The following is a 144179-nucleotide window of genomic DNA, read 5'->3' on the forward strand; positions in this document are numbered from 1 at the left end:
ACATATACAATTCGTATAAAAATTTTAATTTCGTATGTTTTTTTCTAAATAAAATTAGCGTGGTCTAAAAATCTGCGTTATTTGAATTATTTCTTAAACATGATCTATGACCCCTTCGTACAAGGTAATTAGTTATATAATCTTTTTGAACATTTCTGTGTGTTGATTGTATATTTTTTTATTAATTCCATATTATGTTACTTCTATCATAAATTATAGTAAGTATTTCATTTAGCAAATGGTCTTTGGAATTAGAATACATGTTTTCAGAAATTATGTACTGTTCGTATCATGTTTTGTATTTTTTTTTACCAGGCCAGTACTCAGTTTACTGAAGATTAAACTTAAAGCTTTTTCCCAAGGAAGAGTTCAATTCATCTATAAAACGGATCCGGAACAGTAAATCAGATAATAGAAGTTTTTTTTATTTTGTTTTCATTAGAAAAATTATTTCAGTCGATCGCAGACTTTGTCTGAGTGGATGATTGTAGATGATTCATCTCTTTCAATTTCAGCTTCATTCTTCTCTTCGTTCAAAAACTATTCACTATGTGGCTCACGAACTCAATTCGACGGTAGAACTATTTGTTTAAATGGCAGGTGTTTCAACGGGTTGCTGGCAAAGTAAATGCTCAGATTTTTCTGTTCCCATTCTCCATAGTACCACACAGCAATTGGTGAAAAGGCTTGCTTGCACGCTGAAAGCACGTGGCGTGTCTTCTTCTAGATAATTTGTGGTTCTGCGACAATTTCTCTGAAAGACAAATTATCTGGAAGGAAATAACGTCCATATCAAACAGAAATAAATAGTTACATTATTTTGTGATGAATAAATGATCATGAATTCATTTGGTCAGCTGAATGATTCAACTTATTAAACATCTCATTGGTCAATGCAAAGAACTGAATTTTGATTACATTCTTAGAATCTTATTTAGCGATTGTTATAATGGTCATAGGAGCTAACATTTATTAAACCTGTGAGATATTTTTCCTGCGAAACAACTGAGGGAGGATGTTTTATAATAATTCTTAATAAAAATAGCTATCGTTTGCGCATTCTAAATATTAATAAATGCAATCCATGAAACATCATTCAAGTAATCAGCGAGTGGACAGTTACATGGGCTAATTTTTAATTAACCATGGAAAAACTTGTAAATATAAATGAGATGAATTAAAAACTTTTAAATATACGCAAAAGCTATATACATGCTAATATTAATCGAATTATTTTCCTGAAGCACTTTTAACCTTTGTCATTAAATTACAAACATTGGTCATAATGATTGATTAGGTGCTGATGATTCATAATGTATCATCTTTAGCTTTACGTGTTTTTGTCATGGAAACTTGCTTCTTGGCCATTGGGCTAACCCTTCATATATGTAATTTGGGGGAAATTAGCAATTGCCCTTTATTTCCTTCCGCAAATTTCTCATAATGCCATTGGAAATTTTTTTAAAGTTCTGTTAGTAACCAATAGCCATTATCACTTATGGTAGTTCTTAATAAAGTTACAGAATTTATGAGGAGTTTTCGGTCTCATTTTACATTTCAGTTTGAAGAAATCATATTGCAGATGAAAACTCAGACTTGACAGGAGATTGATTCCATCACGCAGCTTTACATGAGCGCTATATAAACATGATTACGAAGAACTGCTCATCAAGTGGTATAATAAACAACGTACTAAATTTTATATCTGTTAACATTTGTCTTTATTTCATATTTTGAATTCCAAACTCTTCCGGAAATATTTTAATAATATAAATTTTATGCGAAAGAAATTGAATGAGGTATTTCGATCCAGATACAGAAATTCACACAGAATACTCTATACTGTTCTAATAATACAATCATTTGCAAAATTAAAATAAATTGCTCATTAGACGAATTTCTGAAAAACCTAATGGACAGATTTTTAAAGGAAATTGTTATGATTATACATTTATAATAGAGAAAGAGATTTACCATTCAAAAATCATTTTATGTACGCATGATTATCGGTAAAGCTCATAAGTGCAAAAATATTCGAAACCCACGTTGTGATACTGAACTGAAAATGAGTCTAATATGGAGGTATGGTCATCTCTCACAGCCAGAAGGGTCGCGCAGCTTGACGGCATACTGGACAGGAGACAGTTGAGGAGTTCCTGTCGCACTCTTGAAGCAAATGAGTTTTCAACTCCGGAATGATTCTCGGAAGGGAAAAGCAAGATGACATTGCTCTCCTAAGAGCGCCCCAGACATGATCTATTGTATTAAAGTCAGAAGATGTGGCTGGTCAATTCATGCGGCGAATACGTTCACTTTCCAGGTAATCGTCGACCAGCTGAGTCCTATGTGGACGAGTGTTGTTATCCAATAGCAGGAACTCAGGACCAGCTGAGTCTTATGTGGACGAGTGTTGTCATCCAATAGCAGGAAACCAGGACCAACTATGTGGGTGAGTGTTGTCATCCAATAGCGGGAACCCAGGACCTAATAAGCTGTTTTAACCTCTCTTTTTTATACCTCATAGCAATCACGGAGCCTTTGTAAAACCCATGGAAGGGTGGGAGGCTATCAAACATAATGCCTGCCAAAACCATTACAGTAATAATTACCTCCATTACAGTAATGATCCTTTCCCTGTTGAGGTAGGGACGGTATCGTGCACCAGACTCTCACCAGGTATAGTTATAGGGTATTTCGTCAGCTTTCCTAGCGTGCCTTCGTGGTACAGTGTGGTCAGCACACTGAGCCGGTATTTAAGAGGTCCGTGTTTCGATTCCCTGCGAAGGCGGTTGCTAATTTTTCATCTCTCATGCTTCCAAGGAAATCCTAATGTCTCTACATACTTACGCCGAGAATCAGGGTCTAGGCTGATCTCGACTCACCTGTAAAAAGCAAGATGCTCCACCAAAATCTAATCCAAAGCACATGTTGTCTATCCCTGCTAAATGCGCCTGCAATGAGCGGTACTCAAGCAGCTATTCTGGCATACAGCCCTCTCTCAGGAAAACTTCAGGTAGGTGTAAACCGTGAAACCCGAGGTTCTAGTGGCATCATATACCTCAAGGGAGAGCTGAATCTGTAGCAGTCCCGTGTAGCCGCGCTGAAAGTGCCAAACAACAATCCTCATTAGTCATTATGGATTTTGGTCAACCTTATCCGGATTTTTCTCGATACGTGTACTGAAACTGTGTGTGTGGATCCAGTGTACTGAAACTGTTTCCATAAATTGTGAACGACAATAGGCGCTGCATTGAGCTATGTAACTACCTGCGTTTATGATTGTCCTTCCTCCAATCTACCGATGATTCTTTATCTATACGTTCGTGGCAAAGCATTTTACCTCATATTTTATAAAATTTACCCAAATCTTGTGAGAAACACGGCGAATGTCGTTAAAGTGTACAAGCACGTAAATCCCCGAAAATTCCATGTGAGCTTGTATCCCTTTCACAGTCACAGCTTCGCAGACACGCACTTTTATGCTTATATATGACTCTGAATTTTTGCATAATTCTTCGACGGCATAATTATTACTTTTGGTTCAATATATTTTATTCGTAAAAATAGACATAATTTGCAAATTATCTTAATTTTGCGCACGAGTGTAATTAAGCTCAATGTTTACAATGTCTTTTATCGTAAGTTGAAAGTTGCACATTCTACACCTGCATAAAGATGCACATAAAAATGCAAGCTGTTAGCTTCACGCTTGAGAACGTTCCCATCTGTTAGCATATAAAAATTTAGGAATAATTATAAAGAGATATAAGCATAAATGGACATAAACATAAGTTGAACGTAGACATACACATAAGTTAATTTGGCGGATGTTACTAACTGATATAGGACATCTGATTCATTCCATATCAAGAAACGACTAGAATTATGCTGCCAGTAATATTTACATCTATGATTGAAAACTACTATACTCTACTGGACGTCAACCAGTTTACAGACTTTCACCCCAGTTCAGCTGTTTTCTTCGCATAGGTGCCTTCTTATGAAAGTTAATTCATGGAAGGTGTTACAGTCGTTCCAGAGCTTTTGGAAAAAAAATGTGGGAAAATTGCACAATTAATTATCTGAGATTTAAATCTTAATCGAAATGTTTTCATTGGATAATGTAATTTCTAGAAAATATTTTGTTTTGCAATTAGACTTTAATCATGGAACGAAGAGGATTAAATTACATTCTCCGAATTAAATTATTTCAGAAATATGCATTTCAGCTTGAAATTTTGTCTGTTTTTCCTCATTCTTTGTCTGGTTGCTTACCAAAATTCTGGTATTCTTCCAGGAGTCATCTTCATCCTTCCCTCTGGAAAAAGTATACTCGTGTGCAAGATTAAGAGAATTTGCAAATTATGTCTATTATACGAAAATTATTTAACCAAAGGTACTATTTATACTGCCGAAAAATTATGCAAATATTCAAAGTCGAATACGTAAGCGTATACGTGCATTATCTGCGGATGTCTGATTGTCAGACATGGCCTCCAAAGAAAAAAACACAAACATAAAGAATAGACATCTCTATTTATTAACATTGGCAACAGTAGTTCAGTTTAAAAAAAGAGACATTTGACGTTGGCTGTAGTATTCTTTCAGTATCGTTTGCGATTTTATGTTGATATGCTGTATTTACCAATACGGTTAATCGGTATAGTGCCACGTCCACTAGATAAAGGTGGACGTGGCGCTATACCGATTAACCGTATTGGTAGAGGGGTGGTGCCCACGTCCTCCGTCGCATGTCGCATGTATTTTGTAATTACATTTTGTTTTCGTGTTTGTCGTAAGAATTATGAAAAATAAAAGTGCTTTATACAAAAATTAGTCTTCAAGTACTTCTTGATGATTTTCTACCTATTAGGCTCATCCCTATGTTTGAATCTTCGGAAGAAAGAAGGGTAAGCGAAACTTTTTTTCTAAATTTAGAATTTTTGAACTTCTAGAATTCTGAAAATTTTTTTCCAAGCATTCCTTGCCGGGATACCGAGATTAATTAATTGATTTTTATATTCTGAAATTAAATTCTGAAATTCTAAATTTAATTTGATTTAAGAGTATTCTCAGAAATTTGTATATGTGTTAAAATATGGCCGAAGCACAATCATATGAGTTATTATAAAGGAAACGTAAATCGCTGAGAACAGCTGTTGCGAAGACAGTTAATGATTTAAAAGTTGAATTATCGAAAACGATTTAAATGCTGACAAGATAGATAAGTTTATAGAAATCCTTTTCATTAAATCTGAACCTCTAGCTTTAGTTGATCAACAACTTGAACCACTTTTGAAGCCTGAGGAATTTGATATCGAATTTGAAACTACGCAAAAATACAGAGAAATGTATTGCTTCGGCAACTTCGTGCGAAGAAGAAAATCGAAGAATTATAAAAAGCTCATGCGGGACAACTTATGGGCCTCTAACGGTCCCTCCATTAGAAGAAGTTTGGAACACTGATGGCATTCCAATTAAAGTTTCATAATTACCATATTGTCGCATTCTATGGAAGTGAAGGCACAAAATGGATCAACTTTTGGAATAAATTCGGAAAACACAGCTGTTTACATCAATGAGTCCCTAAGCAAAGTTGATAAATTTAATTATTCAAAGGCTTATATAGGGTGATCTGCTTTGAACACTGTAGAGAGTCTTTCTATTTCGGCAGAAGCCTACGATAAAGCTGTACAGTTATTAAAGAACAGATTTGCCAATCGCCAGATATTGATTTACGCACACATATACAAGATTTTAATTATGCATCCATTAAAGAACACTAATGACATTAAATCTTTTAAGAAATTTGTCGATGATTGTAATGTGCAATTTGAAACCACTATACATGTCTCCCAAACATTGTGGAAGTATTTTGTACCTATGCTATTAAAACTTACTTTGACCGATTTAGTGTTAAATTATAACAAATCATAAAAAGATAAATCTAGTTCGGACATTCGTGAATGCGTGAATGGACATATTCTAATTATAAATCGTTTTTCGAATTATGTGGTCGAAAACAAGATTCTAGTACAACTTTATGTATAATATAAAGATATAGAAGGAGATTTTATATTTTATAAGATTATTTAGAATTTGAATAAAAAAATTCGTTGTTTTCACATTTCCTGCTTCAAAATAACCCAATGAAACGACAGTGGCGCCCAAACTAAAATGTGGTGGACAATAATTCGTCACCATCAGGATTTAACGATTGGGTTCACTAATCCCAGGTGCCCTTATTTGTGATAGGGTAGTATGTAAGGTATCTAAGGTATCTTCTTTTCAGCATGCCTTCGTGGTGTAACGGTAACACACTCGGAGCGTATTCGAGAGGTCCAAGTTCGAATCTCAGTGAGGACATTGCTCATTTTCCACCTTCTCTGTTTCAAAAAAATTCCTAATATCTCCACAAAATATATCATAAACTTTACTCTCGTAAACGAACATGTTAGGAAAGAATTATTACATAAATCTTATAAACAAATTGCATGGATTAATTAATGCGTAAAAATATAAATATTTCCTAGGAATTAAGGGAAACCTCATTTTCGGTTATAGTTTATTGTAAAAATAATAAAAGCGAATTTTAGAGAACAAATAGTAATTAGCATTTTAACTCTTAATTCTGCATTGATAGAGTAAACCAGAGTTTCTTAAACAGTGAGTCGTGGCTCCCATGGGGGTCGTGGCACCTGCAGCAGGGGTTCGCCAAAAATTTTAGCAGTTTTAATATTTATTTAACTTATTATAATAATTTTACAATTAACAAATATTTTTACACAATTATCCGAAAATAGATAAAGATGCAGACAAAGAAAAAACGAAAACGTTTAGACACATTCCTTTTATAATATAAACGTTCATTTTACTTGCTTTGCACGTTACGCTGTCATTTCGTCTGTTAATTATTTAAAATTTTCCTATTGTTCTGTGTCTTAAAATTAGAAATTAAAATTAATGAACCTAAAACTGGAATAGTATAGTACAGTACTAGTGAGAAAACTGACAGTTTCGCTCACGCGTGTGTCCGATTTGCGCAATGCTTATGGGGTCCCACAAAAGTTTCGTAAATATTAGAGGGTCCTAGGGTCTTGAAAAAAATCTCAATGATAGAAAAGGGGTCGCGACTGAAAAAGATTTAAGAAGGCCTGGTGTAAACCAATCATTATCTACTTCTCGGAATTGTTAAGTTGTTAAATTTCTTCGATGATACGAGGTACTTTTGTTTATAACCGCTATCTGTTCATGGTGCGTAAAAAAAATTATATTACCAGTTGCTACCAGAAACATCGCTAGATAACGTGAAAGTGTGTTATCGTAGTATTTGACCTTGACCACGAGAGAAAAACAGAAAGGCAGAAAAAAAATCATTTATGAGTAAAACGGGTAGAGTGTTCATTCTGAATTATAAGTACGCTCAAAATTGTAACAAAATTGTAAAACTGAAATACACCGTCAGCTATAATATGTTGTATAGCATGAAAAATATTGATCCTGCATAAATAACAAGGTATAAGAATATGATATATTGATAAAATATTATGTAATCTCGTTTCGTGACGTTGGACAGCAATACTCAATGAAAACAATTCAAACTTTAATTTAAAAATAAAACTACTGAAGCACAATTATATGTCATGAAATTTTACGCAGAGATTACCTAGGAAAAAAATTCTGATGTGAAAATCATATGACTTCCTTGTATAACCTATCAAATTAGACATATTTTTTGCTGCATTTTATTTAAACTCATCTCCTCGAATTTCATTAGAGATAGATTTCTCATTAAATTAATTCAGTCTCACTTCGCGGCAAGGCAAAAATAGATAAAAACTCAAAACATCTTCATTAAAAATTGTAAAATACAGGAAAACATAAAACACCAAATTTAGGTAAAAAGTTAAATATGTATATATATATATACAATTAAAATTAGAGTTTTTAAACAAATACAAGCAATTCAGCCAGCGGGCAAGAAGGGAGATGTTTTGGTGCACAAAATTGAATGTTTACTTTTCCGTCCCAGTCGGCAGAACTATAGTGAAGGTGCAGAAACTGAGTTAATCCCCTATTCTACTGAGTTTCAACTGTAAACAAATGTAGGTTCTTTAGGGTCAACTCGCCACTTTTAAATTGTTGATAATTCTACAACTATATTGCATACAGATTAAGGCACAAAACCCTTAACCGGAACGTAAAAAACCACACAATTTAATCACTTTTAAAACAAAAAATGCACAATTTACCAACATATAAGAATAAAAAACTTAGCTCACCGAGATGGATTACAGAGTGGGAATATATATATATATATTTATATACGATTGGTGCAGCCGATTGCAACAAAAAGGAGCGGTGCACAGCTACATGTTATAGCTGTGCCATATACAAAATTTCAACGTTCTAAGGCTAATCGTTAGACGAGATACATGCATGTGCAGATGTCAGGATAAAATCGCTTCTGAATCCATCTTAAATCCATTTCACAATCCATTTTGGAAAAATTAATCTTTTATTCTGCCCGCACATACATATGTAAAGCAAAACTTGCGGTTAAATGGAATCGAGAGGGGTCAAAATGGATGTTTTCTTTGAAATAAGATACCCAAAATTTTTCGAGATTACAGTACTTCCTTTACTTCGTATAAGAAAGTAAAAAGGCTTATTTCCTGCACTGTTGGTTCGAGTGGTATTCCGTTATGTTGAATGTAAAGTGGCTTCCCTCCCCTGTTTTGCAATGTTAGGATTTTTCGACGGCATGGCTTCTCTCGACATCGTTTAAATTCAGCATTCATGAAACTTGGAGCACTCGAAAATTCATTAAGGTCCTAACACCCTAAAGAACTAATAACCCTAATAAACTCTTAAAAATTCAATAAATATGCAAAATTAAGTCCCCCTCCCCCCAAAAAAATTTTAGCAAATCAGAAACGCAGCTCAGAGTACAATAAAAATAACAATTTCTAAAACTTTGATGCAAAATAAATTAGTTTTCCTCGAAAGCGAAAATTCATACAGACCACGGATCTTCACTTTGCTGCTAGCTTCAACTACTGTGAGTTTTTAATAGTCGATTTAGTTTATTACCCTAAGGCCAATCACGGTAATTTTTTGAATTATGAAGCAATTACACCTTACATCTGGACGCGGCGCTGTTATTTTGATATAGAGTTCAAAGCTAAGTTTGTAAAATCACAAAGTTCTCATCAGCGAGTGAATTGAGTCTTAAAGTTTTGAAATTCGTCTCTAATTCATATATATAATATTTACACAGTCTTTTAGGTATGTAGAATGTTGGAACTTACAATTTCTTGGTCCCATGACGTGAACCAGCTACTGGGAAAGTTTCTTTCCGAAATTGAGATTAAACTAATCTTCAACGCGAAATTTTGTAGATTTAACTACAGGTACTTGAGTCATTTAAATAAATTCATTTAATGTTGAAACTTCACTTTCATAATTTACTTAAATGGAGAAATATTCTAACGAAAATTCATGAGAAAATCAAACAAAATATTGTACTTATCAAAGCTCTTCAATCAAATGCAGGTGTTTCTCGTTTTTCAAAAGCAAAGTATTCCGATAAAATCTTTTCATAAGTTGAAAGAAATGAGAAAAATATTTGATCTAATAAAAATATTTAATATATCGTCTGAGAAAAATATTTGATCTTTCCCCAAATCGTTTAAATAATACAATAAGATGACCATAGACAAATATGAAAAATAAAAAATAATACCGTAATATATAGAAGATAACATTAATATGAAGTAGCAAGAGAAATTGTATGGTTAATATAAAATCCATAAAATACAAAACTAGACGTCGATGTAGTTTTTCTTTGCAGAATCAAGAAGATAATGAGAACTGACTAGTGACTATATTAAATTAATCAAATTTAATCATGGATGCTTAGTTCGCATGCAATATATGAATCATTTTGTTAGCAAACATAATTTTGTCGGGAGTAACCATATCAAAGATCAGTTGTTGTGTTGTGATTTATCTCATTTGTCTGACAGTAACATCAAAACAAGCTCACGAAATTCATTGTGGCAAGGACTGCAAGATCGCGCCTGTCGTTGGTAGAAGCGTTGAGGTGACAGTACGATTTTGCTCAGTTCCGCCCCCAATTTTGAAGACTTAAAAGTACCCTAGGAAGGGGACGGGTCTGAAGATCTTCCACTCCTCTTTCCTTACCATCATCCTCTCGAGAGGACTTTCGGCTCAGCGCATAATTAGATTGTCCCCATTCCCACAGACACTATACATTTACAAACATCCATGCTTCTTCGAGATTCGATCTTCTTCGGTACCATGGTAGGTTTCCCTAACCACTATCCGGGTGGCTCTAAGATCTACCGCTAATGAATATATGAACCGCCATTAACAAAACGGTGTCCTTGGATCGACCACTCACGATAGCCACTGGTGTCGATTATCGAAGGTCCGCACAGACTTTGAGAAAAGCAATGGCTATACACATTACAGCATACAGCATTTAACGTCAAAGAATGATCAGTTTGACGACAGTTATTACAGTAGTTATATCAACAAGTGATCAATACTCTCCAATCGTTTGTGCACGGGGGCTAACAGAACGTAACGTACAGTTACTTTTTATACCGTATGATAAATATTCCTTGCTCGGAGAGGGAATTAGTATAATGTTACTATGTTTATTTAATTATTTTTTTAGAAAAGAACATTTGTTGTTGCACCTACTCACGAAATGAAAAAGAACAAAAAACCCACTGTAATTATTTTTTTTCCATTAATATTTTACATAAGTTACACATTTGCCAAACATATTAAGTCAATTTATACTGGAGTTCGATCCAAATTTGAATCCCGGCAAGGAAGCTTGGAGTTTTTCGTGGCATTTCCAATTGCAATGTTAATACAAGCCAGTTCCTTTAAAAATTTTCACTAAGGCCCTCTCTATTATAAAATAACCCTCTCATGGTTTACCATTAGTCTATTAACCAATCATTTAATCTTTGTGAAGATATTCCTTGAGTGCGTTGTCATTTTAAGTAAAAAATATGCCGTTCGGAATCAAACCAAGAAAGAGTACTAGGTTTCAACGGTTCTAACTTATTGCCACAGTCCCACTTCCAGTGACAAAAGACCTTACGTTTCCTGCAAATGAAGTATTACGAGAAGAATCATTATACATGAGCAGTAGAAGTAGGATAAAACCCGTACATTCCTAAAAATAGTGTCCAAAATTTGAATGCATCCTTAGTTTCTCCAAAGCATGAAAAGCCTACTAGTGGGCCGAGTGGTAAAGTCGCTGAACATAGGTAGTTCGATCCAAGGCTCGAATTTTGCGTACGGGCTGGTTGCATGGACGTTTGGAATTGCTTTCTACATCTATAACGTGTATACGAGCCAGTTTCTGTTAGAATGTCCTCCACGAAGGCATCCCTCCCCTTAGGCAAATAGCCCTCAAGGCTTTGCCGTAATTAAATAACCTAACCTAACCTAACCTAACATTTTATGCACAACACGCATTCATCTAAATTAGCTTAACACGTTTTTAAAAGTTTATTCAAAGCAAAAAAATAAATTAATAAGTTTAATTTTACTTGGTTTAATCCTTTGACTACAAATTAAAAAAATACCTCGTTTTCTATCCAAGTAAAAAAATATGTCATAAATAAGGTAAGTTTACCATTTGAGACTTTTTTCGACAAACGGTTTTCAAGCCAAAGGCAGGGAGACGTTTGTCCCAGCCGTAGTTAATGGTGGGATCCATATGTCCCACACGTAGCGTTCGACTTACTATAAGCACATCTATTATTCTGGAAAACTTTATTATATGAAATAGATTTACATTGGATGGTAAAGGGTAAAGCATTCTTACATTACACATTGGGCATTTCACTTTTTTCACTTTTGTTCTTTTCTCTATGTTCATTTGCGTACAACGAGCACAGCGAGTAGTAGTCAAAGGGTTAAAGTACATAAATTCAGGTATAAAGTAGCAGGGGCATTTTGTCATGAAAGTCAAGAAAATGCCTCTTTCTCGTGATAGTTTTGGGAAACTTTGGCGTTCTTAGCGAAACTCTGTGCTTGTTTGAGGGATTAAATGCATTTCCACCATTTAGAAAACTTAATTTTATCCCCTTCATACGTCGTGATATCCTTTGTATATAATGATCTAGTCTGATTTTCAGACTGCTTTTGGTGTAGTTATTTGAGTATGACTATTTCTTGAAAGGGAAATTATATGATTAATTAAAGAATTAATTCAAAGTTTGTAGAGACATTAGGTTAATTGGAAAAGCCAGAGGAATGAAAAATTAGCAACCGCCATCGCCGGGAATCGAACTGCGGACCTCTGGAATACCGGCCCAGTATGCAGAACCACTACACCACGAAGGCACGCTAGAAAGGCGGGAGAAATACCTAAGTTGATTTAATTTTTCTTCTTCTTTAGATGAAATGTCTACTTACTTGCACTATGTAAGGAGACTTAATTTCTTTGAAACTCCTGACTATGATTATTTAAGAAAACTTTTTCAAGATCTCCTCGAGAAAAAAATATGTAGATGATTTTGATTTCGACTAAACAAGAAAGCAACTGGTAATTTTTTTACATAATTATGTATAAAAAAGTGAAATTTATATGTGTGTATTTATATTTCCTAAGAGTGACTGATGAGATTTATCTCTTAATTTTGAAAGAGATTAAGATTTAAGAGTGCTTAGTAATTTTACCGAGTGAAAGAAGTTCGAGGTATGAGAAAGAAATATACAATTAAGTTTAGTTGTATGTGCGGATGGTTAAAACTGAAGTACGACTAAGTAAATTAAAACTAAAGTGTTTTTAGCAATTTTTTAACTTTTAGTGGGACACAGCTAGCGGGTTAGTAGTTAAAGGGTTAAAAAGAACATTTTTACTTGTCCACAAAGTAGAGCAACAGATGTGGATAATTGAACTTTGGGATAAAATGTTTTATACATTCTTGATAATATAGAGTGTGATAACTGGAGAATTGATAAATGGAGTTCTGCTATATTTAAAAAATAAACTCCACTCGAATTGCTATTGGAAATAAATAATTTATTACGTCATTTTGGAAGTTGTTGTAGTTACCAATCATACTTCCCGTCAATGGTCAGCACAAGCCCACAACATTCATCATGGGAAGGAGCTAAATGCCCCTATCGTTGACATGAGCCTTGAGCAGTATATAGGTGACAAACCGACTTAACCTCTCGAGGAAACTTTCGGCTCGCCGCATGTTCAAAGTGCCCCATTTACAAACATCCATGCCTTCTCCGGGATTCGAACCCGGGTTTTCAGTACGGCAGTCAGAGTCACAAACCACTATTCCTTTTTTCGTATCCTCTACTTTAATAAGCAATTAGTTCAAGTAATTTTTTACAAACGCTACCAGTTCTATACATTGAAAGATAAATATTTAATACGAGTATAAGGAAATTTTTAAAAAAATGGGGTGAAAAAATATAAAAGCTTGCATTTAATTCTCAACTTGTATAACTATAGATTCAATATTAATTTTTATGCAACAACACAGAAAGAATATTAAATATGATGTGTTTTCTGATTTGAAGGAGCATTAAATTTTTAGTGATAAAGGAGAATATGAAGTATTGCATAATTTTCGGAAACAACTATTCCTCTAGCCATTTCTGAAAACAATTATTTGATTCAGGATAATTTTAATACGTAGCAATGTGCATTTTAATTTCTCAAACAACATGAAAAAAATTATCACCAAAACAGATAAATGAAATATATGATCCAAAATTATGAATAAATCAAAACAATCGCGTTAATTATAAATGTATTTTAAAAATTATAAACATTAGTAGCTTGTAAAAACTTTAAAATCTGCATTCTTCTCAAAAGATTTTCGTAAAGTGTTTTTCAAACAGCATCACTTGATAAAAATTGCGTTCTTTAAAATCTGAAGATAAAAGTCATATACGACAACAACTGACAATGAAACTCAGAAACTTCTTCTATGTTATCAATCAATAATTGCAAAAGCGAGAGACAAGGCATTATCTGATGAACAGATAAGTCTGATTAATAACTAACTCCCTTTAACAAACTCCAATTTTTATTTATTTTATTTGACTTATCAAAAATCACGCGTGCTTTTTACGTTCTAAGTAGAATGTCATTCATGAAATTGCGTTTTATTTATTTATATTTATCATTTATTTTCTACACTGTCTTTCAGACAATCAAACTGGAGGGGAGGGATTAAGGGCGATAATCAGCTAACTCTGCAGTACAGGAAGGAGAACATGCGCATCGAACTAAACAAAAGAATTTCAAATAAATGAAATTTTACCATAAAAAAATTCTGAAAGCTTTTTGATTTTATATTACCCTTAAAGGGGCCTTTTTTTTTTTTTTTTTTTTTTTTACTTTTCGTGTGTTACCTTTATTTATTAAATATCATGCTCTTGCCATTTAAACCATAAAATTCAATTCGATAGCAGTATCACAATCTAATTCTAAAAAAGCATATGTTTAGAATTTCTGATACACGGGTTCGCGCACTGGAGATAAAAATGTTCTTGCTTTCGTACAGTGTTGCAGCCATTGCTCGCTTTAAAATCATTTTGTTAATAAAAAACTCATAAATGCTTTACAAAATATGAATTAGCTAATAAAGCAAATTCCAAATTTGGGCTTCCAAATGCCCATATATGAGTGGAGGGCTACGTTATTCAAAATTTTGCCAGAAACGTGAGTACGTTCATGCAGATTCTTCATTAATTAAGACACAATAACACGCCGAATAAATACTAATTCAGAAGTCAAACAACAAAAATCAGCGTTAATTTACAAAATTTTCACAGGACTAGTTTCGATGGTTTTACCGAACCATCATCTTCAGCTGCAAAACCGCAAATGAACAAGATAGGAAATAATGTTTAGATAAGATAAGAAAGCCTGGACAAGAATAAGCAAGTGGCGCCATCTGTTGGCAAAACCAGAACTAAAACATAATTTCTCTAAAAGCCGAAGGCAAATTTGGATTGGAATTAGGATCGTTAACTAGAACAGAAAGATTTTTATGAATGTGAAATGCCTCTAGAAAATCCAGTTCTCCAATGGAAGATGTTTTTTGAATAATTTTGGCAGCAGAAAAATTGAAAGTGTGATTTTCGGACCAACAATGTTGAGCAACAGAAGACTTCTGTGTTTCCTTTTTTCTAACATATGCCTCATGTTCTTTGACGCGAAATTTCAAGGCTCTCTTAGTTTGGCCAATGTAAATTAAACCGCACTGGCAAGGAATCCTATAAATACCCCAGGAATTCATATCCGGAATGGGGTCCTTGAGTATAGAAGTTGGAATTTTATTGATGGGAGAGTAAACAACCCGAAAGTTAAATTTCTGCAAAATATGTGCAACTTTATAGCTAATTGATGGAAAGAAGGGAATGACAACAGAATTTTTATAATCTCCTAAAATAAGAGTGTGGCTTTTAGTGTGTTGAGATGAGAATTTTTTAACTGCTTGATTAATAATGTTAGGTGAAAAGCCCCTGTCAATAGCTATTGCTTTTAAATAATTTAGTTCTTCATCAAGGGCTAGTTTGGAGGAGCAAACTTGAAGAGCACGGAAAACATAGGAATAAAATGAAGCTAACTTTTGTTTAGTCGGATGACATGATTTAAAGTGTGGTGGAAGGCAAACCGATGAAGGTTTACGGTAAACTGTAGTACTGAAGTTGGATGTGTTACGTGTGACCAGAATGTCGAGAAATGGAAGAGAATTGCAAGTCTCAAGTTCAAAAGTGAACTGAATAGCAGGATCAATAGAATTCATTGTTGAAAGAACTCTATTTAAATCATCTTTATTACCTTCAAACAGGGTAAAAGTATTGTCTACGTAGCGGAACCATGCCGGGAAGTTTAAAATTTCAAACAATTTTGATTCATAATAATGCATGTAGATATCAGCCAGGATGGGACTGAGGGGGCTTCCCATGGCTAATCCCTCAGTTTGCTTGTAATGTTTATTTTGGAAAACAAAATGTGTTTGTTTTGTGAAAATTTTGTAAATTAACGCTGATTTTGTTGTTTGACTTGTGAATTAGATTCTTCATTATTTAATTTCTTTAAATATAATGCAGGGTACTACTATTTGGTAGCAACAATTTGAAAAGTGAAACACCATTTTATAGTGGGCGACGGAAAATGCCAAAACGAAATTAATAGCCCTTCTGGGCAAATTGCTACTTTGGGCTAAAGAAGGTTTATTGAAGTCAATTTTCTTTAAAGCAATAATATTTTATTTCAAAGTATGTATTATCATTGCAGTTTACTAAGAAATTTAGACTTTTAAAAGTTAAGGAGTAACATTTTCATAGTTTCAAGAGAATTCAAAAAAAATTTTCAGAACTCTTGAATTCTAAAACCATTTCTATAAAACCACTATAATATTTACTCAAAACTAAAGTATCTCCCAATGAAATATAAACTCTTCGTAATTCTTAATCACGACAATGTGATGCAAATGACGTCGATGATTTTTTTTAAACTAAAGATCTGATTTATTCACTTTCATAGAATTTGTTTCTTGAACATCTCAAAAGAAAACTCTTCTGTGGTGTTTATTCTTTTTGGTAAGCAGATTTAGCATTCTGGTAAAATGACACGGACTTTCATCTTGACGGAAATATTTATTGTAAGCAATCCTGTAAAATAAATGCACAGCTACGTCTTGAATAATTAAGCCTTTTCTTAATTAAATAAGCATTAAAATCTCTACCTAATGTTAACTTAAGATGAAAAAATATCATACATTTTCTTTTTTTTTTTTACCATATGGCATTGCTATTTTTAACTCATTTAAGTATATGATTTTATATTCTATGTCTTGTATTCCTAGGTATTTAATTTTTAAGATAATAGGTTAACTGTATCTGTTTAACTTAAAATTATTTCAGCATTAAATGGGAATCAGTATCTGAAGATCAGATAGCTTTTTTTAGAAAATTTATTATTTTTAAAGTCGTTAATTTTTAGCTATTTAAAACATTAATGGTCTGTGAAATGTTAGATTATCGTTTAAAGTTTTCAGATTGGAATTTAATTTTTATAATTTTGTTCTGACATGAAACGGAATCTACAAATTAATTCAAAAAATGTGCTTCTCTTTCTTTGTCATAATATCTATCTTACAATAACATCTGCTTCTCATGAAATTTTGAGATTAGGCTATCAATAACTTATTGATAAAACAATCTTCTGTCTAATTTTAATTCTTTTGTGCTTTCAAAATTTAAACAAAATGCAAAATTCAAGAACTAGACCTACGAATTCGAATTCTAATCATTGGAAAATTTTATTGATAAACTCTATTTTTAACAGACATTTATCTAACTTATTTTTTGGTTATTTAGAAACTGGAAAGCAATGCGAAAGCAGATGAACTAGAATGGAATGTGGGATGCATACCATACGCAATACTGGTGAGCCTATTCGCAGTTCATCAAAGATTAATGCTTTGTAATATTTCTTAATTAAATAGCTCCTTAAAATACCATTACGGTAATTTAGAATGTTTGCTGTTCACTCCCATGTATGTATCATCCATTGGCCTTGATAAGTGTTGCTAATAAATGAAGCGCAAGCTATTAATTTTATCTTCCAACTTTTTTCAGAATGTTACTTGGCAAATTATAAGAATTTTTACTTTATATTTCGTATTTAATGAATCTATATTTACTTAATTAACTGAACGATATTATCAGTAAATGCGCTTCTTAAGATCTTGTCTCTTATTTTCTTTTGAAAATAATATACCTAATTGATATGAATTAAAATTGATTAAAATGTGGCATTATGATTAATAAAAGATTTTTTAACATTATGTACTTGATATAAAATCGTTTGTTCCTCCTCTCTTTAATGTTAACTGAACTTGGTATATATTTATTAATCTCTCTATTTTTATTAAACTTATTTGATTCCCTTCTTACACAGTTCGAAATTCAGGTTAAATCAAAATAAAAGTCGCAGGCATTTTCTGAATTAATTTTAAATTTTAATTTTTTAGTAATTTTTATAATTTTTTGAAAAGAAATATGAATTAGAACCTATAAAATTTTTGCCTCATCTTAAAGTATGTGAGTTTTCAGGCATATCTGCAATAAATTAGAATTTTCTATTCAAAATTTCCCAAGCTATGCATGAATATATATATTGGCACGTTTTAAAATTTGACATATTTGTCATAAGCGATATTAGTGCCAAATATGGTTTACGCACTTCGTTAAAATTATTTAAAATTATGAAAGATGCGCCTTTTATTCCCCTCGTAAGTCCTGCTCCTGCACAATGAAAGGAAAGGGAAAATTAGTTACCATAAATTAATAATTTCGCCAAGTAAACTATACTTGGTACAATTGAAAAAAGTGAACCAAGACAAATTTTTATATTTCTCAGTATGGTTCTCACCAAGTTTTACAAAATTTAAAATTTAGGCACATTTTGAGTGGTAGTATCATCGAAATATATATATAAAAAAAGATATGTGATTTCAGAAAAGGCCAGATTTTGTGTCAATGTACCTATGTTAAATCAATGCTGTATATAAATCTAATACTTATCCTAAATTGCACTTTTGAGACAAGGAAAATGCAAGTTAAATTTCGTCAATCTGCCCATTAGAACATGAGCTGTGGAGTTACACCCATTTATTTTTTTTTTTCCTTTTTGGTGCAAGGTGTACATCGGTTTACCGCTCCACCAGCGGCCGAGCGGTAAAGTCGCTGAACGCTGGTAGTTCGGTCGGGAATTTGAATCCCGGCGAAAGGGCTGACTGCATGGGCGTTTTCGTAGTTTTCCCCATGTGGAAAGTGTATGCGAACTAGTCCTCCACGGAGGTGTCCCTCCTTCTTTGGCAGATAGCGCTCGAGTGCTTTGCGTAATTAAATAAACCAAACCTAATGTAATGCTTATTGAAAAGTATATAAAGGGTAAGAGTAACTTATCAACTCCAGTTTTCGCAGCATTCTCAAGTTCACATTTGCCTCTAGCATAAAACGTAAAAACTGGAATTATGAAAGTGCGAAAAAGATTTGTTTTTCTCTATCTATCTCATGAGTGTTATTGCCACTGTGATAAAAAGGTGAAACTTTTATTCTAACATATCACTATCCGATATATACAAAACTGTTCATCAAGCCAAATATTCTCTTGCGTTAGAGAATCTTTAACTATGATATAGAGTTAAATTTCTCTTGTGAAATAATAAACGGTTGGAGTTTGATAAGAGATATAAATCTAAGCTGTTTGTGTGATTGAAAACTTTGTAAAGTTTCATGAAATGGGCGGTTCACTCAGCTGAGTAATTCGTAGAAGATAAGCGCACAGATACCGTTGATGTACTCGGGAGCACGTTCAGCTCATGTGTTGTGAGGGTGTGCAAGGGATTCCAATTTTATTGCACCATTAGAAATGTCATAATAAAAATGATATAGACAGGTCTTTTCATTGCGGTGTGTTACTACAGCATTATTGACTTAAGAAGCATTGTTCTAACAGCTGTTGCTACCTAAACGCCACCAAGATCTTTAGTTTACCTATCAGAAATTATAAAGTCGTTTGTATCGCGAAATGTATTATTTTTATTAACTGATTTAAAAATAATGTAATAATAAGTTTGCCTTTATTTTTTACTTGTCAGTCTGCCTGACTTTTAACCCTTTGAAAGCCAAAAACGCTCGAGACAGCCTTTTATTCAAACGACCACAGCCGCATGAAACAGCTGAGACTAAAATGTTGTTTTCTTCCCTCCCCCTAAGGTATGCATTTGCAGATGCGGTTTCCCCAAATGCATTGTATAAGTTTATTGCAGACAGCTTGTCCTAAAAGACTAATGAAAGTTTCTTTGTTAGGAACTAGAAAGAATGTCATTTGAAATCTTTACACCTCTTTGTGCGTTAATGCACGAAGAGGGGAGGAAACGGACGGAACGTGTAATGGGCGTTTCGTTATTTTGAGCGCGAAGGTTTTGGTTTTCTATGTGTTAAATGCTTGAAAATAGTTATGAAATAGTTGAAGTTCCAGGAAGACTCTATTCTATTTCAAGTTATATGTCTGAAAAGAACTACGTTATGGCAGTAGGTTAAATAATAGCTTCTTTGAGATAAAAAATTAATTCAACCTTTTTCAGTTGCAATTAAAAATGTATTGAATTAAAACAGATTTTTAAAAACCTTTTAAGTATAACGAAGAAAACAAAGAGACGGTTATTTTTATTGTTCTTTAATTCTCTTCATATTGTAATATGACGGTGTGAATTAATTTTATATCTTGACAAATTATACGAATTTTCGCAAGCACATTATTTATTATTTAAAATGACACTCTTCTAAAGAGCAAAATTATATGCAAGATTTATTTAAAAATTAACAGTGTATGCCTCAAAAACGAGTTCTTTTCGGTTACTGGTGGTTCTAATTTCTCAAATAAAAATAACGCACACGTATATAGTATGTTACCGATAAAGTGCAAAGATCAGTTAGCTAATCTGCAGATTAACTAGGCTGATGCGTTAAAATGCGTGAAATTGTTTTATTTCTCAAATCTACATAATCTACACATTAGCTACTAAGCACTCGTTAAAGTGAAAATAAGATCTTTGCTAGAACAGCAATGCTTCTGTGGGTTTAAAACAGCCACCACTTACACTTTTGATGGTTTTACCGAACCATCATCCTCAACTGCAAAAGAGCAAATGAACGAGATAAGATATAATGATTACATAAGCCTGGACAGGAGATAAGCTACTGGCGCCATCTGTTGATGAAACCAGAACTAAAACATAATTTCTTTAAAGGCTGAAGGCAAAGATGGTTTGGAATTAGGGTCATTAACAAGAACAGAAAAATTTTTTTGAATGTGAAATGCCTCTGAAAAATCCAGTTCACCAATGGGAAAATCCAGTTTCCATTGGTGGAAACTGGATTTTTCCATCGGTGAACTGGATTTTCTAGAGGCATTTCACATTCAAAAAATCACACTTTCAAATTTTCTGCAGCCAAAATTATTCAAAAAACATCTTCCATGCCTATACTTTCAGAAGCCATTAAATTCGTATAAATGGATGCGAGTGACATGTAAATTGGGCTAACAATGCTCGGCCAAAAGAAAGCCTACTAAGGCTACTTAAGGCTACTAAGGCGACCGAGATATCTCCGGAATAGATGCCGCTTCGATTTTCTTATGAAGGAGTTAACTCTGTCGCTGAAAATATTACGCATATTTAATGCTATCGCCCGTAATATCGAGTGGTAATCGACACTCTGCCATGCACATGCTTTTTTAGCTGTGTGAAAAGTCAAAGGAGCTATTGCGATTGGTTCCTCTATGATCCTGAGTTGCAGTCGAAGTGGCCGCATTATAAAAAAAACTGTAAATTCACTTTGTTTTGTTACTCGATGTGTATTACCAGATTATCAGGCTGTAGCAGACTGTGATGTGCCACTATGTATTACGCCATGTCTCAGAATGTACTATACTGTCAATGACATCTACAGATCGTAAAACGAATTTACTTGATTTTTACTTTAGCTCTTATTTCCTAGTCTAGGTAAAAGTTTACTAGGTAAGCTGCATTACCGTGATTTGTCATTATGGGCTAAAGTTTATTTTCTTGACAACGGACTTCAGTGTCTATTGAACATTTGTCTTTGATACCATCTAATAAAAAAATGTCTTCACTAAAATGAGAATGTAGAAAAAAGAAAAAGAAAACAACGGAAAAAAATAAAATCTGAAAGGTTTTCAGATTTTAAATTACGTCCTAAGGGGTGCTTTTTTTAACATTTTGCGTGTTATCTTTATTAAATATAATGTTCTTTGCACTTAAACCATAAAATTCAGCTCAAGAGCAATATTGCAAAATAATTTTAAATTGAGCATATGTTTAGAATTTCCGATACATTACTTGTGACTAGATTTTTTTGCTGATGCTTCATTGAAGTCCAAATTAACTCGGGTAATGTCATGAACGATAAAAATCATCTTTTTTTCCTCGAAAAAAAAAATTTTTTTTCACCTTACAAAGCTACATCTAGTGAGATATAAAGATGTAATAGATAATAAAAATGTAAAAATTCAGGGATTTTCAGCATAATTTTTCATATAAATTCGGCCATTAAGCGGTTCGTACTAAAAAAAAACTCTCACGTACTCAATATTGTAATTTTCCACTCTTTGCTTACTCTCTAAATAATTATCTAGCTGTACGAAGTGCTCCTTATTTAATACACTAAACCACGAGTTGACAAGCTTTGATGTCATTCGGAACCACATGTTAGAATTAATTTTCCGCTGTCTGTACCCTTAGCCATTATTGCTTCTAAAAATAGCATGGTAGTAAATCGTAGAAACATGGTTGTATTTCTGATTTTGAAAATTAGTGTATGGCTCATATTTGGAAAGTGCTTTAAAAGTACACGCATGTTTCAATTTGAAAAATTTAGATATTAATCTTCAATAAAGCGTTTCGTAGCCTAATTGCAAACATATCAATTGCGTCCAACAATACCAGTGTCATGAATGTTCATTAGAATGCGAGTCATAAAATTTAACGAATTCCTGGACTAAGCATAGGTCCCATTTTACACAGAAAATGTATCTCTTGGACTATGCAATATGCATACTTATACGATCGTCAGTTACTTTCCTTCGAGTCGTCTACTGCACTGGCTAAAATCTGGGCTTCGGTCTGGGCACTGCAGGAGTGGCAAAATCGGTGTGAAAAGCCAAGGAATAGGCAGACTTTTTTAGATGGGCACTGTGTTACCACGTGTGTCTGATGAAAAATAAAGTGAATTTTTTAATATAGTCTTTTTATTGAATTAAGTAATATTTTACCTATATATGTGGGTATAATCGTTGTTAAAGTAAAATAAACGAAAAAAAAATCCTTTACTTGCATTACAGTGCACAGCATATCTTAGAATAATCCCCATGTGTCAGTAACAAGTTCTGTGACTGAAGATAAAAATATGTAGCTTGAACACATTGCGGGTAATGCACAATTTACGAATTGAAAGATACTGAACATAAAGTGGTAAGTTAACAGAAAACTGCGTAACCCATGCATAATGTTTCGAATACGTAGGATTGGCGGAATTTTCGTAGCTCGTACATTTCACATTTTTCGGAAAGTGTTCCTATCACGTGTACTTTATTACTGACTGCAGAATACAGTTCTCGCTTTTAACTACTACTTATCTTATATAAATTTTGTATTTTGTGTCCAAGAAAACAACGCGAACTTTGCGAATATTCTTATAAGTCATTTAATCTGACCCACCAATGGCCGAGCGGTAAAGTCGCTGAACAAAGTTGTTCGGTCTGAGGTTGGAATCCTGCGAACGAACTGGCTGCATCGGAGTTTTCGTGGTTTCCCTCGTGTGTATTGTGTTGTGTTTACGAACAAGTTTCCCTTAGAAAGTTCTCAACGAAGGCATTCCTCACCTTAGGGCAGGTAGCCCTCGAAGCTACCTGCCATAAACCAAATCCATTTAATCTGGATATTAGAGTTCTGCTGTATGTAAAGCATCTGTGAGTACTAGTGAGAGTTTTAATACGTACTTTAATTCCCACAGAAATTCATGTACAACTGCAGAATTGTAAATCTGTTCATTAGCATTTCATATGTGCGAGAAGTCTTAAAGAAGAAGGTGTGTTACATCTTTAGAAATGACTACAGAAAAAGGTAATTTAGTAGTTTATTTTATTAAAGAAGACTTGAAAATAGTAGCTTTTTTTTCTACGATCTTCAAACAAAAATCCAGAATTCGGAGACAGCGTCTAATTTTTAGAGTGGATATTTTAGAAGCATTATTTGATGATTAAATTTAGCGGCATGCGAATTAGTCTACACTATTACGTTTCAGATTAATTCTCACTCCATTAAATTCTAAATTACCAAATAAAGTGTGTAAAAAATTACAGCTGTAAAAGAAAATTATTTAGTCGCTCCCTCCCCAAAGAAAATACTCAGAACTTAGCTTCAAAACTATTTTGAAAGTACAACTGTGTATTCTATCACAAATATTCTATAACACGGTGCTCAGATTATAAAATATTTCGGTAATCTTGAGATGCTAAGCTTTCGTAGAAAATGAAAATCGTAATTTTTTTTAAATGCTGATGAAATAAGTCACGAGATTAGCATAACAAGAAATATATTTCGAAATGTATTAAAGACAAGCTGCTGAAAATTTTTTTATTGAAAGCGATCGGATTTTTTTTTTTTTTTTTTTTTTTTTTTTTGCAACGTTCTTTTTAACCATAAAGCACTGATAAGAAGAATTTCACTTTTAGACTTTTATCCGTCTTTTGTTAACCCTTAAAGATAGTAAGATAGAGCTGCAAGACAGATGAAAATATTCTCATGTACTCCGAAGCATAAACGTCCTTATCAACTGAAATAGAACAAACTGTTCAAGGATACAAAACTTTATCCGACTTTTCGAGTAAAGAGAAAAATATTTCAAAATATATTCGCTCTCTAATAAAAATCCAATGTATGTTGATTTATATCATCAGTTTTCAAAAAAGAGTATATTCCGTTTTAAAGATTTCTTCAGAAATATATAACAATTCTGGAATCGTTTTATTATAAAATCGAAAGAAAGCAACGAGGAAAGGTTTATAAAGCAGTACACCATTTTGGAATTAATTTTTTGGAAAGCACAATGCTCTTGAAAGGTCTCATTTTAAATCCTTTTCTTCCTTCTGTAATGGTTTCTGATGTTTATTATTGAAATTTATAATTCAACTTCATATCTGAAGGAGAAATTAATTGATAGGAATTGGCCTTTTCCTAGATCGTATCACTTCATATATCAAAAATTTTACGTAATTATTAACTCTCCTGAAAAAAAAATTGAAAATTTCAGCATTAACGCTTAAAATTCTAAGTCAGCAAACCTTATATTTCCCGCTTACAGATTAAGATCCACGAGTCACCAAGTAGATAAAATCAGCTGAATACTGAAAGTTCGACCCAAATTTGAATCCCGGCAAGGAAGCTAGTTGCTTGGAGGTTTTCGTGGCATTTCCAACTGCAACGTGAATACAAGCCAGTTCCTTTAAAAAAATTTTCATTAAGGGCTTTTTTTCCATAAGCAGATTTAGCAAGTCCTCCATTAAGACATCCCTCTCTATTATAAAATAACCCTCTCGTGGTTTACCATTAGTCAATTAACCAATCATTTAGTCTTTGTAAAGATAGTCCTTGAGTGCATTGTCGTTTTAAGTAAACAATATGTCGTTCGGAATCAAACCAAGAAAGTGTACCAGGTTTCAACGGTTCTAACTTACTGGCCACATCCCCACTTCCAGTGATAAAAGACCTTATGTTTCCTGTAAATGAAGTATTGCAAGAAGAATCATTATACATCAGCAGTAGAAGTAGAATAAAACACGTACATTCCTAAAAATAGTGTTCAAAATTTAAATGCATCTATATTTTCTCCAAAGCATGAAAAGCCAAGCGGTAAAATCGCTGAACACTGGTAGTTCGGTCCAAGGCTCGAATTCCGCGTACGGGCTGGTTGCATGGGCGTTTGCGTTGCTTTCCCCATGTTTAACGTGTATACGAGCCAGTTTCTGTTAGAAGTCCTCAGCGAAGATATCCCATAGGCAGATAACCCTCGAAGGCTTTGCCTTAATCAAATAAACCAAATCAAAGCATGAAATAATTATCTATCTTTGTAGAACGGATGGAGGATTCACTAGACAATTGGAATGGATTGTTTTCTTATGGCAAAGTACATTAGTCTGACTTTAAAGATAAAAAAGGATACATTCGTGTTGGATTTACCGAAGAAAAAAACGGGAAAGTATGTTGCTCATGAGGAAGACCAAGCTGTCAGCACGTTCAAGAATTAGAAACAGTAGTTGTGGGAGAAATGGCAGGTGACAGCAGGTCCGGACACCCGTACGGCTAACATAGACTAATCGGGTATCGTCCGGATCCCGCAACTATCTGAAGCTACACTCCGAAAAAAACACAAGGGTAAAGTACATAGTCATACAAGGGCATAATATAGATTTTTCTGCATGTCGAATTAAACATTTTTCTGGTTACATCGCATGTTAACATATTGCTACACTATACATTTCATAATATGCATTGCGTTGATCATTGCACTGTATACTTAAGGCACATTTACAACTCAATGCTACACTTAAAGTAGCGAAATGGCAGTGTAGCTTCCGTTTTAGCCATTCGAGGTTTCTAATTGAATGAAAATTTAATTTCCGTGCACTCGTTGGCGGACATTGGCGAGGTATCTTCAGCCACAGCCAACTGGATAGTCACAGATAAGCGCTGAAATCCTTGCTTAAGATATATTTCTGTGCTACTGCAAAATTTTCAAACATATTTCTAAGGTTTAGCACCATTATACAGATAAAATATTAGAACTTCTAAATAACAGGTGAAAGAATTTAGAACTACTGTTGTCTAGCAACATAAATTTGCATTTAAATCCCCTTTTCCTTTAAATTTGAAATGCGTAATTGGATACGAGACTTAGCAGCAGATCTTTGTTCTAAGGCTTCACTGTAACCTACAATCGAAGAAAGAACACATACATGAGCCAAATCTTTTAATCGATAGTCATTTTTATGATTGCTTGTGTTTCAAGCTGACGTTAAGAGCGTTGTAATGCTTTAATTTTTACATAAAGCCTTTTCCCTCTATGCATTATTTAAAAATGTGTATAGCTTCTTAAAAACTTAAAATTTTATAGAAATTATTATGCAGACGATTACAACGATTTTTTTCATGACATTTTATACTTAAAATTGTAGAATATAATGTAAAGTTTTTTAAATCCTTTTAAATCCAAGAATTCTTTTCTCTTGAAAATGATCTTTATTAATAAAACTTTTGCCTCTTTGTAAACAACTTTCTTCCCCTTCAAATTATTTTCGCTTCACTCGAGAAAATGCATATGAAAAGAGGTATTTTATTTTCGAAATTTATTCTACTGGTTTTTTAAGTATACTTTTAAGATCATTCTTTAGCCTCAAAAAATAGTTGCACTTTAGTTAAAAAAACTAGCAACCTCAAATAGGGAAAAGGTTTCTTTGGATAATCAGTTTCTCTTCAAAGTGAGAGTTAGTCTTTTAAACTAGGATTTAGGAGTTTTAATTTAGAATAAAAGCAGCTGAATTAACTTTAAACATTGCAGAGTAGATAACATTAACAAAAAAAAGCGTAACATTATAACAGAATACATAGCATCGTTAATCACATCTTTGGCCAGAGAAAATGTTCACGGTGTTATCTGCCACGTACGTTCTGTAAATAAATCAAAAACTTTGCACCAAGGTAGGAAAATTGAATGCACTTAAAGTAAAATATCTGCAGAAAAATTTTAGTTATTCCGATTCTTATACCCCAAACTAATTGTACATATCTCTTTTGGTAAAATTAAATTATAGTAAATAATTGCTTGTTTTTGTTCCATTTATGCGCCTGTAACAAGATAGTTTATTAGTACATAAATGTAAGATGCTATTAAATTGAATGTATTGTGCATGCAAATTGTTTAATAAATATTTGACAAATATGTACCCTATCAAAATTCCTGGGACAGTTGTTAGGTATGACAGCTGCAAAACATTCTTTTAAAACATAGATTTGATCAAATTGAGGGGATGTTAAATATCTACAGGCAAGGAGTTTTTGCCTCACAAAATAAGCATTACAATTTATGAATTTATCAACCTATCATAATATGCATTACATTAGATTATTTTATTAACCTATTACAGCATGCATTACAGTCTATTACTTTATTAGCCTATTAGTGTGCTTCACCTAATTTTGCTCTAAAGTTTAACATAAGAGTGGGATTTTATTTTTGGTATTATATTCTTACATCATAAAAAATAACCGTTTTATTTTGATAATGAAATACATACATTTTCAAATTTCCTAGTCCAAAATTTAATGTCCTAGTCCAAAACGTAATTAATCGATATAAATTTGCAGATGAGTATGAAGCTAATAGTAATCGAGTTAGTAATAATTCCCTAGTTAAATTTGGCGATAAAAGTTTTATACGAAAACAAAAGCTAAAAATACTTTGATCTTCTAGTGGCTGAGATAATAAAATCTATGAATATATGTATTTTCTTCTATGTTCAATTTCTGCATTCTGTTCAGTTTTAGCTGGCTGCATAGGACTTGGCTATCCTTGCTTTCCCGATATGTAACGTTAAGTATAAGTAAGCTTTTCTTAGCTCTTCTACGAAGTCGACTTTATCCAAATCGGATAGCACAGCGCGCTTTAATGAATTTTATGGTAGATTGTCAACCATTCTTTTAAAATTAAAGTACTACTTAAAAATGAAAATACTGTTACCAGCTTGACTAGTAGCATTTGCTTTCTCATTTGTTTCTCCGAATGAAGGAATACAAGAAATATAAAAATTTGTGCTAGAAATTAAACGGATTTAGCGCAGCCTAAGATTCATTTGGGAAATGCTTTAAACTGTTATCAGCAAAGCTAGTAGTTCCCAGTTGCTTAGTTTTCATTAATTTTTGATGAATTACTTTACATAGAAATTGATACCTATCTGTGATGAATAGCATTTTACAGAGGATTAATGGCCTTTCCAGAGATTAAATCCAAGAGAGTTCAATAACATCTACCGAGTAGACAAATTAGGAATACATGAATAACGAAAATGATATAGCCATGTTTGAAGTCGTAGTTTGTGCTGAAAGAAATAGTTATAGGTATTTCGTAACCGAGGACTAAATTAACGGTGACAAATATTTAGTCTTAAAAATTCTTTTTAGTCCCTAAAATTCTCTAACTGTATAGAGATAAGAACAAACATACGTAAATGGGCATAGCAATTTGAAACCTAGTAATATAACAATGAACGTCATTCATTCATTGAATATAACAATGAACGTCATTCATTCATTGAATATAACAATGAACGTCATTCATTCATTGAATATAACAATGAACTTTAATGAACTTCATTTTTAAGTCATTTTAACTTTACATATTAATAAAAACTGTAGAAAATCCATTTTATAGACCCAGAACTTCAAAACGAATGAATACAGAAATTTTACTTTATTAACATTTATAAATACTATCAACGTTTCCAGAACGTCATACATTTCTTTTATTGGTCTTGCGTAACTATTAACATCATCATTAGCACAAGATAAGGATAAATCTTGAGTTTTATGTAGTTAATGAACTGAGAAAGTTTTAAGAATTACTTTTAATTACTTGAAACAAATCCATGTGTATGAAATACATGTTAAAACTTGTTACCCAGATCTGACAATTCATTAAAACACCATACTTAAAACTAGAAGAACAATGTTTCGCATTTTTAGCAATGGATATGGGAAGATTAATAATTTAATAGTTTTAAGTATTCTTAAGGAAGGCCACGTCTGTTATACTATACTGTGAAACTTAAATCCTATGAACCGTATACAACCGAGCATTCTGAATGATAAAAGCAACAAATAAACTCCGTATTTAACATTAAAAAATGACACATTATGAAGATTGACATTTCAAAGAATTTCAGGTTTAAGAACACAGAATGCAGTTACGTTGAGGAATGTAAAAACATTTATAGTAATACTTTTTCAGTTGGCATTTTTACAACAGATTCTTTTACGTTGCTTAAAATTATAATCAAAATCAAATTTTGAATATATAGAATCATATAAAAGTTTGTAAATACACAATGCAGTTTATAAAATTGTAGGTTAAAATTGTTAGCTTCGTGAAATTAAAAAAGCACTTTACGGCTTCTAACAGTCTGTTGGCCGAAATCCATGAATGAATGTTTAAATCTTGAAACTGTTATTACATTTCTCTCTTTAGTCTACTCAGCGTGGAGATTACAGGTGGTTGAAAGCATATAGTACTTCTCATTAGACCCAGGAAATTATTGAACTTCAATACCTGTTGTCTTCAGAGATTGTGGCCACTTGAAAGCCCATTTATCCGACAACTCTCTTGCGCCAACTAATTCACCAAGAAGAATATCAACAAAATATTGGGCGAAGGCTCTCATTAGTTTAAAAAACATCGCTCTGAGAGCTAAACGTGTAAGAATAGATGGTAAGTTTGGAACAAGTCGACCTTCGCCATCATCTTCTACAGCAGTCATACCCTTCGTGTCGCTCGGAACGTTTGCAGAAATAACCATGCTAACAAAACAAAGTATGCTTGCTAGAAACACTAAATGTTTCATATTTACCTTATGCTAAAACGGCACTAATTTATTTCTAATGTAAGAGCACTAACTCAAAGATAGCACAGTAAGCACTACTGGACCAAAAAATACGCCAACAACTTAGATGGTAACACAAACTGCTCATTCAACTAGTTTTCTGTTGTCTAGGTTTTCAAAGCAAAGGTAAGACTTATAGACTCTTCTGACGTCACGCTCAAAACCAATTAAAAATGTAAACTTTTCTCTGCTCAAAGGAAATACTTCTGTGCGAGCAAAATAAACGAATATGTAAATTGAGGCTATGAATTTTTCAATAAACATATATATATATAAATGGAAATTTTTGCATTAGTATTCTGTATTTATTTCTTCTCATATTTTATTCCAAATGTGGACAACTGTAGAAGTTCTCAGAAATGTTGTGCATTGTACCTCTGCTTCTCAATCAAAATTATAATGCATCCTTAGAATAAAAAAACTCTAACTGATAGATTTCGAAGTTTTGTATAATTTGCATCATAGTGCTATATAAAGTACTTTTTAAAGTTTGTTTTACTGCTGTAATATTATCAATTAATGAAAACTATTATGATGAAATGAGGACTACACGGTTATAGAAGCTATAAATATATCTAAAATATTATATTTCAAGAATCCTTTTAAAGATAAAAAGAAATGAAAAAACAATACGTACAGATTTTACAAATCGACATTTTCAGTCTTAATTTTGAAACTCAAAGATCATGAATTTCGAAGGTTTTGAATAAGAGAGGTTAGATTACATGAGGAAAAGGGAGCAAAACGATTCTTTTTAATAAATGTTATTGTTTGAACTGTCTTTCGAAGGTTGTTAAAATTATTTTAATAAATTTAACAACCTGTTAACCTAATTTAACAACGAAGGTTGTAAAAATATTTTAAAGTAGTTAATTACAATATTAGAAAACTATTCAGTATCAGAATAGCAGCATAAGCGATTACTTATGTTTCCAGATTATTAAGAACGTATGAGAATTTTTTTCTGATTTTCTTGCAGGAGTATCTGAAGAAATTTTTCAGATTTTCATGTGAGAATTTTTTTTTTATTTTTATTTTTATTTTTATTTATTTATTTATTTATTTATTTTATTTTATTTTTTTATTTTTTTATTTTTTTATTTTTTTTTTTTTTTTTTTTTTTTTTTTTTTTTTTTTTTTTTTTTTTTTTTTTTTTTGTTTACAGATTTCACGGTAAAATTATGAAATATAAGAAACGTAGTGATCTGCATTAACAGGTTCATTCATTCACGTGGAACCTCGTTTAATTAAAATTCCACAATTTATAATTTTATAAAAATTTATGAATAAATTAAAATTATTGAAAGTAAAAGAATATTTAACCTTCATCGCCAGAAAACCAATAATACTTTTAAAATTTTAGCATCACATCATGTTAAAATATATGATCAAATATGAGAAAAAAATGATTCATTAGCACAGCGTGGTTTCGATCCACAGACTTCTGGGTTATGGGGCCAAGTACGCTTCCACTGCGCTACTCTGCTACAGAAGCTCTTTGCCTAAAATCTATACTTGGCCGCTAATCGCTTATAATAGACTTCCTTTTTTTTAAAAAATACCTGTTCAAAATATTGAAATTTTTAAGGTGAGTAATCTCTGCATTTGATAATACAGATTAGGATTAGCTGCATTATTCTTTAATAGAGTAAATATACAGGTGGCAAGTGGGCTTAAATCCAGCACTGTTATCGTTACTTCTCAGTTTGGAGTGGAATTTAATCCATACCTATGTTTTAACACCATTTTTTTAACCCAGAAGGGCTATTAATTTCAAAAGGGCATTTTGAGTCGATTCACTTCAAACTGTTGCCACCAAATATTTAAATTAATATTATTATTTAAATTAATGCCACCAAATATTAATTTGCCATGTATTATATGTAACGAAACAAAATAATGAAGAATCTGCATGAATGTTTCTCGCATTGTGAAAAAACAACAGAACCTACAGCCATCAAATTTTAAAAGCGTAGTCTTCCAACCGAACATGGACACTTAGAAGCCAGAATTTTGAATTTCGAATTTGTTTTATTATCTATTTCAAATTTTCTAAAACTTTAACGAATGTTTGATTAAGAAACTGACCGATTTCAAAGCGAGCAATGGGAACACTATACGGGAAAAAAAAAAAAAAACATTTTTACCTCCAGACTTGCAAAGTTAAAAAAAATATCCCAACCAAATATAAAAGCTTTCAGATTTTCCTTTTTAGCCCAAAGGCGCAATTTGCGCAGAAGGGCTATTAATTTCGTTTTGGCATTTTGCGTTGATTCGCTATAAATAGCAAATCACTCTTCAAATTGTTGCCACCAAATATAAAAGCCCTGTATTATATTTAAATAAATTAAATAATGAAGAATCTGCATAAATATATGTATGTTACTCGCATTGTGATAAAACAACGGTACCTAGAGACATCCAATTTTGAATAACGTTCGTCTCCACAAGAATATGGGCATCTGGAAGCCCAGATTTGGAATTTGTTTTACTATTTCATATTTTATAAAGTATTCAGACGTTTTGATTAAGAAACTCAATGATTTGAAAGCGAGCAATGGCAACACTGTACGGGGAAAAAAAATTACCTCCAGCACACACGAGACTATGTATCGGACATTCTTAAAGATATGCTCTTTTAAATATTTTGTGATATTTGTGTTGAGCTGAATTTTAAAGTGCGAAGAATAAGAAGATTAACGTTAATTTTAATCAATATATTTGATATGAATCAATTATATTAATTAAAATTATAAATAGTAAATCAAATTTACGCTTTTAAGAGAAATAAAATAATTATATATGTATACATATATAGAGAGAGAGAGTTAGAGAAGTATACAAGCAAAAACGATAACTAGATTAATAACAGTAATAAAATTTAGTATACAGAAGATAGAATAACGGTTTGAACTACTGGTTAGGGCTCACATAAAATTACTTACTGGCCTACAAGCCGTTGAGTGGTAAAATTACAAAACAGTGGTATTTTGATATGTGTTCATATCAACGCGATAGAATTTTCGAATACGCGAAAAATGTAATTTCCCTTATTTTAGATGACACATTATTTATTATGAAAAAACTAATATATACAGTAGTTTCGAGAACAAAAATTGATATTTTAGTAGCTTTATTAATACGAATAGAGTTTCTGAAAGTCGGGTTAAAACTTGGATGAGAGAAAAGCAACAAAACCGATTACTTTTGAATACATTTTCCTGGTTCGAACTTTCTTTGGAAGTTTTTTTAAAAATTATTTTCCCTTTTTTGCCGTAATATTCCGGAACCCTTCAGTATCAGAATTCCAACATAGATGATTACTTTTGCTTCGAAACGCTTAAGATCATTTGAAAACTTTTTCTTGCAGGAATATTCTGAATAAATTTTTCAGACGTTCTTGTGAGAAACGTTTTTGTTTACAGAATCCACGGCAAAACTCTTATGAAATATAATAAAAGTAGAGGTCTACAATATCAGGTTCAATCATTAACGTGGAATCTCGGTTAATTGAAACTCTATATAATTCTGTAAAAGTGTATAGATCAATTTAAATTATTGAGGTAAACGAAAATTTATACTTTCATCGCATGAAAAGCAGTGATACTTTCCAGAAGGACCACATTTCACCATCATATGATGTTGAAACACATGGTCAATTATAAGAAAAAGGAGAGATTAGCAGAGCGTGGTTTCGACCCACAGACCTCTGGGTAATGGGCCCAGCACGCTTCCACTGAGCCACTCTGCTACGCAAGCCATTTTCTTAAAATCTTTCTACGCAATATATTTTCTCTGATCGCTTACAATTATTTTTATACCTGTTCAAAATACTGAAATTTTCATTGAAATTTTTAAGCTGAATAATCTCTACAGTTGATAATAACATTGATTAGAATAAGCTGCATTACTCTTTAATAGAGTAAGTAGGGTTTAAATCCAGCATTATTATCGTCATTTGTCTGTTTTGGACGAAGACCAGGGTTTAATTTCTAAAATTAAAAGTACTGGAACCTTACGGAAGCTGCCAGAAAAGCCGAAAAGAAACAAGATAAATAGAGCAATAATAAGTTACACAATAAATAATTAATAGTTATAATTAAATAAAAAAATTAAATAAAAATATTTATAAATTGATATACGTTAATAATATTTATAGTAATAATAAATTAAATTAATATATTTTTTAAATTAAAAAATTAAAAGGTGCCTAAATTAATGCTAATAAAGAAATTACAAAAGAGAAAAAAATTCTGAACTGTATCCTTCGTGGCCGGATGAAACTGTTTCCTTATTTCGGCTTCTAATTCATTTAAAGCCTTCTTGACCGAATGGTCACCAGTTCATAAGTATTTCCTGGAAATAGTATACCATTTTGAAAGAGGTTTTTTTGTTCTTTAGGTTTTCAATTGTTCCTTCGTGTTTTGCTTTTCAAAAGGAAAGAGAAGTATACATTCAGTAGCTAATTTTATTATCAACTTTCACTGACAACTAAAAGAAATGTTGCATTGGTAACAGAATTTCCCGCTTAAATTACGATTCAGTCATACAATAAGTATCGGCGAAGCTCATCTTACTTAGAATTCCAAATAAATTATCCACGTGAGATTTTCTTCTGCACTTTGTTGTATAGCTGAACAGCAATATAAACAGAAAATTCTGCTATTAATATAAGTTTGTAAAAGAAGCTGCTATTCTCCCTTCCCTTCCTTCGAAACAGCTAAATACAGGGTAAAACTAAATACCTGAGTAACAAATCCACCATTTCAAAATGTTATCTCTTTAGGAAAAAAAAAAAAAACTATCTATTCGGTCAAGATTAGGAGCGAAAATAAGGAAATAATTTCGAACTGGATAATTTGGAGCAGGGCAAAGAAAATACGTATCCACGTTACGCATGCGGAAAATTCCCAAACCTCCCATGCAGCCAGTCTATTCGCGTGTGTCTCGTTGAACGAAGTTCAATGAAGTCGGGCTTCTGGGTCAGACCCTATCCCAACAGAGTAAATTATTCGAGTTTTTGAATTTTGAACGTTTCGAAATATGAACATAGTATTTAGATGGCGTAAAATATGAGATTTTTGGAGCAATTACATGAAGATCGTGCGACTAGGTAGAGATGATAACAAATCTTGCAAGGGAGTAGAAGGTAAAGGTAAAGTCCATACTACTGCAGAGTGAGAATTGGAGGCAAGACAAAAACGTGACAATAGTTTCAGAGTGTATCGATGAGACGTCGTGGCGGAGAGTGCGTAGCTAGGTGAGTGAGCTTTGTGCGCGGCCAGAGGGAAGTCAGGAGAAGCAAGAGATACATTTTTCAGCAATACAATCTCTATCAACAATGACTTATGATTAGAATATACTACACAGAATGATTTCGACTTTTATAATAAGGTATGTGACATGAAATCTTATATGAAGTAATATAAATTGCAAAATCATAATTCAAATTACTGATAACTGAAAGATGCAAATTTAAATTCTCATTTACTGTGAAGAGCGCACCAAGTATTCAACTCGATGCATTACTGAGAAATTACTGTTTGTAAAGATGTTAAAGTCACTCTAATAATAAGTTTGAACAAAAGATTTTAATCAATAAAGAAACCCAGAACAGAGGCTAGTGTGCTTAGAAATAATTTAAATTTACTCCAATGAGCAGCACTGAAATATACTTTAACATACAATTCCAAAAAAAATTTAAACTTTATTATTTACACATAAGGTTACCTTTTAGTCTAAATTTCAAACTTAATGCTTTTGCTCATAAGGAACAATTTTCATTGCACTAAATACATATATTTTTTTTCAATTTAAAAGCCTATCAGATATCTTTTTGCCTCTAAAATATAATCTATTGTTTCAGGAACATAAAAGGTATACTCATGTATGAAAAAAATTATAAATTCTTTGCTACTATTCATGCTATAAAATACTTTTATGTGTTCAATGCAATACACTCTCAGCTGAGATTTACATTGTCACTTATCTTGATACCCTAACAACTATTTGCAAACCTCTTCAGAATGTTAGTTTAACCCTCATCTATTCTAATTACAAGTATATCATTAATAAAGCACTTATATTACCTGCACATCTGCTTAAAGCTCTAAGATGTTCCATGCGTTAATTTTTTACCTCATAATTTTGCACATTCTCATTCATTTTCATATGTAACTTGTATACATTTTATTTTTGATACTACATACTTAGTTAACGGAGCTCTATTTCTTAAATAAAGTTCTTATATCACTAATATAATTCACGTACTGCATTTCAATTTCAGCTTTTGCCCCCATGGGAATGATTAAACATTCTCATCATTTGACTTCTATTTTTTAAAAAAATGCCCCCCCCCTTTTTTTTTTTCTTTTTCTTTTTTTTTTTTTTTTTTTTGTTAATTCCTATCTCCATTTTACATAATCTAATGTGGTTCCCAATTACTAATGAATTTTACTGAAAAATTATAAGGGCCTATTATGCTTTCTTTCAAGTTATATGCAACTATCTGATGAACTTGAAGAATATAATTTATTTCTGATTTGACAAAAGCGCACAAGTATTCTAATCGATGCATTACTGAAAAATTACTGTTTGTAAAGATGTTAAAGTCACTCTAATTAGTGATTAAGTTTCAACAAAACATTTTAATCAATAAAGAAACAGCAATCAATGATTTTAATCAATAAAGAAACGGCAACAGCATAAAGAAACATCTAACATCAGCAGTATTTAACCTTTTCAGGTTCGGTGCATAAAATATTTTTTTGGAAAAAATAACTTTACGATAGATAACTAGCCCCTAATACAATGTTATTTCATGGAAAAAAAAAAAAAAAAAAAAACAAGTAAACCTTTAAGGTAATTCATGAACATGGTGGGATACCACTTGTCCCACCGCGCACCTAGAGCAGTAAAATGGCATCTTTGCCACAACGTAAATTCTCCTAACATGCTTATCTAAAGTGCTAGTTCTAGCAACCAAATTAAAAGGCAAGATATAAAAACGTTTTTGAATAATTATCTAGAAAATATTGATCATATTCACAAAATAAAAAATATTTTTTTCAAAAAAAATTACATAGTTTAAAAACAAATCCATTTCTGTATGACTTTTTAGATATTTTTAAATGATTTCACAATACCCTGCTGGCCACCGTAAATGCAAGACCCTGAAGGAAGCATGCAAATAACATGAAATTTACAACATGCATTAGCGGAGGTGAGATATGCAAATGATTAGAATTTCAGCAGAGACGTACATCACGCGCGCCTGTGGCGCCACTTCAAAGCGCTATTTAAGGCTTGGAGTTTTCGACGATTTCAAATTTAGCAATTGTGTTTTTTTTTTTTTTTTTTTCCAATTATGCCTTGTAGTAAACAGCGATCATCGTTTGATCAAGTATCCGAGTTCGACAGAGGAAGGATAATGGCCTAACGAGAGTGTGGATTATCTTTCAGGGAAATCGGTAGTCATGTTGGGCGAAACTAAACAACTGTAATGCGGATATGTGACCGTTGGATGCAGGAGGGTATGACGGACCGACGTGTTCAATCGCATCCACCTCAGTACACCACTTCACGTGATGATAGGAACATTGTGCGCATGTCAGTGACGGATCGCTCAGTCACACCACGAACATAGCACAGGACATTCAATCTGTAACGAAGCATCCAGTGTCTGCGCGTACCATTCGACGCCGTTTACAACAGAGTGGTCTGTCCACAAGACGTCCATTGCTTCGTCTACCCTTGACGCAGAACCACAGACGTCTCCGCCGCCAATGGTGCGATGAAAGAAGGATGTGGACGGCAGAATGGAATGAAATTGTCTTTACTGACGAGTTACGCTTCTGTTTGCAACACCACGATGGTCGTATTCGAGTCTGGAGACACCGTGGAGAGAGGATGCTGAACAGTTGTGATATGCATCGCCACACTGGTCCTGCACCGGGTATTATGGTATGGGGCGGTATTGGATATCACTCTCGCACTCCTCTAATACGCATTGCCGGTACTTTAAACAGTCAGCGCTACATCTCCGAGGTGTTGGAGCTAGTTGTCCTTCCTTACCTTCAGGGCTTGCCCACAGCCATATTTCAACAGGATAATGCGCGACCACGCATGGTACGCATTGTCCAAGGGTTCTTCGTTAATCGCCAGATTGAACTGCTTCCCTAGCCGTCTCGCTCTCCGGATCTTTCGCCGATAGAAAACATGTGGTCCATGGTTGCTGAACGATTGACCCAGATTACATCCCAAGCTGCCACACCAGATCAACTTTGGCAACGTGTGGAAGCTGCTTGGTCTGCTGTACGCCAAGAACACATCCAAAGTCTCTTTGAATCAATGCCGAGGCGTGTGGCAGCTGTGATCTCAAACAATGGCGGCTACTCTGGCTACTGATTCTAGAAGGAACCACACTTCATAGAAGTATAAATTTAATCATTTGATACTTGGTCAACATGTTATCTACTAAATAAATTTTGTTGTGATATCTCTTGTCTTTCTTGGTGTTGCAATTTTGGTGTCCAGCAGTGTAGATTTGAAACAGAGAAGATTTTCGCTCCAGTACTTTATTTGCAAAACAGGTTTGAAAAGTAAGATATTAGAAGGCCGTCATGATTTACATTTCACCTCTCTTTCCTCTGCTTAGGATATTTTTCTATGGTGAATCAAACTTGATTTGCTTATGCTTCTGAATTTAAATGATATTGTAGATTAGTTCGAGAATTAAAACTTTTATATGTTTGCACATTTTTTTAAAAATTTTTTTAAAAATTATTTTTTTTTTTTTTTTTTTTTTTTTTAAATTTTGGCTTTAAATTTGCTTTTTTACTTTTATACGTGTTTGTTAAAATTAAAATTAAAATTTGTTTAAATTTACATATCCATTTAGTATTCAATGGCATTTCATGTTACAGAGTTTATTTTCATTTTTTTCGGAAAAAAATACTAAATATTTTTCAAGTTTTAACATTATTGCACTTTATTAAAAAATATAAATTTGTATTATCAACATATAAAATGAACATGATACTTGAATTTAAAAATATTTGAACGGTGCTGCCATCTAGTAGCAGCAATTCTTACATGCGCGGTAGGACGTATTTGGTCCCACCTTTTAATTTCAACCATTCTTAATTAATATATATGAATTCAAATAATAGTGTTTTTAGAAAAGGAAACTTTCACATAAAAATATTCTAGCACCAAAAGCTGTTGTTCAGACGATTTAAATTGCATTAGAAATAAATAAAAAAAAACTGCTTCAAAATTAGAATTAGAATTTTTATTTTACATTATTTCCATTAATCAATGCTAGTACTGCCATCTGTTACACATTTAGAGAACTAAAAGGCATAATTGTATGTATTTTAAATGGAATTTTGCAGCTTTCATCTTCGAGATAAAAACTGATAAAAAAAGGTGGGATGCCATGCATCGGACCGCGCGACAAAGGGTTAATGTGGTAGAATGAATGTAAATTGGATTTTTTCATAGACACTTCTGAGAAACTAAAAACAGAAAGTAAAACACATTATAAAATGTTATAAGGTATAATCTGCCATGTTGCAGAGTATAAATATTCTTTCCACCCAACATTTTATTCTTTCTTTAAGAATAAATTTTGTTGTAACATGCATATAAGATAGCTGGTTAATTAACTGATTACATCACAAATACATTTGCTTAAAAAGGTATCAGGAAGGGTTGCTGTCATGGAAAACTTTTTTAAAATTCATATTTGCATTAAGCAAAAAATCACTAGTACCTCATGCTGACAGCCTATTTACTAGGATCTGAATCCAGGTCAAATTACCATGTTTCGTGACACTTTGCTGTATACATTATGGCACCATATTGTAGTTTAAATAAGTAGTTTATATACTTCCATATGGTATCATAATGTACCCAACAGAGGTATACGACAGAGGTATGACAGTTTTTATAGTTTAAATACCATATGACAATTTCTATAACAAATCATATTTTCAATTTATTAGCTCTTTATTATAATAAATTCTGCAATACAAGATTTTACAAGGGAAAAAAATCAAATCCTTAATAATTAAAATTTAGCTTTTGAAATAATAATTAGGCAGCCTTTTTTATCTGAGTTTCCCTCTCCCATCATGACAGGCACCTAATGACTTCTTCTTTTTCATTAAAAATGCTGATTTCAAGAGCAATATATTCATTTCCTTGGTGAAATAATAACAGGGAAGTAAATTACATATAATTTTTGAAAAGTAATGGAGCATTTTACTTCATTTTGGCACATAAAATAAGAACAAAAGATCATAAATTCTTAAACAATTTCTCAAAACACATGAAGTGCAAATTATTTAACAATGAAAAAACGCCATTTAACGCTATTTAACAATGATAAAAACGCCTTTATATCTTATGCTCACTGACTAATACACACTAGATGATTGACAGAAGAGCTTCGTTCACAGTGGAGAGTGAGAACATTACTCTTCGATGATTACACATCGGACAGTAATGTTTTTGAATGCTCACGTGCATAGCAGTAGTGCACACCATATTATCTTGCTGATAAAATGTACTTGCTTTGCTTTTATAGGTAACCCCTGGGATCACAAATTATATCTTTATGTGTAAATACTGAAATTTAATCATGATAATTTTTATGAATAAGAGAAATCTGTTTAATTTCAGAGAACAGACACTTTTGGAATATGGTAGAAATCATGCAGTACAATCAATAAATGCTGATTTGAGAGAAATTTTATTACTAAATAAGAAATCTGATCCATCTCATGCAGGCCCGTGCCGACAATAGGTGCAAGGTCGTAGGCGCCAGCAATTATTAAAACAAGCAGTTTGTCTCGCTGCCTGTCTGAACAAGAAAATTCTTGTCTTATTTGAACGCCTCTCCGGAAGTTGACTCAGGTAAAACCTGGGAAGCTACTGATTAGGATCTGTACCTAGACAGTCTCAACCATGCGTGCTTAAATTCAATCTCTACAGGACTGAAGTCATCGCTGGCGATAGCTGTTTCAGGCTCGGCAGGGACCGTATGGTACTGTCTTGTCCGTTGGTTGTGGTGGAGCTATATAGTCAGATATTCATGGTTGTCCGGAGTGAAACATCCCCATCGATGGAGTTCGCGAATTCAAGCGAGCCTTTAAACTGCTTGAGGTTTCCAGTGGGTGCCTGGAGCCTCAAAACTGCATATTCATGTTCTTCCTTGGCTTACCCTGGGGGCCTAAAGCTGACATCTGTAATACCATGACGTAGTATGTACGCTGTGTACACGGCATTCTTGAAATTAATTGTTGTTATGTTAATTTATTAAAGCGAGGTGTGTGCAGTTCGTAGATTCCTTTGCTGCCTAGACTGTGCAATTCGTAGATGTTTTTTTAAGTTTAAACAGTATTGATACGGACATGAGTATTTAAACAAATGTCCGTATTTTCTATATTAAGATACCCCATACCAATTGGTATCTGCTCTTGCTGGCGTAAGGGGTACAATCAAATAAAATAGAAAAATGCTTTGCCTGTTTGGCTTTATTTAAAATAATTTGCTTTATATTATCGCCAAATAAGCTGTTTTATTTTGAATGCGTACCCTTACATACGCATTGGCATCACATATAGATCAGCTCAACTTATGTCAAAAACTGCAAAAAGCATTAACTGATAAAATCAAAGCGATATAAATAGTATATAGATCTTATGCATGAACTGCAGTTTTTGCAAACTTTTGGAGGAAATGTAGCATCATTGGGTGAAACTCTACACTATTATATCGTTGTCAACATAACGGTATGTAGAAAAGAATTTCAGATATCCCTAGATATCAGCCCTAGAGCACTTTATATGCCCTGATGTAATCACAGTTTGAACCTTGTCATAAACTATGCTGCATACAACAATTTATTCAGTGCAAACTTATTAGCTATGTCTATTAATTTGTTTTTAATTTTAAGATAATAAATAGTGTTCAGCAATATAGTTGGTATCAAATGCATTTAATATATTAATTTCGCTTTGCTTGCAGTGTTACTTTTTTTATAACACGCTGTTGACTAATGCTCACTTGTCTGTATTATAGTCAGACCAAGCCCACGAAATTCCTCGTGGTAAGGAGCATAAGATATGACTGTCGTTGCAACAGCCTTGAGCACCTTGCAGGTGACAGTGCAATTTAACTCAGTTTCACCTGCAATTTTGATGGAGAGCACTCTGGGGTGGTGAGTCCGAGCGTCCCCTCTTCCCTTACCATCAGCCTTTCGCCTCGCATATTTAGAATGCCCCCATGCCGCATGGACACTATACACTTACAAACATCCAAGTCTTTTACAGGATTCGAACCCGAGCCCTTTGGCATGGCAGTCAGCAACATTAACCACTATACTTGTTGGGCGGCTTTTTATAACATAAATGTGTGTATAATTCTTCAATAAATATGTTTGACTGTGGGTTTTAACAAAGCAGAAAATGTTTGCATATTTAGCCAAAAGATAAAATGTAATTTTTTTTTTTTTTTTTTTTTTTGAGATTATTGTGTAAATAATGCTTCATTTTAAGTGTTAACCATAAGTAATGTCCCTTTAATATCATCACCATATAAAGGCGCTTGCTAAACATTTGCACGACAGTGCTGATTAGGCTTGGCACGGGCCTGATCTCATGTTTCAATTATATTCAGCGCATTAAACGTACGCAACACATATTGCAACAACGATCAAATTGTAATACATAATTCTTAACACTATCCATTTAAGCAATTTATTGAATTGTGTGCAAATATTTCAAAATGATTACATGACAAAATATTTCTTGAATATTTTGTTGTAGACTCCACTTCAAGATTTGAGATGGACTTTCAGACTATAACAATTACTGGTCATGTGACATTTTAAAAATCAAATATTTATGTTAGGGATCTATTAAAAACATTTTAATTAAAGTACTGCTCCTTACTCTACTATAGACTTTTTAAATGCATAAAAAAGAGCTCTGTACCATGAAAAGTTGCCATTAAAAAAAGAATCAAAATTATATAATTCACTTTCATATATAAGACATGTAAAACACATCGATTTTAGAAATCATAATGCTAATTTATGTCTGTAAAATCCAAAATTTCAAATTTTAGCATTATGTAACCTGAAATTAAGAATTCAGGTTTCTGTTTTCAACAATATTTAGTAAAAATTATCATAAGGTTTTTTGGTGCATGTGGTTAACTTAATGGTCATTTAAATAATTAATGTGAAAAATTATGGCAACAGTTTTCTCATTGGCATTTTTTGGGGGAATCATTAAATTTTAAGTTCCTAATTTTACCAAAAGGAGTTAGTTATATGACTAAAAATGTCAGAGTATGAAAGTTATCCTTATGCGACTTATTTCTCTAACTGAGAACGTGCGTCCATAATGAGTCATTTAAAAGACATTTAATCAATTAATCTTTTTTCTAAACATATCCTGTATAATATTTCCTTCACATACATAAAACTTTATTTGAAATTAACGGCACTTAATACTTCTGTGTTTTTAATATTATAATATACATGAAATGATATTTAAAAGACAGCAGCTCAAATGATGGTTTTCAAGAATAATTTTATGTTTTTTTTATCAAATCATTCTACTCCCAATTTATCAGAAAAATCCATATTTTATATTAAATATTAAAATCTACTTAGAATTAATTAGTTAGTCAATTTAATAATTTATTTAATGATAAAAATTAATAAATAATCATTATGTTAGGCAATGACCCACTGAATATTTTTGAAGATTAAGAGTGAGTGTTTAATAAGTAACAAAATTTGAAGAAAAATAAAACTTTCTACAAATAATATTAAAAATTTTCTTTTTTCTTATTTTCCAGAATCAAAATCAACTTTGTGAACGGCAGAATAAAAAAGACATGAAATGATTCAGACAGCTTTCTTTATTCCATCTATACATAATACAAATAATTCAAAATTTATTTTATTGATTGTACAAACAACTACAAAAAAAAAAAAAAAAAAAAAAAAAAAAAAAAAAAAATTCCGTTAAGATAAATTATTTTAATTCAAATAGGATTTTAAAAATGAGGCTTGGGCATTTTGTGTGCTGGATAACTCAACAAACAACTATCCCCTGTGTCCCATAAAAAATACAACTATAATGAGGATTAATTTTTTCAAAAGCAATACATATTAAAACATGAAAAAATATACTTTCAAATGGAAAACTTTTCATGGAAAAAACATCACTGGCACAGCATTGCTTCTTCATTGTGTTTGAAATCAAACTGTATAACAAATTAAGTGACTAATACCTTACAAACTCAAATGCGCAGCATTAGGAAAGTATGAAAAACATTTGCAGGGTACTTTTGGTATAACTATTATTATAAAAAGCATTAGAACTGCAGGTCAAAAGTAGTACATAAATCAGACTAATGGTGCTTTAAAATGGCAGATTTTTCAAAAGTTTGGAGGTGGGGAGGGAATATATATTCTATGTTGAACAAACTAATTTGAAGACATATCAACCTAGACTCTGAACTCTGGAGTGAGTGACTCACAATTTATATATCTACGCATCTATATTCGATTCAGACTGCTCATTCAGTACATAAAAATATTTACTTCCTCTTCATGTATTGATAAATAAAAGTTTCCACCAAAGACCAAAATACATAAAAATTTAAACACAGAACTTTGATTACACATAAGAAAAAATAATTTAAAGCTCTCTCCCTCAGCATTACATTAGTCAAATTTTAAAACTACGACAAATAGTCAAACATGCATTTATAAATAAGCAAATATGAATTAAAGCACGTTAGTGTTATAATATTAAAAATTTTGGTCTTGGGTGAATTAAAAAAGTGAAAAAAATAAAAACACAATATATTAAATTGACAAATAACGTACATGAACACATTTGAGGAACAAAACTGATAATCACATAAAGCAAAAAGACAAGGAATATCTTTCTTAGTGCAGAATTGAATTATTTCAAGTTTCTCATGTCACCTAAGGCAACTCTGGATAATACCTAATGATGTCATAATGAACGAATAAAATTCACTTTGAAATTGAAGGAAGCAATTATGCCTATCTGAAAGTACTGATAAAGATCAAGACAATGGTAACATACTATTTACATAGAGCAAAATTACACCAGTGATAGCAGACAGCACTGGTTAGAGAATAATTTTATTTTATATATATATATATTTACTGTATATAACAATATCCCGAATAACATTCAATTGATTTCATTCAAAACTGTCCCAAGACTCCAAACACTGCAACAAAGGAAACAGCTTACACTCATGTGCACCAGGAATAAAAGATAGCATAAAAAGGTATGGCTATTGATAAAGACAAGCCATTTGATTTGCATATACATTTCTGCTTGAAGTAATCCCTTAATTAACTTGGGTGTGTGCTTCTTTCTAAATTTAATTTGCAATTATGGAAGATAAATTAAAACACCATTCTTGCAAGTACAGAAGTTGACAGATATAGTAATCTCATCAACGATGATAGCCTACGCTATTTTCTTTCACTACATTCCACTGCATATATATAAGAGAATATGTATTCAGAGCTTTGGCAGAAGGGGGGAGGAACAGGACCAAGAGAAAAACAAGTGAAAACACCGAGTCACACTTTAAAATAATAATAATAATAATTAAAAAAAAAAAAAAAAAAAAAGCTAAAAATGCAGTTCTACAATCATATTCCCATGAACGAGAACTTTTTTTCTTCAAATATTGTTATTTCGATGTGATGTAAGACAGGCTGATGACTACTAAACTGCATTTGACTATGGCAGCCTAAATGGGAAATCAGCCTTTTCACAAAAGCATAAAATAAGTAAAAACTAGTAAACTGAAGATTAGGCAAAGACTTGAAAACTACAGCTTATAAACTGAAATGAAAAGCGTTCCCAACAGGCTATACTTTGGTAAATTCTGTTAGTATCAAATCTAAACACAAGTTGCAAGTACTGCGCAATGATTCTTGTCCACTAGAGAACAAGGAGAGGTGACAATAAGTGAAACTTCTGAATCTTCCCATGAAGAAAAAGTTAATCACAGCTTTGGTGAGCCAATACGTGAAGATGCCGCACTTGAGTCGATGGTGACCATGCCAGGATAGACACGAGGCGACAGCGACCTTATGTTTAACCTTATGATTATAATGTGATGAAAAGGATTGCTCAAACCGTAGCAGTTCGTACACTCAGACTCTCCTTGGAATCTGATGGTGAAGTGTGCAGTAACACAACTTCTTGCTCGGGACTACAAGTGACTGCGAGTCATTTTTGGCGGCTTGGTTTCTTTTTTTTTCGTTTGAAAAAACAGCAACACCTGAAATAAGAAGATGATATACACCTTGAGTGTTGACACATAAAAACATACAAAATTTACTTTAAATACAAAAAAATATTAATATAATACAAATTGCTATGTTAGAAAGTTATGTTAGTAGGCTATTTTAACTTTTTTCTGCAGGTTTATTAATCCACAAAATATTATCGTAACATATGCTTCATTCCCATACATATAACTGCTTACCATTAAAAATAATAATAATAAATTTTAAAAATATCTGAAAAGCGTCAGATTTTAAATTACGTCCAAAGGGGCATTTTTTCAATGTTTTATGTGTTAACTTTATTTATTAAATATCATGTTCTACATACTCAAACTATAAAATTCAATTCAACAGCAATATCGCAAACAAATTTTAATATGAGCATATATTTAGAATTTCCGATACAGAGTCTCGCGTGCTGGAGATAAAAATTTTTTTTCCCCCGTACAGTGTTGGCATTGCTCGGTTTGAAATCGTTTAGTTTGTTAATCAAAATTTCTTTGAAGTATTACAAAATATGAAATCGATAATAAAACAAATTTCAAATTCAAATTAGAGTTTCCACATGCCTATATTCTATGGAAGATTACGCTATTCACATTTTGATGGATCTAGGTACTGTTGTTTAATCACAGTGCAAGAAACATACATGCATTCATGTAGATTCTTCATTATTTAATTTCTTAAAATATAATACAGGGTGATAATATTTGGTGGCAACAATTTGAAAAGTGAAACAATGTTTATCATGAATCGACATAAAATACCAAAACAAAATTAGTCCTTATGGGCAAATTGCCCCTTTGGACTAGAAAAAACCTGAAAGCTTCCAGATTTTATATTATGTCCAAATGGGTATTTTTAATGTTTTGTGTGTTACTTTACTTATTAAATATCATGTTCCTCACACTTAAACCATAAAATTCAATTCAACAGCAATATCACAAAATATTTAAAAGAGCATACCTTTAGAATTTCCAATACAGATTTAACCCCGAACAGTGTTGTCATTGCTCGCTTTGAAATCGTTGAGTTTGTTAATAAAAAATTCTTTAATGTCTGACAAAATATGAAATCGATAATAAAACAAATTCCAAATTTGGGCTTTCAGATGCCCATATTCAGTGGAGGATTATGTTATTTAAACTTTGATTGATCTAGTTATCGTGATTTTATCATAATGGGAGAAACATACATTTATGCAAATTCTTCATTATTTTAAATATAATACAAAGCTCTAATATTTGGTGGCAACAATTTAAAAAGTGATTCACTGTTTATAGTGAATCGACACAAAATGTCAAAACGAAACTAACAGTCCTTCTGTGCAAATTGCCCCTCTGGACTAATAATGCATATGAATTGTGACTGCATATCTAGGACATAAAAGGTAGTTAGTATATTAATTTTAAACATAGCAAATAAGAAGAAATAAATTAGCCCCCAAATGAACATTTATAAATGGTATACACTAGTTCAGTACAATAGCAAATATTAACATAAAATTAATGGAAACAAACAGACTCTAAAATAAAAATTCTAGACCCTCAATAAAATTTTTATTTAATGCATTTAAATTTCTTGCTATATGTGAAATAAGTATTAATATGAATGTTCAATGAAGAGCCTCAGATGCTGCAATTACAAAAGGCATTGAAAAATAAAATGATTACATTTTCAAGTTTTTATGCAAAAAATTTTATATTGTAATTTTAATGGTTTTGACCACTAAATAAAAGTTAGGCACAACTATCTTCAAAGTAAGATGACCTGTATGATTATATATTAATTTATGTTACAGCATTCATTAAACATGTTCATTTAAGTCACAATTCTTTACGACACTTTTAAAATGTTCTAAAATTTTTTACTATGGCAAATTCATAGGTAGGTCTATAGAAACTGATATTTTCCAAGACTTTTTTTTTATAATTATATATTTATGAAAATTGAATAAGAAAGAAGACTGAAGAATGTAAAACTGTGCCACTGAAAAGAAGGGTGAGATACACCCCAGAGATAAACAAGGTGATTTCTATAAGATCATGAATTAATATAAATAGGGTGATTTTGAGGGCTGCATGATATGAGGGTAAGGTGAAAGGTTTTCGGCCTGACCAAGAGATGGCTCTCCAATCAGCAAAAACTTATGTTTCTTGCCTGGGTGTAGGTGTCATTAGTTCATATGACAAAATTCAACTTGTTCTCTTAAGTAGTTTGTCTACACGAATTTTCACAGTAGACGTCTTGAGTGTTATTCGTTGAAATGGATAAGCTTGAATATCGTGCAGTCATAAAATTCTTTGTTTTGGATGGATATAGCCTAAATTCATCTGAAATTAACAAAAGTTTATGAGGACTCTGCTCCTTCCATGTCAACCATTAAAAAGTGAGCAGCTGAATTTAAACATGGTTGCACATCCCTCAAAGATGACCCACATGAAGGATGGCCAAAAACTGCAACCACACTGAAAACCATTGAAAAAGTGCATGATATCATGTTGATGATAGGTGAGCGAAGGTGTGTGAGACAGCTGAAGCTGTGGGGATATCGGTATAAAGGGTGTCAAACATCTTGCATTAAGAATTACGGATGCGAAAGCTCTGTGCAAAATGGGTGCCGAATTTGCTGAATACTGATTAAAAGCAAATGTGCAAACAATTTTCGTAGAAATCTTTGGACCGATTCAACAGGGATCTTACAATTTTGTACGCCAATTTGTCACCATGGATGAGACATGGGTCCATCACTACACACCAGAAACGAAACAACAGTCCAAGCAGTGCATAGGAGGCAGTGGTTCAGCACCAAAGAAAGCGAAGTCAACTGCATCTGCTGGATAGGTCATGGCCAGTGTGTTTTGGGATGCGAAAGGGATCCTATTAATTGATTACCTTGCAAATGGGAGAACAATTACAGGCAAATACTACTCCAACTTTCATGACCAGCTGGAAGCCAAAATTTGCGAGAAAAGGCCTGGCTTGAAAAAGAAAAAATTCATCTTTCACCAGGACATCACACCTGTGCATAAGGGTGCGTTGGCGATGGGAAAACTGCAGGATTTGGGGTACGATTTGCTCGGCCATTTCCCTACTCTCCTGATTTGGCACACTCAGACTTCCATCTGTTCCCAAACTTAAAGAAATTTGTTTCTGGGGAGCGCTTTGCATCCAATGAAGAAGTTGAGATGGTCGTAGATGAATATTTTGCTGATTCTTATCCACTCAGCACTGCTAGGGTTCTATTTTTTAAAATGAATACATGTAAAATATTCCAGGTGATCTTTTTTTCAAGTCTGTTTAAAGAATTTCTTCTCTTAACAATAACAATCACAGATTCGACTGACAGTACATCTAATAAAATATCACATACAGATAACTCTTAGACATGATTCCTATAGAACTTTTATATGCTAGCCTAGTGTGATTAGCTGCAAATCTAAGGATATTTACACTGCAAATCTAAAGAAATGAAATGAAAAGAAACTACTTAAATTATTGATCACGAGTAATCAGAGTTCCCGCTGTTAAAAAACATGAACGCTTGGGTTGCAGTTATATAAAAGGTGCTAGTGTGCCATTTCATGTAGTTAAAACCCAAGGAGACAGTGCTAGTGTGCTTACACTGTCTCCTAACGTAGCAAGTAAAATATGCATCGTAAAGAGCAACTACTAGCACATGGTATGTAGTCAATAAGTGTAGCTAACAAATATATGTGTTTATGCATTCCACTGCATGTTCTTAAAAAAAAATGCTAGCAGCAAAACTAACAGAAAATATATCATATTTGGTTCAATAACACCGTGTTGCACATCATAAAGATATAGATATTTACAGTACTTCAAAAGAAGTTAAATTAATGAGATATTGAAACTTTGATGAGAACAATATATACCATACAATATTTCCCATATCTATAAGAAAGTAAGATAAATTTCAAGATACTGTTACTACTTTAGAATGCAATGTGAAGGTTATTTAGACATTTTACACAGAAAGCAATAATGAAAAATTATGAATGACATTTTTAAAGAACTTGCAGCATTGTGTAAAATGTTTTAGCAGTGCTATCTTAACACCATTTGATGCATTTCACTATATCCATGGTAAAATAAATAAAATAACCAATGTAGCATTAGTTGGAATAATGCACTGAAAATGCTTCATAAAGCTAAGGAAAAACGTTGAAATTGACAATAATTCTATGCTTTTACAAATTTACCTTGCTCTGATTTGAACAGATATTTGCTGAAAATGAAGTATAGAAACGGATAGCGTTAAAGGCATATAATTTCAATCATGGCACAGAACTAGTAAAAAAAACTATTTTCTAAACTTTCAAAATTAGTGGATACTGGCAAAACATTTTTGGCATCTAATGTTGACTGTGAACAATGTAACTGTGTTTCAGTTTAATGAATTCAATAAAAAATAAAGAATTTTGAAAGAAGATCACTTATACATGTTTATGTCAGAAAATCACATTTAAGTATAAATTTGGATTACATATATGCTAAATTGTTAAATTTTAAAGATAAAGGAGAAAAAAATTTAATATATATGTATACTTATAAAAATGTAACATTTATTTATTTACTATTTTTTTTATCAATCTATATATTATTACTATTAAAGTTAAGTTATATTTTAGTAAATAATTTTGTTATGCTTATATGTATATTAATGTATTAATTTTTATAATGAATAAACAGTTTTTTTAAACACGCGTGTTTTTGAAAGCAATGAATGTTTATAGAAGCAAGAGTAAAAAATAAAAGCTATATATCTGCAGTCAAAAATTAGAAGGAATACTGCCTATAATGCACTTAAATACAATAAGTATTCCTTTTGGAATTGCAGTAGTGACTCTTCACACTTACCTAATTTAACACTCGTATGAATTCTAATGCAACAATTATTATACAAAAAGTACAATGGGAAAGTTATAAAAAATATAAATGATGATAGCGAGATGTTAATACAGAATAACAAATCATATCAGTAGTTTCTTAATGATCTTGACATTTTTATGAAAAACTAAGAAATGAAATACATTTCTAATGCTATGATTTTCCCAGTACTGCCTTCCTATTTATTTTAATGTTTGGCCTGCAATCCAGCAAAATACATTTAAATATAATACAGTCAAAAGTCTTTAATCTGGACTCGTCGGGACTTCGGCAATTCCAGATTATAGATCATCAATTTTAATCTGGTAAGATGGCTTGCAGAAATTATAAAATTAAAAATATGAAACTGTAATTTATGAAATAAAGAGCAATTATGATCTAAAGGATATCAAAATTTACAAAAAAAACCCTTGATATTTATTTGTTTACTTTGTTAAACATTTCTTTCAACGCGCACATGCGTAAAGCATACATTATGCATAGTCGAAATTAGAAAATTGCAACCAAAAAACTATTTGATGTGTATTCGTGATATTTATAATGACAAGGAATTTGATTTAAATCATATCAAAGACGGAGTACATCGAGATGAAATACTACATTTAGTAAGGAATTATAAGCTGAATAAAATAAAAACATCTGCCCTGAAGATAAGGATAGTGCTGACAGATCAACTTCCAGTTCATCGTGCAGTGCCGTCACGTTTCCCCCGCAGAGCAGCGTGAAATTGATAAACAGATTTGGAATGGTTAGAGAAACAAAGGATATGCCTTTATCCATTTTTTGCAGCAATTCCACTTTCTGTTTGATGGACATCGAAACATGCTTTCGGTTTGTAGATCCTTTGGCAGCTCCAGAATCAGAAATTCTTTTTGACATAATCGAAAGTTTTATAAAATTGTTCTAACAGTCTGCAAAAAATAATAAGCCGGATCCAATTCGAAGATTAAGGAACAACACAATCTGCAACATTAACTGAAATAGATAATTAGAGAATTTTAGCTTAGCTTATACCGTCCGTTATACATTAAACGTGCATATGTAAACATATTATACGCATGCGCAGAAAGTTTGTAGCTTTGAGGTCCGGATTATAGACCATTTCAGATTATGGATGTCTGGATTAAAGACTTTTGACTGTATATGGCAAATCATTCATAGTTAATTACATATATCTTAAATTTATCTCCTCCTTTTTCAGATATTTTTATGCTTTGTTACGGGCAAAAAATTTTGCATACTTTCAATACACTATCATAATTTTTAATAATTGTTGGTTAACATTACAGCACATACACATTGGCCTTGCTAGATTTTACTGCTTCAGTTCTTAAGACTTCACTATTCTGGTAAATCCTGGATTGTGATTTATCTTAAAACACTTTTAAACAGCTTGTATTTTTGTTTAACTTAATAAATATGATTCATTAACTAATATATTTGTATGCAATAATTTCATATCATTAAGCTGTTGTTTATAACAAATTATCAGATCCACAAGTTAACTGATTACTTATTGTACTTCTTTGCACTCACTGCATAACAATAATACACATATGCTGCACATGGGTGGGCACTATGGAAAAACTAAGATTTGGCTAATATATACTAACAGGATCACTTAGCAATATATCTTTATAACATAGATGTTATTATTATTATTATATAAAATTTCTAGTCTTCGCATTTTTTAACTAAGCAACAGCAAAAATAACTTTCATATAATCAACTTTTATTTTACTACTTCTAAATATGAAACTTCTTTCTGATGATTCTACTAATTATCTACTAAGCAGAAACATGATATTTAATAATAAAATTGTTCTCAAAATATTGAATAAAATAAATAAAAAACTATCTAAAAATCTAAAAATTATAATTTTGAAATCATTAAAAATTGTTTAATTAATACCCAGATGCATATATGTAAAAAACAAACCTTAACTGACATATTAACCTCTTCAGGGACATATGTTTTGCTAAATATTTCATTTGTTTGATTAGTTTTTTTTTTTTTTTTTTTTTATTTCATATCAGCAGTAATTCACTGAGCCAGTTGAATCAACAACAAACAAACAAACAAAAGTTACACACACACACAACTGAAGAGCAAAAACATTTATGGCCATCTACTCAATAATGTGTTGTGAGGTTTCTGGCTTTCAAAACAGCTGCAAATTGCCTTGCCACGGGTGCCACAAGTTCTTGATAGATGACTGGAGACAGGCTTTACCAGATGTCTAAGCAGTGATCATAGTAGTCAAGATATTCCGACATGGTGGTGTTTGAAATCTGAGCTACTGCTCCCTGACATCCCAAATGTGCTCTGTCGGGTTAATAAGATACAATGAGTAGGTGGTCAGGGCATTAATTAGAATTGATCCTTATGCACTTCGAACCCCTCCAACACAATTCAAGCTTTGTGACATTAAGTGTTGTCCCGCTGAAAGATTCCATTTCCAGTTGGGAAGACATATACCATGTAAGGATGCAATTATGTTCAGACAGTCAACAACTTTCACAGTCTGTTGTACTACAACTAAGGGATCCAGATCCGCCCACGAGAACATCCCTAAAGCATAATACTGCCATCACCAACCTGTGTATGAACTGCTGTAAAGCGGAGGAGCAGCTGTTTGCCTGGAAGACAGTGTACCCTGACTCAACCATCGATGTGATTAATGAGAAATTGTGAGTCTTCCCATCCAAGTAATTGTCTTCCCCTTATCAATGCTTCAGTTTCAATGCTCACGGGCCAATTGTAAACATAGTCTACAATGAAACTTGGTCAACAGAGGCATACAAGAGGGATGTTTGCTGCAAATCCAACAGTGTCCAGTGACATGTGTGTTCTAAAACACTTGAACCTGGACCTGCAGTGAGTTGTCAGCTGAATCACTGTCTGGTGCCAATTTTGCTTTGCCAAGTGGGACAGTCTCTCATGTCCTTTTTCTTTGATGACGCATGGATGTCCAACACCTTGGTGTCTACTGCTGGTTTCACCATCATTTATCTATTTTGCATAAATGCTAACAATGGCATATCATGAATAACCTACCAGTCATGCACTTTTGGAAATGCTCGTTCCAAAATTGGAAATGCTCATTGGGCCATTACAACCCGCCCTCTATCAAATTTGCTTATATCAGCAGACTTTCATACCACTTGCAAAAGTAAGTGCAAGAATGATTCCTTACCCTCTCCAGCAGGCAGTTAAATAAATATATTCCCACTTAATCACGTGCCTTCCACGTCATCCAGACGAGTTCATTAAAATCATGTTTTGGCTCATGAGTGTATATGTGTGTGTGATTTTATATATGTATGTATAAGTGTACATACGTGGTGTTGAATATTAAGAGCATGAGTATGAAATGTTTTCTTGATTACAATGCCAAAACTTACCCTCCTAGTTTATACCTTGACTCTTTAACTTTTAATATATATATATATATTAGTTTTAATTGTCTAGATACATTTCAAAATACGAGTTAGTGTATTTAAAAATATCAAGACTAATAGTTTTGAACACATATATATGGTCTGATTGTCTAGAGGAATAATGACAAATTATAAATGAAAATATGTCATACATTCAGGCCATAATGGTTCTTTACATGTTTTGCGATTGCTGCAAATTTGTTTTACACAACTTTTGTCATGACACCTTGGAGAATTTTTTAGCATAATAACCTATGCGATTTAGTGCGATTTCAAGAATAAAATAGTGATTATTAAATAGAATAATAATATATCACTGCCAATCTTAGCTCAAATTTTTTGTTTTTATTTTTGAGATTCAGTAGTGAATAATTCTGCAAATGTTTTCACTTAAAAAACATATGTATTGATGTCCTTTAAGAGGTTAATAAACAATTCAAACTAATAGTTTTAAACATTTTACTTCAGGCTTTAAATTAAGATGAAAATATGCAATATTATTTAGAAAGATAAGCATAACATATTTCAAATTTAAAAAAAATACTTCCCTTAGTAAATTCTTTTACAAAAACATATACTTTTAGTTTCAAAGATACATATAATTGCGTTATTTTTACTGAATCACAATTTTATATTTGTTTTATAAAATACCTAAATGATATTTGTAATTAATGACTGAATTATGGAGGAAGAATATACTGGTTTAGAATAAAGTACATTTTTATTTTGGAGAAATTTTAAAACTAGAAACAGAAAGTAAAATTACTGCATAATGGCAAATTCTAAATACAAACTGTGTTAATTTCACAATCTAATTCTAAAACATTAAAGTGTAAAAGACATACACATTTCTACATATAGTATCCTACATATTCTAAACAGACCTTATTAATGCATTATCTTCACAAAGCATTTTAGTCATCTTGTGGCACTTTCTCTATTCTACAAATTTTGTTTCAGAAACAAACACTCCTAGCTTATTTTCTAAACAGAATTTAAATTTTCCAACAAGTTTTCCTACACTTTTTTGTACTGAGGTATTACATTAACTAACTTTCTTGCATACAATTACTCATTTATTGAAGTTACAACACTACTAATCAAGACATAAAATTTCAGAGGAAAGTTATAAACTCGGTGCTGTGAGTTACAGGAAAGGATGAAAGAACTATCATTATAAATAATATCTCAAAAATTTTGTAACTGATAATGTTTTTATTAAACAAGATTACCATTTATTAAACTGTTGAACACAATGAATAAATTCATAAAAAGACTGATTATCATGTTTGTAAATTTGACATATTTTTTAAATTTCTTTTTTTCATTCTATTTTTCAGAAATCATTATTTTGATCTCTTTTTCTGTTTTCTTGTTTTCAGAAGCAAACAAAATGATATTCATCTCCAAATCATGAACAGTGTAACTTCTAAAGCACATTAAAATAAAAATCACTAAACTTACTTTGTTTCTGACACAACTTCTACTTCTGCTGGTATTGCAATAGGTGTATTAGAGTGCCCAGTAGTTGGGTTGTCGGGTGCTAATTCACTGTAAGTGGAGCTGACGACTTGGACGGAATCATGACGATCATTTGGAGCCAAATTGCTACTTATTACATTCATCTCAGGTGGCTTTGAATGATCGACAATAAGAACTGAACCAAACTGCCGAGGCCTTTTGTTCTGTAAATAAAAGCAGCAAATATTAAAATTAAAATTACATCAGAAAATTTTCTCATTTACAGTTTTGCCACATTCTCAATCAGCAAAATTAAAAATCAACAAATACCAATACCCTCAAACTCTTCATAAGCAGAGAGTATAGTTCAATGTAGATTTGAGTTATATTACCATTTTATGATTTCTGTGATCTACTTCGTTACTTTAATTTTTAAGATCAAACTAACAGACACAGTTGAAAGCAAAATTCTAATGGTTTCACAAATAATTTCCCTGTGTGACATAAACTTCAGATTTCAGAAAAATATTACAACAAACAAATTTCAATTTAGGCTAGCATAAACAAAAGGCATTTAGATTGAAATTGTACAGAAACACTCAGTGCCTTTTTAAAAGAATGTGATACAGCTCTAACTTTAAGGGGCAAAAATTATTCTGTACAACTCAAAACTAAATTTCATTCCTTATGCAAATGAAATAAAAATGTGAATACATCAATTTCAGACTATTTGTTCAACAAAATCAGCAAACACAAAAGAAGAAAATTTAAAACAACTGTTAAGGAACTAATCATAAATAACAAAAATTTATTACTCATTCTTATTTTGATGTTTTCTAATTCAAAGTTTTAAAACTCTCTTATTTTTATGAAAGTACATTAAACCACTTACAAAGATTGTTTTAAATTCTACACAAATTAAAATCTGTAAAGATATGCTTAAGTATGCCCATTAATTTTAATAAGGGGAAGGTTAAAAAAATAAAGGTGGGTTTACACATAATTTGGAACATTTTTGTAAATAGCAAAGAAGAGGTACTACAATATAATTATTCAGAATATTTTTAATGAAAGAATATTGAATTTTATCAGTAACAAAAGGGCAGAAACTCTTGAACTGCAAAAGAAAAAAAAAAAATACCAAGAGAACGAAAAGTGTTCCAAATAATACAAAATATAAACTTAATTTTTAACTGCAGTAGAGCCCACTCGGTTTATCTGCTTTCAAAATGTCTGAACATAAATTTGATTTCCTGAACTTTCTTTTTAATTTAAAGCCTTGCTTCTCAATTTTTATTTATTTTTTAAGAAGGGCTCTTTTTATTTATTTTATTTAGTCTTGCTCAATGACTCTTGCTACAACTGCTACTCTTAACTTTATTTATTTAAGCCATAAACGTGGCACAAGAGTTCAGACGAATTTTGCTGCATGAAGACCTTTGTTTTAGATTCTCTTGGAAATGCATAGTATTTCTATAAATAATAATAATTTCAATTTACAGTTATATTTTGCCCAGTTTCAAACCTGAAATTGACATGTTTCTTTTTCTTTAATGCATATGAGTAAAATCACTCAAAAAAACAAAAACAAAAAACTTTACATATATATGCTTTTGAATAAATAATAATAAAAAAAATTTTAAATCCTCAGTTTTTATATTTTTTGCATAGATCATGAACACAGGGCTTTTAAAACTACATGAAATTTCATTACGTATAGTAAAATTACTTATTACTGCTCATTGCTCTACCTTTTTTTTTTTTAATTCCATTTAATACAACACAATGCATATTCTATTCTTTCTTCTTATTCTTTTTTTTTTTATTTCAATTTTAACATTCTAGGCTTTTTATCTAAAATATTTTCCATCATCATCATAAAAAGTAAAGAATTACTCACAAATACTGAATTAACTGCAAAATAAAATTAAAAGTATTATACTTAACAGTATTCTGCTTTCAACTAAATTCCTTTTCTTTAAATATTAGTTTAACTTCATCATCTATGAATAGCAGTGTGTTATTGAAAAGAACAGCAGCCATAGTTAGCTTCTTAAACAGACCATCATATTCAGCATATAATCATGGCAATGAAAACTGTTAACTTGCTTTAATTTTTTCAATTGGCATTTGCCAGTTTTATATGTAACTTTAATTAAAAAAGGCCTAAAGTACAATGTCTCTATATTTAAATTAATATTTAATCAGCTGCTTTGCCTATATCATAAGTAGCATAATAAGGGAGAAAAAGCTATACAAAGAAATTTTTCCAACATATTTGCTACTCTATATAGAATAAGTCAAGATTACTTATTCAAATGAATACATTTATATAAATCAAAACACTAAAAATGATAACATTTTTAAGCACCATATGTATATAAGAAATCATCAAGTCTTAAAAATAATAATATTTTTTCCTAAAAGTACAAACATAGGTTATATAACTGATGAGTTGTCGTATAATGTCTTTTATAACAAAATTGATGACAACTATATATTCTAAGAAATAGTACTGTGATTCAGACAACATCAGATACTAGATATACATAAAACCATCATACAAGGGCTAAAATTATATCTGACAACCACATGCCATTGAACAAGGGAGAATATACTACTTGTCATGTTTACAGGCATCACAGATTATCAGAAAAAAAGGAAAGAACAGTTTCTAAAGGAATGCAGCAGAGAAGAATCAAAGCACATAAATAAAGACCCTAGATGGGAGAAACGTAAAAAAGGAAAGTAGAAAAGACCACAGTAGTTCAGTTAAAAAGATTACATGCAAAGAACCAACTCACCCTAGTATCAGAAGCAACATGCCTCTCTCGGTTAGGTGACACTATGACTTCCTGGGCAGTCTGCATTGAACCTACAGGGGTGGACTAATGAAAACGGACAAATCAGTCCAAAGTTTAGATTTTGTGTTTAAAAAATTAAATTTTATATACACTGCCCAGATAAGAAATAGGGAACAAATTTTAATAATACGTACAATACAATAAAAAGAGCATTAGAGCTAATAGGTAAGTTATATTTTGTTTATTATATATTTGTTTCTTTTTTTTTTCTTTTCAGCATACAGTTATTAAGGACAACAAACTGTCCAGAAAAGTATGCAGTGCTTTCATACATGCTTGGAAATTTTAAAATTAATGAGTAATAATAATTTCAGAATTCAATCATGCCCACTCAACTCAAAGAGCACACTTTTTGCCTAGATGAAAAACGTCAGGGAAACAAAAGCGCCAGACAAAAATATATATTTTTAAAAATAGTATTTAAAAGATAAATCTAATTAAATAATAATTAAAATGAAAAAGGAATGTGAAAATGAAACAAAATGTGAGAAAAGAAAATAGACACTAATAAAAAAATTAATATGATAAATAATTTTTATTCAGTAAGAAGGATTAAAAATTCTTCATCAAATATTTAAGTATATAAATATTGATTAAATACAGAAAGTTTTAAATTAAACAGTTTCTCTAGGGAAAACAAATGCCAGAAAAAAGACAAATATTTTAATGCTCTTAATAATTTATCCTATCATAAGGCATCACTTTTTATCAAGCCATATTACGTATAGTAAAATAAAAAGAAACAAAAAAAAAAAAAAAAAAAAAATGCAATTACATAATTAAGGCTGGGGATAGCCTAGCCTTTCACTTAGCCTAATATAATGATAATATTCCTGAAAGGTTCCAAAGAAAAAATTTTAACAAAATTTATCCTTACATTTAAAGCAGATAAATCAAGACGACTCTATGAGACTCACAATAAGACATGATGAAATAAAAGTAGAAAACATAAAATGCTGAAGACAGAAACCAATGATTATCAAACCACTTAGTGCTTGCTGATTAACTACAGTTTATTAGTCCAAGACATATTTCCAGATATATAAGCAGATCCATCACTGTAGTCAGTAAACTTTACTATTTCAGATTCATAAACAGTTCATTTACTAAATGTAAAGGCACAGTTAGATAGATAAACAGCACATGCTTGTGGAAGAATATTAATGCCTTAGCATATTAAGACCAGAGTTATAAGAAAAATTAAAAGCAACATAGGAAACAAGATTCTTTTCCCCGTTTTCCAGGTATTTAGACAAATTATAGTATATCTGCAAAAATTCTAAAAAAAATTGGAACGGTACTGTAAAAGATTCCAAATGATATCTAAGAGAATTCTGTTAACAGTCTTCTTTCTTAAAACAACAACAAAAATAGTCTCCCTTCTGTATTTTCGGATATAAAATTTCATAGCTACAAGCTACAAACACAACAGAATTCTTTTAAGAAAGACAAATGATAACAGCATAAATGTAGACTTCAGGGAATGGCAATAAAAGTTATTCCACATATACCCCAAAATAGAGAGTATTTTTTCTATGTTGAATAATATTGGAAATAAAAATTTAAACTAATTTGCAAATAACTATCAAAACCAAAATACCTTTAAACAATGGACATAAATTTTACGCTCACTATCACAATACAACGATTATCATAATGCAACGATCATTTCACCTTAAATAATTATATATCTGTACGCATTTTCTTACAACATAAAAAAAGCTATGCATTCTAATATAAAATGAAGTTTCATTACTTAACAAGTTTATTTATAAATTAGTTGACATTGTTTTTATATTAATACACATACAACATTAATTAATCACTTTATTTCTTAAATATAAATTTTATTTACAAAATAAGAACAAAAGCAATGAAGTATGAAAAGTATAGTACGAAAGTACACACATTATAAAAGCATAACAACATGTGACATTTTCCTATACAATCATACCTACAACAAAAATATAGTTTTAAGTTCACTTGCAGAAGAAAATTTCTACTTATAAAATTTAAAATTTTTTATTTATAAACTAATTTTTTTTAATCTCTTCTACAATTATATTCCTCTTTCATATATCTATACGGACATTTAAAAATGTTTTGTTAAGTAATTAAAACAAATTAATCCTTTACTTTGAAAAACATAATTGCATAAGCAAAAGTTTTACACTGTGCTAAAAACAGCATCTCTCAAAAGGTTCATTATATGATTTTCTTCAATTATTAATAATAAAGAAACATAAAATTATTAAGAACACATCCTGTTGTCATCATAAAGGGCATTGCATTTTTAATAAGAATAATGTTAAACTATAAACCCTACAGAAATCTGAAATATACCATCTTTTATAACACTTATTTATACATATATTAGTTTAATTACAAAGATTGTTACAAATAATCATATTAAGGTCAACATGTTTCATAATATTTTTTTTTAACTGACAATCAAGAATTATTAGCTGACAACAGAAAATTAATATTTAAATGAAAATTTTAAAATATGATGTAAAATTTATGAGCTGTTCCATTATGAGAAATGAATTAAGCAATAACTAAACATAAAAAATCTGATGTGTACACCACATGACTTCCTTGTACGGAATATTAAATTATACGCATTTTTTCTTGCATTTTGTTTAAACTTATTAGATTGAATTAAACCTACTTCGCCGACAGCGCATAAACCACAATAGAATAAATGCATTCTAAAATTCACTTTGTTTACCATAGCTACACTCTGGCGCTAGGTTTACTTAACAGTATTATATTTCATTCATATTATAACTCAGAATGCACAAAATGTATATCATTTAAAGAATTATCTAATCATTACCACATGTTCTATTCAAATACTACAATAAAGCTCGAACCATGTATAAAAGGAATTAAGCAAACAAAACAGAAACAGTTTTTCACAGATGAATGAGTATTTCTCATTTAATTAATTAAATGCAAGAAGGCAAAAATACATAAAAACTCAAAATATCTATATTAAAAATTACGAAGTAAATCTCAAACGCTTATTTCCTTGAAAAAATTCCAGAAAGAATTAAGCATGATTTAATTGGCAATAATAAATGAATGTGTTATCTTTGTTGTTGTGAAGCTAAGTTTTTTTAGATTGGCAACAAATCCACTAGTCTCCTGTTTCAAATGTAAACACCAATGGCCGCCATTAAAAACAGGCTTAGTGGCAATTAAACAACTTTAAAATTGCTGATAATTCTAAAAATATTGCACACAGATTTACTAAAGGCATAAAATCCTTAACCAGAAGATAAAAACAACATAATTCAATCATTTTTAAAGCAAAAAATGTACAATTTACAAACATATAAGAGTAAAGAAACTGAGATCACTGAGCCGGGTAATAGAGTGGATATATATATAAATATATTTATATACGTTTGGTGCGGCCGATTGCAACCACAATACGAGGTGCACATCTACATGTTATAGCAGTCCTATATACAAAATTTCAACGTTCTGAGGCTACTCGTTTTTGAGTTATGCGAGATACGTACGTACGTACATACGTTTGTACAGACGCCACGAAAAATTCTCTTCAGAATTAATTTTAAAGCAGTTTTATAATTTTTTTGAAGGAAAAGAGTATTTTATTCTGTCCTTACGTACAGATATCACACAAAAACATCATTAACTTGCATTCGATAGCAGTCAAAATGGATATTTTCATTGAAATATGCTGCCTGAGACTTTTTGCGATTACAATACTTCCTTTTTACTTCGTACAAGGAAGTAAAAAGGATAAAAATGAACTAAATATCTTTTTTTAACATGAATGATATGATCTTGTTAAAATTTAAATTTACAAAATTTTATCATCTAGCTTTCATTAAAAAAATAAAATAAAAATCACAGTTTCACAAAACTCTACAGATGAAACACATGTTGTTGTTGTAGATTTATTTATGAAAAATATTTCTAGCTAAACTTGGAAACAAAAATTTTGATAACTGGTCCAATTTAAGGAAAGCTAAGAAAAAGAAATGAGAAAACAGACATACTGGAGGTCTTTGAATCCTTTTGTTTACCTACATGATTTCACACAAAACATTACAAGGACTTTGAACATAAATTCTAAAATGATAAATAAATTACTAGCCAGTAATATATACAGATACTTGCCTATCTCTACCATTAGTTACTGCAATAAAATTTTCTTGCCTTTATGTGGATGTTAATTTGCTTAAATTAAAAGGTACAGAGAAGGAAACTTTAAACAAAAGAAATTTCCTAAAGAGCATTATGCCTACAGAATGAAATTCTCTAAGAATAGGAGAGAAAATATTTAATGTAAATTGTTAGCAAAGAAAAAAAAAGAGAAAAAGGAAGGAACTGAAAATAGCAAAGGCTTTTCCTAGTTCATAAAAAAAGCAAAAACCAATAAAAATAAAACATATTTTGCACTAAAGTGAGAAAATGCAATCTGTATAGTTTATACATCCACAATGAGTGCTTACTTAATATCATGAAAATATCTATGAAATCATAGGAAGTTTTATATTTTGTCTTTTCTTTTCTGTCATTAATGCAAATGCAGTAAATAATTAAAAAATTTCCTTTTAAATAACAATTTGAAAATACAAAAGTTTAACTGATTTATTCGCCTAAGATCTTCAGGCTGTTCAATACAAACTTTAATTTAGTTAGCATATGGAACTTCTTACATTTCAGCAACTTTGAAAAACCGACAAAATATGTTTTATAAATTCAGTGATTCTTTAGGCATGTGAACAGGTGGGTTACATTATGTATGTGAATATCCACATGCTCTAAAAAAAAAAAAATGTCCAGACTTTCATTTTACCAAACTACAAACCTCAATCAAATTCTATCTGTGTAGCTATTTGCAATTAAATACAATTATTAAATTTAAAAACATCATTAGTTATAACAATTAGTATAAGACATGTTTTAATTAAATAAAAAACATTCTAATTAAACCTGAAAGTAATTTACTAACTAAGCAATTTAGAAAACATGCACAAATGCTTTTTCTTTTTATATGCTTTCAAATGAAAATATTCCACTAGGTAAAAAAATTAACTGATAGCAATCTTTCTGCTGAAGATAATAACAAAGCAAGTTTTTATTTTAGAGATAACTGATCACTTTCAGCATTACTTTTTTGTTCTCCCTTGTTAGTTAATCTGCATATAAATAGTTTTCCTAATTCAATATTGTAAATTTTGTAAATTATTGTACATATTTGTAAAATTTTAAACATGCCCTTTGTATCAAACTCTAATTCCAATTTCATACAATTATTTGTATTTACCCTATTATCAACAAAATCCAAATACACAAAGCATTTGAAATGTTATACTTAAACTAGTTTTTCTAGTAGCCTTTGCCTTAATCTGATTGCTACGTGGGATACATTTCTACTTTTTTTATAAAGATATACTGTAGTACTTTATTATACTGAAATTATATGAAAACTGTTTAAAAGAAAGTTGCTATGCTTTCCCACAATAATGGAAATTTTATACGTTCATCTCACAGGATGCAATACTTTATTTAAATTCCAAAAACAAAACACATTTGATATAATGATATCGAATACAGATTTCTAAGATTTTTAACTTTACCACATAAATAGAAAGGGCTCTATTAAAAAATATTTTAATTTCTATCATTCAGCATACCAACCTTCCCTGATCTGGTACGATCAGATGGTGGAGCATTACGTAACTGTTGCAGTTGAAGAAAGCTTTGAGGCTTCACAAAGAAGGAAGAACAGCCAGAAAAAAAGATCAAAATATAGTCCAAACATGCACACAAGAAAGTAATATTAATGCAAACACCAGAGATAGCTTTAAGTTATTAAAGTAGGGTTGAAAAAAGAACACAATAAGCATACCTCACTTATATGCATTATACAGATCATGCAAAAAATAAAAGTACAGGAATTCAATTATACCATAGCATGCACATTAAACATAAAACATTACACTAAAACACATTATTTGCATTTAAGACAAATATTAGTAATAGTACAGAAAGAAACATGAAGCAAAACTGATTCTTATACATGCAAGCATTTCTTTCTTTCAGACTAATATTTAAACTTTGGAAAGCAATGAAGAGATTTCAAAAACAAAATAAGAGTTTTAAAAATAATGCAACTGCTGTATATGCTGATATAGTCTCCTAAATACTTGGTCATTAAGTTGCAACACAATGTTTTGATTATAATTTGTATGAACAAAATAAAATGCTTGTAAAATAAACACATTACTAATATAACATTACTTCTAATAGGACACAAGACATTTCAGCAAAATTATAAATTTGTTTATGCAAACCCCTACACAAAATTCATGCCACTGAGCAACAGCTAACACAATTCATACATATTTTAAAACAAATATTGCAGAGACATTAGGTTATTTTGAAACGGGAGACATGAAAAATGTGCAATGCCCCCACCGGGACTTGAATCTGGACCTCTCGAATACATAACGAGTGTGCTAACCATTACAACACGAAAGCATGCAGAAAGGAGGAAGAAAATACCCTACATACTCCCCCTTTTAAACGATGAAGGGGGATTAGGGGACCCAATCACCAAATCCTGGTGGTGAAGTATCATCATCCACCACCCTTTTTAGTTTGGGCAACACTGTAGAGACATTGCGTTATCTTGAAGCGAGAGACGTGAAAAATATGCAGTGCCCTCGCAGGATCTTGAACCTGGACCTCTCAAATACGAGTGAGTGTGCTAACCGTTACACCATGAAGGCATGCAGAAAGGAGGCAGAAAATACCTTTTAATATGAAGTTTTTAAAATCTTGCAAAGGTGCAAAAGTGCATTCAACACAAATAAATATCTTAAGGAAAAGAAACTCATTTACTTTATAAATATTTTATACATTCTGCTTATCTCTGATACCTCTGCTTGTATCATTTTATGATAATTTCCTTTGATATAAATAATAAAAGAAAATAAAATGTAATAATACTCAAATATATATGTATATAGAATTTGCTACTATTCTCTCCATGAGACACACTGACATGTGCAGTATTTTTGCTTTCACCTGAAAAACTTTCAAGAACTAATGTAATCACTTCTTCAATAACAAAATTTGCAGTTTTTTTTTTTTTTTCCCCTTATATACAGCATACTAAGAACCCACTATCTTCAAATAATAAAGATTGTTTTTGAACATTATCGCATTTTAACTTTCCTTTTTTAAGTCGATTTGAAAATTAGACCAAAAGAACTTGATTGTGTTTTAGAGCAATTTTTTTGCCTTCACATGGTTTAAGAAAAATTAATGAAATATATAACATATATAAAGCCTGATAAAAAAAGCTCTGCAATATTTCATGAAAGCATGTATTTTGTGCATAGAATCACACTTTTTATATTAATTTAAATGTTAACATTAATAAAGAATACATCAATTTAAAGATAATTTACAAAAAATTCAAAAGATTTTTAATATATAAAATAACAATATTACTCTAAATGTTATGCAAGAAAAAATGGGGAGAAAAAAACATAAAGCTAATATAATATCAAACATTTTACATTAATTAAGGAATATTAAACATATTCCATGTTATACTAAATTATCAATAATTTACATAATATTTAATTTGAAAATATTTGTTTTTTATTATTAATGTGCATTACTGGGGCATAAGACTAATGATAGACATGCAAAGGTCATTCCATTGAAGTAAAAAATACCAGCATGAAATTACAGCTTCAGTTAATTCCATTTTATTGCTTGTGTTCTTGATTAAATAAAGATCTGATGATTCGACAGGCCATTGCAATTTTTAAATTATTTACAAGAAAACCATGCATCTACTTTTTGTGCTCAATTACATGATATATTAGCATTCCAAAAGATGTATACAATTGTTCTGAAACATAATTGCTGAAGGAAAGATTGTTCAAGCGCATAAATATATCAGACCACATTTAGTCTTCCTTGTAGTATGATGTGAAGCCGACCCATTCCATATGCTAAGATCTCCCCTATTTTGGCTCACCCATTCTTAATTAATGCACGGTTCTGATTATCTTCTCACTTCCACTTTGCCTATAAATAGACTAACTGCACTTATACCATACCTTCCAATAATCATCTAACTCCTTTAAGTCACCTGACCAGTAGCTGCTATACCTACCAACAAACGAAGCCACACCTGTGTAGCATTTGCTTATTCACTCGACTGTAGGAAGGTCTCACATCCAAAGATTTCAGCCATATTTGTTTGTCATCTTCTACATGCTCCCCATCAAAAGAATGCTATTTATCAAAGTTATGGTTTTAATTTTTCTACCCAATGCACACAGGATAGGTTATAGGACAGGAACCTGCAACATGATTTCGCCATCCAACTGAAGAAACAAATCTATATGCTAATATAAAAATAAATGTCATAACTGCAAGAGGAGGCTTTACTCTTGCTGCAGTGCAATATGGTTTAAATCTTCCATTAAGATGGCATTGTACAAATGTAGCTCCTCCATGGAATGTCAAAGAAGATTATGTTTCATCACTCCACATTAACTTTATGCTTAATATCAACACGCTACTTTACACAATCATGTGCCCATTGTAACTACTTAAGCTTCTGTTTTCATTAGTTAAAGCACAGACTTACGGGCTTTTAAGCATTTTCAATCAGTTTCTGATTTACACTCCACCTCAAAACATTGATTGAACAGCTTACTGACCAATTATGCTTTAGTTTTTTACAATTATCATAACAATCTTTAGATGACAAATAAATAAGACTTTAGTAATTTTGCATCACCCACTTGTAGCCTTCCCTTTCTGTGCAAATCTTGCAAACTTCTCATTAAATTGAAGTTATTAATGCATCTATCAACTGTTAAATGTTAACAGCCAAATTTAACAGCAATTTGATTACAAGGTGGTAATCCTTCATTACACAGTATAATAATTTTAGAACATTTAACTATTAAAAAAATAAAATAAAATAAATAAATAAAAAATAATAAATAAATAAATAAATATTTTTTTTAAAAAAATGCAACACATTGTTCTCAATGTCCAAAATTTTAAAGCAGGAAATACTAATTCTTTTATGGGCAGCATTCAGATCCTATAGAGGCAGAGAGTGAGCTATATTGGTCTGAAAAATAAGTTTAAATTTTTTATTGGTTAACTTTAAAATAATGCCTAATTTATTAAATTTGGAATGCACATTAATTTGGAAATATGATTATATACTCAGAACACTTCCTCAAGACATGTTGCACAGCATCTGCACCAAGTTCTATATCTTTTCATTAAAACCAAACTTAAGTAATTCTATGACATTTTTTTCCTTTCACTCAAATTAAAAAATGCTTCAGAGACATACGCACGTGAAAAAATAACTTAACTCCCAGAATAACTGCAAAATTTTTAGCAAAGGAAAAATAAATAATACCGTCAGACTTAAGTTTTCAGATTCAGATAGATAGCTCTAACAAGAATACATAAATCTTCTAACTGGAAATTTTATGCATTTCAAGCAGGCAAGAAATGGTAGCACTTAATATAAATAAATCTAACAGAATGTGTAATAAGCAACTGAATCATAATAAATATTTGATAAACAACATTTGATGTCGGATTCAGTAATATCATTAAATATTAAAAAATTTTTGCAGTAATTCTACAAGCCTTGTTTTCAGAAGACGCAGAATTTGACAAATATCCCAAGTAAAAATAATAATAATAATAAAAGACTCAGCAGTATGAGAAAGACACTAAAAAGTATTAAATACATAAAGACATATAGTGCTGAAAACACTATACCTTCATTACATCTTATTCTAATTCTTACTTTAGTTTTAACCATCCACACATACAACTAAACTTAATTGCGTATTTGTTTCTTGTACCTCGAACTTATTTTACTCAGTAAAACTACTAAGCATTTTTAAATCTTAATAACTCTCAAAATTAAAAGAGAAATCTCATCAGTAACTCTTAGGAAATATAAATACACACATATAAATTTCACTTTTCTATATGTAATTATGTAAAAAAATTACCAGTTGCTTTCCTGTCCAGTCAAAATCGGAATCATCTACATATTTTTTTTTCTCGAAGAGATCTTGAAAAAGTTTTCTTAAATAATCATAGTCAGGAGTTTCAAAGAAATCAAGTCTCCTTACATAGTGCAAGTAAGTAGACATTTCATCTAAAGAAGAAGAAAAATTAAACCAACTTTGAATTCATTCTTTAATTAAACACATAACTTTCCTTTTCAGGAAATATTCATACTCAAATAATACTTTAACTACACCAAAAGCAGTCTGAAAATCAGAATAGATCATTATATACAAAGGATATCGATGACGTATGAAGAAGATAAAATTAAGTTTTCTAAATGGTAGAAATGCGTTTAATGCCTCAGAGAGGCACAGAGTTTCGCTAAGAAAGCCAAAATTTTCCAAAAGTGTCATGAGAAAGAGGCATTTTCTTGACTTTCATGCCTAAATGTCCCTGCTACTTTATACCTGAATTTATGTACTTCCCTTTGACTACTAACAGGACATACATGTCCCACTAAAAGTTTAAAAATTACTGCTGGGTTCAAAAGTACTTCTGAAAATTCAAAGTATCTCCTGAATATTGGGGATCATCTTCCAATCATTGAAAAACCAAGATGCCGCTGTGTTTGTTGTACATAAATGAACATAGAGAAAAGAACAAAAATGAGTTGCCCAATGTGTAATGTAAGAATGCTTTACCCTGTACCATACAATGTAAATCTACTTCATATAATAAAGTTTTCCAGAATAATAGGTGTACTTATAGTAAGTCGATGGCTACGTGTGGAACAACATATTGTTACGAAATGTACAGGCGCAGTGAGATAGCTTCCCCGCAAAGCAGCTTATGGAGAACCTTCTGGAATGAATTCTTACTGGTTTAGCACAGAATGTTCTTGAACACAAGCCAAAAGCTATATAAACCCTGCTGGTCTGCAGTCAGTTAGTGTGAGTGTGCCTCGTCAAGAGGGCGAGAGAGTGTGCGCCTCGTCTGGCGAGCTGATAGTCAGTTAGTATCGAGTTGGTGTCTCGTCTAGCGAGTCAATCCCTGCGGAGTGGATCGAGTTGACAGCCATGCAGCGAGTGCCAAGTGGGTCGTCGAGTGCACCGAAAGAGTCTTGTAGTGTATCGCGGTTAGTGCATCGTTGAGAGAGCGTGTTGAGCTCCGGGAATGACAGAACTGAAATGTCGGGAGCTGTGCTCTGTGTGTCATCGAGTACATCGCGATTTGTAGCATGGAGAGTCTCAAGAGTACGTGGAGTTCCGAGAACAACCGAGTAGAGTCAAGAACTGTACTCTGGTGCTTCGCAGTGAAGCTGTCTCCACCGTTATTGCCAGACAGTGTGAAAGCTGTGTCGCTGAACGTGTCAACTTGTTTATAAGAATTCGACGACTGTAAAAGTGACTTTGGAGCTGTCCTGGTTAATATTGGCTAAATAAAGTGTTTCGATACTTCATCAAGTGTTGTCGTCATTCACTTCAAATCTACAAACCCCGTACGAACGTAAAGGAAGAAAATAACGTAATAGCTGGTGTCAGAAGAAAGAAAAACACACCAATATGCATCTCACCATTAACTATGGCTGGGTCCTACGTGTCCCAGCCTTTGGCTTGAAAAGTGTTTGTCAGAATGATTCCAAATGCTAAATTTACTTTATTTATGACATATTTTGTTCACTTGGATAGAAAACAGGGTAATTTTTTTAATTTGTATTCAAAGGGTTAAACATATTGCCTTAATTTCTTGGACATATTTCTAGATGTACATATATCACTAGTCGAAATTCTTGTACCGCCATCTAGAGGCCTAACAGGGATTCGTGGAGCTATTTAATTAAAGAAACATTGAGATCTAAAATGTACACACACACATATATATATACTTTCTTTTACTATAAATACTAGATGTAAGATCTGGAATTAAATTATTAAAAATCTAAATTCCTTCTTTGGAAATAAATCTTTTGCAAAAACTTTTAAACTTTTGTAAAGCCATTAAACTTCTGCATACTTTTAAAAATGTCACCTTATGGAATCTTATTAAAAGACTTAATCAACAATCTCAATGTTACCAAATAGTCAAAGATCTAATAATAGACTTCAGCAATTTTAAATTAAAAGAATAGTAATTTTTATCACAAAAAAATATTTTGTACTGTACAATTCAAGCACCCTTATTATGATCAGTTAAAAATTCCATGCATGTTCAAAAAATGTCAACAATTGCTCCCTGACCAACAACTTCAGGTTAAACTCTGTTTTAAATTTGAAAAGATTATAGGTCAACTGATAATTAACCATCACAATGTAATAGATGATAGCATATGGAATTGCAAGCTTCCTGTTTACAATAAATTTGTAGATCCATTTCACCAGCATACGAGGGCATTTTGAAAAGTAAAGATACAATGGCTTGCATTCCTTAGAAAAAAAGAAAAAAAAAAAAAATTTAAAAACGTCAGTTACATCTTATTAACTGGATTATTTATTACTTTTCGACATAATCACCCCCGTTATCCCAAACATTTGTTAAGTCGGTGCACAAGCTTTTGTATCATACAGTCATAGATGCCACCTGTTGGAACCCAGCGCGCACACAATTTCCTGTACCCTAACTTGACAGTCACAACTTCATAAAGAGTTGTCATTGACACTTCCGGTATGATCTGATGCAATTCTTTCAATTTGAGACGTCTATTCGCACGAACTGCTTCCTCTGTTCTCTGAAGAAGGGCATCAGAGATCACAGATGGCCGACTTGTTCTTTGTTCGTCATGAACATCGGTCCTACCTTCAGAGAAATGACATCATTTCGTAACATTCTGTTGATTCATAATGTTCCCATAAACAGAAACAATTTCTTTGTGAATATCTGCTGGTTGCTGACCTTTTGCATGAAGAAAATGTATGATGGAGTGCACTTCACATTTGGCAGGATTTTAAATCCGCGCAGCTATTTTAAACACAACCTACTCCAACCAAAGTTGAAATGCCGAACGACCGCGAGGAAAAAGCTAATGGTTCAAGCTAACGGTGCTTAGCACTTGCACCTATAAAAAAATCTCTACCAGCTCTAAGATACTTTTCAATAAATTTAATGCAATTCATAAAAAACTTAAAATCCGTCCTTGCAAATATAGTAACAGGTTTGTCAATCTTTATGGACTTCCAAAATTTCATAAGACTCCTGTTAAGTTTATATTCATAGCCAATAGTACCAGAAGTTATTTAAAGGAGATAGATTACCTCTTTGCACAAAAACTTCATCTCATTCGAGACGTCATCAATAATTCTGATTTTAAAGATCAACATTGCAACTGGATGATATCAAGCAACAAACAAATTCTTAAAACCTTAAATTAAAATAGAACATATCCAATGCTACGATTTTGAGAACTTCTATACTACTTTACCACTTGAAGAGATTTATAGCAGTTTACTTACTCTTCCAAAATTGTTTCTCTAAATTTCTACAATACTAAATGCTGAAAAATGGCAACTTTTTCTTTTAAGCGTTCTTTTCAATAATCATATTCAATTTAATAACAACATCTTACAAAAACAGGGAATACCTATGGGCAAAACAACAAATACAGGGAATACCTATGGGCGGCAACTTTTCAACTGCAATCTGTGAATTATTCCTTTTTACACAATAATTTACAGCATGCTTTATAAGGACAACAAAACAACAGCAACAAAAATTCATATTCATTTTAGACTTTAAACAAATAAAAATAAAAGTAGTCTGTTTTGGTATTATCACGCACACAAAATTGTTATTTATTTAGTCAAGCTACTAGTAACACCAGTGAAAAAAGAACATCCAAGAACAAAATTTTCATTTTTGCACTGCTTCTATTTTCACCACTTTTGTTCCTATATATTTTTAAACATTTACTGCAAAAAACTTGAAACAGATTTAATTACTCTTTGGAATGCTAAATAGTTTGTTGTTTCCATATATACCAATATTTTGTGATTATGTTTAAACATTTGTTTTCCTGTTAAGTGTAAGATAAAATAGCAGTTCCACAGAATGTCTAACTTTAATAAATAAATAAATAAATAAATAAACGATATAATTTCAAGCAGAGTAACAATACAATCTAGAATACAATTCTAATGTTTCCTGGCCTGCAATCAAATAAATAATTAAAATTTTATGGACAAAACAACAAAAGAGTAAATTCTGTAGACCCAATACATAAATTAACATTAAATCAATTAAAAGAAAATGCACCCACTGTATGCTACTAATTGTTTACAATTAGTTTTATAATGCAGTTTACAATTAGCAATTGATGTTTACAATTAGCAACATGCAGCGGTAATTGCCACTGCATACAGTATTAGCATAAAATTATAGTAATAGTATGGAACAGCTTATTTTATTTTCAGCATGAATTTCATGCAGAAAATTATTATAAAAGGAAAACAGAAAGAAAAGTGAATACAAATGTTGTTAAAAAATAGAAATAGTACAAAGGGCACACTAAATTTTAAATAAAAAAAAAATAATAGTACTAAAACACAAACAGCAGTCCTACTATTTTATAATAACAAAGCAGTGCATATCTAATTTCTTGGAGATAGAGTGAAGCACAGTTAAAAGTTTAAAAATCATTCTATTTTTTGCAGAATAAATATCACTTTTGTTATTCAATGTATATTACTACTTTATTTCACTTAATGTTTTCTTATAAAAAATTCAAATTTTAATTCTAGACATAATTGTCTTTTCGTGTATCTGGTTGTAGCGAAAGTTTTCTGCCCAAAAGTGCTTTCACCCTTAGTGTGGGTACTAATCACTACCCAAATCTATGATTTTCTGCCAACGAGTTGAAACAAAGCGAAAGTATATTTCGATGTCCATCAAACAAAAAGTGGAATTGCTGCAAAAAAATGGATAAAGGCATATTTCTCTAACCATTCCAAAATCTGTTTATCAATTTCACGCTGCTCTGCGGCAGCAGGGGGGGGGGGACGCCACAGCGCGCAATGAATTGGAAGTTGATCTGTCAGCACTATGCTTATCTTAAGGGCACATGTTTTTATTTTATTTGACTTATAATTCCTTACTAAATGTAGTATTTCATCTCGATGTACTCCGTCTTTGATATGATTTAAATCAAATTCCTCATCATTATAATTCGTTTCCGATAGTGAAGAAAGTGAAACAGAGGTTATTGAAAATGAAAAAATTTCGATTGACAAATTAGTCAGTATTCTCGACACAGCAATTATAGGACTTGAAAAGCGGAACTTTGTAACCGAACAAGAAATTATGTCTGTTTATAGAATTAAAGAGAAAGTATTATCACATAAAACAAAGCAACTTAAACAACTTACATTGAAAAATGTTTAATAAAGGAAGCAAATAAATATTAAGCTTTTTTTTTTTTTTTTTTTTTTTTTTTTTTGTAAATTTTGATATACTTTAGATCATAATTGTTCTTTATTTCATAAATTACGGTTTCATATTTTTAATTTTATTATTTCTGCATGCCATCTTACCAGATTTAAACTGATGATCTATAATCCGGAAAAATTGATAATCCGGAATCGCTGAAGTCCTGACAAGTCCGGATTAACGACTTTTTACTGTAATACCTTTTGCTAAGTTAATGGAACTGAAAAACATATAGAAGTCCTTTCAAAAGGGGTGGAGAAAGGAACAGCTTTATTAACAACAGTGATCAAGTGAAGTAAATGCAAAAAGAGATAAGATAACAAAGGTTAATACAGTAATATTATTATTAGTTCTTTTTTGTATTTCTCATTCTAAATCAATCTGTAAACTTGATATAAATTTAAAGATAAAAATCATTTAGTATAACACAAAATATTAACATGCCACAAAGCAATCACATGCCTGAGACATTGTACAGTGCAAAATTTGCTCATATTTATTCTTTTCAATGTATTAAAGAATTTCTCCCTTTTCTTACCTTTTTTAACAATATAAAATTTAATAAGCTCCTAATTAAAAAAAAACTGATGCAATTAAAAAAAAGATATCAAACCAGTTTCACCACAGAAATGAGTAATTTTTCTGGAATACATCTGTACTAAGATGCAGCAAATTCAAGCTCCTGTTCTCAGTAAGATACAATTTAAAATATTAAGTATATTTTAATATCAATTTTTGACATTAAAATAGTATCAAACACCTGACTATAAATACAATTAAATGCACTTCTTTTTCAATTCAGAATATTAAATAACAATTCTTATAATATAAAACTTAGCAGATCCTGAAATTGTAAATGGCAAAATCACACAAAAACATTTAAAAATTAAAATTTAATGCAGAATATTACAGGAAGTTGAAATCTGCTCTAAAGCATCGAAATAAAATATTATTGTACCTGGATAACCTTCACATAAAACTTCAATAGGGGTTGCTCTTTTTGTGTCACCTATTTTTTGGTACCTTTCTTTTAAAGTATCTGCTTTAAGACCTTGCCAAGGCAAACTACCTCTCAAAAAGTACATAAACATGTGTCCTAAAGCTTCTAAATCATCTCTACGACTTTGCTCTGAAAAATAATAAAACCAGAAATCTGCATACTCATAAAATAATAGTGAAAAACATGTTAAATTAATACCATTAACTGTAACAATTTTATCTGAAATGTCTGTTACACAGAATATATAAGCAGAAGCTCAACTTGATAACATACATTATATATAGCAAAACATACTGCATACATTTATTCAATGCAGCAATTTTTAACATTCTTTCTAAACACAGAAACTTGTATTCAGATCTTAAATACTTAGAAGGAACAGATAATGCATTCAAACAGATAATGCGAAGCATTCTCAAAAAAATTTATTTTAATCTTCTATAATTTAAGCAAGGGAAAAAACATTTTTTTAACTTCTACTTCACTTTCAAAAGCAGCAATATGTAAAAAACTTAATACTGACAATGAGAGTTTGCTTAATCAATAACACTGCTTAGTCGAGTACAATTTTTATAAGTGAAAAATAAATTTAAAAACTGAGTTTATAATACCTAGTTTTAGAATTAAGGTTACACTATACATGCTTATATATTATAAATTCAATATTTTCTTCCCCCCCCTCCATTGTAAGCATTTGGCAATGCATGCCTAAATTATTTTGTCAATGTTTCTTCTTTTCTAGAACATTAATGATACAGTTTAATGATTTTCCAACACAAAAGCATCTCTATTCCCTTCCTATGTTTCTGAAAGATCAAGCATTCAACCCATATTATTCCATAAGCTTGAATACCATAAACTGTGTCCATATTCATCATTTGCCTTTTTCTATGTTCTTCTACAAATTTTCTAGCTAGTTTAATAAAATTACTTTTTTTTTTTATAATCCTTGAATTGAATTTTTTTAACACCGATGTTATATATTTATCTTAATAATAGAAGCATCCAAAAGATCACAGAAAATTGCAAACAGCCACCTACGAGTTTGTTAGATTTAAAAACTTTCATACATTTTTTGGCGATAAAGTCTAGATGAAGAAAACCACTCTTTTATGGGATCAAATCAGAACCATTCACTCACTGAAATGAATTGGTTCTTTTTTACGACTCATCATTACCTTGATGAAAAAGATCTGAAATAAGGGTTGAATCAAAAGTGGCTAGCAAAGATGAAGCGAAGGGCAGAAAGAATTGAACAAGTAATGAAAAAGCAAGACTAGAGTGAAGAGCATTAGAACAATCAACTCAATCAAATAAACTCTATGAACTGATTCCTTTTAATTGCAGTTTTAAGCCTTCCTTTCTAGACAGAACTAACACTAAAATTCTGCAATAAAATTTTTTTAAAAAGTTAGGTAATGGTAAAAATTAAACTCAACTGTTAACATGGGAGGATTAAACACTTTTTTTCTTCCCTAAAATAGGAATTAAACTTTTCCAGAGCGCTTCCAAAAAGAGCTCTGCTTTTTTTCATGAATCAGGCATTTGCTCACTCAGTAAAGAGAATCAGTTCATGAATAAATAGCAGATCTATTCCTTGCATACTTCCAACAAGAGCTCATCATGAACTGTAATGATGCTACAACTCCATTTTCTGAAATCGGAAAAACTTCTTTCAGTAAAGTAAATAAGTTCGGATAGTCCAAATTTTGGTAGAGTTGTTTTTAAACAACTTATGATAAAATCATACAACCTTATGTAATTTAGATTACAAAGACCACATATTTAGCTTGAATATGTCAAGGACTGGACGAACTGACACAATCTTCATAGATATTATTAAACACTCAAGATCAATTATGCAAGTAATCTATCAGACAACAACCCTCCTGCTAAGAATTTATAAATATAAATAAGACAAAAATATCAAAAATTGATCCTGGCATAATAAAATTATTTACATTACATTTACAGCAAAGAAAACATTTTTAATGCATATTTCCACAAATTTTTATGACTTTCCTATGACTTACATGCTTTAGAAAAATCATTTGCATAATTTTATATGCACAAAATTCTTACTCACCTTTACCTAAATGAGTGTTGATGCTCATATACCTAGCAGTGCCAGTTAGGCTCTTATGCTCTCTATATGGTATATGTTTATTTGTTTCAGGATCTATATACTCTTTTGCTAAACCAAAATCTATGATATGAATTATATTATGCTTTTTAGTAGACTGTCTTCCAATCAAAAAGTTTTCTGGCTTCACGTCTCTATAAATCAAATGTTTGGAATGCACATATTCAATACGATGAAGCTGTAAACAGAAAATACAAAATTTAGATATCATACATCAGTTTATTTAATTTGTCTTAGCAATTCATTATGTGTTACAAAATCTTTAATTAAATCAAACTCAGAAATCCTTTTTAAATATACTTTGGCCAAATCAATAAAATTAAAGAGGCCACCAAAAAAAGCAGCTTATCATTTTATGAATAAACTACTTACAGTACAAAGTCTGAAATTCAGGCCTCCGATATCAGGAATGATCTGAAATCTGGACCTCCGGATCACCACCATTAACACAATTTGGGCAAGAATATTTAAAATTTTTCAAAAAACATGTGGAGAATCCAAATTCTTAATTTCATTTCGGAACTAAATGACATACCTTCATATTGAAGAAACAATTATTTATTAGCATAAATCTGCAAGATCAATATTTTGGCTCCACAGTTGCCTTTTTGCTAGGCATATATCTCAAAGTGAAACATATGCTTGACACTAACCTCGCAAATCAGTGAGGCAGCTTGAAAAATGACTCATGCAGCAATGCTTAAATTTTTTTTTTTCTTTTTTAAATATTAGTAATTGACTACCAAAGAGCATGGTAAACTTTTATGTAGACATTACACTTGGTGATGATTACAGACTTCAATGAAGTGTGCTGTAAAGCAACAAGACTGCAGCAAGCTGCGGGAATTTATTTATTCATAACTCTGATAATTCTTCAGTATGAATGAGAAATATGCATAAGTACAATAAATAACTAATATAATTTAGGATGAACTTCATCAGTATATGATAGAAACAAGACACAAATTTAGCAGAACATGTCTTTAGTCACCAATCTCATGATACATATCCAATAGTGTACAAGCTAAGATACTAGCTAAGATTTATGATGAAAGTCATGAATTTGAAATTTTTCAGATGTCACAAACAAAATAAATGAAATTTTCCAATTACTTGAATTTGTGATGAAATGTGGAGAAGTGATAATAAATTAAGACATGTTTCTCATTGTGATGATAATGCCCCAATCACTTAACAGACAGCAAAATCAATAGTGTGGTTCTTAATCCAGAAAATGTCACTACCAATGGTGCAAAAATTAACAGAGGTTGTTATGAACAAAAACAAAACAAACAAAAAAATCTCAACTGACAATTAAATGGGAATTCTTAACATAGCAGTTACAGTAATTGAACAATGGAACTTTGTAATTGAAAAAGAGATTATGTCTATCAATAGATAGAGGAGAAAGTATCAGTACAAAAAACGAAGGTCCTTAAAAAATTTACATTGAAAGATATGTCGACTAAAGCAAACAAATACACAGCTTTTTTTTTTTTTTTGGTAATTTTGATTCCTTTAAGGTCATAAAAATATTCCATTATTTCATAAAGACCTATTTTATATATATAATTTTATAACTTCAACGTGTCATCTTACAAGACAAACTGATAGCCTAATATCTGGAAAAATCCCAAATCCGAATCACTGAAGTCTCGACAAGTCCAGATCTTGGACTTTGTACTGTATATATATGTGAGTGTGTCCATGAATCAAAACAATAGAAAATTATCTCTTAAATCCAAAAACAGCATTGATTTATGGGGGTTTCTGCAGATTTTATTCTTTGGTTTTTAAATACAGAAAATCTGGATCATAACAGAGACAATAAAAATGTCATAATTCCACTTCCCTGAGAATATCTATAGAAAAATCTAGTAAAGTGAAAAGAAAAAAATCAGATGAGGAAAAAAAAATTGCAAGACTTTCAAAATAAATTAATAAATACAATGCTTTCAATAAAAAATTTGAAAAGAAAGAACCATACATTAAATGTACAGCTCAGAGACATTTTAAATCAGATACATACTGTAAATAATACATAAATATTTCTATTTCTTTTTATTTGTTTGCAAATTACTGCACAGTTTTTTGGCTGATGTTATATAATTATACATGTTTTTATTCATTTATTATTACTTATTAGCTTTGTGCCTTATTTTATAGTTAATATGAATAAAAAATGCAAAATGGTAAAAACCTTTATCTAAATTTTATCCAGTTAAACATATCACCTAGCTGTTATGCAAGCTAGAAAGAATTCTGGGTAATTATATCATATGCGTTACTACTTTTACTTATTTATTTATTAGATAGCCCCACTAAAACCAGCTGTTGTTTTAAACAGTCCTTTTTATCATCATTTTATTGCATGTTCAAGTAGAAAATATTTTATGAAGCTATTATTAATTTACGAAACTCCTGAAATTTAGACTGACTAAGGAGGATGCCAAATTTGATGATTTCATTATCAGATAACTGATTTTATGATAACTGATCAGTGGGACTGTGGGCATTATATCTTCTTATCATGTGTTGTCTGTTTTTGAATGCTATTTGTTAATTTTTAAATTTTATGTTTTAAGCAACGAAAACAGAATTTCTGTTTGAGTTCCATTTTGTTTTTGTGCATCATGCTTTCCACCATGATTTAGGATTTTTGATTAGGTATGATTTAGGATTCTTGTATGATTTTTTACAGTGGTGTATGGAAATGGGTTTAATTTTGAAGAAGGTTAAATATTCTGCGTGTAATGATAATATGAGTTTTGTAGAAAGAAAAGAACTTACTTTTATTTGGAAGCGGCATAAGAATAGAAGGTTTACCCAGGTAACTAAATTTCTCAAAAAAAGTGTTTAATTTTTTTATGTGTCACATAATCCTTATTTAATGATTTATAATTGACCATAGCAGGTGTGCAATAGTTTCTGCATTTCCTTGATTTTTTTTTTAGTGAAAACATATTGCTGTGTGCATAGGTACAGAAACAGTAATGTATCACATAATTTTTCAATACACATATAATGTGTACAGTGTCGACACACTGCATGATGACAACTTTATGCAATTCTCTGAAATTTTTCAAGGGAAAACAGATTGTTGTTACATGTGGAGAATAATAATATATTATATAATCTATGTAATATTTAATGTGTGCATTACCAGAACTTCACATGATATGGAGCTTGTGGAATTCTCTTCACTTTTTTTTTTTTTTTTTTTTTGAAGTGAAAACAAATTACTATGTACATGGGGAGAAAACAATAACACATATTTTATAATATATATAATGTTTAATGGGCACAATGTCGAATTTATGTAATTCTCTAAGGTTTTCTTAAATGAAAACATATCGTTGTGTACATGTAAAGAACAAGAGTCATATATCATACATTATATGTAATGCTTAATTATCATTTTTATATTTTTAATTAGTATTTTAATCATCATTTTTTGTTATTTTCTTTTTAATATGGTGTATGTTTCCTGAGATATGATAAATATCAAATGTTGTTGGTTTTTTTTTTTTTTTTTTTTTTTTAAATTTGCCAAAATTGCCAACTTGCACTTATTAGTAACATTAACTTTTAAATTTAGTGAAATTTAAAACTTAATTGGTTGTTAAATTAATCAATAGAATTTTTATTTATGTGTTCCTATCTATTTCCATATCTAAAAATAGCATTTCAGTGCTGTCATTTATGAAACAACTAACTAAAAATGTTAGATCGCATACTAAATAAACACCAAATTGAATAACTGGAGTCTAAATAATTAAATTTCTCTTGTAGATTACAGTAATTATCATTACTTCTTGGTTTGAAAGCAAGTTCTATCACAATTCTGCTAATGCTGTCAAAGTTACTTATAATCCCAAGAAAGCCGTATCACTCAGAAAAGGCAACTTTTGTAATTTAGATTTTTGCATTAAAAAAACTGGAATTTAACCAAAAGAATGTCAGATCAAAGGTATATAAATCAGAGATATGAGTCCTTTCATGGGAGCTAATATACATATTAGACCATAAAAGGTTCACCTCGTTCTTCTTCTTGAAAACAGAACCAATCCTTACTTAAAAATTTCTAACCTTCAGCAATAAACTGAACAATGATTTACCATTATTTTCCAGTAACTTGCACTTGCAACATGTCAGTGCGATGGGACAATAGTTAGAAGTCCTTCAGGTCTTTAACAGTCTTAGTTATGGGAATGAATACACCTTATGTGCTGGGAAAACTACGCTCCTTCCACATACGATTTTAAAAAGTCAGAAGGGCAACCAAAGAATTATAGGAGAGAGAGCCAGCATTTCACCATTTGTACCCAGACTAGTCCTATGTGTCTTCAACAATGCTCTCATCAGTTCCAGTATAGTAAAACTGCCATTATAAGACTCCGAGTTGGAAGAGTTTGCTATATTTCATTATTCATGAAACTACAATCAGAATTCATGCAGCGCCTTACATTTATTTTTTAACATTTATATTAAAAAAATTTGGTACTTTTTCATTTTACTGGCGCAGGCGATAAAGTTGCTAATAATGGTACAACTGATGCCAAACGGAATATCCTCGCTGGTAACCTTTAACGCCTCATTTTCAAAACAAGTCACAGTCATTTCTTATCAGATTGATTCTTTCTTTCACTACTGGCATGCAATTACATAGAATTTTTACCAGATAACTCAATTTTAAGCCCTAAGGCCATTCATGGTAATTAAGTCAATTATGATGCAGTCACATCGCTCACTCGAAGGCGGAAATATAGGGTCGTCAAGGGTTAAATTCGAATAAAAAATAAGTCGAAGTCAAGGGTTAAATTCATCAATTCTAATGAGAATGCACTAGCAAAATAAAGCACTGCGATTTTACATAATTTTCTGAGTAAGCTTTTCATACGAATTGAAATAATTCTTGCATATAAACTTGTATTCCAAATTAAGATTTAATTTGAAATTAATGTAGATAATTACTGAGAGAATTAGATTTTTGTAGGGTAGTTTATGTGAGATGAGATCACCTGGGGTCATGTGATACGAAATGGCGAAACAGGATGTTGAACCATGAAAGCATAGTAAATTCTTAAAACTAATGTTATTTTACAAATTTATTATCTTTATTTATTGGCTTTTTACAGAATTTTAAATGATATTAAAATTTTTATGAATTCAAAATAAAAAACTCTAAGAACTAACATTTTTTATGCATATACTGTATGCTGTCGCCAATAAAGTCTGCTTAGTGAGATTTGCGCTGGCGAAAAGGAAAAGTAGCAAAAATTTATTTTCAAAGCAGCCACACAAAACGTTAAAAGAATTATCTTTCCCGTAATGATATTTGAAAGCTTTTCTATCACCCTGCTCTAAAGACTGAATGTCAGAAGTTTTATTTGCAGGAACAGCCACTAATGTTCGATAGACTACTGAAATGAACACTGCGGATGAACTACAATATAATGGAAATTTTCTCTAATTCAGGGGTTCTCAACAGGTGGTACGCAAGTGAAAAATAGGTGATACTCAAAGAAACAAAGTATTTTTACCTTTAAATTCAAAAATTAAAACCCCAACACCTTGATTAAGGTTTTTTCCTAACAGTTGTAAATTTATGCGATCTGAGCTTTATTCAAGAGCGGTGGTGGTACAAAAGGTTTTAAATTTTTGTTTAGATGGTATGCGGTAGTTAAAAGGTTGAGAGCCACTGCTCTAATTGATGCTTTGCAAAAAGAGATGCTGGCAGGTAGGTAATTGCTGCCAATCGAAATGGTAGCAAAGGTTAATTATTTCTTCTGCTGTGTTCATCACATGGCCCATTTTTTTTCAAAGGCTGTAAGGTTTGACAAAGAGGAGACTATGACAGACTCCCCAAGCATAGCAGCTGCTTGAATAATAATATCAGTAAAGGCTTTCAAAGCATCATCTTTTACTGTTTCTCCTGTGATCTCTGCAAGATATTGGAAGATTTCCCAGTCTGCCCTATCAAGTATAAACCAGGGGCATCTTGACAAGGGAATTACTCCTTCTCGAGCAAGAGATGTGAAAACGGGGAAATGATCGCTATTATAAAGATCATTCCCTGCACTAAATTTACAAAATTTAAAAGGGCAAAAGTGGTGAACAGATTGCAAGATCTAGTGCTTGAAATTTACCTCGTGCAAGCCTACAAGCATTGCAGGTTCATGTAAGTAGGTATCCTGTCCATTATTGAGGAGATAAAGGTAATGATCTGCGATCGTTTGCTCAATTTGTCTTCCTTGAAAATTTTTGTCTATACTTCCCCAGAGCGGACTATGGGCATTAAAAGTCTCCTTTTAAGATAAAAGGTTTAGGCAGCTGCTCTGTTAAATCTTTCAAATCTTGTTAATTGACTGATTCATTTGGTGGCAAATAGATGCAACAAACTGAAACCAGAATCCTCATATTTATTTGAATGGTGAAAGCTCGAAGGCTTGTTGGAAATGAACAGAAGGGGTAGTCAAGTGAAGTGAAAAGATCTACATGATTGTCTTCTCTGATAAATGAGAACCTTTGAAGTTTAGCTTTTTTCTCTGGTTTCAGTAGAGTCTCCTGTACAGCCAAAGACATAAGATGATGTTTATCAATGAAGTCTTTGATATTAACAAGATTTCAGTGAAAGCCACTACATTTCCATGAAACGAGGGTGGTCATTGTGACTGATGTTCATTTTTCAGGTGCTGTGTTTTTGTTTTACATAGTAGCAGGTGTCTCTGGATGTTCACTCCCACTTCCACATCTATATCAGAATTTAAATCTTTTGAACTTATGCTCCCAAAGGAGCTCACACTTGGATTCCTATGCAGTGCTGCAATTTTTTTTTTTTTTTTTCCTTTGCTTTGCTATCTTTTGTTTCCGTTATAGGGCATTTTGATTATTAAGGGTATTGTTTTCTGTGTTATGTTACGTGTTTCATATTTATCAACTGAGCTTCTCTGCACATCTTGATCCCCCTAGCAGCATAGACGTACTGGTCAGAAAGCTCCGAGACATTTTCCTCTCCAAACAGAGAGATGATCAACCTTGGAGATAATGTTATGGCAATAATTCAATACTTTATGCTGTGAAATAGTAACACTGATATGTCCAAGCTTCTTTAATCCAACAACAGAAATAGATTGAGCGGAAGAAACTGTTTTGACAAGAAGATCACCAGATTGCAGTCATTTCAAGTTCCTTGGTTCTCCCGCATGAGCTTGTAAGTATTTATGTAAGAAGAATGGTGAAATTTTCTGTAACTTTCCAGTGGAGCTAATAATAAATAGAAATTTAGGTGTATTTTTGAATTCATTCATTTTACACATTTTTATTTTATTTATTTTTAATGTCTCATTTACACTAGCACTTTGCTGATTTAAAGAGTCCATAAAGAAAAAAAAAGGTTTGGACCCACCAGCCCTGCCTCCCAACCACAGAATCCAACAAAAGGATTCAGAGCCAGGGGTAACCAGGTCTATATGCAATCTGAAGCACACAGTCAGCTTTCCCAAAAGCAGGATCTCCCAAAAGCTTATCTCCAAGCTACTGATCTGAAGGATAAATGACTAACCTATTGACACTAGCAGGAACAACAAAGTGCCACTCGTTTCAATCTCAAGCAGATTCTAAAACAGTGTGTTGGGGACAGTACCTTGCCCCTCAACTACCAGCTCCTTTCCAGCCTTACAAGTTATGATACGCAGGCAGTTTTTTCTCCGTGAGAAACTAGAAACAAAGAAAAGTAACAGCATCTGACTTTGAGCCTCTAATCTCCAAAAAGGAAAACCACAAAGGAGGAAGGAATGGAAAAATAACAGTTAAGGAGAGATGAGAAGGAAATGAGGGAAGATCACTAGGGCTCCAGGATCATGATCCCATCTCACCAAGATGGTGATCCCTTAAAGAGTAGGGTACTATGATAGAGTGAACCCCTAAAGGGCAAAAATGAGACCTGAAAAATGCAGAAATCATAATTTACGTAGAACAACCACACAGATTGGCATATCATTCAAGGTCATTCCTTAAATGCTAAGACAGACATAAGATCTTAAATTCATACATGAAACATTTTGAAGTAGCTGCCAAGGATAGAATCTTAATGAAACCTGAATCATTCAGTAACACTCCTCTCTATTCATTTGAAAAGGGATGATATTTGCACAATTTATTATCCTATGTATTCCTTGTCTTAAAATGATTAAGCATGTTTAGATGCTTGAGGTTGACATATTTCAGGACTCCAGTCTCAAAGAAGCAGCAGAATTTGCTATAGCAATATAAAAACTTTTATGCAAACAGAATGGATAATCATTGATAATTTTTGTGTTTTTCTTATGAGAAATGTTATACCCTTAATTAGATTTTTGAATATATGTACATTTTATAGTTATTTAATATCCTATTCTTATATTTAGAAATTAATTTCAAAACTAATTAATACTTATTTTTGTTTGAGTCTAAAAACAATAAGTTAAAGAAAATTTCATGCTTCTATCAAGAAGACAGTTGGAGCTACAGTTACTTTCTTATCACTTATCCTTTACCTTTCTCTTCTGTGGTATACGGTAACTTTTAAAATGGCAAATAAAGTATGCATATATGCCTATAACATAAGACAATTTTGCAACATAACTAACATAATTAATCTAGATATCATCAACAAAAGAATGTAAATAAAAATACTTACCAGTTGTATAGCTAACATAAGGACTGTTTTAAGACTAAATTTTCGATCACATAAATCAAATAGATCCTCTAAGCTTGGACCTAAGAGCTCCATTACAAGTGCATTATATTTACCACATGGTCCAAAATAAAACACCTTTGGTATGCCTTCTGCAAAATAAATAAATAAATTTTAAAAAATTAAGAAAGAAAGAAACTTCAAACAATATATACAGGCTTCCAAAAGTTAAGCTCACAGCAGTAAAATCAACAAAAAAGGAAAGGCACAGCTTTGGTTAATACTAAATTGCATATGAAAGTAGCAAATGCATGAAAGAAAACAGCATTATTTATAATAATGAAAACAATATTTAATTTTCATACATTATATACTGATGTCATATTTGGATCATTATCAAATTGATGTTTAATGCTAAAAAAACAAAACATTACTTATAAACTTGCAGTAATAAGGTAAATCACACCCCCCCCCCAATCTTCACACAAATTTTACAGCCTTTTGCCCATGCTTTTGATGAGGTGATAAACAATCACAGATGCTACCAATTGCCATTTCTTCATTAGGGCAGTTTCTAGCTAGCCGAGCCTGGCAGGAGGTGTACGAGCAGAAAAAGTACACACGAGATCACCTTAAACACTTTCAGTGGAATTAAGATCAAGAGAATATGCCAGCTGCTTCATAAGAGAAATACCCTCATTTTCCAGGCACTTGTTAATGATTTTGGCTCATGGTTTTGGATTTTGATGACAGTCTCAAAATAAGATGTAGGACTTCATCCTGATACTACACAACAGTCACAGATGGTCTTTAAAGATCTGTAATATCCACAGAAATTCTAGCACATGCCATGATGCTACTACCTCCAAATACATGGTGTTTGATGATGTTCTGAACTTGATTCTGTGTGTCTCTTTCTCCCCATGCCCTTACATGCTTATCATTTGACTCCAGAGTAAATCTGGATTCATCCATAATCATAACATTATGCCAATCTCAGACGGTCTAATTTAGATGTTGATGATATAACTTTAATCTTGCCCTTCTGGATTTGGGCGATTAGTGGAATACAAACACCTTGGCAATCAAGCGCACAATTTCGCCGTGTACAGCCTTTGACGCACACCAACAGATAATGTCTTACCAAATGGATGATGCAAACCATGGATATAAAAGTTGTGGAGGTTGCTCATCAATACTGCTTGGGTACTTGATAATATACCAAATATCAGAAGGAGTATTAATTTAGAAGTCAAACAACAAAAATCAGCTTTATATTTGCAAATTTTCACAGTTTAGATGGTACGCTGATGATGGTTCTAAATTAATACTTGTTCGCCGTGTTATTTTATCTTAATGATCAGGAGTGTTAACACTTGCTCCAACAGGCACAGGTCTCTAGATAACTCTTTGTTTTTGTTCGATATCCCCCCCCCCATACTGAAGAAATTAATGTTCAACACCAAAGAATGACATCTTTGATAAATTGCCCTGCTTCCATCCATCTGACAGCACAACACTCCTTATCTTCTTTTAGCAATAAGAACATGAATGTGATCAAAAATTAAACTATGGAAATTATAAACACTTCATATCAGCATTTTAATGAACCTTCTCACACCCTTCATGCCAAATGCTGGCATCTTCAACACCTACATAATTGGCAAATGTTCGGGCAATGAATTGTGGTCAGCTGTAATTAATGTGCAATATCTGTATACTGCTATCTGCGCTTGGTGATTTTCAACCACTCAAATTCAACTACAATTTCAAAAATTGCTAATCTGTATTATCTGCTTAACTTTGGGAAGCCAATGTGTATGTGTAAAATAAAGAATAAGTAAAACAAAATAACATAATAAATATGCAACTCTAAACTGCATAATTTTAAAATTAATCCCCGCTACTCACAGTTCTCAAACAATGCTACTGATGCAAGTAGTTACATCATGCTTCAGCCAATAATATTAAAATTTGCAAACTTAAATTGGTAATAGGAATGAAGTTAAATCAAAACAGCTTTATGCTCAACTAAACCATCATACTAAAATCTGCCTAGTTTTCTCTTGCTTGTTGATGTGCTACGATGTCACTTCTTACATTTCTTTCATCAAATTATTTGTTATAAAGATATTTAAAAAAAGGGCAGAAATGTAATCAAGAACGAGCATGTACACTGCATCGATTTCGCATGATTGTGTAAAAAAATTTGATGTCAACAATAAAAGAAAGGGTTCAACCAGCATGAGGACTGCTACTATCTTTACTATACCAGAGTAATGTACAAACAAGTAAAGCATGTATGTACACTATGCAAAAAAAAAAAAAGGGAGGATAGTTCTATACCTCCTGTTTGCTGGGCCGATTGACAAATTCAGCTTGCTTTTTTCATGTCTCGGAAGCACGACTTAGTATATATATTAGATTTATATACAGTCAAAAGTCGATAATTCGGACACCCATAATCCAGAATGAACCATAATCCGGACCTCAACGCTACAAACTTTCTGCGCATGCGTAGCGTTAACGCACGCACATAGGCGTTAATGCATGCGCATAAGACCTTTACGGCTGCGCATATGCATATGCGCATAATACGTTTACGCATGCGCATTTAATGTATAACGGACGGTATAAGCTAAAATTATCTAATTATCTATTTCAGTTAATGTTGCAGATTGTGTTGTTCCTTAATCTTCGAACTGGATCTGGCTTATTATTTTTTGCAGATTGTTAGAGCAATTTTATAAAAGTAAGCTTGAACTTTCGATTATGTCAAATAAAAATTCTGATGCTGGAGCTCCGAAAGGATCTACAAAGCGAAAGTATGTTTCGATGTCCATCAAACAAAAAGTGGAATTGCTGCAAAAAATGGATAAAGGCATATTTCTCTACCTATTCCAAAATCTGTTTATTAATTTCACGCTGCTCTGCGGCAGGGGGGGGGGGACATCGAGGCGCTCAATGAATTGGAAGTTGATCTTTCAGCACTATCTTCAGGGCAGATGTTTTTATTTTATTTGGCTTATAATTCCTTATTAAATGTAGTATTTCATCTCGATGTACTCCATCTTTGATATGTTTTATATCAAATTCCTCGTCATTATAATTCGCTTCCAATAGTGAAGAAAGTGACACAGAGGTTATTGAAAACGAAAAAATTTTGATTCACAAATTAGTCGGTATTCTCAACACAGCAATTATAGGACTTGAACAGCGGAACTTTGCAACTGAACAAGAAATTATGTCTGTTTATAGAATTAAAGATAAAGTATTATCACATAAAACGAAGCAACTTAAGTTTACATTGAAAGAAATGTTTAATAAAGTAAACAAATAAATATTAAGCTTTTTTTTGTAAATTTTGATACCCTTTAGATCATAATTGTTCTTTATTTCATAAATTACGGTTTCATATTTTTAATTTTATAATTTCTGTATGCCATCTTACCAGATTTAAACTGATGATCTATAATCCAGAAAAATTGATAATCCGGAATCGCCGAAGTCCAGACGAGTCCCGATTAACGACTTTTGACTGTATAGCACTGTTTTAATATAGGTATTTTGACACAAAATTTCTGAAATGGTATGCCAATTTTTTTCTATATTTCGATTTAATTCTTCAACTCAAATTATGACAAATTGCCAAGTTTTGTAAAAATTGCCCAACTAGCTTTTTAAAAATTAGCTCCTGAATGTTAATTGAATTTGATGTATATTTATTAATCTCTCTTTTTTTTATTAAACTTACTTGATTTCTTCCTCCAGAATTCGAAATTTAGGCTTAATCCAAATATAATTTGCATATTTTTTAAATTTATTTAAAAATTTGTATTTTTAAATATTTTTTATAAATTTTTTAAACAATTTTTGTATTATAACCTACAAAATTTTTAATATCATCTTAAAGAAGGTGTAATTAATTCTAAGCATATCTGCAAAAAATTAAGAGTTTTTATTCAAAATTTCCTAAGATACACATGAATTTACATTTTGGTACGTTCTGAAATTTGGTGTATTTAATATAAGGGATAATAACGAAAATGTGATTTACACACTTTGTAAAAATTATTTGAAAGAATGAACAATAGACCATTTTTCCTCTTGTGCATCAATGAAAAAAATTAAAGTTAGGTTACTATAAATTAGGAATTCTGCCATGTGAATTATTCTTGGTGCAAACTGGAAAAAAAAAAAAAAAAAAAAAAAAAAAAAAAAAAAGCGCCAAGATAAATTTTTAAATTTCTTCATAAAAAATTTCAAAACTTAATATCTGGCATAAAGAGTCATAGAATCGCAATATGGGAAAAAAATGATATGCTATTTCAGAAAAAGTCCAATTTTGTATCAAAATACCTATGTTGGAATGATGCTATATATAAATCTAATATATATCCTAAGTCACGCTTTCGGGATGTGAAAAATGAAATTTGAATTTCGTCAATTGAACCAGTGATATGGAACTGTCCCCCCTTTTTTTGTGCAGTGTACCAGTAATCTTATGTATCAATGCTACCCATTATCAAAAAAATATATTATTACATACGCATACGCATATACACTTCTTAAAAACTCCAAGCCTTTTTAATAGAAATTTATCATTCATAACACATTAAATTTCTCAAAAAATAGTAAGAAATTCAACTGTGTTAAAGAATAATGAATGGAAAAAAACTACTCAAATTTTACAAACTATAATTTAAATAATCTGTTTAAATTTAGGCAAAATCTTCACTTAGATATCTTAGAATCAAGTTCTATAACTGATATCCTGACAAAATACTGATATTGAGCTCTTTCTTCAAGTAGTATTTTAATAAGTATTTTTAATTTTAAGTTAATTATAAGTATTAAGTTTTTAATTTAATTTCATAAAATGGTCAAACGTTTCCTATACCCATTCTACAAAATTCTCAACTTAAACAGTTCTAATATTTTAAACATACCAATTTTTATACTGTGACACTTTAAAAAAAGGAAAGGAGATAAAAAGAAAAACATGGACTGCAAACAGAAAACATTCACGCTACTAATTTCGCATAGAAAACATCTTTTCACTAAATTACTAATACAGAATATAAAAGTAATTTTCATTCTATCCAAAACTATCCATATTTATTTAAAGAAAACCATTTTCCTTACCTTGGTTACCAAGTAATTTGTAAAACCTATATTCTAAATGTAACTGAGGAGCTTTCGATTTCATGGACTCCTGTAAAGAAATGAAATTATATTATGTACAGAAAACTATAATTAATCTGAAAGTTAAATACTTTTAACACGATCATTTCTGTCTTGTAAATAATTGTACATACAGTGAAAACTACCACAGCAACAACATCTCAGAATGACTAATGTTTCAAAAAACATAAATAAAATTGAATATTGAGCATGATTACAATCCACCTCCACAAACTAGAATTACATGACCATGTCTTAGAAGGTTTCATTCATAAAAAAAAAATAAATAAAAATCTCAAAATACAGATACGAATTGTTATTTAATCTAACTCTAGGTAGAAGTGTGCAGGACATCAGGATTTCACCATTTGTTGTACATATGTAGTGCTACTGCACTGTATAGCCGGATGCTTGCTGGTTAGGTCTAACCCATTGGTCATTAAGCAATTCACCAAGAGAGAGTTGCCCATGTAAATGATGGCCATGCAGCAAATGGAGTGACCTAATTACTCCTTCAAGCAAAGACAAAGAAAACATATCAAGCCAAGTCTTACATACAGGTTGAACCTGCATCACTGATTTCAGACTAGCAGTCAGCTTCCCTTAACTAATATACCATTCAGAATGGTAAAGCATTAAATTATATATATGTATACAGATTTTAACAAACATTCTCTATTCATAAAAAGCAAATTTAAAGTTAACTAAATTTTAAATGAAACTGAATTACAAATAAATGATTAATTATTGCTGCGAACTAATCTACAATATTTAAATTCTGAGAGCATACGTAAATCAAGTGCAAGTATCTAAATCTATGAATATATAATACATGTATAATATATAATTCTAATAAATTTTTTAATCCTAAAAATTTATTAAAATGCATAAGTGAATAATTGTTGAGCAGAAGCAATAGTGGTTTAGAAAATACTAATTTTTAAATCTAAAATATTCATGGTTTTAATTCAATTTCTGTTTCCTGAAGATGGTATATGAACAGTTTTCTAACTATAAATTATTGGTTTATTAATTTGCAGCTTTAGTGCAGGTCACAGGCATCTTAATTTACTTATTACTTTTATTTAGAATTTATATTCTAACTAAATGGCAGCTTTAAGCACTATTTTAATGCCAGCATCAATATACTTACTTTTATTTAGAATTTATATTCTAACTAAATGGCAGCTTTAAGCACTATTTTAATGCCAGCATCAATATACTATCTCCAAGAAACTTTCAAACATTTTATCGCCAATTTAAGGCTAAACTCTCTTAAACAGAAAACAATATTTTTCATGATACCTTCCAACAACTAAACACAATTGCATTTCCAGTCATTTTGTTTTAAATTTTAGCAGGTATACAAGTTAATTTCTTTCCTGGGTTTGACCTTTAAAAAATCTTCTTTTAAATAACTCATTTTAAGAATTTTGATCTTCTTTTGATTTTGAATTACTTTTTAAATATTAAAAAATATATAACTTTTGTTATTACCTTTGTATTTGAGTTTGAAAATGAGAGTATCAGGGATATATCTTCAAAAGTAAGCATACCTTTTAGTTATTTCCAGTTTGGTTTAGCTGTGTTCTTAGTAAACAATTTAAATTTATGTGTATATATATATATATATAACTATAAAAAACAAAAACTATGAAGCCATAACCCAAAAATGCGGTACTTGCATATTAACACAATCCAGCTTAGAAGTCACCAAATTTTCAGAATCTGCCAAACTCTGGCAACCATGTGCATAACCGTTCTTCTGGCAACCACACTCATATCAATCCTTTATTCAACCAATGTTGCCATTTTCGTATGCATTCTTTCACGTTGTATTCCAAGTTCTAAATATTTTTATGAACAAATTGCGATATTTTTTGCCTTAAAATAGTTTCAAAATACGAGCTTGTGGAATTTGCCAGAAGTGGAAGGTACTGCTATAAAATTTTAGGAGAAATACATAATTTTGGTTAAAATTTCTAAAGGAACAAGAAGAAATGTGTTTTCTAGATAGCCACTGTTGCTGAGGTTTATGAAAGCAGTCTCCGATGTTTTTTTTTAAGCAAAAGTTCTCCGATGTTTTTTAAAGCAAAAATAGACTGCTGTGTACATCCGATTTTTCTTAAAGCAAAAATACTCTCCCGTGTACTTCAGGAGAAGAATAGCACAAAAAATGACAATGATTTGAAGAAGTACATAAGTGTTTTATTTTTTGGTACTTTGCCGTTTTGCTGGTGCAGGCGATAAAGTCGCTAATAATGATACAACTGATGCCAAGCGGAATATCCTCGCTGGTAACCTTTTACACCTCATTTTCAAAACAAGTGACAGCCATTTCTTATCATATTGATTGTTTCATTCAATACTGGTATAGAATTACATAGAATTTTTACCAAAGAGTTCAATTTTATACCCTAAGGCCATTCGCAGTAATTAAGTCAATTAGGATGCAATCACGCTACTCACCCAAAAGCGAAAATACAGAAAAGGCAAAGTGAAGGGTTAAATTCATCATTCCTAATGAGAATGCACTAGCAAAGTAAAGCACTGTGGTTTTATATAATTTCTGAGTAAGCTATTTGTACGAATTGAAATAACTCTTGCATTTAAACTTGTATTCCAAATTAAGATTTAATTTGAAATTAATGTAGATAATTATTGAGAGAATTAGATTTTAGTAGCGTAGTCTATGTGAGATGAGATCACATGGGGTCACGTGATATGAACCGGCGAATCAGGATTTTGAACCATAAAAAGCATAGCAAGTTCTTAAATTAATGTCCTTTTACAAACTTATTGTCTTTATTTATTGGCTTTTTACAAAATTTTTAAACGATATTAAAATGTTTATGCCTTTAAAATAAAAAATTCTTAGAACTAACATTTGTTAACATTTTTTATGCATATACTGTATGCTGTCGCCAATAAAGTCTGCTTGGCGAGATTTGTGCTGGCAAAACGAAAAAGTACGTACTTTTTTAATGTATAACCATAATCGTTATTTAATAATTAAAATTTGCATTTTAAATTGCTAAAGTATATTTTCTTTTCATATATTGATAATTTTACCGACTTATGCTAAACATCAATAGTTTGGGAATCTTTCGAAAAAAAAAGGGGGGGACACGAAAACCACCAATTTGCACTCAAATGAGTAGCTTCTGCCCTTTCACTTGTAAAAAATTGCCAAATTGTGTCAAGGTGGTTGCATTAATACATAAATACCCAAAAAGTTAGAGAAACAAAACAGGCAATGAATGAAAGTAGGACCACATCACTTGGTCTCAAAGGATTATTATTCTAAGAATGCTCTGGCATTTTGTAATCTAGTATTTCGTAAAAAATGGAGAAGATTAATTACAATTTTCTACAGCAGATTCACTCCTTTTTGCACAACATTTTTAAAGTTTAGAAAATTTACAGTAACAAAATTAATAATATAAACAAGTAAACACTTTAGAAATTATTTCTTTTTGATGAAAGTAATTTGTTTCAGTAAATCAAAATACAAGTTCTATTAAACAAAACTCAACTAGATAAAAATGCAAGTTCCATATAATTTTAATTAAAAAAAATACACATTTAATTGCACAGAAAAAGCAGTTCCTGATAATCCAATATTTAAAAGTGATCAATGTTATTTTTAGAAATATTAAACGCAAACTTATTCAAGAAAATAAGAAACAATATTGCATCTATTATTGTTTCTTGGCATCCATTGCAACAAGCACATAAAAAGTTAAAAAGGTCAAGAATAAAGTTGAAATGAAAAATTAGCAAAGGAACTGAAATATCAGATTTGAAACAAAATTTTTGAAAAGGTTTATTACCTTAAGATAGTATTATGTAACACATCAAAAATTATTTAAAAAATCTTAATTTGCAAAACCTACTATCTACAAAAAATTTTCAAAACAATAAAAGTGCTAAAAATATCAACAAATTCAAGATTTTTCATCAAACATACTTTATTTATTTAATTTATATTTTCCCCCATCCACGAATGACTAAATTTATAAAGAATTTCTAAACCTTGAACTCTCAATATTAAAGTGAATCAGTTCATCCAAAAATTCATACTGATAAGACAGCTGCTGATATGCTGTAATATATCAATTATATCAACGTTTGATGATGCAGCATTATTTGTTGATTTTTCAAAATGCCATTTCCTGAATTACCAAATGACTGATTCTTGGAATGAAAAGTTAACATAAGAAAACTTGTATGCAATTACTCATGTCAGAGTTTCATTTCTTTATATTTTTTTTTACTATCTGTGGTTAACAGCATATTTCTTTTCAGAGAGTGTTTCACTTTTACAAAAATTCGTGCCAAAAAAAAAAAAAAATTATTTCAATTCAGATTCATTTTATAAGCAAAGAAGAAATTAAGTTTGAAAAATTCAACCAGAATTCAGGAAAATTCTGAAAATCCTATTATAGTACGATGATGCTTCACAATGCAAGTTACACTACACAAAAGATGCATGTTTCTGTGAATCTCTTATCCCAACCGCCTCTCTAGAAGCCTCCAATAATTCACAATCTTCCTAAAAAATTGGATAAAAGATTGACTTATTAAACTAACGCCCTACATGCAGTTGGAAAGGTTGCCCAGATGCTGAGGCAAAAGACACACGACATAAAATTTGTGTAGTCTGATAACAAAACATCGTGAAGATCACCGCTGTAAAGCACAATGCGAGTCTATTTGGAATAAATAAAAAAAGTACACCATGAAACATGAGTTAACTCTTAATAACTATATTTGACAAATTTTCGATGATCGATTAACTCTGAGTAACTAGGCAAACGGTTAATGACGTCTGACTGAAAAAAAGGAACTTTTGAACTCCAAAAGTTTTTCATACAACAGTATAAACACAGGGCTGTGGAGTCGGAGTTAGAATCGGGTAGATTTTGGGATAAAAAGAGTCGGAGCTGGAGTCGCTGAAAGTAGGTCGACTCCGACTCCAGTTTTCGTTGGACAGTCTGAATTTGAAATGAAATTTAAATGAATTGAAAAAATTAATGGCAGGCTGAGTTATTATTTTTATTTAAACTGTGTACATTAATAAATAGTTATTTTCCGTTTTATTGACCTATTAATAAATAAATATAAGGGAGGATGGATGTGATATTTGCCATTAGTGATTAAACTGATTCATTTAGTTACAAATCTCACTGGTAAATTTAGGTAAGCAGCAATAGCAGCAAGAACTCCTAAAATTGATGCCCTTCTTAGGAATCGAGCAGGAAAAGGAGCAATTATTGATCAAGTAACGCGATAAGGAAGTACATATTTGATGAAAATGAGGTTGTTAGAATTAAGAACTTTTAGAAGACGTAGATAACCCTAATGTTTCACTAACAGAAAAGCTGTAGAATGATCTTGCAGAATTGGAAACTCTTCTTCCTACACCGTATATAGCCACAAAAAAGCTGCAATCTCAAGAATTGACAGAAGACAAGAATGGAAGAATGTGATGTTTATTCTTTCTGAAATGGAGGGTTTATTGCAGAAGGAATCATTTCTTCAATGAATAAAAGAGAAACTAGTTTGCTAGACAATGAGATCTTGCTGGGTTCAATATATGGAGATCAGAAACACCGAATTTTCTTGGATGACGAACAAATTAAAAAGGCAAAGAAAGTCATCTATGAACTTTCATTAAGAATGAAATTATTCTCAGAACAATCGAATCAGGACAGTCAAACTGCAGACATTGCAATTGAGTCTCTATCATCCTTTTCCATTGATGAATTAGATTTTGAGAAAATTTTCTAGATAATATTGAAACGGCTAAGAAATGAAAAATAAAAAATAATGAAAATAAAAAACAGGAGCCTTTAGATATAAAAATGAAAAAATATAAACAAGATTTCTACATGCCTTTGAAGAAATAGAGAAATATGATTGCGCTTGCTTGCAAGAAACCTCTTTTAGAGCTTGTAAAAAATCTCTCCTGAAAAGTTAAAAGAAGTAGCCCTAACAGTAACAGCTCTTACTCCTACTCAAATTAATGTGGAAAGACTCTTCTCATCTCTTAAGTTTATCAAATCAGATCTACGGGCCCTCACAAAGAAAATTTTGTCGAAGCTATACTGTTTCTTAGAAATAACTAATGCCAGTTTTTCCATTTCATAATAAATGCTAATTAATATAAATAATTTGCTATGCCATCAATTTTTTTTTTCTTTAGCATCTATTACTTCTTTTATTAAAAAAATCTGATGTGTATACCACGACTTCCTTGTACGAAATATTAAATTATACAGTCAAAAGTCGTTAATTCGGACACCCATAATCCGGAATGATCTATAATCCAGACCTCAAAAGCTAAAAACTTTCTGCGCATGCGCCGCATTGACACACGCGCATAGGCGTTTATGCGTGCACGTAAGACCTCTTATGACTGCGCATATGCGTGCGCACAAGCGCAGAATACGTTTTCGCGTGCGCGTTTTATGTATAACGAACGGTATAAGCTAAAATTATCTATTTTAGTTAATGTTGATGATTGCGTTGTTCCTTAATTTTTGAATTGGATCCAGCTTATTATTTTTTGCAGACTCTAAGAGCAATACTATAAAAGTAAACTTGAACTTTTGATTATGTCAAATAGAATTTCCCAATCTGGAGCTCCAAAAGGATCGTACAAAACGAAAGTATGTTTCGATGTCCATCAAACAAAAAGTGGAATTGCTGCAAAAAATGGATAAAGACATGAATGTGACAGAGAGGTTAGTGAAAACGAAAAAATTTCGATTAACAAGTTAGTCGGTATTCTCGGCACAGCAATTAACAGGACTTGAACAGCGGAACTTTGTGACTGAACAAGAAATTATGTCTGTTTATAGAATTAAAGAGAAAGTATTATCACATAAAACGAAGCAACTTAAACAACTTACATTGAAAGAAATGTTTAATAAAGTAAACAAATAAATATTAAGCTTTTTTTTGTAAATTTTGATACCCTTTAGATCATAATTGTTCTTTATTTCATAAATTATGGTTTCATATTTTTAATTTTAGAATTTCTGCATGCCATCATACGCGATTTAAACTGATAATCTATAATCCGGAAAAATCGATAATCTGGAATCGCCGAAGTCCCGAGTCCGGATTAACGACTTTTGACTGTACGCATTTTTTTTTTTTTTTCATTTCATTTAAACTTATTGGATTGAATTAAATCTACTTTGTCGACAGTGCATAAACCACTATAGAATAAATGCACTCTTTAAAATTCACTATATTTGTTTGCCATAGCGACAGTCTGGCGCTAGGTTTGCTTAATATTTCGTTCATATTATAACTCAGAATGCACAAAATTTATATCATTTGAAGAATTATCTTATCGTTGCCACATGTTCTACTCAAATACTATAACAAAGCTAGAACGATGTGTACAAGAAATTAAGCAAACAAAACAAAAAAGAAACAGTTTTTCACAGACGATTTAGTATTTCTCATTCAATTAATTCAGTTCTCGCTTCGCGACAAGGCAAAAACACATAAAAACTCAAAATACCTGTATTAAAAATTACAAAGTAAATCTTAAACACTTATTTCCTCAAAAAAATTCCAGAAAGCATTAAGCATGATTTAATTCGCAATAATAAATGAAGGCGTTATCTTTGTTGTTACGATGCTAAGTTTCTCTAAATTGGCAACAAATCCGCTACACTGCTGTTTCAAATGTAAACAAGCAATGGCCGCCATCAAAAAAATTATTAGGCTTAGCGGCACTTAAACAACTTTTAAATTGTTGATAATTGTTCAAATATTGCTTCCAGATTTACGTAAGGCATAAAAACCTTAACCGGAAAATAAGAGCAACATAACTCAATCATTTTTAAAGCAAAAAATGCACAATTTACAAACATATCAGAGTAACGAAACTGAGATCACTGAGGCGAGTAAGAGTGTGTATAAATATATTTATATACATTTGGTGTGGCCGATTGCAACCAAAATACGAGGTGCACAACTACATGTTATAGCAGTCCTATATATAAAATTTCAACATTTTGAGGCTACTCGTTTTTGAGTTATGCGAGATACGTACGTACGTTCGTACAGACGCCATGAAAAATTCTCTTCAGAATTCATTTTAAAGCAGTTTTATAATTTTTTTGGAAAAAAGGAATCTTTTATTCTGTCCTTACGTACAGATGTCACGAAAAAACATCGTTAAATTGCATTCGATAGTGGTCAAAATGGATATTTTTGTTGAAATATGCTGCCTGAAACTTTTCGTGATTGCAATACTTTCTTAAAAATAAGCTGTAACCCATGTGTATATGTTTACACACACATATATATATGAGGGAGCCAGAGTTGAATAATAAATAATGTATATTCTATATTTTTTCAACTATGTTTTGTCAAATAAATGTATTTCTACACTTATTTTAAGTAGAGTTTCATTCAAAGTTTCATATTCTTATTAAAGTTATGTTTATAATTTTTTTTTTATCATTATATCTTGATAAATGATAATCCAGTACAATGGATAATTTGGCATTATTAAAATACCGGACATACAGGATTATCAAACTTTTATCATTTTTATCCAAATTAATGATGCCTAGCTTTTCAGTAATGTCAACAATATTTATGCTTTAGCGAACTTTGTGATTAACCCATAATTGTTCATTTATTACAGTTAAAGGCAAAGAAAGTTTAATATATGTTTTTAAAGCAATGCATTATTATATAATTAAATAAAAATAACTTAAATTAGCATCAATCATGCATTATAAATTAACGATTAAATTGAGTGGAAAAAATATTACTTACCAACTTTATAGCTACATGTTCATTGTTGTACAAGTTTTTACCTGAAAAAAAAAATTATTTCAGGCTTTTAATGAAGAATCTTAAATGTATGTAAATCTTTATTAGAATATTTAACTGTGTAATCTAAATAATACATGCTGAAATAGCAATACAAATATTAGAAGACCTAACAGGCTTAGTTTTATGTCTCCCCCAACCCATGGTAATTAAAATTTTAAATAGTTACATAAAAAATTATGAAATCATTGGCGATTTTTGAGAATATTTATGAAATCATAGCAGACTTTGAATGGAAATGCTTGTTTGGGTACCTTTACATCTATATCAGCAATGCACCCAGTGTCACTTTTTATTTACATTCTTCTTTTCAATGCAAGATATGCATACTTTTCAATTTTTTGAATTGTTGTTCTCCCCATGTACACAGCAATCTGATTTTGCTACAAAAAATAAATTGAATATTGCACAAAATTCTAATATGCAAAGGAAAACAGAAGCGCTTGATGCATTTAAGCAAGCGAGATTACAATCTATGTATGCATAAAGCCAAGTCCAAAATTTCACTGAAGGTGAAAAACTGCAGTTTGTAGTTCATCGCTATGCTAAAATGCTGAAATTCCCATTGAAGGTATCATAATCTGCAGTCAAATTGAAGTCAAGTCCAAAGAAGTAAATAAGCCATCTGAGAGGATGCTACATGCATACCTGGTTGCCATATAAATACTTTTGGCAGCATCGTGGGTTGCCACATAAATACCTTTTATTGATACAGTGCACTGCTTCATAATTTTTCACAGCTTTTCAGTAAAGATGCTGATAATCAGAAAATAACCATTTTTTTCCCTTCCAAAATAGTCATGTTTCAATTATTAAACTTACAATTAGCTATCCAAAACAGCAGTTAAAAAATTAAAAGTATGATAACTTGTAGAAATATGAAATATTTACTATATTATCTACTGATTTTTAAAGATCATCAAAAAATTTCCTTGAAACATGAATATTTCATGCCGATAATGCAATGAATTCTTATTTTTAAAGTTCAAGAATTACTACATTGTGAACATGTTAGTTTTCTGCCATTAAGACAAGCATATTATTTTTTTGACAAAAATTAAAATTTCTATGCTATATCTGGTACACAACTAATCCTCTTTCATCTTCACACAACATAAAATGATTTCAGCAGATTGCATTATACATGCTGCTTCAAAGAACATGGAAATTGGACAGTAAATACTAATCACACAATTACAGAAAAGTCTATTTATGAAATCATTTGAGCAGTAAGGGTTACTTTGTGAGCTGTTCTACAATTAATCTTATTATTTTGAGTTTCTGTTCACATATCTCAATCTTCATCAATTCCTTAAAACTTTCTCCCTCAGAGCATAAATGCTAAGAACTATTGTATAGTTAAATAGATCCTGCTGCTATTATTTACAATGATCTAGATCAGAGGTTCCCAACCCTATGCCTGCAGGCACCATGGCTCCCGCCGACTGTTTAATGTGTCCCCGCTTCTGTGCGATCATAATAAAAATATTTTAGTTTTTAATAAAATTCTATGTGAAAGTTTTCTCATTTTTAATGAAATAGAAATTGCGTCCATCACAGATACCAGCGAAATGCAATCAATCTACTTTTTTATGTTCATGTATTATTCAAGTAACTCTATCCAACTATAAATTCACACTGAAAAAGTAAATGGTGCCCGCCATCCAACAGATATTCTAGAATATGCTGTTAGTAAAAAAAAAGTTGGGGACCTCTGATCAAGATCTTGGGTCTTTTAACATACACTTTGTGCTCAGTTAAGAGATATCATTTGATCCTACATTTACAAATGCATTTGGATCCAAGTTAGGCTAAAAACGTATCTAGCAAATGCTCTTTCACTTGCTAGAGTTGGAACTAACACTTTCCAAGTGGAAGTGTTACTTATTTAAGCTTCAAATTCTCATTTTAGTTAGCAAAATATATACTCTCTGTATGAAATGCATGCCAAATTTGTTTTATCACTTACATCCAGAAACAAATTAGGCAGTAAGTATCTGGAAGCCTAATGATACAAACACTAAAATAAACAATACTTTCTTTGAACCTTCCACTTTATTAATTATGCAAATAGGCCAGAAGTACAAAGCAAAATTACAGATTCCACACAATAGACTAAACAAGCTAGAGAATTTATTTGTTTTCAACTTTGTTTTTGATTTAAAATGTCTTCAAACTTGGAAGTTTTCAAATAAATTATTTAGCACAGGAAAGCTATTAGCTTTTAGAAGTTCCATCAGTTGAAAAATCTATAAAATATTCCAGTTTTACACAGACTTGAAGGAAACAACAGAAAATACCATACAACCAGATATTTTCAAACAAGAAATGGAACCAATATTTCCAATATGCCTGTCAGCTTATTTTTAATGTTTAAAAAATGATTAAAAGAAAATTTCACTTTTAAAAATTGTGAAGAAAATAAAACCACTTCATTAATAAAAGTAATATTTGTCAAAAAGAATATTCATCATGACTGCTTCATATGTTAAAAATATAACTGTTTATGATAAAATATAAATAAACCTATAAATCTCTCAAATAACTTAAAAACGTTAGATATATGTCCAGTTTTAAATTTCAACAAATACATATTTATTTTTTTTACTATTTTAATTTATGTGGTGCATTTAAATACATGGAGAACAGCCACAAAAAATTACTGATTAGATATCTAGCATGCATTTGATTATTTTCACAAAACTGGTACTGAAATAAAAAAAAGTTGCCAATTTCTTTTGACTCTACAAATTTTATAATGAAAATAAAAATTACTCTACTTTTCACTCTTGCCTATCAGCAAGAATGGCAAGTACAAAGCACTTTCGTTTATTGTGTACCCTTAAAAACAAGTTAATATTTAATCATTTACATATTTAAAATTAAATTTTGCAAAATAATAATAATAATAATGCGAGATTAAACCTACTGAGTTTTCTCTCTCAAAAGAAAATCTTTTCTAGTGACGACAGTAATCAAATAATCCTCTTATACAGTACAAAGTCCGTAATCCAGACACCTCGGGACTTCCGCGATTCCGGATTAGGGTTTTTTCCAGATTACAGATCATCAATTTAAATCTGGTAAGTAGTCATGTAAAATTAAAAATATGAAACCATAATTTATGAAATAAAGAGCAATTATGATCTAAAGGGTATCAAAATTTACCAAAAAAAATGCTTAATATTTATTTGTTTACTTTATGAAACATTTCTTTCAATGTAAGTTGTTTTAAGTTGCTTCGTTTTTTGTGTTAATACTTTCTCTTTTTCTCTCTTCTATAAACAGTATCTCTTCTTTTCATGCCCATGTGCACATTAAACGTGCATGCGTATATGTTTATGCATATGCATAAAGTTTGTAGCTTTGAGGTCCAGATTATGGACATCCAGATTAAAGACTTTGGTACTGTATACATGCTAGCCTTTTTTCTTTCTTTGTTGTCGTAGCGAGATTTGTATAAAATTCAACTATGAATTACCTTACTTTTACTGAGTTTTTAATTTTGCAGTATTAGTTGATGATTTTTATATACAAATTTTTCATTTCTCAAAATATTCACTGTAAGTACTCAGAAGTCTTCATCTTTTTCTTCCCCATGTGATGTTTACCTGCAAATTATGCTCAGCAATGCTACTGTACAGTAATTATGCATCAATGGTTGCATACTTTATCATATCATGCAAAGGATTTTCACACAATCTTTTATGTTTACTCTTTCTCATAAATGTCTTAGGACATTTACATTTTAACTTTTCTTCTAGTAAAAATCTATTCAATTTTAGGATTCTACAAAGAGAGATGCGAAGCTTTATTTTCAACAACATAGAATCATTAACTGGAAAAAGCACTTCAAAACTGGCCACAACATAAAATTGTATTAGAAATCAGTTATCTCGCATATACCCAAGAAAAATAAGAATGTTCTACTACTTTCAACTATGCATAATGATGACGCAATAAACTCATCTAAGGAGAATAGAAAAAAAAAAACTGAAATAATAACTTTCTACCATTTATCTAAAGTAGAAGTTGATGTTGTAGACAAAATTGCCGCCACATAGTCAACTGCTAGGAAATCTAATCGTTGGCCTATGGCAATATTTTTCGCACTGTTGAAGGTTGCTGCAATAAATGCTCGAATTATTTTGTTATGTACTAAGAAACCACCTACTGAACATCAAACGAGGTGATAATTTTTGAAATACAGTCAAAAGTCGTTAATTCGGACACCCATAATCCGGAACGAGCTATAATCCAAGCTAAAAACTTTTTGCACATGTGCCGCGTTGACACATGCGCATAGGCTTTTACGCGTGCGCGTAAGACCTCTTACGACTGCGCATATGCGTGTGCGCAAGCGCAGAATACGTTTTCGCGTGCGCGTTTTATGTATAACGAACGGTATAAGCTAAAATTATCTAATAATCTATTTCAGTTAATGTTGATGATTGCGTTGTTCCTTAATTTTCGAATTGGATCCGGCTTATTATTTTTTGCAGACTGTAAGAGCAATACTATAAAAGTAAACTTGAACTTTCGATTATGTCAAATAGAATTTCCGAATCTGGAGCTCCCAAAGGATCGTACAAAACGAAAGTATGTTTCGATGTCCATCAAACAAAAAGTGGAATTGCTGCAAAAAATGGATAAAGACATGAAGAATGTGACAGAGAGGTTAGTGAAAACGAAAAAATTTCGATTGGCAAGTTAGTCGGTATTCTCGGCACAGCAATTAACGGGACTTGAACAGCGGAACTTTGTAACTGAACAAAAAAATTATGTCTGTTTATAGAATTAAAGAGAAAGTATTATCACATAAAACGAAGCAACTTAAACAACTTACATTGAAAGAAATGTTTAATAAAGTAAACAAATAAATATTAAGCTTTTTTTTGTAAATTTTGATACCCTTTAGATCATAATTATTCTTTATTTCATAAATTACGGTTTCATATTTTTAATTTTAGAATTTCTGCATGCCATTTTACGCGATTTAAACTGATGATCTATAATCCGGAATCGCCGAAGTCCCGACGAGTCTGGATTAACGACTTTTGACTGTATTTGGAATTTCAATTTGCAGAAGAATGCAAGAAAAATAGAAGCCAACAAGTGATGCTTCCATGAAACTTAAAACGAAAACTAGGATCCAACGAAAACATCGCACCACCTACAAAGTAATATCTAAAAGATGTGCTGAATGCCCTAATAGAAAAGACAGAAAAACAGAATTTTTTTGTGAAAGTTGTGACAAACATATATGTTACATACAGTGTAAAAAAATATGCAAAATAAATGTAAGTCGCATGATTAACTAGTTTTACAACTGTAGTCTTCTTTCTAAATTTCTTTTTTACCTTTCATGCACAGATTTTGTGATAGAAAATATAATGAAACACACTTGGGTATGACATACCCTGCACGAGTAACACCATTCATTTTTCTCATTCAGGTACTGCCGGGTTAATATAGATGCAGAGTGATTCAGAACACACTATTATAAAATTTAAGAGATGCTAGAGCAAACTACAATAAATAATTTGTATCTAAGAATGCATGGGCATAACTAACACATTGTGGATTAAACCCAAGGAAAAGAATATGAAAAGAAACAAATTTACATGTCCATTGACAACATCATTTACATGAGTTTCTTTACAGCAGAGTTTATAATAATTGTGCAAAATTACATTCATCAACAATAATAATTTATGTTTGGCAGCATGTAACAGACAGCAGACAGTTTGCCATTAACTAATATTATGCACCTATAGAAACACATCCTTTGTATTGTTGCCCATGACGAGAGACTTCCTGAATGCCAAAGCTGGAGACATGCATTAAATGTGCATGCTGCAAATGACGACAGCAGTGCAGCATTACAGATATATCAGAAACGCTTTCCAATTGATGACCATAAAATGTTTCAGCAAGTGCACCACTGACTTTGAAAAAATGGTTCCTTCAACACCAACAGGCCTTTCTAATGAGAATACAATGTCCACACATGGATAAATTCAACTTGAACTCTGTGGAAGACAAGCCTGACACAAGTACACAAGTCATTGCACATTGTAAAGACAAGAGTCAACCCATCATTAATAAATGTTAAACTACACATCAGACAATTTTTATGTTCAGTGTGCTTCCAATGTACCCAATTTTCATGTGTGAGCAACTTCACATCCACATGCATTTTCAGAATGATTTTCTGTCAATGTTTGGGTTGGTAATATGAATAAATTCTTGATGGGCACATATCTACTACCAATGTGACTTAGTGAGAAAATGTTGTTATACTTTTTCTGGAAGAGATTCAATCAGAATTACTGCAGGATATTCTGATCATCATTTGTAAGCAACTATAATTTTAGCATGATAGTACACATATATGTGAAGTAAGCATAGTGTACTAAAAAAATTAATCATCAATGAATGCAATTACTCGGATGCCATTTTTGGAATGTGACTGACTGGTCATGGACACCAGTCCATTAACTATCCCAGCTGCCTAATTTATCGAACCTTGATTACTTCTTATGAGGGATATCTACAGGCTTAGAATTCATATGATTTTTGAGAACCTTATCACTCGTATATCCATTGCAGGTGCACCTAGGAAAAATGCCTAGCATATTTAAAACAGTACTTCTTGAATGGCATTATCAGGACCGGGTCCAGAAATGTATGGATGGATGGATGTGTTTATGTATGCATGTATATATGTACATACATAGGTATCTGTGTGTGTACACACATACACATGTGCATACATACATACATACGTTTCTAAATCCGGTCCTGATAACAGAAAAGTACCTTTAAAACTATATGCCAATCACTTCATTGACATTGTAAAGCATGCATTACAGTTGGTAAATGCAGTTTTGAGCAATTACGGTAAATAGTACTTTAAAGAAGCACTTGTAAAAGATGTTGAAAGCAAATTCACTAGCACTCATACATTCCTATATAAAAATAATAATGTGCTGTACTACCAAAGTTTCACCCATGAATTCTAAATTGCCCTGTATCTTTACATAAGATTTATTATGAGCACAACTGTTACACTTAGTAATCAAATGCAATTATTATTTCACTTATACTAAAAATCTGCAGCCATCACCAAAATCTAATTGTTCACTAATGGTCCCATATTTTCCTTGGAACTGAATAACGTGTTAAATCTCTTTATCCTTGGATCGCCAGTACTCAAATGGTAAATCCAGCGAACACTGGCAGTTCGGTGTGTGGATGCATGAGTGTTGTTTTCGTGGTTTTCCTTATGTGTAGCATGTATACAAGTCAGTTTTCCTTAGAAATCCTCCATGATGCCATCCCCCCTTAGGCAGACAGCACTCGAAAAATTTTCCATAATCAAAATAAACAAAACCATCTCCTTCTCCTTGGCTGTTATAAAATGATAATTCTCCTTACTGCTTTCCCATTTTGCAATGTTTCCCAATTCTTAAATAGTAATTTAAATTCCAATGCTCATATTAATTATTTGAGAAGCAGAAAATACACTGTCATTATTAAAACAACAGCTAAATTTACACAGGTATTTATAAAAATTTGTACTAAGGAAATACTAATGGCACTAGGTTTCTTCTACTTCTCATTCTTTATACAGTCAAGTAATAAATCAATAATAAGTCGTTAATTCGGACACCCAAAATCCGGAACGATCTATAATTCGGACCTCAAAGCTACAAACTTTCTGCGCATGCGTCAAAGCATAATGCATTCATACATGCGCGTAATACTTTTATGCATGCGTGTTTAATGTATAACGGACGGTATAAGTTAAAATTATCTAATTATCTATTTCAGTTAATGTTGCAGATTGCATTGTTCCTTAATCTTTGAATTGGATTCGGCTTATTATTTTTTGCAGACTGTCAGAGCAATTTTATAGAAGTAAGCTTGAACTTTCGATTATGTCAAATAGAATTTCCAATGCTTGAGCTGCTAAAGGATCTACAAAGCAAAAGTATGTTTCGATGTCCAAAATGGATAAAGGCATATCCTTTGTTTCTCTAACCATTCCAAATCTGTTTATCAATTTGATGCTGCTCTGCGGGAGGATGGGGGGGGACGTCGCGGCGCCCGATGAATTGGAAGTTGATCTGTCAGCACTATCCTTATCTTCAGGGCAGATGTTTTTATTTTATTTGGCTTATAATGCCTTACTAAATGTAGTATTTCATCTCGATGTACTCCGTCTTTGATATGATTTATATCAAACTCCTTGTCATTATAATTCGCTTCCGATAGTGAAGAAAGTGACACAGAGGTTATTGAAAACGAAAAAATTTCGATTCACAAATTAGTCGGTATTCTCGACACAGCAATTATAGGACTTGAACAGCGGAACTTTGTAACTGAACAAGAAATTATGTCTGTTTATAGAATTAAAGAGAACGTATTATCACATAAAACGAAGCAACTTAAGTTTACATTGAAAGAAATGTTTAATAAAGTAAACAAATAAATATTAAGCCTTTCTTTTGTAAATTTTGATAACCTTTAGATCATAATTGTTCTTTATTTCATAAATTACGGTTTCATATTTTTAATTTTATAATTTCTGCATGCCATCTTACCAGATTTAAACTGATGATCTATAATCCGGAAAAATCGATAATCCGGAATCGCTGAAGTCCCAACGAATCCGGATTAAAGACTTTTGACTGTACCTTCTTACTTTACAGATACCATTTCTTATATTTGCAGATAGCTCGCTAACGTGATTCTTATCCTTTTATGTGTTATATAATGCATTTTGATAATGCACTCAAATAAATATTCAAAGCTTGAGATATTTTTATAACAATGCTTCTGTTTAGAACTGTGAAGCATACTTATCTTCTTTTAACAAATTAAGCATGACAGATATATTAGTGAAATCCATTTCACTGTATTTTGGGGCTCATGATTTGTTAAGGTACTTTATTACATCAAAAGCTAAAACATTCAGCATCTGAAAAAGATTAAACCATTTTCCATGATATAAACTGGAATTGAATACACGACCTAAAAATGTCAGGCATTAACATTCTGATTTTCAGACATCTCTTTGCTAACTTCAGTAACTAATACTACCTCCTATCTTTCCCAGTCTTTTTAAACAACTTTATATAAAGTTAATTCTTAATATGGATGAAATGCTTCACATAATTTGCTTTCATAACAGATAATTAAAAGTTTGTTTTTTGAAAGATGTTAGGATTATCATTATTTCCTTTTAGTAAACAAAAAATACATTTGATAAATAAAAATACTGTAAAATTCTGAAAAGTCTATCCTATGACAAAAGATTCTCTTTCAGCACTTTTATAATTCCTATTATAACAACAATGCAAACAAAGTGATAATGTTTCTGCAAAAATTCTCAAATTAATTTTCAGAGCTTATTCCAAGATTCTCTTTTATTATCTCAAAATTCAGTACATGAATTAATATTACTGCATTAAGTTTTGCACATTATGTCAATGAATAATATCTTAAACTGCAGATGAGCTACTGTTAAACTGCAACTAAGACCTAGAATTTCTTTAATTTTTTTTCCCTATTTGCTTTCAAAATGCTAATACAATTTTCAAATATTCAGCCTCCTTCTATTTCCTTACCCAAAGCTAAGATTATTTTAGACAGCACTGTTATTTTCTCGTATATTCATCCTCCTACAAAACTGAAGTTTTGCTCTTATTCAAACAGTGTAGACCCCCAGCAGTTTGATTAAAACAATATAACTAATTTCTTTATATAAAAACCATTCTATATCTAATTCTATATCTATTTCAATTCAAAAATGGAAAATAAAGACAGTAAAATTGCAACGGTGATCTACAATAAAATGAGTAATGTGGAGTATAAAGGCATATGACGTTAATTTTGAATGGAACATGGAGAAAATGAAGAAACATTCTTCTTATGAATAACATCTGCATGTTCTAAAGATCTTGAAAATTTTCACAAATACAAGTTTATTAAACTATAAATAAATGCCTTAAAATGATCTAGGTTTAAAACTGATTTTTTAGTATTTTAGCATTTTAACAAAACAGCAATTAAAATATACTGGAAAAAGGGAAAAATTAAAATTTTCTATTAATGAACATCTATTAATGTGAACATCTGAATATGACCATGGTTTAGAGTTACAACATGTCGATGACAAAAGCCAAAGAAAACTAAGTATTTCATAATAACTACAGTCAAAAGTCGTTAATTCGGACACCCATAATCCGGACCTCAAAGCTACAAACTTTCTGCGCATGCGTCGTGCGCATAGGCGTTTAACGGCTGCGAATATGTGTGTGCGCACGCGCAAAATACTTTACGCATGCACGTTTAATGTATAACAGATGGTATAAGCTAAGTTAAAATTATCTAATTCAGTTAATGTTGCAGATTGCGTTGTTCCTTAATCTTCGAATTGGATCCGCCTTATTATTTTTTGCAGACTGTTAGAGCAATTTTATAAAAGTAAGCTTGAACTTTTGATTATGTCAAATAGAATTTCCGATATATATTTACTAATATGTAAAGGATCTACACGCTGCTCTATGGTGGGGGGGGGGGCAATGAATTGGAAGTTGATCTGTCAGAACTATCCTTATCTTCAGGGCAGATGTTTTTATTTTATTTGGCTTATAATTCCTTACTAAATGTAGTATTTCATCTTGATGTACTCCGTCTTTGATATGATTTAATAAAGTAAATAATAAGTTTAATAAAGTGAACAAATAAATATTAAGCCTTTTTTTTTGTAAATTTTGATACCCTTTAGATCATAATTGTTCTTTATTTCATAAATTACGGTTTCATATTTTTAATTTTATAATTTCTGCATGCCATCTTACCAGATTTAAACTGATGATCTATAATCCGGAAAAATCCATAATCCTGAATCACCGAAGTCCCGACGAGTCCAGATTAACAACTTTTGACTGTACTGCATTTATTTACAATTTCCTACCATATCAAGAGATGATTAGATATAGATATCATAAAATATTCTCTTAGGATATACTGAGAATGAGAACTAACTAAATATTGAAAATACTTGATGAACATAAAATATTAAGTATTCAACTCAAAAGCCTTTTCAGTATACCAAAAAAAAAAAATCTATAATAAACATTAGACTTATTTAAGCAGATTACTAATTTTAATTATATACTGTCTAATGTATTTCTATTTGCACATATAACTTACAGAATAAATATGAATAGGAATTAACAACATTCAAACAATATTAGTATGCAGCAGTGTGCAAAAACCTATCATATAACATAACTTTCGGTACTTATGTATTAACGCAACCAGGCCAAAATTCGCATAAATCGCCAAATTTGGCGACCCTACTTACGGCAACCCTACGTGTTTAGTCGAAAGTTTATTTGTAAAAAGAAACATAACACTGGGCGTGTACTACAACAGCAATGGGTTTTCGGCGGAATTTGCCGAGAAAAGAAAGAGACTTTTTTGGTTACTGTACCTAACAGAAGCGCCGTTACCCTCATGGAAAAAAATTGCGAAAATATCAAGGAAGGAAGCGTCATTTATTCGGATTGCTGGAAAGGATACAATACAAGTGAGTTCGAAAATGCTGGATTTCTGCATGGAACTGTTAATCACAAATATAACTTTGTGGATCCCAACACAGGCGTTCACACACAACACGTAGAGCGCATGTGGGGCTCAGCCAAATGGCACAACAAAAAACAGAGAGGAACAGCCCGTCATCATCTTGACTCATACCTTATCGAATTTATATGGCGTCAAGCTCAAGCTGTTAATGGTGAAGACGGTTTTCAATCAGTGCTAAAAGCAATAGCCAAAAGATTTCCTCCGAAAAAATAATTCTGCAACTTATTCAAATTCGAAACCGGAAGGGTTTAATTGCTATTTTATATTTTAAAACAAAATAATATAAAAACTGTATTAAAAATTATCTGTAATTAATAAATGTGAAATTTTCTTTCTATTCATACTTTTTTACTCAAACTTACAAATCGCGCCAACCTGGTTGCGATAATACGTAAGTACCTAACTTTCTATAACTATTTCTATAACTTACAAGTTCATTTGTATTTATTAATTTTATTTCTACTGCAGAAACTGTAAAGGTTAATCTTTGGATTATGGTAACTTGGCAATTTTTTTGGCGAAAATTTGGCGACCAACCCTGCTACAGCAATCTGCTAGTTTGTTTGGATGCCATTTTGTTTCACAAAGCAAAGGCATTTTTTTTTTCCAACAATCTGCTAGCCGAATTACGCTTATGCTAGAACTTTTATGGAACAAAAGTGCTTAATCATGACGAAGATTAGGTGCGAAATTGGGAGAAAGTGCAGAATCGCAAACTGCTTGCCGCGTTTTTAAGAATTGCACATCCAAGGTATCCATGTACACTTCGACCTATTTTCATTTAAGAAAAATCATCCCAGAATTGCACAAAAATGGCATTGCGCACACTCTTGACTTTATCCATGTACACTGCTAAAGTCCTAGCTAGTAAACTTTATCGCCTTACCAAAATGTCGCCAAACTACCTGTTACCATATTCCAAAGATTAGCCACTGTAAATTCAGTACAGTAAACAACTGAAAGTCAAACCGAAAATTTAAGGCAAACCTCAATTACCTTAAGTTTCTGAATTCATTGTTAAGTAAAACTATTGGATTGGCAAGAAAGTAACTGCAGTTTTTTAGTGTGGAAAAAAACTCAATTTTTTTTTCATACAAATATGAACTTTTATCAATCAAATATCTTTCATTATGTTCAATGATCTTCTGCCATCATTCTGGTAACTTTATGATTTGTGCTCATAGAACTGGTCTATATGAGCAAATAACACAACAAAGTGCAATCTGGGGTCATCATCTGAAATTTTTAACCTTTCAGAAGTTTTGCAAACTTTGACATTTATGATAATTTGATGGTGCAAGGTGAGGGCTATATAGAGCATGTGACATCATTTCCTAACCAAGCTCTAATAATGTCATATGTGTTGCTACAGATATGCAAGACCTCGCACTGGCAAGGTAGAAGACTCCCCCCCCCCCCGGTTTGCCAATTCTAGCCTTTTCACTTTGACTGTTTTCTCCAAATTCAAAAGCTGTTGGCAGTAAACATTTGAGCTGATCATTTAGTTACTTAGATGCAGTTCAAAATACACAACACTTTTGTAATCTCACCCAATTGGCAGCATGACCTTTTCCTGATGCAATCTAGCTTTTGATCATGATCTTTCTCGATTAATGCTATTGTAGATGATCCATTTTTCATCACCAGTGATTATTCGTTTCAAAAATGGACAATTGTATTATGTTTGAAATGTGTATCGGAAATACTGATTCATTGTGTTAAGTAAATTTCTTTCAATTCGAGTGGAACCCAAATATCAAGCTTCTTAATGAATCCAAGACATCTTATGCAATTTCCAATTGTTCTGCATGATACATTTAACCTTTTTGCGATCTCTTACACAGTTACATGATGATTCAATTGAATTATGGCTTTAATTCTGTCATCATCAATTTCAGGCAGAATGTTTTTCAACTTCAATAGAAAAATCTTCAAAACAAAATTTGGCTAATCTTTGGAATATGATAACAGGTAGTTTGGCGACATTTTGGTAAGACGATAAAGGTTACTAGCTAGGACTTTAGCAGTGTACATGGATAAAGTCAAAAGTGTGCGCAATGCCATTTTTGTGCAATTCTGGGATTTTTTTTAAGTGAAAATAGGTTGACGTGTGCATGGCTGATACCGTGTATGTGCAATTCTTAAAAATCGTCATGATTAAGCACTTTTATTCCATAAAATTTCTAGCATAAGCGTAATTCGGCTAGCATATTGTTGTAAAAAAAATGTTGAGTAAAAAAAAAAAAAAGTGCCTTTACTTCGTGAAAACAAAATGGCGTCCAAACAAAAACTAGCAGGTTGCTGTAGCAGGGTTGGTCGCCAAATTTTCGCCAAGTTACCACAATCCAAAGATTAACCCAAAATTTTTTAAACCAATTATGACACATGCACTCCATTAAACAAACAACATCATAAACTTCGCATATCTCTTTGTGACCCTCAGCCGTTTTCTTGCCTTTATGAAAATTAAAAAGCAAAATATGTCGAAAATGTTTATTTTTGCACCTCATGTTAAAACTGAATGTAAACTTACAGTTTTATATAAAAATACATGAAATTTGTTTCTATACCTACTTAAAAATGTTTGCTGTCTAATTTCAAAGGGTTTAAAAAAAAAAAAAAAAAGAGGAAGATTGACAGAAGAATACTAAAGCGAACATAACACTCTTATTTTTGGAAACCAAAACTACTTTCTTGCCAGCCCAATGTCAAAAACTAAATATAACAGCCTAAATATGACGAGTAAAAGTGCAATGGGTTCAATAATTAATCAAAAAATATTTAGACATATACTTAATTTTATCCCACAACAAAACTGAGCACACACAAAAAAAGAGGCGGGTGGACCTTTAAACTTAAACCTTTAAAGTAAGAAGGAATGCCTACTTCAAGTAAATAATAAACAGATGATAGCTGCCTTATTTTAGTACCCCTACTTAAATTTTAAACATTTGATAAATACCAAATACAACTACTGCTGCAAGAGGAATTTGCAATAGGTGGTTTGAAACTCACAGAGAGAGAATTCTAATCTGTGGCTTAGTCATTCCTAGACAGTACAAAGAGAGCCAGCTAATATTCAAACCTTCTAGATCTAAACCAAGTGCTAACAGAAGTAGTTTTGTAAGTTTTCACATTCTAGTTAACACAATTTTAGATAATACACAAATATATACTGAAATGTCCCAATTTTTATATGAAATATAAGCACATAAAATCTTACGGATATGTGTGTGGAATAAGAGGAATATTGTGAACTCACTTTACAATGCAACTTCTGTCAACATTAAATGGTTTTAAGGAAGATTTCATGATTCCTGATATTTACTTTCTCAGATATGCATATTAAATAGTATTTATAAACAGAAAGCATAATATGGCAAAAATAAATATAATAATCATTTAACACCTTCAATTAACAATGATAAAAATTATTTAACATCTTATTTTTTCATAGATTTTAAATACAGTTCAATACTAAACAAATGCTTCCTTCAGGATATGTTTTATTTAACTTTGCTTGAATAAAAATTGAATTAACAACATGCAATCAAATTAAATATTTTCAGCCTTACCTGTATAAATATAATTAATCCTAACCTAAAATTACAATATTATACATGACATTCGAAAAGTGCATTTTACTTAAGCTACTACTAAATATTACTTTAAGCTAAAAGTTTTATTTTAAGCTAAAAATTTCTGTCACAGAAGAATTTAATCTTTGCTTTTCGGAACTTTCAGGTTTTCTGAATACGCGGAATATGGTAACAGGTAGTTTGGCGACATTTTGGTAAGGCAATAAAGGTTACTAGCTAGGACTTTAGCAGTGTACATGGATAAAGTCAAGAGTGTGCGCAATGCCCTTTTTGTGCAATTCTAGGATGTTTTTTTAAGTGAAAATAGGTTGACGTGTACATGAATACTGTGTATGTGCAATTCTTAAAAACGCAGCAAGCAGTGGGCGATTCTGCACCTTCTCCCAATTTCGCACCTAATCTTCATCATGATTAAGCACTTTTGTTCCATAAAAGTTCTAGCATAAGCGTAATTCGGCTAGCAGATTGTTGGAAACAAATGTTGAGTGTTAAAAAAAAAAAAAAAAAAAAAAAAAAAAAAAAAAAAAAAAAAAAACGCCTTTACTTCATGAAAACAAAATGGCGTCCAAAAAAAAAACTAGCAGGTTGCTGTAGCAAGGTTGGTCGCCAAATTTTCTCCAAGTTACTATAATCCGAAGATTAACCCAATAATACATTTATCTTATGCAATATTATTGTTTTGTAGAGAGATTTGAAATAACTAAGATATGAATGCAAATATAATCATCATCTACAGTAGTAAATTAAAGAAATGTATCTGAATCAGGGGCGTAGCTAGAGGGGGGCATCTGTCCCCTGGCACAGAATCCAAGGGGCGCCAAACTGATGTTACGACATTTTAGAATTAAATGTTTTCCATCCTTGGCAAGCAGTAGGGGGTGCGAAATCTTCAGTTGTCCCTGGGCGCTAAAAACCCTAGCTACGACTCTGATCTGAATCTTAAAAGAATTCACTTCGAATCTGAACTATATAAACATTAAACTCCAAACACATATTTTTTAATTTAAAAATACTATAGCAATAAATATGAATTATATGAATAATGACAAAAACTTTCTTTTAGTTTGTTTTCATTATATAAATACATACTTGGAAATAAAACAGACTCTAACTTTTTATGTAATTCAAAATCAATAAATATTGATAAAATTGCTGAAACTAGCTTAGCAGGGGCCTTTTAAATTGAAATTTTAAAATAACAAAAGCAGATTAATTATGAAATTAAACACTATTGCTGATTAAGTACACACATATGATTCAAAAGCAGATTTCAAACAATTAAAAATCACTTTATAAATAATTTTGCTTTTTATGATCATGTTCTATACATTCATGAATATAAAGTTTCCTTACTTTATATAATTTTGACTAACACATTTAATTTGGCTTAAAAATTATTACCAAAAATTTTTACTAAAAATCAAAGCTCACATTTTTTCTCCAAACAGTGAATCAATATTTATTAAGGTACTGGAAATTAATCAGTGACAAAGATCACTTAACATTCCTTTATGCTGCTAAATCCTCAAAACTTGTGCAAACTTGTGCAGAAAACCAGAATGCAGAAAGTCTGAAACAATGTTTTTAGCTGCAGGTACGAAAGTATATACTTCCTGCAGGAGATATATAACCAGTTGAATTGACAAAACTGCTGAATTGTTTTAGATGTATTTTATAGCTGTGAAAAAAAATCTGTATAAACTATAAACAGTCTTTCTGTCTCTCTAAAATTAAACTTGAAGTAAAAGATTTAAAAAAAGGTAAACCTTTAAAATATACATAATAACATACAATACTGTACACAGAGTATTATATAATGAAATTGTTTTCTTCAACATTTTTACAGCATGCAAATTGCTGTACCCAGTTAAAAGCCTAACATTTTGTATTTCCAGAACAGTCAATCTATGAAAATGTAAAAAAGTTGATAATCCAAAACTTCAGAATAAAATAGAGACCAAATTTAGTAAGGAGCCACAATATTAATATTTTTTATTAGCAACTGTGAATATACTGGCAAAAAATTACATTTAGATACATTTAAAATTTTGCTTCTTTTTCAGACACTGAAAGAAATTATAGTCTCTTGCATTAATAAATGTCATCAAAAATTACAAATTAAATCACAAATTACCTAATCCATCAAAATTTTCTTTATTTAATATTAAAAAATAATAATTAATTAAAATTATATTTTAAAATAGCAAAACTTCTTTAACTTTTATTAAAATTACATAAAAGATTTCACAACCTAATTATTCCCTGTAAAGAGAACTTCTGTTTGTGATAAGCATTGTATAAAAGAATGACATAGAAAATACTTCTGTAAAATTATACAATAGCTTTAATTGTGAAGTAAACATGGAAGGTAAGATTACATTTAAATTATCTTCTTTAAATATTACCACTAAAACTGTCTTCACTTTCAAATATTTGAAGTGCAAGTCTCTTTGATGGTAGCACTGAATGTTCATTTTATCATGTAGCAAAACTGGTATCATGTTTGATTATAATAATGTAATGGGACTAGAAATGTGTTTTAGAAAACATGTATGAGCTTTACGTATTGGGTGAAGCTCATTTTGAGCTCCTATAGCAGACTTCTATTCGATTCCTTTTTATGTAGTATGTATGTATGTTTCCAGATTTCTTGTTTTTAGCTTAGCTTGTGTGCAGTTCTGCATTTTATACTTTTCAAAAAGAAAAAAAGGTTGGGGGGGGAGTAAAATTATTTGAATTTCCAAAATTTCTCTCATCATAATCACTGTAATGGAAATACATAAATGTATGAAGAAAAAAAAATATAGTTGATTCATATTTTGCTTTAAAATCTGCTCATGACTAAACATAATCTGTAACACAAGTTAAGTAAATAAAAGGTTAGATAGAAAAAAAAAATTTTTTGAAATATTCCAATTATGTTTGTTTCCCTTGGTCATTCAACAAGCACATTTAATAAAACCCATGCTAAATATTTCCCAATTTGGTTTTTCCCCGATTTAATTTCTATTTTTAATATATTCAGAAGCAACATTGACTTATCAATCTCACACGCAGAAGGTTGTATACTACTTTAAAATTTACAACTTTACTTCCATACAATGCACTTCATTCCTTCACAATCTCAACAAACATCTAGTAGTTACTTCATAGTTATGCTTCAAATAAAAACTTTTAACATTATAACAGTTAGTTTAAAGTCGTAATTAAGTATTTCAACTAGTTAGTACGAAAAAAAAAAAAAAAACATCCCTTCCTTTATCAAAACAAAAACGCAAGTGAGCTTGTCAAAATATGACGTAAAGGTAATTTCGTACGTGGTGTATTAGAAAATAAAATTAGATTTGTTCAGAACATAACACAGTTTCGTCAAAAACATGCATTAGTAACACTACGTAATTAAATATGCTGATCTAACAAATTAAAAAGTGTATTTGTAAAACATTTTACATGGCACACAATTTCACCAAACCTTTTCTATACATTAAATGCTCACCAAGTCTCAATTCGCCAAAATTTCCACATCCAATTTTTTTCCCAACTTTAAAATTTGGTCCAACCATCAACATTCCTGAACTTTGAGTACTCCACTTTTCAGAGGTCTGTGGGATCCATCTTTTCGGATCGTGCATTCCAAGAGCACCATCCGATTTTTGTTTAACATTAGATCTTCTGCCTTCTTCTCGGGATTCTGATTTCTGCATTTTTATACTATCTACACCCAAAGTTTTGATTAAGATTTCCTAACTAGAATATCTAGTTAGGTTTAAAACCGCTATCGGTGCGGCACGACACCACGATTCCTTGGGTTAGTCATAAGTTCCACATAGTGTAATGATAGATACTGATATAACTATGGATTTACGTTGTCAAATTCATGTGTCGCGAAATTTGTATAGTATAAAATTTACAATCTGAGGGCAAGGAACGCTACTGGAGGTAGAAGTTTTCATCGAAATAAGGGCAAATTTAAATAACCTCGGCAAACATCGACACAATTGACAAAAGGCTTCTATCCCTTGACCATCGCAGTTGCCAATATGAGAATCGATATACAAGCTATTAAATTACGCAAACTAAAATTTATTACTTTACATGTAAACAAATCGTTATTAAATACATGTTTAATTTAATATAGGTTTATAGTTTTCTAGTAAATGCATTATAGTATTTTTGATCAAATTTCAGGTCTTAGCTAATAATCGCTTATTTATAAACAAGAAAATATTAACACAGTAAAATGTGGAAGAGAGAAACCAACGGATTATTCCTTGGAAATGATTTTTACTGTTACGTTAGTTAAGATAATTTTAAAATTTTTACTCATTAACATTGTATATTTAATTTAATTATATACTTATTAGTAGTAAAGCTCTTTTCTCTCTTTTTTCCCTCCTTTAGCGTACAAACATGTTTCTAATGCGTGAGAGAGATTTGCATGTTTCATTCTTAAGAACGGAAAGCAGTTTTCTATCCTCATTTTTTTAATAAATTTTAAGAAAAAGTTTTATTTTTTAATACTAAAAGCTTCACAAATTGTAAATAATACTCATATGTTAAAATATAAGCCGTGGTATTATGAATTTAAACTCTTACCCATTTAATTATTTAGCACATTCAGTTATATTTCTCATAATTCGAAACTTTTATCATGTTATCCGATGAAGGGTAGGGCTATGGCCCCCAGGCACCCTGGTGGTTAAGCACCGCAGTTCAACGTATTCAATGTATAAGCCGTGGCTTCCAAAAGCCGTGGTGTATTCCTGATGATGGATTCTTAGAATCTGCTAAAACAATTCTGCATATAAATTTTTAAGGAGCCAGCTTGTTTTTGCCTTTAGGCTTCCTTTTCTAACATTTGTTTTTCGTGCTGGTCATCAGAGAGTTTTTGCCCATCAGACATTCTGTAACAGATAAATAATTCAAATTAAAGAGAGTAAAATATATATTAAAAAAAATTAAACAAATTTTTAAAAAAATGATTAAAAAATTCTGATAGCTTTCAGATTTTATATTGCGCTCAAACGGGCCATTTTTCTCATTTAAACACACACATGTTATGACAGCATTTGGCCTAAGGCCTCTTTGGGCTAAAAATATTTAGAAACATATTTTTAGAATTTCTGATAGACAGTTTCGCGCGCTATAGAGAAAAATGTTTTATTTCCTACAGTGCTGCCACTTCGTTAATGTTTTACAACATACGAAATAGACAATAAAACAAATTCCAAATTCGGGCTTTCCATGTCCGGGGAAGGAATATATTATTTAAAAGTTGATAGCTCTAGGTACGTTGCTTTATCGCAACGTGAGAAACATACATATATTCATGCAGATTCTTCATTATTTAATTTTTTTAATATAATGCAGGGCAATAATATTTGGTGGCAACAATTTCAAAAGTGATACAGCCGTTTATAGAGATTCGACGCAAAATGCCGTTTCGAGACTAATAGCCCTTAGGCTAACATCCCTTTGGAGCAAAAAATGAAGATTTATCTTTTTATCTAAATGTCTTAAAACCATAATTAACTTAACTTAAAAATCATATATTTCGCCGACCGACATAAAAATTATTTATGTGCTACACAAAATATTTTTCCTACTCTATGAACTTAAAGGAAGTCTAATGCAACAACATATATATTTCATAGAAAAAAAAAATAAATATTAATTACATAATTCTTGATTTTGAAAGTTTATTCAATTCAATTAAATGTATAGCAACGTGTTTTATGCAAGCAACTGAATAAATTTCCAACCATTACTCATATTATTGATTCAAATAATTATTTTCATGAAACAAAAATATAAATAATTATACCTATGGAATAAATTTAAATTTGATACACCATTTTATTGATTAAATAAACAGCCTTTTTGGATTAATAATATATGTACTTAATTAAAAAAAGTTTTTATTGATTCGATTCGATAATGGCTTTACGATAAAATAGTAGCTATTAAACAGAACAGCTTAATTGTAGATGTCCATGAACTGTAGATTCCCTATGAAAGATAACTTTAAAAGTTAACAAATTACTCTGAACTAAAATTGCTAAATATATTGCGTCATATGAACTTACTATCACTACCGACGGTATTAGTAAGAAAAATGTTATTCTGAAACAAAACCGCCCTTTCATAATTCAAAGTTATAATCAAGTTTATGCCAGATATTCATTCCTATACTTGTTCAAACAAGTTCAAGCAGGGCCCTGCTTCCCTGTTATTCAATGCAGAGCGCACCTTGCATACTTTGAGTTAATTTATGAGTAAAATATATTATAAGTTTACATAATTGTTTCCAAAATAATGGAAATTTACCATATTTATGTAAGTTTATATGGTAAATTTATATTGCTTAATGTTTTTATATTTAAATAATTAAATAGATTTATTTATTAATTTTGTTTCCAAGATAATCACTGAAAATTAAAAATTCTTAACTTTCCAGTAATACACATGTCGATCTTCGATGGTTTCGTTTCCCTAGTACGTATGTGACTCCCGTAAAAACAGGTCATTTACAGCTCATCATACACTGCACGATATTGAAAATGCAACACCAAGAAGGAGTGGCCAGAAAGTGATGAAATTTGAAAAAAGACAGAGACAGCAAGCAGCAATAAGTGACCTTTATTTTAAAATGATAGTCAGAATACAGAGCGAGAACGGCGTCGGCTGTAAGACCACCGAAGACAGCGATGCACGAAGAAACACGTCTAGGCATAGAGTCAATAAGAGTGCGGATGGTGTCCTGAGGGATGGCTCTCCATTCCCTTTCAACCATTTGCCACAGTCTTCCGAACGAGGCAGGGGCAGAGTCTGCAAACGCCGTCCAATCACATCCCGCACATGTTCGATTGGTGACAGGTCAGGAGTGTACGGTGGCCAGGGAAGCATCTGTATACCTTGCAGAGCACGTTGGCAGATGCGAGCACTGTGTGGTCGGACGTTATCCTGCTGAAAAATAGCATTAGGCAGCCCCTGAAGGGCTAATGCTATTTTTCAGGGCAGCTAATTTTTGGGGGATTGCCACTGGCCGCAGTACATTGAAAGTGTCGTTTGGCCGTCATAATGTCCTGAATACGAACTAGAGGTGACCTGGAATCGTAGGCAGTAGCGCCCCAAACCATTATGCCACGTTGTCGCGCGGTGGGGCGTTCCACAATGTCTGCCGATTTAGAACTGTCTCCACGTCGACGCCACACACGTAAACGGCGACTGTCACTGGATAAACAGAAGCGTGACTCATCTGAGAACACGATGTTTCGCCATTATGTCATCCACATCGCTCCAGTTCGGCACCATTCTAAACGTTGGCGTCTATGCTTTGGGGTCAATGGCAGTCTTCTTAACGGACGCCGTGAGTGCTGGCCACGTTCAACCAATCGACGGGAAATGGTTCTGATCGACACGGGAATATCCAGGATATCTTGCACATGCTGCAGAATCGCGGTACAGGTGATTTGCGGGACCACCACAGCTTGCCGGCGGATGGGTCGATCCACGCGTGCTGAAGCCACTCTAGCTGCACTTGCAACCCACCTTCTTCCCACATTTCCTTGTTCCTACCATGTTCGCCATAGCCGATGCACCGTGCTCGCATCCATGTGTGTCTCCTATTACACGTATCCTCTCGATAATTCGTCTGTCAGAAATAACGACACGAATATTGCCCATTCTGCACGTTCCTTCCCTTATATCTTATTTCACGTGCTTCGGAGAGCTGCACATTTAATATCATCCGCATAACTCAGTGACGTGCGTCTACTCTAAAATTTGCATACATTTCTGACCATTTCTTCTTGGTGTTACATTTTTAATGTCGAGCAGTGTATATATCAATATCCCTAATATCTTTGAATATTGTGATATCACAAGCTCACAAAATTGATGCTGTTAATTTGACAAAATTGATGCTTCTCACAAAATTGATGTCCTTTCTCCTGTGAAGCATATATAATTCACAGGTATAACTTTTTTAGTTATTTAATTAAACATACCATTATTTTATGGTTGTTTTATTTAGTATCAAGGGTTATAAATATACGGTTTTAACGAAAGTTTCCCGCCATTGCAAATATTGTCTGCGGAAACACACTGCGTTGACGTGTTTAACCATATTTTGTCAAATGATTTTTGGAATTTGAATGAAAGAGACTGCTTTAGAACACTGTTCTGTGAAATTTGTAAAAAAACAAAAATATCGTTATCATTAACCACAAGATGTCTGAAATGGAACTATCAAGCTACCAGATTAGAACCATCATTTACTTCCTGTTCTGTTGCAAAAAATCAGCTAGAGAATGTCACTAAATCATGTGTATAGCTTTAGGTATAGTTTGACCGCCTCATCCGCGACCATGAGCGCAAACATTCATGCGTCATTCGGACCGAATTATTTTCAAAATACGGTGGAAGATGAGGACTTTCTTTCCCTCTAGCATAGCTCTTTCCGGAGAAGAGAAGACCTTTCACGGCACAGCAAGTACCGCCCCTTTTGGACGAGTCTATGTGTTTTGGCAGAATGCCAACCAGGGTTGCGCTTGAGACGGTCGAACGATACTAATGTTGTATCATATAACACTGTGAAGGTTTGGTACCGAAAGTTCAAAAACAAGAACTATGACATTTAAGAAGCAGAGCGCTCGGGCCGGCCTACTGATGTTGATGAGGCCTGCCTTCGAGAACTTGTGGAAGAAGATCAATATGCGATCACTGGAGAGCTTGCTAAGGAGTTGCACGTTAGTGCCATGTCCATTAGTCGCGCTATGCATCGTATAAACTTGACGTACAAGTTCAATTGCTAATCGCTGGGTGCCGCATGAGCTGACTCAAGCAGATAAGGTCAGACGTGTTCTGGTCTGCACTAACCTGTTCTAATTTCAAAGCAAGGACAAAACTCTGGACCGAATCCTCACTTGCGATGAAAAGCGGATATACTACAACAACATAGAGCGAAAAGCGGGTTAGTCTGCGCCCGGTGAGCCCGTCGGCAGTGTCGCAAAGCGCAATTTGACTAACAGAAAGATCATGCTTTGTATCTGGTGTGATTGCTTGGTATTATCCACAAAAATTATCTGGAAAAACGTAAAACTCTCGACAGTAAGGTGTACAGCAAGATGTTAATCCGTGTGGACGCTGCTATCAAGGAAAAACGTCAAAGTTAGTTCCTGCGCAAAAAGGTTATTCCATCAAGATAATTCAAGACATCTATCTGCATTCACCGGCTGCACCCTGTATGGACTCAGATGGAATCTTTTGCCACACACGCCACATAAAGCCGGCATCGCTTTTTGGGACTTCTACCTTTTTTCCACACATGCAGCTACATCTTCCTGGTACTATCTTCCATTCTGCATAGGACGCCCGAAATGAGGTTGATCTGTTTTTTGACTCGAGACCACAAAGTTTCTGGGCCGATGGCTTTGAAAAACTACCGAAACGTTGGTAGAAAATCATAGATTTTGAGTGATGGTTACTACTCGCACTAAAGTTACTAATTTCGTGTTTTTTCTTTGTCCCTGAAGGACTACTTGTTTTCGTTTTGAGACTTTGCGTTGAATCACTATAAATGTTTGTTTCGCTTTTCAAATTGTTGTCACCCAATGTTACAGTCCTGCATTATATTTGAAGAAATTAAATAATGAAAAATCTGCATAAATGTATATCTATTTCTCGCATTGTGATAAAATAACGGTATATAGAGCCATCGAATTTTGAGTGACGTCATCCTCGTACATGTGGAAAGCCAAATTTGAAATTTGAAATGTGTTTTATGATCGATTTCATATTTTGTAAAACCTTAACGAATTTTTGAGTAACAAACTCAACGATTTAAAAGCGAGCAATCACAACACTCTACGGGGAAAAAAGAAAAAAAAAATTATTTCCAGCGCGCGGAACTGTGTATCGGAAATCCTAAAGATGTGCTCATTTTAAAATTATTTTGCGACATTGCTGCTGAACTGAATTTTATGGTTTAAGTGCAAAGAACATGATATTTAATAAATAAAGGTGACACAGAAAACGTTAAAAAACGCCCCTTTGGACGTAATTTAAAAACTGAAACCTTTCAGATTTTTTTTAAAATTTATTTTTTTACGTAGTTTGACTTTTATTTATTTATTTATTTATTTTTTCCAATTTTATTAAGAAAATTTCTGGGCAGAAAACTTTCGTTACAACCAGATATTTTTAAGTTTTAGGTATCAGCAGTATAAATAAAAATCGTAAATTTGTAGCGGGGGGGGGGAAAGTCGATCTGTATATATTTCGGTTAATACATATTTCACATATCAATATTTTTCTCACACTCACAGATAAAATGCCGCCGCCGAATTTTGGCGCCTCGGATAAATATCCTGATTTTTCGCCTCTATGGTGACCCCTGTAGCTAGATCGTAAACTAAATTAAGAATGCAGCCATTAGTCTTCTATTTCCCGTTGACTTGTATCGAAATAAAAGAAGAATAAACAAAAACAGTGTTCTTTCCGTTTTGAAACGTACATTACCAATGGCCTTCGGCACTAGTATTTTCAAATATAAGAGTGAAAACCCTCAGTGCGGTATAGGCTCGTTGTGCCACCAAGATCCAAGATCCGAGTATCATGGTATACTACAGGATATTACTTTGTAAGGGACCAAAAAAAAAAAAAAAAAAAAAAAAAAAAACTATTATATTTGAGTAGAATATCTGCCGCCTCCATAGTTATGTATGAATCTGTTCTTAATATATTCTCGATACAGCTTCCTTAGAGAAATCACGGGAGGTGCTGGTACCTGCAGATAGTCGAAGACGTGGGTCAAATGCTTACTTACGTCTGTTAGATCAGTATCCTCGTACTCCATCACTTGTCTGAGTTTTACTTTTTACTCTCTTGTACGAAAAAAAGGAAGTAAGTGTAATCGAGAAAAATTTCGAGTATCATGTTTCAACGAAAATATACATTTTGCCTGCTCTCGAATCCATTTGAAAGATGTTTTTGCGGGTCATCCGTACGAACGGAGAGAATAAAGGACTTTTCTTTTCCAAAACGGATTTTTAAATGGATTTAAAAAGGATATAGAAGAGATTTTTCGTGACGTCTGCAGGTACCATACGTATGTATCTTGCATGACTCAGAAATAAGTAGCTGTAGAACATTGGAATTTTGTATATGGAACTGCTATAACATGTAGTTGTGCACCTCCCTGTTTGGTTGCAATCGGCCACGTCAAACTTATCTATCTATCTGGCTATATATTACCACTCTGTTACCCTGTTCTGTGTTTTATTTATTTATTTTATTTATTTGCTTATTTATTGTTTGCTTTAACAGGTATTGAATTATGTTGTTCTTATCTTCCTGTTAAGAATTTATTTGTAACTTAGTAGAGTAGTGAATCAAGTCAGCTGGTGCACCAACTTCAGAGTCTTTTTGCAGAGTAACCGAAAGTTAACTTTCAAATTTTATTCATCGAAAATTTTGCCTTTCTGCCCGCTGGTCAGATTGCTTGTTTTGGCGTAGAAACTATAATTTTAATTGTAAAAATTGTTTTTAATATGTTTTTAACTGTATTTGGTGCTTTAGACTTTTCTATATTTTACAATTTTTAATGAAGATTGAGTTTTTATGTATTTTTGTCTTGCCACGAATTGAGAACTGAACGGATTGAATCAGAAATATATCTCTGATGAAATTCCAGGAAATAAGTTTAAAACGAAATACAGGAAAAAAATGCGTATAATTTAATATTCCGTACAAGGAAGGTCATGTCATCACACATCAGATTTTTTATATTGCAGTTATTGTTTAAATCATTTATATGCTTTACATTGTTATAAAACAACGGTACATAGCGCCATCGAATTTTGAATTACGTAATCCTACTGCGAATATGGGCATGTGGAAGCCCAACTTTGAAATTTGGAATTTGTTTTATTATCGATTTTCTATTTTGTAAAACTTTAACGAATTTTTGATTAACAAACTCAAGGATTTCAAAGCGAGCAATGGCAACGTTGTACAGAAAAAAACATTTTTTATCTCCAGCGCGCGAGACTCTGTATCGAAAATTTCTAAAGATATGCTCAATTTAAAACTATTTTGCGATATTGCTCTTGAACTGAATTTTATGTTTAAGTGCGAAGAACGTGATATTTAATAAGTAAAGGTAGCAGACAAAGTGTTAAAAAAACGTCCATTTGGACGTAATTTAAAATCTGAAACCTTTCAGATTTTTATTTTTTTAGTTGTTAATGTTTATTATTATTATTATTTAAAAATAAAGTTATTTAACATTCTTTAATTTTTAGATTGGTATTAAAATATTACCACTATCAGACCACAGATTGAGAAACTCTGTATTAGACGATTACGTTTAGTTTTACCCTCTTTGTTTGCGATGTCGGATAAGAACCATTACGTTTCAATTTGATTTAGCTAATAATTTAATAATTTTTAAGAAATTCTTTTCTGAAAACTACTTTGCTTTTAATTTGGATTTTAAATTCCGTATTTAAGAACTACAGAGATAAATTTATTCAAATTATTCTTTCATTCATTGTATTACTTCATTAAGATCCTGGAACTTATGATTCAGTGTCTGAACTTCAGTAGAAGCTTACATGCGTGAAATAATTTAATTTGAAGATTTTTTAAAGTTTTGTCAATATCAGATCTTGAAACCCTGTTCTGTTAACGAACACTTGATGTCTAAAATGCTTAAGTTAGCTGATTAAACTGACATAGCATGTATATCTGGGTTAGGCCGCCATATGCAATGCGTATCCTATCAAAGTATATTTCTGTGATGAAGCATAAACTTCTAGAGAAAAAGACATACATCCACAAACATACAATAAAAGCTGATGTAATAGTCTTAGTGCCAACAATGAGAAAATATTGTTTTTCATTTATTTCCAGTCTGAGTTAGGTTACGCTGCTTAGGTATCGAAAAGCACTCTACGGCTGTCTGTGAGAGGTGTCACTTTCAAGAATAAAAGGAAAGTGACTCATATTTAGGTTACAGAGGAGGAAATCATAAACAACACCGATGCAGCCAACTCGTTAGCTTAATTTCAAATCCGAGTGGAACTAACGTATTCAGCGATCTTGACTATCTTGTCACTGTTGGAGCCATAGTCGCATCTGAATGAATTTGATGTGTTTCGAGCGGTAGATGTGATGTGTGTTGATGTGTCTCTACCTTAGTTCGTTCATATATCCTGGTCTTTACAAAATGGTTCTTATCGTTTTTTTATTTGTAGAATTAAAACATTGAATAAGAACCTATTCCTAAATGGCAGCTTTTATCCTGTTAATGCGATTAGGCAAATTGATGCAACTTTAAACTGACTTTCCTATGATACATATGCATTTTTACTGGTTGCATTTTCGCAACAATAAAAATTCGTAATAACGGGGCGCATAATTGTGAAGCGCAGATTGCTATTGCAACCAAGGGAGGGGACTCCCTTGGTTGCGATACCAATGTGCCCTCCCTTGATATCAATGGGCATGGGTACGGACCAATGGGCTTCTTCTACCCTTGCGACGCTGCAGCTTTGAAAGATGGTTGTGTACACATTTTCAATATCCAGCATGTATTTATATTCCTTCCAAATTCTTTCAACAACAGAAATCTTCGTAATTACTTATATTTTTTTATTATTATTTTATTATATTTTATTCACATATACACACAGGAGGAGGGAAAGCTATTAGTTATTTTGTAGACTAAAATGAGGTGGAAAGATCCTATGGACCAATGATATAACCAGAAAATGGAACTGTTTTAGGAGCCCTACTTTCGGTTGCGATAGCAACGTGTACTTAAGAATTATGCTAAAAGGACTATTTTTATATAAATTAACACTAATTTTTTTTTTACTGCTCCTTCCGTAATTAAAGTTAATATAAAAGAGCTTATAAGGAATATATACAGGAAAACACAAAATAAGGTATAAGACTATCAAAAAAGTGTAATTTAAGACATATTAAGTTTAGGAACAGGTGCTGATGAATAGAATCATCTACTGTATACCAAATACTATCCTCACCAATTAAGGTGAATTTATTAGAAATCTTATGTTTTTATTACAGTAGAAACAAAAACAACGCAACATAAAAATGATTAAATATTTTTTTTAAATTGTTGTAATTTTTTGCTTGATAAAGTAATCCAAGCAAAGAAAAAGTTTTTTTATTTATTTATTTATTTATTTATTTTTTTAAATTCAGAAACTCCTATAAATGGTTACATCTTGCTTTCTACAGAAGTGCTTCTGTTTAAAAAGTTTTCCATATTTCGAGGTACTTCTGGAGCTTCTTGACCCATTTTATATTGCAAAACTCATAGTTGTGGTGAACCAAACTGTGAGAACTCATGTGAAAGAAACTGTGCTGTAGAAACCAAATATCGCAGAAATGGGAGAAAATTTGCTGATGATCTTAATAAAAATAGAAATTATAGAAGTGAAAAAAAATCGTGAAGCTAGGAATAAAAGAATCTTGTAATTAAAAAAGAAATAGTAAGATGGCGTAAATTAAATCAGGTTTTCAATGTTGATGATGTCATACTTAACAGACACATGCTGCTTCTGCTAGGCAATTCATTTGTTAGTTCCTGTAACAAAAGTCAACTTTTTTAATATTCTTTTTTCAGGTAATAAATTTTTCAGAGTGTGTGAGTATCATTCAATTACGATTAAATTATTCGAAAACAAATCATTTCCTTGCCTTTCTGCTTTGTAGAAAAAATGTTACAATAAACCTTTTTAAACCACGCAGTTTTCCTCAAATTCGTTAAAAAAGTTTTAAAAAAACTTCCCTATCTAACAAAATAGTCTTTATCACAAGTGATAAACTTAAAATTGAAGGTCTGCTAAAAATGCCAGATTGTTAAACGAGATTTGTTGAAGAAGTTGCTCCTTAAAATTCTTCTAATGTCCTAAAGCGTTTTGTATGCGGGAATATCTCTATTTCATGTTTAGTTGTATATCGTCAAGTATATTATAACAGCTACGAAAATTGCTTTTTGTTTTTAATATGCTTGATTAAAACCATGTTTTTAAACGGTTTTTATATGTTTTATTTTACACCATTTAATTAAAAGAATGCGAAAGAAAATCACTGATTTCGAATATAGGTAAATTACCTTTTCCAGTCTGGTGCATGAAATGTTCAATTCATCAAATTTCTGCTTGATTTAGAAACCTTATCTCATTATCATTTAAAACTTCGGGTCTGATAACAATAAAGAATCGAATTTTTTGATTTAAATGCAACATCATTACCAACTGCACGATGAATAAAATACCGAACTTTTTTTTAAAAAAACTTGTAAAGACATTAGGTATTTTTGAAGCAAGAGACGTGAAAAATGAGCAATGCTCTCGCCGGACTCGAACCACGGACCTCTCGAATACGCGCCGACAGTGCTGACCACTACACCACGAAGATATGCTGAGAAGACGGGAGAAATACCTTATATACTCCCCCCTTTTAAAGGAAGACTGGGGATAAGGGGACCAAATCGCCAAATCCTAGTGGTGGACAATCATCATCCACCACCTCTTTTAGTTCGGGCGCCACTGTAGAGACATTAGGTTATTTCGAAGCAGGAGACGTGAAAAATTAGCAATGCCCTCGCCGGGACTCGAACCACGGACCTCTTGAATACGCGCCGAGTGTGCCGACCACTACACCACGAAGGCATGCTAAGAAGGAGGGAGAAATACCTTATTAATTTCCTAATTTGTATGCATGAAACATTATTTTGAGAACAAGTTGATTTGTTCATAAATTATGAAATTAGCCTTTTTTGCGTAAGCACTAGATTGAGCTGTATTAACCAATAAGCAAAATAAGCACGTGCTTAGGACTTCATGGAAAGCGGCCACTACAGAAGGGTGAAGGATTCTGGAAAGGGGGCACCACAAAAATATTCATTGCCGGTTATACTACGGGATGTATGGTACAATTTAACCAAAGCTGAGAAAAAAGGAATTGGAGGGGGGGAACTAGCTTGATTGTAAGTGGCGGTACCAAAATCTTTTAATTGCTTAGGGACTCTAAAAGACGTAATCTGGTCCTGATTAGATGAAATTTATTTACTAAAATGCATGGTTGCAGAAGAAAAAAAAAAAACAGTATTTTTAGAAATTCAACCAGTCTTCACACTGGTCTGCAACCGTTTTCGTTCCAAAATTTTACCTGTCACGTCCTCCAGCAATTTACATACTTTCATGTCATGTATTAGAAAAAAAACTTTAGAAGTACATGCAACCTGATTTAAGTAAATAGTTCCATACTTTTTCAATCTCTTAATGTTAGAAAGAATGGTATGGTTTAAAGAATAAATAAATAAGGGAATTTGTTGATAACTGAACCAGGAAAAAAATGGAAATAAATTACTAAAAATATTGTATTTTAATATTAATTTGTGAATGTTGGTATATAGGCGGGACACTTCAATGATGAACTCTGCAGGGAAGGGAAAAAATACACTCATTAATAGTGTCATTTATTAATTATACCAACGGTATAAATGTGAAAAATCACTGTGTGGAAGCATCATAAATCACGACACGTACTGTTCGGACTCTTCTTTGGATCCTGTCGTCCTTGTAATAAGAATCACCGCATGGAAGACGATATTCTCAAACAAGAAATAATCTGTTACTGTTCTTGTCCCCCCCCCAAAAAAAAATGTCGAATTACTGAAAAGAATTGTGCTATTTTTAAATTTCTTACTGTATGGTTTAAAAGCCTAAATACCATCATTGCTGTTTTAATTAGTTTAGTCGCATTTACTAGCGTTTAGCCAAAATGTATCTTCAAGACTGTATATACATGCATTTTAAACCAGTCCACCACAATCACAATTTCACTATGCTGGTAAACAAGAAATCTTTCAATCTGAGAGACAAATAGAAGACTGGCTGTTTACATTGGCAATCATTTTATCGTGACCTGCTGCACGTGAAAAACGAAATTACCTTCCTAAAGATGTTCTAACTTGGAAATAAATAAAAATAAAATAAATTGTTGAGAAAGTATACCCTTTTACTTTTTAAGTGCAGAAAATGGACAGGATATGCGCTTGAGTTACATGCGTGTGCCACACAACAGGAAGTAATTTCACAGCATGTACTTGGATACTATTATTATTTTTTTTTCTTCCGAGGAAGGGAAACTATTAACTATGTATTTATCGAAATTATCAAAATTAATTTGTGAAACAGAATCGCTTCCATTTGCTGCTGCGCCATTTTCAAGATTGAGCATGTTTGTTCGTTTCTTGTTGTAGGTTTCTTGCAAAGAACACAACGATTTATTAGAATGTAGTATGAAAATAAAACAAATTCTTCCGATGGCCTTCCATAGAATGGGCTAACTAGGGCACTGCTGAATAGAATTTGTTATCTTTGTGCTCTTGCTTGAAAGAAGCATTCTGGCTCTACATACGAAGAATATTACCACATTTATTATTTCTGTAGCATTTTCTGTAGTATTTTTTGGTCTTTGTGAAAAATTAGTTCTAAATTTCTTACTAGATATATATATATATATAAATGGCTTCGAGAGCAGTCAAAATGGATCTTATATATTTATATAGATATACCCACTCTGTTACCCGGAAGCTCAATTTGTATATATACTGGTAAATTGTATGCATTTATTTTTTGATTTAGAAGAGATTGTTCTTATGTTGTGTTAAGTTTTTTATGCCTTTAGTTAATCTGCATGCAATAGTGGTAGAATTAAGATCAAGCTGAAAGTTGTGGAACTAAGTCTAACGAAGCCTCCATTTATTTACATTTGAAACTCTTAATAGAATGGTGAATTATGTCAGTTTTTCCATCAGTTTTGGTGTCTTTGCCTAGCGAGACCAAAAGTAAAATTTTATTTTGTGCACTGAAGAACCTGTCTTGCTATGCGTTGGCGGAATTTCTTGTTTTTGAGCAGAAACTATAATTTTAATTGTAAAAAAACAAATTTTTAAACTGTTTTTAACTGTATTTGGTGTTTTATGCTTTTCTGTGTTTTTAAATTTTTAATGAAGATATTTTGAGTTTTTATATATTTTTGCCTTGCCGCGAGGTGACAACTAAATTAATTGAATGAGAAATGTATCTCTAATAAACTTTGAGGAAATAAGCTTAAATGAAATGCAGCAAAAATGTGTATAATTTAATAGGTCGTGCAAGGTAGTTATGTGATGTTCACATCAGATTATTTTATTTAAACAAAGAAAACTGATTAAAGTACTTCCACGAAATGAATTTAATTGCTTGATGACAAATATTAATCAAATTACATTGAAGCAAGTTATTATTTTATATGCACCTTATCAGTCGTTATTTAAAATTTTAAAATTAAATATGGGTGTCATCAGAAAATAGTGAGAATTCATTATGGCTTAATTAAACCATTAAACAGCACTCGGCCTGTCAAATGTTGCCACTTGACATGGCATAAAATCTTTAATTTATCATTAAATTTAAAATTGTAAATTTCATAACAGACAGGGAGTTCGAAATCATTAAAGTGTTATTTATAAATTATATGAAGCCACAGTTTATTTTTAATATCTATAACGAATGCAGCTTATAATAAATCTAATAAGTGTAATTCATAATAAACATAACTGATATTTTTGAAACTATTTGTGCCACTTTTATAACTAACAAAAAAAAAAAAAAAATCTAAAGCCATAGGTGACGCATTCCCGCATAAAAATAATTCATTGTGGCACTGCCGAGTAAAACGTTTTTAAGCATGCGAGCTCATAGCTCCCATTCAGTGTCAGGCCCACCAGCGGCCGAGCGGTAAAATCGCTGAACACTGGTAGTTCGGTCCAAGGTTCGAATTCCGCGTACGGGCTGGTTACATGGGCGTTTGCGTTGCTTTCCCCATGTTTAACGTGTATACGAGCCAGTTTCTGTTAGAAGTCCTCAGCGAAGATATCCCATAGGCAGATAACCCTCGAAGGATTTGCCATAATCAAATAAACCAAATCAAAGCATGAAATAATTATCTATCTTTGTAGAACGGATGAAGGATTCACTAGACAATTGGAATGGATTGTTTTCTTATGACAAAGTACATTAGTCTGTCTGACTTTGAAAAAGGATACATTTGTGTTGGATTTACCGAAGAAAAAAACGAGAAAGTATGTTGCTCATGAGGAAGGCCAAGCTGTCAGCACGGTCAAGAATTAGGAACAGTAGTTGTGGCGAAATGGCAGGTGACAGCAGGTCCGGACACCCGTACGGCTAACATAGACTAATCGGGTATCGTCCGGGTCCCGCAACTATCTGAAGCTAATTTTCCATCAATATTTTACATAAGTTACATATTTGCCAAACATATTAAGTCATTTTATGCACAGCCCGCCAGTGGCCTAGCGGTAAAGTCGCTGACAACTGGTAGTTCGATCAAAGGTTCGAATCCCGCCAACGGGCTGGCTACATGGGTGTTTTCGTGGTTTTCCCCATGTGTAACGTGTATACGAGCCATTTCCCTTAGAAAGTCCTCCACGAAGGCATCCCTCCCTTAGGCAGATAGCCCTAGTGTGCTTTGCCATAATTAAATACACCACACCACCCACTCAGCGTCATGTGGCAACTCGAGTGGCGGTTTAAAGGAAACTTTGATCAATAGAGTTGCCTTTAAATCGCTCACTGTCGCCTTGCTATCATTTTGTGTAACTGATTTTTAAATCACAGGCTGTTGTCTTTCTTAAGGTGATAAAAACTATAAAACTCCTATTTTCTTTTATGAAGTAAAGGAAGTGTTATAATTGCGAAAAAATTCGGATTTCGTATTTTAACTAAAATATCCACTTCGACTGCTATCGAAACCATTTGAATGATGTTTTTGCATGACATCTATAGGTACGGACAGAATAAAGGACTTCTTTTTGCCAAAACGGATGGCAAAATGGATTTAAACTGCATTCAGGAAAAAAAAAAATTCTTGACGTCTGAACGTAGTACGTACGTACGTACGTTTGTATGTATGTATCTTGCATAATTCAAGAACAAGTAGCCGTAAAACGTTGAAATTTTGTATATGAAACTGCTATAATATGCAGTTGTGCCCTCCCATTTTGGTAGCATTCAGCCGAACTAAAAGTATATATACATATATTATAAATATTGGTAAATTAGGCATTTTTAAAATTATGCATCAACAAGTTAAAAGTGGCGATTTAAGCCTAACAAACGCCTATCTCTTTACATTTAAAACTCAGTAGAATAGAGAATTAATTCAGTTCTGCACCTTCAATGTCTTTTTGGCGGGTGGGACCAAAAGAAAAAGTTAAGTTTTGTGCACCAAATTTTTTTTTTTTGCGCAAAATGTGCTTTTTTGCACGCTGGCTGAATTGCTTGTTTTTGCGTAGAAACTCTAATTTGAATTGATTTTTTTTTCTACTGTTTGAACTGTATTTGGTGTTTTATAGTTTTCTATATTTTTCAGTTTTTAATGAAAAGGTTTTGAGTTTTTCCGTACTTTTTGCCTTGTCGCGAAGTGAGAATTGAATTCATTGAATGAGAAGTATATATCTAATGAAATTCGAGGAAATACGTTTAAGCAAAAAGCAGCGAAAGATGTGTATAATTTAATAGCCATACAAGGAAATCATGTTATAAGGTATTTTCTCCCTCCTTTCTGTATATCTTCATGGAATAACGGTAGCACAATCGGCGTATATTCGAAAGGACCGGGTTCGAATCCCGGCGAGGGCATTGCACATTTTTCATGTCTCCAGCTTCAAAATAACCTAATGACTTTACAGTGTTGGTGTCCACATTCATCCATGTTTTTTACCCCATATTAAATGTGAATTTCGAAATGTCTTGTACGACTGAATTGCAGCTTCCGTTATTACACATATTTGAAGAAGTTCCATAAGTTGTTAGGTTTCTTTCAACTACTGACTTTGATAACAAGGGAAATCTAATTCATGTGAAAAACTAGAAAGTCGGATGAAAAATTATTTTATTGCTATTTTCTGATTCTGTTTCAAATATCAAAAGCTTAATGATAATATAATAAATATAAGGTTTAGATTAAACCGGCTGGATGTGGAGAGTGGAGATTTTCTGCATGAGTTATTTGCTCAAGTGCATGCAATAAAATAGTATTGTTCCTAGAAAAATGTATAATGGAATCCATGAATAGTCATATCAGATAAAACAGCATGTGCAAAGATAAGATTATGTAACTGGCTACTTTCCCAGAAGCTGACATTTCTTACTGATTGCAATACTTATCGGCTGTTATTCGCTTAAATTAGAAACTAAGGCACAATATGATAAAAAAAAGATTAGAAATCTGTTTAATTGCATGTTTAAGAGTTACTTAACTATATTTTCAAAATTTTCGTAAATAGAATTTTTCGTTTTGCCTTTCACAAATTTAATTACGGAATTAGTATCTACCACCATCCAGGTAAATTCTCCGTACACTAAAGGGCAAAGAGAAGTACGTGCCTGCACGAAAAGCACTTGAAGGGATTATTTAATTTAAATAAACCTCAAGCGAAATTAACTTCCTAAGTTTCTCAATCCAATTCTGATCGAGGACCTCCCATTTTCCTTACTACCGACATCTCAAGAGAACATTCGTTTTATTTACTTTGGTTGGTGAATGCCTATTACTCCCTTTATAAGGTATTTCTCCCGCCTTCTTAGCATGCCTTCGTAGTGTACTGGTCAGCACGCTGGGAGCGTATTCCAGAGGTCCGTGGTTCGTTTCCGGCGAAGGCATTGCTCATTTTTCATATCTCCCGCTTCCACTTAACCTAATGTCTGTACAACTTATATATGCTTTCGTGCAAGCAAACTGTTACTATAACTGATTTTCATTTGGTACGTAAACTATTGGATTAGTGTGAAATAGAACTCAATTATTTCTGCAAAAAATGAACTTTAATCACTCAAATAGCTTTCATTCTGTTCGATGACCTTTTGTCATCTTTCTGGTAACTTCAGGATTCTATGCTCATAGAACTTCTGGCATTTATCAACAAAAAACTCAACCAGATGCGATTCGAGGTCATTGTTGTTACTGAAACTTTTATCATTTCATAAGTTTTGTAAACTTTGAGATAATCCGATGGTGCAAGATCGAGGCTATATGGTGGATGCGACATCACTTCCCATCAAGCCTCAATACTTTCGTACGTTTTGTTAAAGATGTGTGAGGCTTCGCATTGTCATGGTGGAACACGATTCCTTTGGGATTTGCCTATTATGACTTTTCTCTTCGCTTGCTTTCTCCAATTTCATAAGCTGTTGACAGTAAGATATTAGTTAATCATTTGGATGCTTGGAAACAGCTCAAAATACATAAAAACTTTGTATTCCTACCAAATTGTCAGCATGATCTTTTTCTGATGCAATTAAGAAGCTTTTGATATGATTTTTGTTAATTATCACGCTCGGACCATAATATTTTTCGATAAATATTATTGTTGACGATACAATTTTCATCACCAGTGATAATTCATTTCAAGAGAAGGGTCGATTGCATTACGTTTGAAATGCCTGTACCAAATACTGATTTGTTGTGTTAAGTGAATTTCTTTCAATTCAAGCCGAACCCAAATATCGAGCATCTTAAACGAATCGAAGACATCTTATGTGATTTTCAATTATTGTATGTAATACACGTAAACTTTTCTGCAATATCTCGCACAGATATATGACAATTCGATTCAATTATGGCCTTAATTTTGTCATCATCAACTTCAGAAGGCCGACCAGACCGTTTGTCAACTTCAAGTGAAATGTATTCAGAACGAAATCTTTTAAAGCAATTCTGACACATATGTTCTGTTAAGCAATTAATGGCATAAGCTTCGCATATCTCTTTGTGAACCTCAGCCATTTTCTTGCCTTTATGAAAATAAAGAAGTAAACTATGACGAAAATGTTTATGTTTTTTGCACTCCATGTTAAAATTGACTGTAAATTTACAGTTATAAACAAAAATATACGGAATTGGTTTCTATAGTAACCTAAAAGGTGTCAGCTGCCAAATTTCAAAAGAAAAAAAATAGATATGTTCGACTGACAGAATAATAACAAAATGAAAATAATGCTGTTTGCGCAAACCGAAATTACTTTCTTCCCAGCCAACACAATTTCTTACGATTCTCAAAGAATACCCTTTTTTCTCCTTCCAATTCTCTACTTTATTCAATTGTATTATTATTTCGATCGTTTTTCAGCTGTACTTCTATTATATTTACACAATCCGTTATCCATTTACTAATTGTCACATGGAACAGATACCAATTATGCAGTGAGGATGATTTGCATTATGAAACATCATTCTAAAACAAATTGATTTTCGAACTGTTAAACTCAGCCTGGGTTTTGGAAACCTTCATTTTTTCCTTCTTTTTTAGCCTTGTTGAGTTAGTTTGTGCCATTAAAAAGAATACAAATACTTCCCTATGAGCTATTTAAAAAATATGAATAAACATGGATTTGAAAATAAGTATGTTGCTAAGCATAATTAATAAATAAAGTATAAACGAATAAAATTCATACTCGAATAAATGCATGCAAATTACGTTTCTGCATATATCTGTTCGTTTATTATGTTATATTTTTGTTCCTGGAATCGGTCATCTGGTAGATTAGGAAAACAGCGTTTTGGAACTCTAAAAAAATATCAAGGGATGCATCGCCAAATATCGTTATAACTTATATGTTTTTATTTGTTTATTAATATATTATAAGCAGATGACAGTTGATTGAGAGACGGAGACACCATCATTCTACCAAGAGATAAGGCGGTATTGTCTCGCGTTCTCGCATATCTAGCGTCAAGAGATAACATTGTAAGATATTGTAGCCGTTGCGGCTCAGGATATAATTACAAAATTTACCATTATTTCAGATACTCAGATTATTTTACAGCGGAACATACATTTACAGGTGAGAGGTGAAAGCAGGTTCGGATGCCTGGGATACTTAGACTAATCCGGTATTGTCCGGATCCCGGAAATGTTTAATGCATCACCCATAGCGCCCCACAAGAAACGCATGGGGAGTTTATTAAGACGCTACATATGCTGATGAAGACATTAGACTATACATTTTACGCATTGATATACACAGATACTAAATATATAAAACATAGATACTAACTAAGTACATAAAATTTCACAGATAATTATGAATACTGAAACAGATTATACTGATAACTAGATACTGTGTACATTATTATTTACTACACAGATATTAAATGCGGATGCAGACACAGATTACACTTACAATAGTGCACATTACAATTACACTTTATAAGGTATTTTCTCCCTCTTTCAAGTATGCCTTCGTGGTGTAACGGTTAGCACACTCGGCGCGTATTCGAGAAGTCCAGGTTCAAGTTCCGGTGAGGGTATTGCTTATTTTTTTATGTACCTGCTTCAAAAATAACCTGATCACTCTACAGTGGGGCCCGTACTAAAAGGTGGTGGATGAGGATTCCTCACCACCAGGATTTGGCGATTGGGTTCCCTAATCCATAGTCGTCCTTTAATAGGGGGAATATATAAGGTATTTTCTTCTCCTTTCAAGCATGGTGTAACACTCGGCGCGTATTCGAGAGTTCGAGGTTTGAGTTCCAGGGTAAGCAATTCTCATTTGTCATGTCTCCTGCTTCAAAAATAACCTAATGATTCCACAAAAATAGCACTTTACAGAAATTTGCAAATGTATATCGCGTGACATCCAAAGATCACAGAGAGAAACAAACCGAGAGAAAAACTTCTAGAAACAAACTGAGTAAATACCACATTCTTACTCTAAGCAATAATGATGTAAGCAGCTATTTTTTTTTATTTGTATGAAGTTTCAGATTATCAGATCCATATATATGTTTAAAAAATTTTGAGAATCCTAGGTTAGTATGTCTTCTTTTGAGTAATCGACTACAGGTTAAATTCTCAGTATGCAGGAACATATTCATTGGTAACCTTCAAAACATAATGAATAATACAATATTTGTGCAATTCGTATAATCTGAAACGGTTTGCTTCACAGGTAAAATCTCTCACTACAGCCAACGTCGAATATCTTTTGAGAAATAAAAACAAACAGCGATCCTGATTCAGCATTTAACAGTTTTCAAAGGAAGAATGCATTCTGTTTTTCGGAATTTCAGAAATAAAAAATCTGATCTGCACACCACGTGACTTCCTAGTACAGAATATTAAATTAAACTTATTTTTTGCTGGATTTCATTTAAACTTATTTCCTCGAATTTCATTTGATGTATTTCTCATTCTATTAATTTAGTTCTTATTTCACGGCAAGGCAAAAACACATAAAACTCAAAATATCTTCGTTAAAAATTGAAAGATACAGAAGAACATAAAACACCAAATACAGTTAAAATATTTTTTTTTTAAAAGAACAATTTTTACAATTATAATTAGAGTTTCTACGCAAAAAAAAAAAAAAAAAAAAAAAAAAAAAAAGGGGGGGGGAATTCGGCCAGCGGACAAAAAGGCAGATTTTTCGGTGCGCAAAACTTAAAGTTTACTATTGGTCCCACTCGGAAAAAAGACACTGAAGATGCAGAAACTGACTGAATTTACTATTCTGCTAAGTTTCAAATGTAAACAAGTATGGCAGCTATAGTAAAAAAATTACGCTTAGCAATTTTTAAATTGTTGATAATTCTACAACTATTGAATGCAGATTAAATAAGGGCATAAAAATTTTAACCGAAAGATAATAACAACATAATTCAATCATTTTTAAACCAAAAAATGCACAATTTACTAATATATAAGAATAGAGAAAACGGTGCTCGCGGATCCAAGTAACTGAGTGGGTGCGTATATATATATATATATAAGTTTTGGTTCGACCGATTGCAAGCAAAAAGGGGGGTGCACAACTACATGTTATAGCAGTCCCATATATAAAATTTCAAAACGTTCTACTAATTAAGGCTACTCCTTTTTGAGTTATGCGAGATACATATATACGTATGTACAGACGTCACGAAAAAAATCTCTTTTAAACCAATTTTAAATCCTTTTTGCAACCCGTTTTGGAAAAAGAATTCTGTCCTTACGTACAGATGTCACGCAAAAACATCGTTAAATTGCATTCGATAGCGGTCAAAATGGATATTTTCTTTGAAATATGATACCCGAAAATTTTTGTGATTATAATACTTCATACAAAGAAGTAGAAAGTTAAATGCAATTAAATATAATTACCTAATTGCTGTCATTAATAAATTTTTCTTAAATATCTTAATCTATTGAACATATAGATTCAGCATTTGATAGATTTTTAAGTAATTGTGCAATGAAATAAGCTATACTGAAATTATTTATTGCATATTACATAAAAAATAGATGGCACTTCACATAATTCTGTTTATTTTCTTAATGAATTCTGAAATAATATCATTTAGATAGTTTTAGACATTTTTTTTACATACGCATGTTGAATGAAAGCTTAAAACATATATGAATGCATCAAATAAGTTTTACGTATTTATATTTACTACGAAATTTTGATATTATATCTGCATTTTTTATTCAGCTTGTAGAGTCATTAGGTTATTTTGAAGCTGGAAGTCGTGAAAAAATTCCAATGCCCTCACCGGGACTCGAATCTGGACCTCTCAAATAGGCGCCGAGTGTGTTGCCGTTCCACCACGAAGGCATGTTGGAAGAAGGAAGGAAATACCCCCCCCCTTTTAAAGGGCGACTGGAGATTAGGAGATCTAGTTACCCAGATCCTGGTGGTGAAAAATAGTACCACCACTTAGTTCAGGCGCCAAGTCATTAGGTTTGAAGCTGAAAGACATAAAAAATGTGCAGTGCCCTCGCTGGGACTCGAATCTAGAACTCTCGAATACGCGTCAAGGGTGCTGCCGTTATACCACGAAGACATGCAGAAAAGGTGTGTGCGTGATTATGGCAAAGCCTCGAGGACTATCTGCCTAAGGGGAGGGATGCCTTCGTGGAGGACTTTCTAAGGGAAACTGACTCGTGTACACGTTACACATGGGGAAAACCACGAAAAAGCCCATGCAGCCAGCCCATCGCGGGATTCGAACCTCGGACCGAACTACCAGTGTTCAGCGACTTTACCGCTCGGCCGCTGGTGGGCCCGCATGCAGAAAAGAAGGGAGAAAATATGAAATCTATGGAGTTAAAAATGGAACACAGCTCTGGTAATAAAATATTCTCTGCTTTCACTCAAATCTCCTACATTTAATGAAATATTCCGTTTGATTTAGAGATACATAATATGAATATACTCGCATATTATCCATATCGTACCTGTGTAAATTATCAGTAACATGTATAAGATATTTGTAAGGTCATGCATCTTTAAGATAAGTAAGATCTTAAATCTAAACCACAGAATAAAATGCAAATATCATTAACAAATATTATAAAATGTTACGTACATGCAAAATGATAAGAATGTTAAAAATTGTAGATGTGAGGGCATTTTATGCCTTTAAATTGATAACAAACGATTGCTCATTTTCGGGTGATATGGAACCGAAAATCTTCCACGCTATGCTTTTCAGAAATATCCCCGTGAGTTATTCAAATTAACTCCTCCCTTTTTTTTTTTTTTTTTTTCCAATTTTTTTCTCTGAGAAGCCAAAATATTAATTATATCTAATCATTATCAAAACTAGAAATTGCTCGAGGCACATCCGGTTTCTTTAAAGAAATTTCTAACTATTTTGCGTCACAAAAGAATCTTGAATAACCTTAAAAGCTCCTTCTTGACAATGGCTCCCCTCTCTTCCACAAGCTATATCCATTGTGATGAGTAAACTATATTAACAGCAAATTAAAATGAAAAAGGAAAAAAAATTGATGGCATCAGCACATAACGTTCACTACCTATACATGCTTTAGAACAAATCGATGCGGGTTCGATGATTCTTTGAATAAAGTATGATTTTTAAAAAAATATTTTTTCCCAGTTTTACATATCAAAACGGTTCGAGTAGTAGCGTGTTTAGAAGAAGGTTTTATAAATTTTAATGCAGTTGTAAGCTGCATTATAATATGGCACATCATAGTATGTTACTCTGCCAGCTTGCTCGTCGTCCATGCTATCAAATGTTGCCACTCTGTGATACAAAACATTTAATTTAATTTTCACTGCGCCTGACAAATA

The 144179-nt window shown here is 31.8% G+C and overlaps 1 protein-coding gene and 1 long non-coding RNA gene across 3 annotated transcripts; one reads left to right on the forward strand and one right to left on the reverse strand.

Annotated features, from left to right (window-relative positions):
- Nucleotides 1-4753: 4753 nt before the first annotated feature.
- LOC146996965 (uncharacterized) lies at nucleotides 4754-17793 on the forward strand. The gene is made up of 3 exons (XR_015041831.1): nucleotides 4754-4910; nucleotides 12452-12598; nucleotides 17413-17793. It is a non-coding gene; the product is annotated as an uncharacterized LOC146996965 (long non-coding RNA).
- A 26540-nt stretch (nucleotides 17794-44333) lies between these two features.
- Nucleotides 44334-120021, reverse strand: gish (casein kinase I gish). 2 transcript variants are annotated; one of them, XM_035356897.2, is made up of 11 exons: nucleotides 119489-120021; nucleotides 100676-100716; nucleotides 91826-91895; nucleotides 86684-86832; nucleotides 77947-78181; nucleotides 75819-75989; nucleotides 69445-69593; nucleotides 65063-65131; nucleotides 59321-59404; nucleotides 56520-56740; nucleotides 44334-46696 (listed from the first exon to the last, which is right to left on the reverse strand). In XM_035356897.2, exons 1-11 carry the CDS (start codon nucleotides 119694-119696, stop codon nucleotides 46645-46647), a joined length of 1449 nt encoding a protein of 482 aa, XP_035212788.1. In that variant the 5' UTR covers nucleotides 119697-120021; the 3' UTR covers nucleotides 44334-46644. The 2 variants fall into 2 exon arrangements, with proteins under 2 accessions (XP_035212788.1, XP_035212789.1); XM_035356898.2 differs by lacking the exon at nucleotides 65063-65131.
- Nucleotides 120022-144179: the final 24158 nt, after the last annotated feature.

Source organism: Stegodyphus dumicola, chromosome 6 (genome assembly GCF_044657685.1).
Source record: "Stegodyphus dumicola isolate Sdum_Otavi_A_Nest chromosome 6, ASM4465768v1".
In the NCBI taxonomy this organism is placed as follows: Eukaryota; Metazoa; Arthropoda; class Arachnida; order Araneae; family Eresidae; genus Stegodyphus; species Stegodyphus dumicola.

What these genes read in the sequence shown, in the direction of transcription:
- gish (XM_035356897.2), bottom strand. Translation starts at nt 119,696, where the DNA reads ATGCAGAAATCAGAATCCCGAGAAGAAGGCAGAAGATCTAATGTTAAA. An exon ending in TTATGTTAGCTATACAACTG is followed by an intron (nt 78,182 to 86,683) that starts GTAAGTATTTTT and finishes TTCTGTTTACAG; the next exon opens with CTTCATCGTATTGAATATGT. An exon ending in ATGTTGCTTCTGATACTAGG is followed by an intron (nt 56,741 to 59,320) that starts GTGAGTTGGTTC and finishes TTTTATTTACAG; the next exon opens with AACAAAAGGCCTCGGCAGTT.